The sequence below is a fragment of the Ctenopharyngodon idella genome, chromosome 8 (assembly GCF_019924925.1).
Source record: "Ctenopharyngodon idella isolate HZGC_01 chromosome 8, HZGC01, whole genome shotgun sequence".
Lineage (NCBI taxonomy): Eukaryota > Metazoa > Chordata > Actinopteri > Cypriniformes > Xenocyprididae > Ctenopharyngodon > Ctenopharyngodon idella.
In genome coordinates this window covers 13388978-13493281 of record NC_067227.1, presented here as the reverse complement: position 1 = coordinate 13493281, position 104304 = coordinate 13388978, and the positions used below count along the sequence as shown (strand labels likewise).

Below are 104304 nucleotides of genomic sequence, written 5' to 3'. Positions count from 1 at the left end.
AGTTTCCTTGAAATATTTTCTTTTATGTTCCATGCACAGAAGAAAGAAATGCATAGGTTTGGAACCACATGAGGTCGAGTAAACGATGACAATTCCCATTTTGGGGTGGAGTATCGCTTTATACAAGACCTAAAGCCAGAAAACTGGGTGTGTTGAAAAGATCATAGAGTGAAATGTCAAAGAGCTTAGGGAAGAGCAGAGAGAGTTCTAATGAATTTGGTTCATTGTCTATATAACTCAGGTTTTTTTTTTTTTTTTTTGTCTTAATTTTTTCTATAATATATAAATTGAAGATGAAGTTCTTTTGAAAACTACAACTTATCCCTAAAGTTGATGTCAAATAAAAAGAGTGCTGTCACTACCTGGCTGGATTGTAATACTGACAAATAAAATGGACACCAATTTAAATTTTGTAATTTGGTAATGAAATTTATTTCTCAAAAATAATTATTTTAAAATATTTAAGAAAATAACTGGTTAAGAAACTAACTGGTTAAGTTAGTGTGTTACATCTGACCACCTGACTCTCCCTCTACAATTTTACCATGAGACGGATCACTATGCAAAGCATAAACAAAACATATGAAATTGCTATAAATATTTTGTAAGACAGGTGGTGAATAAAAGATACTATTTTATTTATTTTGATGATAAATTCATGCTATATGGTGCTTCTGTTGATTAATGAAGTCTGTTATATGAAGAACTTAAAGGGACAGTTCACCCAAAGATGAATATTTACCCTCATGTCATTCAAAAACATTCTTTTTGTCCATTCAAGTTCTCCTGGGAAGTTCGTATTTACGAGTTGGCAAGTCATAATTACACTGTGAGGTGCGTTCAAGATGGTGGTGTACCTTCTCTTAATGAACTACACAAAAATACAGGAATATTTTTTAACTCTACTTCTAGAAAATGAAGAACAAAGAATGCGGATCAGTTGTGTTTGGCTTTTTATGTTTTTAATAATTTATGAAAAGTTACCCTCAACTAAAGATGCTGAATCCATTGAAAGGATGCAAAAGAACCATTATAAAACAAAGTTAATAGTTCATCTATTCTGAAGCCATATGATAGCTTGGTGTGAAAAGACTGAAATTTAAAAGCATTTTTGCCTTTGTTAGACAGTTCAGTGTATATATAACAGTTGGTGATTAAGTATCACAGTCTGTTATTTACATATTATTTTGATTCTAATCAGCACTAATAAACTATCACTGTTTAACAGTGCTGGCGACTCTAGACTACCGTGCGCTGTGGCAGTTCAGGTCCATGATCCTCTGTACCATCCCTGATAGCTGGCCTGCACTGGATTACGCAGACTACGGATGCTACTGCGGCAAGGGAGGCTCGGGCACACCGGTGGATGAACTGGACAGGTCAGATTACAGAGACACTGGAATCAATCATTTGAATCAGTTTTGTCTGTCACACTTAGGCCTGCTCAGACTGAAAAGATTAGTGCACACTTTGTAACTATAAATACAGAAAACTGCACGTTGTACAAATTAAAGTTGGCATGAAATGGAAGATCTTCCCTAATGTGAGTGAAACAGCTTCTCGAAAAAGAAATATCGTAGGACAGGACTTGATTTTGTCCATCAGGATCTGATTCCATGTAACACATATCTCTTAAAATATAATTATTAATCAAAAAGTGACGGTGACAAACTTTATAAACATGCCCACTGCATTCACTATTCCTCTCTAGGTGCTGTCAGGTGCATGATCAGTGTTATTCAGACTCATGGCAACATGATGACTGCTGGGGTATCTTAGACAACCCCTACAGTGAAGTCTATTCATTCTCATGTGACAAACCGGCAAAGAAAGTCACCTGCAATGGTAAGTCCCCAGATAACAAAAATATGTTCTAAGAACATTTTGCCAACGTTTCCATTAGGTTATGAATATTTTATTTCTGAACATTCTCTGTCCAGTTTTTTAAACGTTTTAAAAACATTTTTTTCTTGGTTATGCAGACGTTAAGGGAACATTCTACTTTACAAATATTATGGGAACATTACTTTTGAATGTTCTCTGAACATTTTGAAACAAGTATTTAAAAATGTTAGACATGATAAATTTTTTTAAAGACCAGATAACTTTGAACAAATGTTCTATTAACGTTACTGCAAGAATGTTTGTTCATAACTCTGAGAAAACCTTGCCAGAACATTAGGGAAGTTCTGAGAATGTTTCCTGTTAGCTGTAGGAGAGACTGTAGGACTCAGTAGGACAAACTGTGCTAAAGAATTCTACCTGAAAGCTGTTTGTAATTGAGACCTGAACTGCATCTGGATTGTGGCACATAGTTGGACTGCTGTTTTTTTTTGTCTCTTGCAGCTGACAAGAATCGCCCCTGTGAGATGTTCATCTGTGAATGTGACAGAAAAGCAGCCGAATGCTTTGCACAAGCGGGTTACAACCCAGAGCACGAGCACTATCCTAGTCAAAACTGCAAATGACCTGACACGTGATAAAGTTTTAAGACTGTCCATAAAGTCTCATTAAACTTAGCAATGGTATATCATGTAACAGTTTTTGTGTGTGTGTGTGTGTGTGTGTGTGTGTGTGTCTTCATACTAATTGTTATTTGATTCATAGCAGAGAGATTATTTAATGGTATGTACATTCATGCAATTAAAAATATTTAATATAATTTTCTTAATATTTTTGTCTGTTTTCCAGTAAAAATGTCTAAGTTAGATTTGAAGTTTTATATATTAAGAACTGTTTTTTTTAGAGGATATATGTTCATAAGAATTAAGTTTAATTTTCTTTCCATTGGCAGTTATTCTGGTTTTATGAGGTTTATGCTTAAAACAACTAAAAACAATTTCCCAATAGGGGAAGAAACAAACCGTATTATAAATTATCTGAAAACAAGTCTTATGCAATTGCTTCTCAAGTAAATTCGGTCAAAAATACTATTTAAGAAAATTACTTTTGCAAGTTAAGTATTTACATGCCATTATTGACAGAATCATAATAAAACATTTAATAAATTAAACACTAAAAAAAATTAGTGTAATCCTGCATGGATACTAGTTGACTGTCACATTAATTTTTGAAATAATATGTTACATTATGTTTCATACACTGAAAAATAATTTTCTTCAGTCTTTCTAATAAAAACATCTAAACATCCTTAAATTTACTTGAGAAGCAAAATTTCCTTAGATAAGGTTTATTAATCTTGTCTCATTGATAAACTGTTTTAAAGGGTTAGTTCACCCAAAAATGAAAATAATGTCATTTATTACTCACCCTCATGTCGTTCTACACCCGTAAGACCTTCGTTCATCTTCGGAACACAAATTAAGATATTTTTGATGAAATCTGATGGCTCAGTGAGGCCTCTATAGAGAGCAAAGCCATTGAAACTCTCAAGGTCAATAAAGGTACTAAAACATATTTAAATCAGTTCATGTGAGTACAGTGGTTCTACCTTAATATTATAAAGAGACGAGAATACATTTTGTGCGAAAAAACAAAATAACGACTTTTTAACAATATCTCGTGATGGCCGATTTCAAAACACTGCTCTGGAGCTTTACGATTCTTTTGTTTCGAATCAGTGATTCGGATCTCCTATCAAACGGCTAAACTGCTGAAATCACGTGACTTTGGCGCACAAAAAGTATTCTTGTCGCTTTATAATATTAAGATAGAACCACTGAACTCACATGAACTGTTTTAAATATGTTTTTAGTACCTTTATGGATCTTGAGATTTTCAGTGGCATTGCTGTCTATAGAGGCCTCACTGAGCCATCGGATTTAATCAAAATATCTTAATTTGTGTTCCGAAGATGAACGAAGGTCTTACGGGTGAGTAAAAAATGACATTATTTTCATTTTTGGGTGAACTAACCCTTTAAACTATTTGCAGAAAACTTTAATTTAACTTCATATTCAAGATGTATCTTCTCATAAGTCTATTATCTACAATCTTGCACCTCAAATAAGAATGTTTAGATATTTTTACTGGAAAAAGAGACAAAAATGCTGCTTAAGAAACAGATTTTTGCAGTGTTTGAGCTTAGTTGTTATTTGTCAGTGGTTCTTGGGTTTGCCCTCACAGATGTAAGGGTAAGAGAGCGTACAGTCTGCATCATTCCACAGCCTCCGTCTTTCCTCAATTATCCGAGCATGGAGCTGCACACAGTCCTCACCATTCACACGGACATCCCAGTCATCTGGTTGACCTATATCCCAGTGGCTGAAACAGACATCAAGAGTTAGATTAAAGTGTCTCTTATGCTATTTTAAAAGTTCCTAATTTTGTTTTGGAGGTCTCCTACAACAGGTTTACGTGGATTCAAGGTCAAAAAACACTTTCATTTTCTCATAATATACATTACAGCCTCATCTCTTTTCTCACAGTGTCTGAAATGGTTTGATAAAGGATTCAGTCTCTCGAAATCCCTCCTTTTTGAGAGCTTCCTCTGCTCTGATTGGTTAGATGGCCCAGTCTGTTGAGATTGGTCTACCGCAGTGTTTCCCAACCTTTTCCAACTCACGGCCCACACAACCAAACATGTACGTTTCCACGGCCCACTGCAAGAATTTTAATGGACCCCACTATTTGGGTCACATAAACCACTTTTCCACCATCGGGCCGAACGGTTCTTAGAATGGAAAGGAATGGTTACAGTTGTGTCTCCACTTGAGCCTGGTATGGCACAGCACGATTACAAAACGCTCTCAGCCTGGAATTCTTGGCACAGTTGTCTAAGTAAATTGTTGCGTTACCAAGGCAATGACTGACGCTTTTATATTACATTCCAAAGAGTGGCCGTTATCAGCCCCACAGTGGAAAATGAAACCGTAACCGTACCAGCTGGCCCAGATCGGCATGGAATGGAATGGTCATGCAATGAGAACCGTGTGGCCCGAAGGTGGAAAAGGGGTGAATTCCACATTTGCAGCATGTATGTGGCCTTTAATAAAAGAAGCAGTCTACTCTGCACAATAAATTTCTTTACATCATGTCTACACCTTGTTCGTTAAATGAGACTATTTGCGGATTTGTATAACTCAGCACTGAACAAATACTCCAGTGTTTTGAACTTAAACACCTCTGACTGGCCATTACTTTCAAGAATTCAACAGATATAGACTAGTGCTAGGTAGTCACTACTGTATTTTCTTCGTTTAGCTTTATTTTTAGTCTTTTTAACGTCAGGTATTGCTGAAGATTTATCCTTACTTGTAGATAAAGAAACATCTGCATTTGCCCTTTTTTCAGCGACCCTGCTGATAACCATTTATCCATGTTTAAAGGGTTAGTTCACCCAAAAATGAAAATTCTGTCATTAATTACTCACCCTCATGTTGTTCCACACCCCTAAGACCTTCGTTCATCTTCATTGCCAGCAATGTCACCAAACCTCTCAAGTTCCAGAAAGGTACACTGTAAACCCGAACGCTCAAAATACTTAATTGGTTTGAGTAGGACAAACTTAAATTGAACAAATTAGTTCAGTTAAATTAACTGCTATGAGTATTTAGAACTTTTTTTTCTTTTGAGTTCACAGCACTGACATATTTTAAGTAAACTGAACTGTTTCATTGTTTTGAGTTGTATGAACTAATTTCTTTTAATTTAGACTAACTTAAGTTTAACTGAAACTGGGCTGAGATTTCTATTTCCCAGCATGCTTTGCCCCTGGCACTCGAAATTGAGAGTAAATGATAAAATTAAGTGTTATATAATGTTTTTTTGTGCACGATTAATGGTAAGGGAGATTTAGTAGTGATTATTGTTTTGCTATGCTAATTTAGAAGACTTTCTGTTAATGTGGGCTTTTAGAGAGTTACCATCATGGTGACAAGTAGCGCATGCGGCTTGGATTGAGAGCAGGTAAGTTACATGTTTTAAGTTGCTGTACTTATTTAGTGCTATACCATGGTATTGTTAACATGTTAGCAGATTAACAAGTTGGCATTTTCTGTATTTTCTTAGGGTTTACAGTGAAGTAAATAACTCGTTTGATTTGCAAGAACTCAAAATAAAAAAGTAAACTAAATATTTTATGTTAATTGCTATCAAAATGTATGAGTTAGCTAACTCAATACTTCAAGTTAGAAGAAATAAACATACATGAGTACTACAAACTCAAAACTTGATAGTTCTGCTTACTTAAAATTGGGAACATCATAACTCAAAAAAATTTATGTAATTGATTACCTCAAATTTTTTGAGTTAGCCCAACTTATTCAGGTTTACAGTGTAGTTGATTTTAAGAGCTATTTTTTGACCCATTTAAGTACAACTTGATACATCTGTACATCAGTCTTTAAAATATGGTTAAAGTGTACTGCCGAATGTACTGAAGCTAAAATTTACTTTAAAGTCATTTCTATTAAAACTTGCATGTCATGTATTTAAATATATTTGTAATTACTGTGAGGGACTCGACATGGAGGCAAGATGGAATCCAAATGCTGGAAGTTTAATAAATATCAGCAAACAAATCCAACACAAAAGGCATAGACGTAGTCGATAAGGCAGGCAGGATAAACAGTAACAAATAATCAGTCCAATAAGGCAACCACAGCAAAAACAATAATAATTATTGTAAAAATCCAATAAAGCAAGCATAATGGTCAGTAACATGAAGGCAAAGAAACAGGCAATGTGAAACACTTGGTAAGGCAGTGATAAACTGGCAATACTTTGCAAAGCAGCAGTGGAAATGCATGTCTATTTATGCAGGAGTGAGGCAGGAAGTAACCAACGAGCAACAGTCCATGTTAGTATTCAGGAGAGGGCTCCCTCCGGTGGCTGGATGAATGAGTACCAACCTCATTCATTACAGAACCCCTCCCTCTACGAACACCTCCTGGTGTTCTCCTTCTTGGTCATCCCCTTAGTTGTGGTGCAGGACGATTTGGGTGATGTTGGTGGAACTCTTAGATCAGCGATGGGTCCAATATGTCATTGGCGGCTACCCATGATCTCTCCTCCGGTCCGTAGCCCACCCAGTCCACCAAGAATTGCATCTGGCACCCTCAACGACGTGAGTCCAAGATCTCTTTGACCAAGTAAGCAGGTAATCCATCAATCTCCAGTGGAGGAGGGGGTTCAGGATCTGTGGTTCCGGGGCCAGATGCCTGGTGGACCGGTTTCAGCAAGGACACATGAAAGGAGGGAGAAACACGGTAGTTAGCAGGAAGTTCCAGACAGTATGTCACAGGATTGATCTGTTTGACAATTCTGAACGGACCAACATACCTGGGGTTTAGCTTCCTGCAGGGTAGTTGCAACTTCAGGTCCTTGGTGGATAGCCAGACTCTCTGTCCAGGCTGATAGTAGGGGTGGGGACGCCTCCGTCGATCAGCTTGGATCCGTTGGGCCCAGATAGCCATTTGCAGACTTACGTGAGCGCTGTCCCACACCCGTTCGCTGCATCTGATCCAATCGTCCACCGGGGCACTGTAGAGGGTTCACCCGACCAAGGGAATAATGGAGGCTGGTAGCCTAAGACACATTGGAAGGGAGTGAGTCCAGTTGAGGAGTGAGTGAGAAAGTTCTGTGCGTATTCCGCCCAAGGAATAAAGTCGTTCCATCTTTGCTGTTCACGGCTACAGTAGGACCTGAGGTATCTTCTTATTTCCTGGTTGAGCCTCTCCACTTGTCCATTAGACTCGGGGTGATAACCTGACGTGAGGCTAATGTTGATGTCCAGCTGTTTGCAGAAGGCCTGCCAGACTCTGGAGGTGAACTGGGGTCCTCGATCGGACACAATGTCTTCTGGTAGGCCATAAATCCTAAAAACTTGGTGGAACAGAGTAACAGCAGTTTCCATAGCAGTGGGTAAATCTTTCATGGGGATTAATCTGCATGACTTTGAGATACTGTCAATGAAAACAAAGATGGTTGTATACCCATTGGAGTTAGGCAGATCCGTGATGAAGTCGATGGACAGGTGGGACCAGGGTCTCTGTGGGATGGGGAGCAATTGAAGTAGGCCGGCCAGAAGTTCTCTGGGGGTTTTGGACTGTGCACATACTGAACAAGCTTTAACAAAAACAGTGACATTGTTAGAAAGAGAGGGCCACCAGAATGAGTTACGTACCAAGCTGATTGTTCTGTGGATGCCAGGATGTCCAGTACTAAGAGAGGTATAGACCCACTGTATCGTTCTTTGACGTAGGGTATGAGGAACGTACTGCTTGGTTGGAGGGCATTCAGGTGGTACTGGGTCTGTTTGTTGTGCTCTTTTAAGCTCTTCCATGATGTCCCAGCTGATGGGTGCAATTATGACAGATGGTGGTAGTATAGGTTCACTTTGTGGTGTAAGATGGGGAAGGTCATGGCGGCGGGAACTCTGCTTTGCTGTTTTTGCTGCCTGGCCGATAAGCTGGTCTTGAGTGTTTCAAAGGCTTCCTGAGCATTGTCACTCCATGTTAATTTAGAGGGTTTGTCCTTTAGCAGGGACGTCAAGGGAGTTGAGATGAGGCTGTAATTGCAGATAAAGCGTCTATAAAAATTTGCAAAGCCCAGAAAACGTTGCAACTCCTTGATTGTGTGGGGTCTTGGCCATTTGGTGACAGCCTGGATCTTTGAGTTGTCCATCTCTACACCTTGGTGACTGATGATATACCCCAAGAATGTGGTTTGATTGTGTGGAATTCACATTTTTCTGCTTTTACGTATAGCTGGTGCTCTTGTAGACGAGAGAGGACCATCTTGATGTTCCTGATATGCTGGGTCCAGTCGTTGGAGTAGGTGAGTATATCATCAATGTAGGCTATGACACACTTGTTTAGGAGGTCTCTGAAGATTTTGTTGATAAAGGATTGGAATACTGCTGGTGAGTTAGCCAGGCCATATGGCATAACCTGATATTCGTAGTGCCCCCTAGTGGTGATGAATGCGGTTTTCCACTCGTCACCCTCTCAAATGCGAATGAGGTTGTATGCACTTCTCAGGTCCAGCTTGGTATAGATGCAGGCTTTGCGAAGCTGTTCAAGAGCAGAGGGGACTAAAGGGAGTGGATATCTGTATTTGACAGTGGCAGTGTTAAGACCCCTGTAATCGATACATGGACAGAGACCTCCATCTTTTTTTCCTCAACGAAGAAGAAACCAGCTGCCGCGGGGGAAGTAGAAGGGCAAATGAACACATATGAGAGTGCTTCTTCAATATATTTCTCCATTGCCAAGGTTTCAGGTCTGGATAAAGGATAAGCTTTGTTCTTAGGTGGTGCCATGTTAGGCAGCAATTCAATCACACAATCCCAAGGACGGTGAGGTGGTAACTGAGTTGCCTTGACTTTGCTGAAGACCTCAGAAAACTCTGAATATTCCTTGGGTATGGTGGTGGATGTATAGTTTTCTGGACTTTCAATACTGGTGGTGAGACAAGGCATGTTAACAGCAACTTGTAGACAGTTAGCCATACAATAATTTGGCCATTGTTTGAGCTCACCCTGGTGCCAGGAAATGAGGGAATCATGGACAGCCAGCCATGGATGGCCCAAGATGAGAGTGTTTGGGGGAGTTGATGACATGCAAGGAGATTGTCTCTGTGAAACAGTCCAATTCGGATAGTTACTGGAACAGTCTGGTGAGTGATGCCTGTGCTGATGGGTGCATTATTTACAGCAGTGACGTTGATTGCAGGGATACAAGGTACTGTAGGTATCTGGAGTTCTTGCACAAGATCTTGATGAATCAGGTTGAGTGCAGCCCCTGAGTCGACTAGCGCTGAAACATATTTGGAGTCATTGTTAGAAGAAAGCTCAATGAGCAGTGAAAAACTGTGATCGGGGAGGTGTAAGGGTTTCGTTACTCACACTAGTCTTGGAGTATGGAAGTCTCCTCCCTTTGTTAGGGCAAGCAGAGTTTTGGTGATCCTTCCCTCCACAGTAGTAACACGGTCCTTCCCTTTTACGACGTTCCCTTTCCTCAGTAGAAATCCGTGTGTATGCAATCTGTATGGGTTCTGGCGTGTCAGGGCATGTCAAGACGTGGTAAACGCTGGTGACTTGGGGCTACTTCTTGAGCTTGGAGAGTTTCGTAGCAAGTTATCGATTCTTATTGCCAAAGAAATGAAATCAGTGAGGTTATAGTCAAAACCATTACATACAAGTTCTGCTTGCAGGTTGTGATTGAGTCCCTCTCTAAACACAGTCTTTAGTGCCACATCCTTCCAACCACTTTGTGCAGCTAGCGTTCTGAATTCTACAGCATAGTCAGCGGCTGAGCAAGAGCCCTGGCATAGATGGAGCAGTTGAACAGAAATATCCTTCCTCCGGTGGCTGGATGAATGAGTACCAGCCTCATTCATTACAATTACATGTTTGTAATGATGAAGTTATAATCAAGTACTTTACATGTGCTTTAGTATCTTAGTCAACACATCAAAGTAAGTGTACTTCTCTGAAGCACAACAAAAGAACATTAAAACATAATGATTTCAAATGTACTTTAAGGTAAAACTTTTCATTTCACATTATTACAAAAAGCACTTTTTTAGTGTACTTGAGCGTAAGAAACATATTCATGGAAGTGTATTCTACAGTGGCATGCAAACGTTTGGGAACCCCTTGCAGAATATGTGAAAATGTGAATAATTTTAACAAAATAAGAGAGATCATACAAAATGTATGTTATTTGTTTATTTAGTACTGTCCTGAGTAAGATATTTTACATAAAAGATGTGCAAATTTATGCAAATTTGATACAATTGAGCACACTTCTTTTTCACAAGGGTTACCTTTCTCTTTCTCTCTTTCAGCCAGTAATGATGACCTGTGATACGTTCGTCTGTCAGTGTGACAAGCCTGCAGCGGAGTGTTTCGCTCAATCCCCCATAACACCTCCAAGAGTCATCTGCCCTCAAGTGTTTGCAGTTCAGCATCCAGAGAGATCAGCAGCTTTATCACCACTCTTGTTGCATTCATGGCCTATAGTCTACCTCCATCTGATTCTACTTCCGGGTCGAGAACGCTGTGCGTGTCTGTGCTGCCGCTTCGCACCTGGACTGTTTGTATGTTTTGTTACATGTTTTTCCACCGTTCTGTTTGGATTATTTTTTCAGTATTCTGTCTGGATTACTCAATTTCTCACTGCTGATCTTTGAACTGGACTATTATCATTTTCAAACTCCTGTTGTCTGTGAGCTTGCCACCTGGCTGCTGCGAGCCCTCTACCTGTTAACGCCTCCACCACGTTCGGCTCTTCTGATGGGTGAGTTACCGCTCTCTCAGTCGGTTGCGCTGTTCGTTTAATAGCTTGCTATCTGGGTGTGTTGTCTCCTATTTAGTATGCCCTTTTTGGTGAAGTGGCGTTCAGGTCCTGGCTAACGTGGTTTTCGCCTGTGATCGGCTCGCATTTGCTCAGTACTAACATGCCTCGGGCAAAAGTTTTTCTTTTTTCTTTTATCTGCCTCATTTTCTATCTCACTTTCATAATGGATATTGGATATTTACCATCACAGCTAAGGGCCTTGAACTGCCACCCACGTCTCGATTCTGTGACGTATGAATGCTGTCGGAGTCTAAGGATTCTCCGGCGCCCACGATACATTCACCGCTCACGGCGTGTCTTCAGGAGTACCTTTTGCTCTAAGCCTGATTCCCTTCTGTGCATCTGGACTAACCATAGATTGTCGTCCATGACCAGACAGTTACCCGCCAGCAATACTATACATCGCTCTTTAATTTATCTCACTGATGCCCAGCAACATACCGCTAACTTGAATTCCCTGCATCGTCACTTTGCGCTTCTGAACTGTCGATCAATATCGGATAAAGCCCCTTATCTCAATGAAATTATCACTGACAATAAGCTTGACATTTTTCTTCTCACTGAAACTTGGCAAGTTCCGGATGATTTTCTGCAGTTGAATCTTCTCGCACCTGAAGGATATAAGTATCTGTCCAGACCTCGTCTGCATGGTAAAGGGGGTGGTCTCGCTGTCATTTATAGAGACAATCTCCGACTCACGCAACTTAATTTTCATGATACCAATTCATTTGAATATATGGTATTGAAGGCTGACTCTCTTATAATTATTTTGCACTATCGTCCTCCTAAAGCCCTGTCCAACTTTTTTTCTGAACTCAGTGAACTGTAAACCCTTGCCTGTTCATTGACATTTCACATTCTCCTGCTTGGTGACTTCAATATTCATGTCGATACTGTTTCCTCTAACACTAATCAATTACTGTCTGTTTTTGAATATTTTAATCTGACTCAGAATTTTCATTTTCCTACCCATACTCGTGGTCATATCCTTGATCTGATCTGTACATCAAGGGTTGATATCTGTTCCATCTCTTCCTCTGACATTGGTATCTCTGATCACAAACTTCTTGATTTTAGCTTAAATCTGCCTATGCGTAAAAAATGCCTTAAAACTGTTATTTCATACCGCAATCTGAAAGCTATTGATACTGCATCATTCTGTACCTCTATTGTTTCTTCGAACCTCTCTGATGTCTTTGATATATCTTCTCCCTCCATGATATTATCTAAATATCACTCCATAATTTCTGAAATCTTACAGCAGCATGCTCCTATTAAGACCAGAAGTGTCCCTTCTTCCCACTCTTCTCCTTGGTATACCCCTGAGCTCCGTATTCTTAAGGCTACTGGTAGACGGCTTGAGCGTCTCTACAGAAAAACCGGTCTTACTGTACATTATTTCGCTTTTCTTGATCATACCAAAATATACAAATCTGCTCTCATCTCGGCTCGCTCTAGTTTTGTCTCTGCCACAATTAATAAATCAAGTAACAGGCCAAAAGCATTATTCAATACAATAAATAAGCTTACTAAACCTCCACCCCAAGACGCCATAGCTTCTAATGAGCTTTGCTGTTCTTTTCTGGATTATTTGCTTGAAAAGACTGATGCCGTCCACCAATGCTTCTCTACTGATACAAAGCTCAACTATCCACCAAATCTATCCAGTCAAACTCTGTCTTGTTTTTCTTTGACGACCCCATCTTCTGTCTCTAAGTTAATCTTGAAATCCAACTCTTCTTCCTGTCAACTTGATCCTGCTCCTACTTCTCTCCTGAAACTTTGCCATTCTTCCATCTCTGCACCTATCTCTCACTTCATCAATACATCTCTTACCTCTGCTTCATTTCCTCTACCTCTCAAAACTGCTGCAGTTACCCCTGTTCTCAAGAAACCCAACCTCGACCCCTCAGTTCTATCTAATTATCGTCCTATTTCAAATTTACCCTTCATAGCTAAATTACTGGAAAGCACTGTTGCCTCCCAACTCCAGTCTTTTCTAAGTGAAAATAATCTCTTTGATCCCTTTCAATCTGGTTTTCGCCCCCTCCATAGTACTGAAACTGCACTTGTAAAGGTAGTGAATGATCTACTGCTTTCTGTTGACTCTGGTTCTCTGTCTATACTTCTGCTACTTGACCTCAGCTCTGCCTTCGATACCGTCTCCCATGAATTACTTGTTTCTCGTCTCTCTGATTTGGGTATTTCTGGTACTGCTCTTTCTTGGTTCTCTTCCTATCTCTCTGACAGACAGTTCTACATCTCAGTTAAGGATTTTCAATCACCTACTGTCCCCCTGAAGCGAGGTGTTCCCCAGGGATCCGTTCTCGGGCCTTTATTATTCATAATTTACATCATACCACTAGGTCAAATTTTACAACATCATGGTCTTAACTATCACTTTTACGCTGATGACATTCAATTATACTCACTCTGCACACCTACTCTACCTCCCCAAACTGACAAAATCTCCGCTTGTGTGAGAGACATAAAAGATTGGCTTAATTCAAATTTTCTGAAACTGGACAAAACTGAGATTATTTTCATTGGAACTCCCTCACTTACCAGCCATATTTCTACCGACTTCACCTGTGAAATTGCTGGTTCTCACATCAAAACATCCAATACTGTTAAAAATTTAGGTGTAATCATTGACTCCACCCTTTCCTTTCAGTCTCATATTACCTCTATTACCAAATCTGCATTCTTTCATCTACGTCACATTGCCCAACTCCGTCCCTTCATCAGTAACAAAGACGCTGAAACTGTCATCCATGCATTTGTCTCATCACGCCTTGATTACTGTAATGCCCTTTTCATTGGTCTACCTGCCAGCTCCATTTCCAAATTACAATACATTCAAAACTCTGCTGCTAGAATACTCACCCATACCAAGCGTTCTGCTCACATCACCCCAATTTTATATGATCTCCACTGGCTTCCAGTTGCCTACCGTATTAAATTCAAAATTCTCCTGCTCACTTTTAAATCTTTGCATGGCTTGGCTCCCTCTTATATTTGTAATATGCTCATCCCCTACACACCGACTCGCTCACTACGTTCCTCTGACTCTGGCCTTCTCGTTGTCCCTCGGCATCGCCTCTCTTCAATGGGGGGCAGATCATTCAGTACTATCGCACCCAAACTCTGGAATTCTCTCCCCCGCTCACTCTGTTGTGTTAATAATATCTCTGAATTTAAATCATTACTCAAAACTCACCTGTTTTCTGAATGTTATACCTCTGATTTGATGAATTGATTGCTCTGCATTATTATTAATATTTCTCTGAATGTTATGTTATGTCTCTTAAGTCCTGTTTTGTATTTCTGTATTTGACTCTATTCTTCTGTATGCTTCCCTGTCCATTATTGTTTTCATCATTGTCTACTTGTATTATCTCTTCCTTGATAATTGTAAAGCGTCCTTGAGCCCTGGAAAGGCGCTATATAAATAAAACTTATTATTATTATTATTATTATGGTCACTCTTGAGTACTTTATAGCAACAAAATACCCTGCAATCAGTGAAATGTGCATGCACTGAACAATTATTTTTATTTGGCCAAAAATAAACCTTTTCCAGGCCATCTCATGAAATTCTCATCCTTTTTCGAGATAACTGAATTCTTGTACCAGCTGTGCAAATTGACAACACTTGCTTGTGTTCCCAAAGAACAACACACACACATCCTTGTTTATACTACTTTGTGGGGTCCAAATGACCCCACTAAGATAGTAAGATGAAGATTTTACGACATTGTGGGGTCCTTTATTCGGACCCCACAAAGACAACATCTTAAAAATATATAAGAATGTTTGACAAAATCTTAAAAGTCACTATAGTATGGCCCTTCCCTACACTTTACCTAAACCTACCCATCACAGGAACCTAACCCTAAACCTACCCGTCACAGGAACATAATGTAATTTTAACATTCTTACATACACACACACACACACACACACACACATATATATATATATATATATATATATATATATATATATATATAATGTTATAAGGTTCTTTTATTTTAAGTGTATACATAAACACACTCAACTTATAGAAAGCTGTAAATATTTCAACAACAAACTGTATGTTTGTGCCTCTTTGTGCGTGTGTGTGTGCACTGTATATTAACATATCTCACATGATCACAATATTCACAAAGTTGGCTTATTAATGAGCCCCACCCATCAAGGTTATATAAATAAGTTCTATAAATAATCGTCAACGAACACCTGTTCATCTGGTCTTCACCATGAACACCTTTCTGTCTCTCGTGGTCCTGAGTGTGAGTCTGCCCACCTGTGAGTATACTTAAAATTATTTACTATTCATCCACTGTACAGGAGCTTATTGTTTTAATAATTTCTCTTAAGTATGCAAGGCAATTATTTAATATAGATATATGAGATGATTAAATATAGATATTTAAAATAATTTGAAAAATAGCATTTACTAATTAGTCAGTCTAAAATAATAGCAACAAAGATGTCTTACCCTCATTTATTAGATAAAATATATTTTATGAGAATGCTGTAATAAAACTTAAAGGGCTAGTCCACCCCAAAATGAAAATTCTGTCATTATTTTGGTCAGAAAAAAAAACTGTATGCTTTTCTTTCAACTGTGAAACATGAAAGAAAATGATAAATGTATTTTTTGTTTGTTTTGTTGGTGTTGTTTTGTCCATACAATGGAAGTCAATGGGCGTAAACACAGTCTTTCCAACATGACTTGAACACTGTAAAAAGTAATACACTCTATCTACTCAATAAAATTGTGGCAACAGATTACAAGCAATATTATTAATTAAATTCAACATATAAGAATTGAGTTAGAATTAATCAAATGATTAATTATTTACCATTTAAAATGTGTAAAATTAGCAAACACCATTACAAAAACCACAAAAAGCAAAGAATCAAACTACCAAACTAAATGAAACACTAATCACCATAATGGTGACCAGACATTTTTAATAAAATCAACATCAACATCTAAACCTCTGTTAATTCTTGTGTTTATCTTTCCTTCAGTGATTCTTAATTCATATTTGACGTCTGTTATTCAGATATTTTTGTTTACATTTTACTTAAATTTTACTCGTTTTAAATGGTTGACATTTAAGGAATCAATTTGATTAATTCTAACTCAATTCTATTTGTTGAATTTAATTAATAATATTGCTTGTAATCTGTTGCCAAAATTTTATGGAGTAGATATAGCATATTACTTTTTATAGTGAATGCACAATTTCTTCTGTGGAACATAAAAAGTAGTTGAATTTCTTTAAGGAATGTCCTGGCCTTTATTTTTCATTTAATGACACTAAATGAGTAAGGATGCAAAAGAACCATTAACATAAACCATAAAACATGGTGCATGGTTCATATGACTTATGTGCTATTCCACATCTTCTGAAGCCATATGATAGCTTGGTGTGAAAAGACTGAAATTTAAAAGCATTTTTGCCTTTTGTTAGACAGTTTACTTTAGTATATATATAACAGTTAATGATTAAGCAATACAGTCTGTTATTTACATACTATTTTGATGCTAATCAGTTTGAAGCACTAATAAACTATCACTGTTTAACAGTGCTGGCTCTAGACTACCGTGCGGTGTGGCAGTTCAGGGACATGATCATCTGTACCGTCCCTGATAGCTGGCCTTTACTGGATTACGCAGACTACGGATGCTACTGCGGCCTGGGAGGCTCAGGCACCCCAGTGGATGCACTGGACAGGTCAGATTACAGAGACACTGGAATCAATCATTTGAATCAGTTTTGTCTGTCACACTTCGGCCTGCTCAGACTGAAAAGTTTTGTGCACACTTTGTAACTATAAATTCAGAAAACTGCACGTTGCACAAATTAAAAACGGCATGAAACTGAAGTTGCAATAGTCTTTCCTATTGTGTTGTATATAAGAGGCAAATGGCTTCACGAACAAGAAATATTGTAGGACAGGACTTGATTTTGTCCATCAGGAAATGATTGGATCATTGTGGTTTGCTATGGCTGTGATGTCATGCGAGTGACAGGTTGTCCCGCCCTCGCGCCAGTAAACACGTCATCAGAGAAGTCGCTGCAAGAGGGAGGGGAAGGTTTTTTGATTAAAGATTAAAGGCACGTTAATTTGGAAAAAAAAAAAATGAATGATGTGCACAGACGAATATAATAAATACCGCAATATTCCATAAAAAGCAATAATTGATCATTTTGATTTAATGCTGACTTTATTTTTGTAGGCAGTAAAAAATGAGTGCATTGCTATTTTGGTTGAGAACATTTGATGGCATTACCTTCTTAAGGAGCTTTTCAGAAAAAGTTCAGATTGGTATACCTTATCATCTTGACTCATGAATATTAACTGCCACCAAGCCCATTGTGTTCTCTATTCCTCTCTAGGTGCTGTCAAGTGCATGATCAGTGCTTTTCAGACTCTAAGCAGCAAGCTGACTGCCAGGGTATCTCTGACAACCCCTACACTAAAGAATATTCATTCTCATGCAACAAATCGACAAAGAAAGTCACCTGCCATGGTAAGTCCCCAGATAACAAAAATATGCTCTAAGAACATTTTGCCAACATTCCCATTAGGTTATGAACATTTTATTTCTAAATGTTCTCTGTCTGTTTTTTTTTAAATGTTTTAAAAACATTTTTGTCTTGGTTATGCTGATGTTAAGTGATCTATTAACGTTACTAGAAGAATGTTTGTTCATAACTCCTTGCCAGGGAAGTTCTGAGAACGTTTCCTGTTAGCTGTAGGACAGACTTAAGACTCAGTAGGACAAACTGTGCTAAAGAATTCTACCTGAAAGCTGTTTGTAATTGAGACCTGAACTGCATCTGGATTGTGGCACATAGTTGGACTGCTGTTTTTTTTTGTCTCTTGCAGCTGACAAGAATCGCCCCTGTGAGATGTTCATCTGTGAATGTGACAGAAAAGCAGCCGAATGCTTTGCAAAAGCGGGTTACAACCCAGAGTACAAGTACTATCCTAGTCAAAACTGCAAATGACCTGACACGTGATAAAGTTTTAAGACTGTCCATAAAGTCTCATTAAACTTAGCAATGGTATATCATGTAACCGTTTATTTTGTGTTAATTGTTATTTGATTCATAGCAGAGAGATTATTTAATGGTATGTACATTCATGCAATTAAAAATATTTACTATATTTTTCTTAATATTTTAGTCTATTTTCCAGTAAAAATGTTTAAGTTAGATTTGAAGTTTTATATATTAAGAACTGTTTTTTTTTTTTAGAGGATATACGTTCATAAGAATTAAGTTTAATTTTCTTTCCATTGGCAGTTATTCTGGTTTTATGAGGTTTATCCTTAAAAAAACTAAAAAACAATTTGCCAATAGGGGAAGAAACAAACCGTATTATAAATTCTCTGAAAACAAGTCTTATGCAATTGCTTCTCAAGTAAATTTACTTTCTTTAAAAAGTTATTATTTTAAAATTATTATTTCAAAATTAAGAAAATTACTTTTGCAAGTACATTTACATGCCATTATTGACAGAATCATAATAAAACCTTTTATAATTTAAACACTAAAAAACAATTCGTGCAATCCTGCGTGGATACTAGTTGACTGTTAAATTCATTTTTGAAATAATAATATGTAACATTATGTAGCATACACTGATAATTTTCTTCAGTCTTTCTAATAAAAACATCTAAACATCCTTAAATTCAGCTGAGAAGTAAAATTTTCTTAGATAACGTTTATTAATCTTGCCTCATTGGTAAACTGTTTTAAACTATTTGAAGAAAACTTCAATTCAACTTCAAATTCAAGATGTATCTTCTCATAAGTCTATTATCTACAATCTTGCACCTCAAATAAGAATGTTTAGATATTTTTACTGGAAAAAGAGACAAAAATGCTGCTTAAGAAACAGATTTTTGCAGTGTTTGAGCTTAGTTGTTATTTGTCAGTGGTTCTTGGGTTTGCCCTCACAGATGTAAGGGTAAGAGAGCGTACAGTCTGCATCATTCCACAGCCTCCGTCTTTCCTCAATTATCCGAACATGGAGCTGCCCACAGTCCTCACCATTCACACGGACGTCCCAGTCATCTGGTTGACCTATATCCCAGTGGCTGAAACAGAGTTAGATTAAAGTGCCCCTATTATGCTATTTTAAAAGTTCCTAATTTTGTTTTAGAGGTCTCCTACAAGAGATTTACATGGATTCAAGGTCAAAAAACACTTTACAGCCTCACCTCTTTTCTCACAATGTCTGAAATGGTTTGATAAAGATTCAGTCTCTCTAAACCCCTCCTTTTTGAGAGCTTCCTCTGCTCTGATTGGTCAAATGGCCCAGTCTGTTGTGATTGGTCTACCGCAGTGTTTCCCAACCTTTTCCAACTCACGGCCCACACAACCAAACACGTACGTTTCCGCAGCTGCAAGAATTTTACTGGACCCCACTATTTGTGTCACATAGTGAATTCCACATTTGCAGAATGTACGTGTCCGTTAATCAAAGAAGCAGTCTACACTGCACAATACATTTCTTCACAACATGTCCAGGGCTTGACATTAACACCCGCCAACACAGCCACTCCCACTAGCCACTTTGGAGGGTTGAAAATAATTTCAGCCTACAGCCTAATCAAAGGTAGCCAAGCTGGTCGTAGCACAAAATTACAATCCGATCACAATTCGTTATCGATTAACTGGCAGTTAGTGAAGGGGGGATCGCGTTGAATGACACACAACATAAGTGCTCTCTCGCGTGCGCGGTCTCTCTTTCTCAGATCTCCTTGCGCCTGAATATACGCATGCACAGAAGTCAGAATGTCCATTGTGTGGAGTATCTCGCGTAAATACAGTCGGTTATGGCTTAAGTGTACATAAACAGGTTGGTAAAAACTGGATATGTGTCAGTATATTACATACATGCATTCAGCAGCCCAAATACCTGTCTGTCATTAATGTTAATCAAACAAAAAACCTACTAATAAACCTACTGTATCTGAAAAAAAGAGTTTAGGGTATTTAATTTACTATTATATTTGTAATGTGCTAATTTGCTTCTTTGTTCTTTTTATTTAGCCTAACAAAAAATAACTTATACAATTATAAAATTTATCATATTATGGTCATATTACCCACCCCTTGCCCACCCGTAGCCTACATACCAGCTGATATACCATGTAGCCCTAGTCTTGATTTTGGTGGTCAATCTGCATTTGAAAGGGTTTTAAATCTATCTAATCAAGTAAAATGACTCAAAAAGTAATTTTAGAATTTTCCAATTCAACTTTAATCATATAAAATGTAATTTCCCAACAGCAAAATTGTGGCCAGTGAAAATGCTGAGTGGCTAGTAACTTTGGAAAACCACTAGGCACAGTGGCTGGTAAGCAAAAAAGTTAATGTCAAGCCCTGATCATGTCTACACCGTGTTCGTTAAATGAAACTATTTGCAAAATTGTATAACTCAGCACTGAACAAAAAACTTAAGCGTTTTGAACTTAAACACTTCTGACTGGCCATTACTTTTAAGAAATCAACAGATAAGTCTTTGGCTACATTGCTCAACACTGCAAAAGCACGCTGTAAACAGAAACATTTGCAGGCCGCTCATTTTATTTCACTTCATTTCAGTGGTAGCTGCTTGTTCTCCGTTCCCACACATGTGAAGACTAGCACATCCCAGTGCTCTCTTGTCTTCACACTCCAGCCTCGCCGCTATGTTACAGATGAGTCCCAGGTAGCATTTGTTATCACCCTCCTGAAAGGGCCCATGACTGGGAAACAGGTGTGTGGGACGCTCATGCTCCATTCTGTGCCACATTCAAGGACTTCAGGGCTGAGATTGTTCTTTGTCTATATGTTCTTTGTCTATATGTCTGCCTAATGACAGATATCATGGTCATTACTCTTATTTCTTATGTTATTGACTGGATCTGTATGTATTTATTTACATGTCTGTTTATGCAAATGTCACACGCCACCAAGCATTTATCAATGCAAATATGCTACACATGGAATGCTTTAACCAGATTTCTACACTTGTTAGTATTTTTTTTTTTTTTTCCTCCTTTCCTTTAATATATATAAATGACTCAGCAAATTACGATACTCTCATGGGACACTAGAGGATTTAGCTCCCCAGTCAAAAGAACTAGAATATTGAATTATCTTAATAAGAATAAATGTGATATTAGCATGCTACAGGAAACTCATCTCACAATTGAGAGTCCAAAAAAATAACTGCAGGTTGGATAAGCCATTATTTTCATTCTACGCTTAACTCTAAAAAAAAGAGGGGTGTCAATTCTTATTAGAAAAGGCATTCCCTTTACCCACAAGACAACAATAACAGACCCGGATGGATGCTTTATTATTATAAATGGTTACATTGGAAAAGACATTATTACTATATGCACGGTACCACACTTTTTGATGCACCTTCTGTGTCAGGAGCCAGTTTTTCAAGAATTACAACACTGTCGTCAGGTAAGTGCTGTCCTCACAGATAGCCGGATAGGCAAGGTGCGATTGCAAGGTCGCAGTGCATGTCGTGTTCCGGGCGGCACAATGAAAGTTGTGGCCGCTACTTGCTCTGGGCACTTTGCTGGGGAAACTGTGCTTTTTGAACCACCAGAAACTGGGTTGCCTGCAGGTCTTTTAGCATCACCTGCATTAACGCGAGTGACTCGAGGCACCGTCTATGTACCTGTCATTAATGTAGGTAAGACTGACGTAATGCTTTTTTGGAATACTGTTTTGGGCACTTTGTATAGTGTATTTATCGTGAGTTTGCCCCGTGGCGTCTCAGAATTCAAATCTGTTCTTCCTCCAGTGCAGGAACAAATCAAGAGTCTTGATTTGTCCATGTTGACAAAGACTGAACAGAAGCAGGTAAGATCTCTGTTGTTAAAGTTTCATACAGTGTTTTCAGCACATGAAGGTGATTTGGGATGTACTCAACTCCTTTCTCACGACATCCCTTTGACAGACTCGGTCCCAATCCGCCGTCTGAGTACGATGTGGTGAAAACACACATAAATCAGTTGCTGGAAGCAGACATTATCAGAAAGAGCTGTAGTCCTTACGCCTCCCCCATTGTGTTGGCCAAAAAGAAGGATGGCACGTTGCCACCAGCTGAACGCAAAAACTCGAAAGGACGCTTTCCCTCTGCCGCATATAGAGGAAACCTTGGACTCACTGACGGGGGCCCGGTGGTTTTCCACTATGGACCTCGCCAGTGGGTACAACCAGGTTCCTGTCGCAGAGGGGGATAAACACAAGACCGCCTTTTGCACACACTTCGGTCTTTTTAAATGGAATCAAATGCCCTTCGGGCTCTGCAGTGCCCCAATCACCTTCCAGAGGTTTATGGAGAGGATGTTTGGGGACCAGCAGTGTCAGTCCCTTCTTTGTATTTGGACAACATAGTAGTGTTTTCCTCCTCTGTGACATAACACCTAGAGCGGTTAGAGGTGTTTTTGAGTCAGCTGGAGTGAGAGGGATTGGGAGCAGTTCTATCCCAGGAACAGGGAGGGAAGGTGTGGCCTATAGCTTATGCTAGCCGCAGTCTTAGGCCCACTGAGTGCAACATGTCAAACTACAGCTCTATGAAGTTGGAATTCCTCGCGCTCAAGTGGGCCATGACTGAGAAGTTCAGAGAATATCTGTTGGGGCAGAGGTGTGTCGTCTTCACTGATAACAACCCCCTCAGCCACCTGAATACTGCTAAGCTCGGGGCCACGAAGCAGCGGTGGGCTGCGCAATTGGCTGCCTTTGATTTTGAGCTGAGGTATTGCTCCGGAAGGAGCAACCGGAATGTGAATGCTCTCTCCTGCCAGGGTTCCTCTAGTCAGGGTGAGTTGGAACAATTACTGCCCGGTACAGCTCTCCCAGCCATGGTAAGGCAGGCTGGTGTAACAGGGGTGGGTTCTCAAGCAGCAGTCACTGTGCTGCCAGGTTTGGCTGTGGACATACAGAGGGAGGACCCTGTTATAGGTGAGACTTTGAGGTTTTGGAGGCGTGGGGAACCTCCTAGTGCAGAGGAGCGTCTGCAGTTGCCCAGGGCTGTGTTGAGTTTAGTACAGCAATGGAGCCATTTGTGTGAGCAGGATGGGGTGTTACATCGCCGTGTATTCCGCTCTGACGGGGGAGACGAGATACTTCAGGTGGTGTTACCATCATTATTGCATCACGAAGTGCTGACGCTGCTACACCAGGAACATGGGCACCAAGGGGTGGAACGTACCACTGGGTTGGTATAGCAGCACTGCTATTGACCGGGCCTGACAGTGGATGTGGTGCAATGGTGCAGAGAGTGTGAGTGCCTACACGAGATCAATGGGTGGAAACAGTGGCCCAAGTTTTGGTGGTAGAATGGTTTTATAAGTTCGGTGTCCCCAGTCGGATCCATTCTGACCAGGGCCGTAATTTTGAGTCCTCCCTAGTACAGCAACTTTGTGCGCTGTATAAGGTGGAAAAATCTCGCACTACCCCTTATCAACCGGCGGGGAATGGGCAGTGTGAACGCTTTAATAGGACGTTGCACAATCTTTTGCGTGCCCTGCCTGTGTCCAGGAAAATGGAAAATGGGCCTCATGCCTCCCACAAGCGCTGTTCTGCTACAACACCACCCCTCATCAGGCGACTGGTGAATCCCCATATTTTTTAATGTTTGGGCAAGAGCCAAGACTCCCGGTAGATTTCCTTTTGGGTAGAGTCCAGGATGTTAGGCTTGGTGCATGAGTGGGTGAGGGAACATCAGGCTAGGTGGTGTATCAGGTCGTGAGGGCACCCAAGGAGGGTGGGGCTGTATACACCATTGCACCAGTGGATGATTTGGGAAAGACTAGATGCGTTCATCGCTCTGCTTTGAAGGCCCGGATCCGGAAGGATGGTCCGGTTCCAGCCTCAATATATCCCCCTGTTTTGGAGGATGAGGTGCCTTCAGCAGAAGTGTCATCAGAAGATGTTGATCTGCTTATGTTGGTGCCAGCAACCTTTCTGGTAGGTCAGAGGTCAGTCCCTCAGGTGCTGGTTTCTCTGGACGCTTCTACCTCACAGAGTAGGCTGGTGGGGTCTGATGGGGAGACCCCAGTTGGCAGGGGCCATGAGGTACCTGATTTTGTATCTGGTGTATCACCAGGGCCTGCTAGTTTGCCAGAGGACCAGTCAGGTAGGGCTGGTGTCCCCTTGACAAGAACTGGGCGGACCACTGCGGGCTATCACTCGAATCTACACCGTCTTCCACGGGCCGTTGAGGGAGGCAAGAGAGCTGCCACAGTACAAGGCCCTATATCTAATGGGATCTCTATTTGGTTTAGGATGGGATGCAGGACAGGATTAGTCCACGGGTATGTGTCGTTGGGTCATTGTCGGGACGTCGACTTAAAAAAAAACGGGGTAGAATGTGGCAGGATAAGTCACCTCATCTTATTGGTTGGTTGAAGTATAGTTTGCAGACCAATGAGGTGATAGTAGCCTTACTATTTTAGGACCCTTATTTTGACGGGTAGGTATGTTTCTGTGACTTGGGGTGTTTCTCTCTCTCCCTGGCACTTCCATTTCCGTTCCCATTCTTATCCAGGTATGTTGAGTTTCTGCTGATGGTGTAATGATGCGCATGTTGTGAGGCTAATATGCGCTATTTATAGTTTAATTTAGAGCAGGGCTGGTGGCGTTGGTGTTGCGGCAATTCATGGCGGAGTTCTCATGCAGGTATGGTTGGTGTTTAATTTTATTTACTGGCTCAGTCGTGGTATTTACTGTTTGTTGCTCTCAGTGCTAGCAACGAGAGCAGGTGTTTGAATGCTGGCTGGTAGACTAAGCTGCGGCACCGGTAGTGGGTAACCATACAGCTGTGTGTCTAGTGTTTGTTCTACATAACTCGTAAGTATGCTTCTCTTGTTTTTCACATTTGGGGTTTTGTGAATTTGGATTAATTCTCGTACTCCTCGTTTAAAGGTAAAGGGGAAACATCAAGACCTTTAAGCCCTGTTCCTAGCCAATGACTTCATGTGATGCTGCTGCTGTTTTGCTTATGGATTTTTTTTTTTTTTTTGATCATGTCGTTTACAGTCACCTGTGCTGTTTATGGCTTTGCTGCTCTGCGAGTAGCCGGGGCTGTTAATGTTAGCTTCTGAGCATTGCGTCCTCAGGGCTGCCTACCAGTTAATTTCTTGGATTTAATTTCTTTTGTTAACGGAGTAATTTGTTGCTAGATTTGTTTTTGATTATTTTTGTGGTTATTTTTGTCTTGGTTTTGATTTATTTTGTAGCTATATTATAGTATTTATTTACTTTATTTTTTTCTGGTTATGTATTGTTTGTTGTAAAGTGTTTTTTTTTTTTTTTTAATCATTATTCATTGACTCATTGTTCTAGTGCCACTCAGGTGCTGGTTATTTGTCTGTTTTGTATGTGGTGTCATCTGGAGGCCTGAGTGTCAAGGCTGCTACAACAGTGTCTGTAAACTTATTATTTTGGTGTTTCTCTTTATTTATTAATAATCAGTATAATTTTCTTTTGAATTTCTTTATAAATGTTTTTTTCTCTGTTTCTCCAGGGGCCAGTGAGGATTCGTGTGGAACTGGGGAGGCTAGCTGCTTTCATTCTGTGGTGTCATAGTGTGCTGTGTGTGCTGATACAACTTCCCTATGGTGGGTGTGCATGGTGTCTGCTTTGGTGTGAATTGAGGTGGGTTTTGGATAACCTCCTGAGTTGCAGCTGGCCTGCCTTGTTCCCACTAATCCTGGCCCTGGAAACTATTTCTACCATTGTGGGTGTGTTTTGTGAGAGAGAATTTTAATCAATGCTGGTGATTTTACAATAAAGTCTATTTTTGTATTGATACTCACGTCTCCCTTATCTCTTTGCCTTCAATTGGTGAAACTTATCTGTGTGTCCTTTATTGGGAGTTGTTTCCCTGGCCTCCAACCAAGGTGGCGTAGTCAGATAAATTTAATTGTGATTAACATTCCCCTCCATTTGGTACTGCCACATATAGCAAATATTTATGGACCAAATACAGATACACCATCTTTTTTTTCACTCGGTGTTTGCAGAACTAAGTAATTTCCCTAATGCCCCTATTATTTTAGGAGGTGATTTTACAGTTTTTCTCAGTCGCTTTAGCACATTTCTCAGATCAGAACTGAAATTCTCAAAACTACTTGTTCAACCACCACATCATCTAGTCACTTGTGCACATCATAAAAGCAGTTTCTCATTCTTTTGAACAAATTGCAAATGCTTTAGTACATTCAGGCAATTGATTATGTACAACTGTCTGCTATTTCCTACATTATCAATTGCTAATATCATGTTGCTCAAAATGTATTATATGGTTCTCTGTTGAATAGTCTTACCCCTCAAAACATCTAGTCATTAGTTCATCGCACAAGTCATTAAATGCAAAATGGTTGACCTAGTTATTACAATGTGCATATACAAGTATATTATCTATACATTTCTATTACACTTTTGTAAATGTGTCCTGAATTGATGAATTTTGCAGGTGAATTCTGAATTTCACTAATGTATTCAGGGGAATGTAAAGCATTAGATCAACCAATGACCCAACCAGTTCTCTAAAACAGCTCAAAGATTCATGTCATGAATCTTCAACTGGAAAGCATATATAGACAGAGTATGTTGTGGCAAATGCGATGTTTCTTCGGTTCTGGTCTCAAAGAAAAACTCTCAGAGTCGAAGTTCCAGGTCTCAGAAGTATTTAACTTTACTGTCAAGCAACAAAGTGAGATGCCAGCTCCACATCTGAATCTCTCTAGTTGGGGCACAGCTTTTATAAATTTTTCTTATCTGTTACAGTGTGAGATCCACCCCTACAGTTATTTTCCATGATCTCATTTACAGGTGCTCTCCTCCCTTTCTCTTCTTGGAGTCTCCCAAGTACTCCCCAACATTTTTACCACAGTCACTTCACCAATTAAATTGCAGGTGTTGCTTATGTAAGAGATAATTTTCTTAGTAAGGGTGGCCGACTGCCAACTATTGTACATCTTTTGACTTAATCTTTCATGGGCCTTCTGCCAATTTGATGGTCAACCCTTTTCCCATGGGCCAAATGAAACATTGTATCAAAAACAATCAACACAAGAGTTACAATTTCTGATAATGGAAGAACATCATGGAAACAAAAAGGGTCAACAGCTGGAAAGAAGAAGAGGAGTAAGGATGTGTGGTAGAAGGGTAGGGAGGCAAAACAGAGGAAGAGGTAGATAAAGCAAAGAGGGCGTAGGCACGTTTCTGGTGAAATAAGGACCACTATTGTAAACAATGTTCTCAATCATGACCTTACAATGGCTTATGCGGGTCTAAAGGTGCAGCTGAATGTTTGGAGAAGAACCTTTTCCTCAATCATTCAAGTATTTCATAGACATAACAGGTATGTATTTCAGCAATGTGCACTGCACTCTAATATGGTATGCATGCTATAATCTTAATATTACAGTAGCATTTTTACACTTACAGTAGCATATTACACTTGCTTTACACTTTATATATATTATTTTACAGTAATTTGTTGACAAACCAACAGTAAATACAAAACTGTGAATCCTGTCCAGTCTTTTGCAATCAATCTCCCATATACAGTAATGTGTCCATTTGTACTGTTAAAATTGATATATGCCATACAGACAAAGTGCAGTCTTGTGCAGTTTCAATCACTGTCATAAAAACTGTAGCCATAGTTTACATCTGAAATATTCATCACTGTTATATTTACAACATGGCTAAGCATTTTGACTATCTTGTTCGAGAACAATGACACAATAACTTGTCATTCTGATGGCACTGATATGTTCATTGACATAAATACTTGTTTTTGAGAGATGAACTAAGAATTTTGAGCAGGTTACAGGCTTTTGCAGGTAATCCAATATGTTGTGCTGTTTATACAAATTGTTTCGAGAAATGAACATACTGTTTTGCAAATTTTAAGGATTATTCGAGAAATGTGCCAAAGCAACTGAGAAAAACTGTAATACTGTGCTCAACCCACAATTAGATCGATCCAATATAGGAATTAAATATAAAACTAATAATTCATCTACTACTATCACTCAGTATATGGAAGACTATGGACTGAAAGATGTTTGGAGACTGCATAACCCTGATAGTAAAGAATTTACATATTACTCTGCACATCATAAGTCATACTCAAGAATAGACATGTTTCTCACAAATAATTCTATTGATTATTGAACAAGATTGAACAAGATATTGAACCCCTCTATTGATAGTATTATAATTTCAGATCATGCCCCAATTAGTATCACTTATATGGCTGAGTCATTTATAACTGGGAGGAGCAGGTGGAGATTTAATACTTCCTTATTAAAAGATGATGTTTTCAATGAATATTTTAGACAAGAATGGATGTTTTTTCTGGAGACCAATGATACCTCTGACATTTCTCCTGCTATATTATGGGAAACTGCTAAGGTGGTAATGAGGGGGAAAATAATAGCATTTTCCACTCAAAAAAAGAAAGAAGTTAAAAAAGAGCAAGAGCTTCAAGAAGAAGTCAAAAGGTTAGAAATATTACTAGCACAAAAGGCCTCTGACAAAATATTGAAAGATCTAATAAAAACTAAGCAAGAACTTAATAATATTATTGATAAGAAAATACAATACTCTCTCTTACAACTGCGACAACACCATTATGAACTCGGAGATAAAACAGGGAAATTGCTTTCTAATCAGTTGAAAACACAAAGAAAGATCCAGCATTACGGCTATCCTAGATAATACAGGCACTATGACACAAGATCCATCTACAATTAATGAAATATTTACATCTTTCTATTTTGCATTATATTCCCCCTCAAACATATCAACAGTGAAGAAGCCAAAACCTTTCTGAAGAATATATCAAATACTCAAAAACACAATTTGGAACAACCACTAACATTACAAGAATTCAAGACAACATTAGACCATATACCTAACAATAAATCCCCAGGACCAGATGGTTATCCTGCTGAATTGATTACTGATATTTTACAAACAGACACAATTCTGAATCATATGAATACAGCATTAATTACTCTAATATTAAAACCTAACAAAAAAACCTTTGCAGTGTTCCAACTATCGACCATTATCTCTCATAAGTACAGATTTAAAAATTATTAGTAAAGCTTTAGCAATGCGATTAGATACTGTTATTCCTACATTAATACACTCTGACCAAACTGGATTTAAAAGGGGAAGACCTGCAAAAGATAATATGTGCAGACTATTTAATATAATACAACTGTCAAATGATACAACCTCGATATATTGCCCAACATCACCATGTATTATTGCTTCATTAGATGCCGAAAAGGCGTTTGATAAAGTGGGCTGGCCTTTTCTTTTTGCTAGTCTTAAACAGTTTGGTTTTGATGAGTATTACAACAACTGGATCAAGTTATTATATAAGGGTGCGTTCACACTTGGCATGTTTGGTTCGATTAAAACGAACCCTGGTGTGATTGCTCTGTTAGTGCGGTTCATTTGAACATGTGTGAACCCTGGTGCGCACCAAACAAGCGGACCTAGACCGCTGAAAAGACGGGTCTCGGTCCGCTTCCAAACGAACTCTGGTGCGGTTCGAATGATATATGAACGCAACATGGACCAAAGACATGTAAACAAACCAAAAACAGGAAGATGAGACCCTAAAAATGACAGAATCCTCACGCATATCGTTTTTTTCTCGTCATAGTCGCAAGTTTACCCATCACAGACATCAGACGCGCGTCTTCACGCAGCAGATCGTTTGTATGTGTGACGGATGGATTCCCGCCGTTGTTTTGGCTCCTTTACACATTTTATTACACATTTTATAAGCTCTTCACGAGTTCCTAGCTAGCCAAAATATCATCATATGCAGGCTACACACATACAATGAGCGCATTTACCTCAGCACACAGCATCGTTTTCGATGTTCGGTAAGTTCCGTCTCAAAATAGGCGATACGTCATAAAATCCGACCAGTCAGGTTGTGAATGTATTCCTATGCCTTTAGGTTCGGTATCTTTTGGTCCGGTGATAAAATTGCCAATCTTAATGCTAATCGGACCAGGACTAAATGTTTTTTTTTTTCTTTTTTGGTCCGGACCAAATGAACCAAACGAACCGAACTACAAGTGTGAACGCACCCTAAGTCTCCAACTGCATCCGTTGTAACTAATGGACTCATCTCTAAACCATTTAACTTATTACAAGGCACGAGACAGGGCTGCCCGCTTTCTCCGCTTTTATTCGCTCTCTACATTAGCAGCCTCAATTCGGCAAAACCAAATAATAACCGGACTACAAACCAAATCATATCACCATAAAATAAGTGTTTATGCAGACGATATATTACGTTTCATTTCAAATCCATCCAGTTCACTCCCGGCTATTCATAATATAATTAATGCATATAGTAAGGTATCAGGTCACTCCATAAATTGGTCAAAATCAGAAATACTTCTCTTATCAGTATATAAATGGGACTCTAGGACTTGTTTTAACATTCGAATTTATATAAATTCGAATGTTAATGATCTGTTTAAACTTAATTTTATTCCTTTACTTAAGACAATTAAAGACGATTTAGAAAAATGGAACAACCTCCCCATCTCTTTGATGGGCAAAATTTCTTCCATTAAAATGAACATCTTACCAAAATTGAATTACCTTTTTTCTATGACTCCTGTTTTCCCCCCTTCTAGTTGGTTTTCCTCTCTTGACAGAATTGTTAATACATTTTACTGGAATTAAACTCGCTACTTTACAGAAGCCCAAACCTTTGGGAGGATTAAATGCACCACATTTCTATTATTATTTTTTAGCAACACAGCTACAGTATATTAAATATTGGTCTAGTGATCTAGTCTTAGCATGGAAAGATATAGAACAGTCATTAATTCAAGAAATACCAATAAAAAATAAAAAAAATCCTTTTATTGACAATAACATTAAGAAACATAATTGTTATAAATATCTCACCATGAGTATGACTTTATCAGCATGGTGGAAAGCTAGTAGTCTTTTCCATCTCACCCCCTCACCATCCAGCTTGACACCATTATGGAATAACATCATGTTTATTATCAACAAAAAGCCTTTTACCTTTCCGAAAATGAAAGAGAAAGGAATATCAAATCTAGGAGACATTTTTGAAAATCATTCATTTATGACTTTTGATCAGTTACAAAAGAAATATAATATCCTGGAAAAAACACGCTACCAATACATACAATTAAAGGAAGCCATAAAAAGTACACTTAATATCAATACCTTTGAGAATTGTAATCATGAACTCTTTGAAAAATTAATATCCTTACCTTTTAAAAAAATCACTACCACAAATATATAATTTTCTTGTCCCAAATGATACTATAAATTCTCTACCAACAATTAAATGGTATAATGATCTTAATTCTGAATATACTGACTTAGACCTTTTAGTGCAAAAGCACATTGTAAACAGAAACATTTGCAAGCCGCTCATTTCATTTCGCTTCATTTCAGTGGTAGCTGCTTGTTCTCCGCTCCCACACATGTGAAGACTAGCACTAGGTAGTCACTACTGTAAAGAGTTCTGTAGACAGATTGGGGCCTCAACGAGTCTGTCTTTAGGTTTTCACCCTCAGACCAACAGGGAGGCCGTGCGAGCCAACCAGGATCTCGAGCGAGCTCTCTGTTGCCTGGCGTCACATAGTCCAAGCTCCTAGAGTCAGCAGCTATCATGGGTTGAATATTCGCACAACTCCCTCCCAGTAGCATCTACGGGTAAGTCTCCTTTTCAAAGTTCTCTGGGTTATCAACCACTTCTTTTCCCTACACAGGAACCAGAAGCTGCTGTCCTGTCTGCCTTGGCCTTTGTCCGTCTGTGTCGTCGCACCTGGAGGAGGGCTGAGGAGGCCTTGGCCCGGCTTCCTGATGGACCAAAATGGCAGCTGACCGTCACTGGACTCTGGGTCCCCAGTATGTTTGCGGTCAGAAGGTATGGCTATCCACCAAGGACCTGCCTGTCTGGGCGCCTTCTCATAAGCTGGCACCCAGGTTCATTGGGCCTTATCACATCACCAAGGTCCTGAGTCCAGTGGCAGTGTGGCTCAAGCTTCCCCCAACTCTTGGTCAAGTTCACCATGTCTTTCATGTGTCCAGGGTCAAGCCTGTGTTTTGGTCCCCCCTTAATCCGGTTGTTTCTTCCCCTATACCACCCTCAACTGTCTAGTGAATGGTACTCCAACTTACACTGTGAGAAAGCTTTTGGACGTTAGACGCCTTGGTTGGGGTTTACAGTATTTGGTGGACTGGGAGGTCTATGGTCTGAAGGAAAGGAGCTGGATTCCGGCAGGGATATTCTGACGTGTTTTGTTGTCTTTGTCTCCGTGTCTGCGTGCCTTGTTGTCTTTGAGCACATGGGTTTTGTTGTGACAGTTCGCCATGTGCTCCGCTGTTACATCGTGTCCTAACCAGACACGACGCGATAAGATTCCAGCGACGAGCAATTTGACTGTCCACACTAGATGCGACGCGACAATGAGTAGCGATAAAATCAATCAAAAACCACAGCCAATCAGAAGAGAGTGTGGGAGGGCTCTCTCGGCAAGAGCACAGCAAACACAATGAAATGGGTTAGTACATAGTAAAAGTCATAAATATTACACAATTTAAACATTATTTAAAGTACATATGGAGTGACTGAACCAATCTTTGTCATGGAATACACTTGTTTTTTCGCATTAAGTTGACAGTTTGAACGTTCTCGTGCCCATTTTTTTTTTTTTTTTTTTTTTTTTTTTTTTTTCAAGATCTGAGGTGAATTAGCCAGTGTTGTTTTCATTAAAGCTAAAAAGCTGGGAACACAGAATATTCAAACTCACGTTAGACGCTTTTAACATTAAATAAAGCACATAAACAGTACCTGCCCATGGAGCATTTCTTAACGAGCTGGGACCAGGAATTTTTATTAGAGACGGTCTGGGATTCCTGATTGCGCTATTTCAACTATTAAAGTCAGCGCGCCGCATAGGCGCGCACCATTATTTCAGAGTGACAGTATGATATTAATGCAATATTTCGGCTCAAAACACATTCTGTTGTGACCTAATGCAGATATTAAAATAAACTGACGCATAAATGTATATTATGAGACTGAACGAAGAAGTTTACCGTCACCGTAAGGTGGAATTATTATGACGCAATATTGACTGATGGATCGGCAGATAATCTTTCTGCGACTCATTAATAATTTTCTATTCTATCTAAAGAAATGTGAGGTAAACATGTGAATAGCCTACACATTTCTCAAAATATGCGTAATTTGGACTAAATGTTGGACTGTTGTGTGCAGAAGCACTGTGATCAAAAATAAATGTGATCATAAATAAACTACCGATTGATTTTGTATTCTTATCAAAAAAATAAGAATTAGGTCTACAAAGCTGAAATTGCGGCATCTCCTGCAGCCACGGACTTTCTCCGGCAGCTGTCGCTGTTTGTAACACCTGCCGCTGGCCAATAACATTAATTCGATGTCATATTTTCACTTTAAAAACTGCATTTGAATAAAATAACATTAGGCTATATACACAGGACTGTCATTACATTATATAGCCTACCACAAGACTGCCATACACACGCAGTAATTTCAGCGTTCTCTGATGTAGGCTACTGCAGCGTCAGAAACGTATTAACAAAATTAATAAATGCTTACAAATGACAGTCCTGTGATATATAATGCTATTTTGTTGCAATGTAGCTTTTTAAAATAAGAAGAAAGTCCGTGGCTGCAGGAGATGCCGCCAAGTTATTAAAAAAATTTGTGATAAATGCTTACAAATGATAGTCGTCTGGTATATAATGTTATTTTGATAACATTTACTTTTTAAAATAAAAAAATAAAAATTACATAGAATTATGTTGGCCAGCGGCAGGTGATGCCGAATAAAGTCCCTAGCTGCCGATGCCGCGGCTGTTGGAGATGCCGCTGTAGGGAGAGCTGCCGAAGAAGTCCCTGGCTGCTGGAGATGCCACCGGAAGTGCCACTGCGAGATGCAGATGCCGCATTTTGCGCCAGCCCCTGCTGTTCAACGTTGCGTCACGGATGACGGATCTGTCTCTTCTGAGAAGTTCTCTCCTGGCCCTGTGGACATTGATTTGGACTTCCTCTCCTTTTTGTGTTCCTGTTGTTTTTTCCTGTGCTCAGTGAGAGCTAAATAAACTTTTCTGTTACCTGCAACTGAATCAGTATTTTTTCCCTGACAGTAACTGTATACAGCAAAAGTAAATTGGTGGTTTATTCTAAACACAACGGAACAGCGAGCTTAAATAGTGAATACACAGCAACAGTTTAATTTTTTATTTCATTATATATTGAATTATTATATTTAATTAGAAATTTTTGCATATATTACCAAAATTATTATTTTATTATTAGTAGGCCTAAATGGCGGCCCCCCTGTAATATCGTGGCGACCCATTGTGGGGCTGAAAAAACCACTGGTCTACCACTTACAGTGCATGATGGAAATGAAACACCCATTATCTGAATTTCAGCACTTGTATACACAGTGATACAAACAGTAACAATGGCATTGATTTTACCATATCAATTCGAGTCAGAGTCCTCATCCTTATGCCTGCAAAGTGGCAGGTTGTCTGCTGCTGGCAGACATAGAGCTGCTGCAAATTTACAGTGTGAATAATTATTGTTATGCAAGTTCATTTTCTGATCATATTTTTTTTCCAAGCACATTTTACCAATTCTAAGCCACAAATCTTAAATAACTACTATTAATTTTGTATTTAATCATTTATAAGTGATATATAATTGTTCATGAAGGCTGGAAGTGAAAAACGCCTTATATTCAGGTGTGCATAATTATTAAACAGGTTTTTTTTTTACAAGCAAAATGAGCCAAAAAAGAGAGATTTAACTCAGACTGAAAAGTAAAAAATTATTGAATGCCCATGAGAAGGATGCAATACTAATGCAATACTAGAAATTGCAAAGTTTAGGCATGACCACTGGACAGCGAAATGCTCTTTGGGTCATTTATAGGCCTAATTTTTTATAGGCCTTATAGACAGATAGGTTAAGTGTGACTCTTGAAGGACTAGCACCACATCCTCTTATACCACTGTTTGAAGAATTTATCTTCCAGAATCTGGCAGTAAGTTTTGGAAGTTCACTTTTAGTCCATCTCTGCAGGATGTGGTGCTGGTCCTTCAAGAGTCACTCTTAACCTATCTGTCTATAACACTTCTTACAACACTCCAGCTTGTGATTCTTATTAAGTGGGGGTCATTTTTTAGGATTCTTTACCTAACCTAAGTTTTTGAGATCCTGACACCTTTCACTTCTGGAGACTCCAGGTAGGATGCAGTTCTGGTAAATGGTGGCGCTGGAGACTAAAGGGTTCCTGATGGTTTCACACTTAATTCTTCACCTTAATTCTTAATTCTTTTGCAGTTAACATGTCTTTTCTTCTCCATCTGTTTTTGTCTGACCCTGCTGACCCAATGAGAATTTCGTTAACTTTGCAATTTCTAGTATTGCATTAGTATTGTATCCTTCTCATGGGCATTTAATAATTTTTGACTTTTCAGTCTCAGTTAAATCTCTTTTTTGAAAAATGTATTTAAAAAAAGGGAGTTAATTTTGTCCATCAGGAACTGATTGAATCATTATGGTTTGCAATTGCTGTGATCTCATGTGAGTGACATCCTCTTGTCCCACCCTCGAGCTGATGAACAAGTCATCAGAGAAGAGAAGAGATGTCGCTGCAAGAGGGAGAAGTGAAATTTAAAAAATAATGATGTGCACTGATAAATCATTTATAATCAATACTGCAATATTCCATACAAAAACAAGAATTGTCCATTTTAATTTTAGTTCATGAATGAATCAATGTTGTTGAACAAATCGGTTAAGTGAATGATAGTAAGTGTATGTAGTAATGTGTAACTACATCACCTTAAAATAAAGTGTTACCAAATTTTGTATAAGATGTTATGTTTATATTTTCCGTTTTCATTTTAATTTCAGTTAAAGTTTTGGTTGTTTTTGTCAATTTTATATGGTTTTTGTTTTTTAAAAAATGTCTATATATAGTTTTTATTTTTATCCAAAAAATGGTTTAATAGTAAACTCAATAACTCAGGCAAGGGAAAAACACAGCTTTACATAACAGAGATCAGACAACAACTGAAAGCCTTAAATAAACACAAATGAGACTAATTGAACAAACACAGCTGGTAATGAATGAATCATAATTAAGGTGACCATGACAACTAAGGAGTGGCGGGAAAGTCCAAAACAAACAAACATGTAACATAGCATACTTTTAAAAAGAGTACAGACATAATATACTTTTAAAGAATACACTTAAGGATATAAAATAAAATATATTAACTTTAAATAATATTGAATAACACACTACAGTTATAATTATAATTATAATCAAGTACTTTAGATGTGCTTAGTCAACACATCAAAATAAGTGTACTTCTCTGAAGCACAACAAAAGATCATTAAAACATAATGATTTAAAATGTACTTTAAGGTAAAACTTTCCATTTCACATTATTACAAAGAGTTTACTTAAAGCTGCAGTCCGGAAGTTTTGCCTCTTTGTGGCCATCTCTGTTTGAAACCTGCAATTGCAGTTATATGCAGAATTATTATCGTTAAGTATGACCAAAATAAGAATTTTAACCGGAAAATGTCATCTGAACAAGAAAGTAACATGTCTGCCACTTTTGTTCTGACCAACTGAGGAAAAACGCATTTGGCCTACAATAAATCGTTCTGCCAATGGTGATTAAATGTAACGATCGCTTAGCTCAGATCATGCCAAATCGTGCAAATTATTATTACGGTTATACTTTGTTCTCAAACTGTTAATGTTAACAACATCAGCATTGCGTGACTATGTGTATTTAGCGTGTATTAGCGTTATCTGTAGATTTCAATTTCTGTAGCCACTCCACAGTCTGATGTCTTTTGCTTTTGACTACGGGTGAATCTCTAGTTGTCACTGACTGAAGACTGTCATTTGGATCTTTCTGGATTACAATCCGCCATCAAAATGATAAGTTTAATTATTTCAGCTGCTGTGAGAAAAGGATATAAATAATCCGCTACAAGCAGCAGAAGGACTCCTTCCTTTCTGTTTACAGATGTGGTGTATTGACGCAAAGACGAACAGTTGCATGCTAGAATTTCCCCCGGAAACCCACCAGTACCGCTCTTATTATAAAACATTATTACAAACTTACCGTTGTGAATCGAGCTAAGGTAAGGAGATAGTTTTGAACACTGGCTGGTAATGTACATGGTCAAAAATTGATTTTGGATCATTTTTAACCAAAAAAGTTACGGACTGCAGCTTTAAGCGTAAGAAACACATTCATGGAAACAGGGGCGCAGGAGACATTTTCAAAGTGGGGGGGACCAAACTGTAAGCAAAAGCACAGATAGTAAGATCAGATTTCCAGATATCGGACCACACTGCTGAAAGTGATATATATTATAGTACATGTTGTCTGTGCTATAATAAACAAACAAAATAAGAGGCGTTTTGTGATTTTGATCAGTTTTATTTTTTTCAGGACAAGACTATTACAATCTAGAACAGAATTATTTGTATAATTCCTTATATGTGCCTCATTTTTGTCACCTGTGTTGAACATCACCCAGCTGCCTCCTGGAAATGTGATGCCAGCTGTGCCAGCTGCTGCTGCTGCTCACTAATCTTCATCAGCAACTGAAACAAAAAAAACTAGTGTTTATACACACAGTTTTTGCACTGCAATAATACTGTAATAATATCCATTTCACATATATCAAAATGTAGATTTATTGAAATGACAATTTTATTCAAGTCTGAATACTCGCAGACTGGTGTACAAGCAGCCTTGCCATATCCTAAATGTAGTTTTGACTTTTTTGTCAAATAATAGTTTATCAGTTGCTGTGCTTTCACATTTCAAAATAAAAATTTTATCAAAATTGAGTATAAGCATTGTAAATGTAGTAATACAGTATATATACATACCAAACGCAGAGTCCTCTCCTCTCGCGTCCTCTCCACTGCGCCGCTGGCCGAGGCAATCATCGCTTTAGTTTCGATTTCAAAGATATCTTTTATCAATGCCATCAATGATTTTCCCTTTCTAGATATAATTATCGAAATCAAAACAGTCCATAAACTATAAATCCACACGAAATCTTCAGTCAAAGCAGCTCATGCACGTCAACCGGAACTAATCTAAGAGATCAGCCTCCTGACCTTGAAGTGTCAAATTTCCCGGTTTCTGAATGGACGGATGGCTTGATTGTCATATGTTCCCGCAAACGCTGAGTTCCGGGCATGATTAATATACCATCGACATGTCCTCGGAAAACGTTAGCACGCTTTGATCGATGGTTTGGAGATCGAGTATTTCTAGGTTCGAGAGAGCATTTCCTGTTCTGCACATCCGCGACAAAACAGTTGATTATTTACGAACGAAAGCTCACAAAAATGTGAAATGGTCTCATTTAAAAGAAAATATCCTAAGCTAAAAGATGATATAGAGTTTGTAGCTGTTTGTGGCTGACTGAAGCAGCCCTTATCAAAAGTGCGGGGGTCGATTTCTGTCTTTTCAAAACTGCGGGGGTCCTGACCCTCCTGTCCCCCGTGCCATCGGCGCGCCTGCATGGAAGTGTACCCTAAGTGACCTTTTATTTCATTATTGTATACTTTTAAGATTTGATGTACACTACAAGTGCAAATTTGATACAATTGAGCACACTTCTTTTTCATAAGGGTTACCTCTCTCTTTCAGAAGTAATGATGATTGTGATACGTTCGTCTGTCAGTGTGACAAGGCTGCAGCGGAGTGTTTCGCTCAATCCCCCATAACACCTCCAATAATCATCTGCCCTCAAGTGTTTGCAGTTCAGCATCCAGAGAGATCAGCAGCTTTATCACCACTCTTGTTGCATTTATGGTCACTCTCAAAATCCTTTATAGCAACAAAATACCCTGCAATCAGTGAAACGTGCATGCACTGAACAATTATTTTTATTTGGCGAAAAATAAACCTTTTCCAGGCCATCTCATGAAATTCTCATCCTTTTTCGAGATAACTGAATTTGTGTACCAGCTGTGCAAATTGCAAACACATGCTCGTGTTCCCAAAGAACAACACACACACACACGTCTGGTTCACTATCCTTGTAGGGACTCTCCATAGACGTAATGGTTTTTTTACTGTACAAACTGTATATTCTATCCCCCTACACTAACCCTACCCCTAAACCTACCCATCATAGAAAACTGTCTGCATTTTTACATTTTCAAAAAAACATTACTTGGTATGTTTATTAATCCATTTCCCCCATGGGGACTGCTGGCTGGTCCCCACAATGTAATATAAACCTGTACACACACACACACATGTACACAAGTGCATACATAAACACACTCAACTTGTAGAAAGCTGTAAATATTTCAACAAACTGTATGTTTGTGCCTCTTTGTGCGTGTGTGTGTGCACTGTATATTAACATATCTCACATGATCACAATATTCACAAAGTTGGCTTATTAATGAGCCCCACCCATCAAGGTTATATAAATAAGTTCTATAAATAATCGTCAACGAACACCTGTTCATCTGGTCTTCACCATGAACACCTTTCTGTCTCTCGTGGTCCTGAGTGTGAGTCTGCCCACCTGTGAGTATACTTAAAATTGGATTTACTATTCATCTACTGTACAGGAGCTTATTGTTTTAATAATTTCTCTTATAGGCAAATATTTAATATAGATATACGAGATGATTAAATATAGGTATTTAAAATAATTTGAAAAATAGCATTTATTAATTAGTCAGTCTAAAATAATAGCACTAAAGACCTCTTACCTTCATTTATTAGATAAAATATATTTTATGAGAATGCTGTAATAAAACTTAAAGGGCTAGTCCACCCCAAAATGAAAATTCTGTCATTATTTCGGTCCAAAAACTGTATGCTTTTCTTTCAAAGTATATGATAAATGTCTTTTTTGTTCGTTTTGTTGCTGTTGTTTTGTCCATACAATGAAAGTCAATGGGCGTAAACACAATCTTTCCAACATGACTTGAATGCACCATTTCTTCTGTGGAACATAAAAAGTAGTTGAATTTTTTTAAGGAAAATCCTGGCCTTTATTTTCCATTTAATGACACTGAACACTGAAGGATGCAAAAGAACCATTAACATAAACCATAAAACATGGTGCATGGTTCATATGACTTATGTGCTATTCCACATCTTCTGAAGCCATATGATAGCTTGGTGTGAAAAGACTGAAATTTAAAAGCATTTTTGCCTTTTGTTAGACAGTTTACTTTAGTATATATATATATAAAACAGTTAATGATTAAGCAATACAGTCTGTTATTTACATACTATTTTGATGCTAATCAGTTTGAAGCACTAATAAACTATCACTGTTTAACAGTGCTGGCTCTAGACTACCGTGCGGTGTGGCAGTTCAGGTCCATGATCATCTGTACCGTCCCTGGTAGCTGGCCTGCACTGGATTACGCAGACTACGGATGCTACTGCGGCCTAGGAGGCTCAGGCACCCCGGTGGATGCACTGGACAGGTCAGATTACAGAGACACTGGAATCAATCATTTGAATCAGTTTTGTCTGTCACACTTCGGCCTGCTCAGACTAAAAAGTTTTGTGCACACTTTATAACTATAAATTCAGAAAACTGCACGTTGCACAAATTAAAAACTGCATGAAACGGAAGTTGCAATAGTATTCTCTGCCCTATTGTGACGTATATAAGAGGGAAATGGCTTTTCGAACAAGAAATATTGTAGGACAGGACTTGATTTTGTCCATCAGGAAATGATTGGATCATTGTGGTTTGCTATGGCTGTGATGTCATGCGAGTGACAGGTTGTCCCGCCCTCGCGCCAGTAAACACGTCATCAGAGAAGAGATGTCGCTGCAAAAGGAAGGGGAAGTTATTTTGATTAAAGATTAAAGGCACATGAATTTGAAAATAAATAATAATGATGTGCACAGACGAATATAATAAATACTGCAATATTCCATAAAAAGCAAGAATTGTTCATTTTGAATAAATTATGACTTTATTTTTGTAGGCAGTAAAAATCAGTGCTTTGCTATTTTGGTTGAGAACATTTGATGGCAGGAATGTATTACAGCAGTGTTTCCCAACCTTTTCCAACTGGCCTGAAAACAGATGTGGAGGCTGCTTTGATTCCAGTTCACACGTGAGTAACACTAGGTTTGAGTGTCATGATTGTCTGGAGCTGCTGTGCTGTTGGCGACAGACATGTTCACAAGTCCCTGCGGTCAAGTCCAAGTCCAAGTCTCAAGTCTTTGAGGACCAAGTCAAGTCTCAAGTCTTTGAGGTCCAATTCAAGTCTCAAGTCTTTGAGGTCCAATTCAAGTCATGTCTCAAGTCTTTAGGGGTCCAAGTGAAGTCTCAAGTCAAGTCTTTGTTCTATTTTTATCAATATATTTTTTTCAGCTAGTTATTGTAATTAACAGTGTATTTAAATATCAAAACAGATTACTTTTACTTTAAAATTGTCTAATAAAGCACACAAAATACTACTTAAATCATTTCTATTACTTTTTAACTTTATACAAAATTATACCATTTAGAACCACCGCAAGGAAAAAAGTGCTGTGTATTTTGAGCTATATGAGTTGCCGTAGTTTGCTGTAGATCTCAAGCAATGCTGGAAAATGTAGTCTTCCATTGAGCGCCGGCGGTAACAAAACCTATGTATAGACAAGCGTTACAGTAAACAAAACAACGAACAACATTTCCATCTGTGTGTCTCGTTTGTGATAAGGCGATATAATAACGCACTGCGAATTAACAAACCGATTTGTGGAAACGAGTCGGACGACAGGGTCATAAAATGCGCATAGAAGTGCTTGTTCAATCCAAATACAATTTAACATGGTAAATCTGGATATTATATGCATTATCAAATACTTGGGCAAAAAAAAAAAAAAATGAAAAGGACATGTACTTCTTGAAAATGGACCACAAGCAAGCCTCTGCAGCTGTGCAACACCGCAGCTTCCCTTCAGATTAATTGATTGCTTTTCAAATGAAATGACAAAGTTTATCGCAAGCTTGGCTATTTTGTTATTATTTGTTGCTAATTTAACAAGTTTTCTAATGGGTGATGAATTCGCGTGCCTTCAAGATGCGTCATGCGCTCGATGGCTTGGTGTGTTTAGAGCTGATTTGTGATATTCGCTGCTGCAGCACATATTTGGGAATGAATGGATAGTAAAATGTGGTGTTTCGTGCCATCATGTGGGGTAGTAAACAGAGAACGTAATTGGGAATGTCACGCCAAAAGACTTTTCACTTTTCACAAGTCTCTGTCTTCAAGTCCAAGTCAAGTCTCGGGTTAGTAGTTCATGAGTCCAAGTCAAGTCTCGAGTTAGTAGTTCACAAGTCCAAGTCAAGTCGCAAGTCGTTTATTTTTGCGACTTAAGTGCGACTCGAGTCCAAGTCGCAGACTCGAGTTTCCATCTCCGATTGGCGACTAACAACAAACACTTGTTTGTATTTACTCTTGTGTACTGTACATTCATTTTTTGTGCTTCGTTGTCGTTCGTTCATCATCTGTGCTTTATTTTTCATGAAGCATTATTTTGTTGCGCGTCAGCTGTGATAAACAGACATCCACTCTCGTATTGCGTGTGTAACAGTGGCCAGCTAATGAAAGTTGAGCAGGTAAACCACTGCGCACTGACGACCGCTAGAGAATGCGGTGTTTAACGTCATTGTTAGTGCACTCGCCTCGCCTGCCAGCAGCGAATGGGCCGGGGTTCGAGACCAATTTGGAGCAGGGTGGTTAGGATTGGAGGGTACGTTTTGGAGGCGGAGCAATGAAGAGAGGGGTGGGTTTGTTTGGGTTTATTTCAAATATCACAGCGTTTTTGAAAAACTACTTACCCCACCTTTAAACACCTCTGATTGGCCATTACTTTCAAGAAATCAACAGATATGTCTTTGATTGGCTACATTTCTCAACACTGCAAAAGCATGTTGTAAATAGAAACATTCGCAGGCCACTCCCCCCTCCCCCCTCCCTGCTGAATGCGAGCATGCATTGCGTGAAATCATTACAAATGCATGACATGCACACGGCTTGACGTGAAGCTTAATCTGGTAAAATAATGTGTACAGCTAAAAAAAAAAAAAGAAGAAAAAAGTAAAGCTAAAATAAGCTAAATAACGTAAAGCTTCATTTAAGCAACACAAAGTGGTAGCTGCTTGTTCTCCATTCCCACACGTGAAGACTAACGCTAGTAGTCACAACTGTATTTTCGTCGTTTAGTTTTATTTTTAGTCTTTTTGATGTCAGGTACTGCTGAAGATTTATCCTTACTTGTTGACATCTGCATTTGTCCTTTTCAGCAACCCTAACCATTTATCCATGTTTAAATCTGTTGTAGCCTACAGTAACTGTGCAGCAAAGGTATGGTAGATAAATTGGTGGTTTATTCTTAACACAACAGAACAACGAACTTAAATAGCGAATACACAGCAACAGTTTTTTTTATTTTTTTATTTCATAACATATTATTATATTTAATTAGACATTAAGGAGCTTTCCAAAAAAAATTCTGATTGGTATACCTTATCAGCTTGGCTCATGAATATTAACTAGGTGATGTATTGTTTGCCTATAAAGTGGCTGGCTACATTTTTTTTTTTCTATTTCCAAGCAGCCAAGGAACACAAAACTCTTAAAATATAACTATTAATCAAAAAAATGAGGGTGACAAACTTTATAAACATGCCCACTGCGTTCTCTATTCCTCTCTAGGTGCTGTCAGGTGCATGATCAGTGTTATTCAGACTCACGGCAGCATGATGACTGCCGGGGTATCTTTGACAACCCCTACACTGAAATCTATTCATTCTCATGTGACAAACCGGCAAAGAAAGTCACCTGCAATGGTAAGTCCCCAGATAACAAAAATATGCTCTAAGAACATTTTGCCAATGTTCCCATTAGGTTATGAACATTTTATTTCTGAATGTTCTCAGTCCAATTTTTTAAATGTTGTAAAGTTTTAAGTGTGTCTATTAACGTTACTGGAAGAATGTTTGTTCATAACTCTGAGCCAGAATGTTAAGGAAGTTCTGAGAACGTTTCCTGTTTGCTGTAGGAAAGACTGTACTAAATTATTCTATCTGAAAGCTCTGTTTGTAATTGAGACCTGAACTGCATCTGGATTGTGGCACATAGTTGGACTGCTGTTTTTTTTGTCTCTTGCAGCTGACAAGAATCGCCCCTGTGAGATGTTCATCTGTGAATGTGACAGAAAAGCAGCTGAATGCTTTGCAAAAGCGGGTTACAACCCAGAGTACAAGTACTATCCTAGTCAAAACTGCAAATGACCTGACACTTGATAAAGTTAAGACTGTCCATAACGTCTCATTAAACTTAGCAATGGTATATCATGTAACAGTTTATTTTGTGTTCATGCTAATTGATATTTGATTCATAGCAGAGAGATTATTTAATGCTATTTACATTCGTGCAATTAAAAATATTTACTTTATTTCTCTTAATATTTTAGTCTGTTTTCCAGTAAAAATACGTTAGATATGAAGTGTAATATAATAAAAATTGTTTTTTAGAGGATATATGTTCATAAGAATTAAGTTTAATTTTCTTTCCATTGGCAGTTATTCTGGTTTTATGAGGTTTATGCTTAAAACAACTAAAAACAATTTGCCAATAGGGGAAGAAACAAACCGTATTATAAATTATCTGAAAACAAGTCTTATGCAATTGCTTCTCAAGTAAATTTACTTTCTTTAAAAACTCAAAAATATTATTTAAGAACATTACTTTTGCAAGTTAAGTACATTTGCATGCCATTATTATTTTCATAATAAAACCTTATAAATTAAACACTCAAAAATAAAAAATAAAATAGCATGGATACTAGTTGACTGTCACATTCATTTTTGAAATAATAATGTTACATTATGTAGCATACACTGAAAATTTCATTAGTCTTTCTAATAAAAACATCTAAACATCCCTAAATTCACTTGAGAAGCAAAATTTTAGACAATGTTTATTAATCTTACCCCATTGGTAAATAGTTTTAAGCACAAATCTAACACAATGTTTTGCTTAAATTAAGAAAATAAAAACTATTTGAAGAAAACTTCAATTCAACTTCAAATTCAAGATGTATCTTCTCATAAGTCTATTATCTACAATCTTGCACCTCAAATAAGAATGTTTAGATATTTTTACTGGAAAAAGAGACAAAAATGCTGCTTAAGAAACAGATTTTTGCAGTGTTTGAGCTTAGTTGTTATTTGTCAGTGGTTCTTGGGTTTGCCCTCACAGATGTAAGGGTAAGAGAGCGTACAGTCTGCATCATTCCACAGCCTCCGTCTTTCCTCAGTTAGCCGAGCATGGAGCTGCCCACAGTCCTCGCCATTCAGACGGACGGCCCAGTCATCTGGTTGACCTATATCCCAGTAGCTGAAACAGACATCAAGAGTTAGATTAAAGTGCCCCTATAATGCTATTTTAAAAGTTCCTAATTTTGGTCGAGCACAAACATTAGTAAATTGCATTGCATGATTCATTTAAATACTTTCCTCCCATTAATTTCAAGTCTGAAAGGGAAACTCCTATATATGCATATGCAAAACAATTCCTTTTCAGCACTAAAGTAAATCCCCACAGTAGTTTTTTAATGCCAAAAGAGGGTTTGCGCTGGCACAAGCTGTTAGCAAATCTGGCCCAAAAACCTTTTCCCCCCCATTGACTTCCTCTTATTCTTTTATATTCATTCTTACTGTTCAGTAGCACTAAAGTCTGTTCCATCAACCCAGGACCATTGTCCCTCTTCTTTCTCAACAAGCCCCATCCAGTAGCTGTTAGATGTCTTCACAATTGCAGATAGGAAGTCCTGTTTTAAAAAGAGAGCAAACTTACATATAACCTCACAATAAGACTCCCACAAATAATTATGATGCTGTGTGTGTTCTTGTCTTACAAGCTCATCCAAGTCATTGACAACCACTAAGTGTGATCCTTTCTGGATACAGTTGTTCTCAGCACTTTGCCAGCTCTTCTTTGCTGAAGACTGAAAGTAGCATGAATCTTTATAAAACACCCAGTCTTCCTGGCAGGGACCTGTACAGTTAAAAATGCATATAATCAAAATAAATCAAAATTTAAATCAGACAGGTTTCACAGCCAAGCCCAATATAAATATTTTGCTAATGAGTAAAGAGCAGGAATAAAGAGCATTTTGCAAATGAGTAAAAGTCCAAAAGTCTGAGTCCACGTTGAAAATCTGGGATTTATAATCTAATTTAACCCTGGAAATAACAGAGTTTTAGTTTGATAAATTAAAAAAAAAATCATCTGAATTATGTTTCCGCTCTGTTTGTAGGTCAATAAAAGTAGTACATTTGTAACATGTGATTCTTTCTATAGACAGTCAGATATTCTTCCATTGAAGCTTAAGCTCAAGATGAGAAACCTAATACTGAGGCATTTTGAAATGTATGTACATTTTTCAATTCAACTTTTTACTCAAACTGTTATGCTGATGATATATTTTGTATTATTATTATTATTATTATTATTATTATTATTCAATAACATAAACGCAAAGCTTAGATGCAAAGAATTCTCACAAGTGGTCTCTGACTTTTGGACCCCACTGTATGTCATGAGCAGCCTCACCTCGCTCCGGCATCACAAGCTCCGAGAAATGAGCATTTTCTGGGTGAAAAAGATGAATAAATGAATGATAAAAAAAAAAAAAAAAAAATATCGCAACAAATTAATATTACAGGCATTTTAAGCATAAACCCATATAAAAATTTAATTTTACAAAGACATAAAAATTGTTCTTTATTTACCAAATTGCAGAGTTTTGGGGGCCTCTTTAATTGAGGCAACAATAGACTCCACAGAAAGTCTAACATCAGCGACGTCTTGGCTGACCTGAGAGACTTTTAAAAATCATAATGAAAATCAAACTCTTTGGAATGGAACTCTTTGCAGTGGAATGCAACAGGTTTTGCTAAATTTGACATCAACAAATTAGTGGATGGAAGAAAAATGCTCACAACATACTTTTAATTCCTACAGCCAGTGTCAGTATAAACACATAGAGGATGAGGACGCCATATATTATGTACATCTTTCTGTTCTGTCTACCTGTAGGAAAGAATTAATGTTATAACATCAGAATATGGAACAAACACAGACTGAAACTACATTCTGAATTCCCAGCCAGCTAACAAAAATATGTTCTAAGAATGTTTTGCTGACGTTGCTGAAAATATGAAAACGTTATTTCTGAATGTTCTCAGAACGTTCAAAACATCCACTTTTTAAAATGTTTTTAAAAAAAAATTTCTTGGTTATGTGATGTGAACGTTAGAGAAAACTAAGGGAATGTTCAATTTTATCATTTTGCAAACATTATGGGAATGTTACGTTTGAATGTTCTCTGAACCATACGAAGCAAATAGTAAATTGTAATATTTAAAAAACATTAGACTTACGTCCAATTAATATGATTCAGAAGAACGTTCTATGAACGATGTATAAATAATGTTTTTGTGCTAACATTATAGACCACGTAGCTTTAAATGTACATTTTATTAATGTTACTGTATGAAATAACTTTGAGAGAACCTTGCCAGATCCAGTGTTGGGGAAAGTTACTTTTAAAAGTAATGCATTACAATATTGCGTTACTCCCTAAAAAAGTAGCTAATTGCGTTACTTAGTTACTTTTTATGAAAAGTAATGTATTATATTACTTTTGCATTACTTTTTCTCACCTGGGCTGGGCTTGCTTGTTTGTTTTTTTAATAACAACAAAAAAGTTATATTTTTGGCAAATGTTCAGGCCGTTTCACACCAAAAGTGAAATGAATAAGCCTCAGGCTGAAGGAAATGCATATTTACGCCAGTACAGTAGAGGGCGCAGCTCAAACAAACCTTTCAGCTGTGCTGCCATTCTGGATTAAAGAAGAATAGGATACGAAGAAAGGAAGTTCAACACTCTTCTAAATCTAATCGAAAGTCATTTTTGCTTATTAGTATGGTTGCATTAGATCATTGAAGGTCAGCAGCAAAGACATTGGTTAATAAAGTGAGATTAAATACATAAAGTATATTTGTTTAATTTAATATAGTTAATTATTACAGGTTTGTGTACAATTCTGAGATTGCATTTCACTTTTTATTCATTTTGAGGAATACTGAATGTTTTCGTGCAAGTGAGAGGAGTAAATGCTCACATTTAGTCTAGAACTACAATAACCATCATGTTTACACAGCGCACACAACACCTCTGCACTTTATTTCTCTCAACATGGGGACAGGAGAGCTGTCAATCAATAAATGTGAAAAAGTAACTTAGATATTTTGTTGTAAACTGAAAAAGTACTTCATTACTAGTTACTTAAAAAAGTAATCTGATTACATAACTCAAGTTACTTGTAATGCGTTACCCCCAACACTGGCCAGAACCTTAGCCAAAGCTCTGAGAACTTTCCTTGTTATCTGGGTTGTCATGGAGTGTCAATATTCATTTAGTAAATAAGGATTTACCATGGTATTTCACCCTCTTTTCTGGTTACTAGAAATGTAAGTCTTTCTTAGTAAGATGGCAAGATAGATTTATTCTTAATATTTTCTACAAAGCACAATTTGCAAACATTCCTTTCATAAACTGAAAGAAAAAAAAACACCTTTCTCACCTGATTCATGTATAAATTTCTGGCCAGTGTGATTAATTTCTGCCTCAGATGTGGTAAACCGGTCATACGATATAGATTCCATGTCTGAAGAATAAAGCAGGATTCACATCAAATAATTAAAACTGAACTGAAATGTATTTCCCTTAATTAATGACTTTTGTCCCAACATATAAATATTGGTCTAAATAAAGCCTGTCTGAATGTACTAAGTGAAAGGTCATGCAACGAAATAGTTGAATATTAACCTCTAGACTGACAAATTCTATTTGAACTTCATCCATCACAAACATGGAGAAGAGCAAATGTCTGTCCACATACTAGTTCAAAAACACAGCAGAATGGAGGGACTTCTGTCTATCAGAGATTTATTATCTGACATACGTTACAGTTAAAATACACAAAACCAAACCGAAGACATCAAACATATTCTTAAAAGACCATGAAAACTGTAAAACATACTAATTGCCAACAAATAAAGATTTTACCATGAAGTTTCATACACTGAAGACAATATGATTTTATGTGAAAAATACAAATTAAAAAAAAAATAACTGTCAAATGCAGTGAATCTTACTGTTTAAAGTGAAGTCTTTCTGTCGAATCTCCCTCCTCTGCTGCAGTCAGTGTCCTGATGGCTGTTTTTCTGTCATTCTGTCCTTACGCAACGACTCCTAAACCATTTCCGATAGCGGAATTGACAGTCCTAACATCCTGTTGGACTTTTCATAACATTTGCATCCTCACATGTGTGAAATATGACAAAATATTGAGTTAAGAAATTACTGATTAACTCAATTTTAAATAAATCCTGTTCTTTTGAACTTTCTATTCATCAAAGATTCCTGAAAAAATTGTAGCATGGTTTCCACAAAAAGGTTTAAGCAACACAACTGTTTTTAACATTGATAAAAGATCATGTGACACTGAAGACTGAAGTAAAGACTGCTTCATATCTAGAAAATTTTAGGGGTTCCCATATAACCATTTTATGGATTTAATTTTAATTAATTATGTTTTTTTATTTTATTTTGAATAACATCTTACAAATTAGATGTATAAACATACTTTATCCTACAAAAAAATTTAATTAAACTTGAAAGTATTATGCAAATTATCCTTACATAGAAACTTTTTTGAATAAAGGGTTCTTTAAAATTGATCGCCTTGCACGTGCTTCCGCTTTCCGTATTCTTCAAAAAGCTTATGCTGTATGTCCTACGCCTGTCCTACGTCTACGTGCAAGGCGATCATTTGTGTTTATAAAGCATATACAGTTATATTTTTTTAGAAAATGATGATCGTTTCGCTTGATAAGACCCTTATTCTTCGTCTGGTATCGTTTAAAGCCCTTTGAAGCTGCACTGAAACTGTAAAACCGTTTGGAGAGACCATTGAAGTCCACTATAAGGAGAATAATCCTGGATGTTTTCATCAAAAACCTTAATTTCTTTTTGACCAAAGAAAGAAAGACATGAACATCTTGGATAACATGGGGGTGAGTAAATTATCAGGAAAATTTTATTTGAAAGTGAACTAATCCTTTAAATTACACCAGAGCGCGTACACACCTCACGCACTGGATGCCGTGCGTGTGTCAAGGCAGTTGGACATAGTGGTGTATTTGAGGTAAAAAATTATATAAATACTATTCGGTTTCTCGCACAAACCGATCGTTTCGTGTCTTAGAACATCAATGTGTCGTCACGAGCCGCAGGGTTTAATTTGGATTTGTCTGTGCATGTTTTTTTGACTCTTATATGGTGTTCCCATTGCCATGCATTATACGACTGACAGACCGCAACGGTTGGAGTTAAAAATCATAATTTGTGTTCTTCTGAAGAAACAAAGTCACCTACATCTTGGATGCCCTGGGGGTAAGCAGATAAACATCACATTTTCATTTTTGGGTGAACTATCCCTTTAATCCTGTCTTTGTCAGATACTTTATAGTATACACTTTAAAAATATATTTAAATATAACAATTTTAAATAGCAAAAATGAGTTGAACAAAGTCTAATTATACTGAAAATATTACCTAATTGGATGTGTTCATATAACAGCACTTTACACGTGCCTTGTGAATAGCAAAAGTACATTGAATTTGCACCAGTCAGACAAGTACAGTTTACAAAAAAAGAAGGTGTGTGTCCATAGCAGGATTTTAGGAGAACAGGCTAATGCAGCTGGCATAAGGGCAAAGTTTCCTACCACATGCCTTTCTCTAGTTTGTGTTCACAAATGTGATAGTGTTCACTGTGACAGTCAGCATCATGCAACAGCTTGCGATGCACTGAGTCAGTTCCTTTTAAATGGGCGCAGGACTCCATACCACCATTAGAAGGTTGATTTTCATCCCAGAAACTGAAAAGAACACAAACCAGAATGAATTCAAAAGATGATGTATTGATCTTGTTGTACATACTGCGTGGCTGCTGTTTCCTAATGATTTTTAAAAGCAATCACAGATGACATAAAACACACGTTTCAAATGCATGGAAGTCAATGCTCGCTTACCATGGAGCTGAATGATAATCGTCTCCATTAACCCAGGACCATTTGCCCATTTTGTCTCTCTTGAGGCCTATCCAGTAGTCAGTCTGCTTCTGGACAAATCTTGAAATGAACTCCTAAAATAAAGAGTCACCAATGTGCCTTAATTATACACCTATGATTTATTACTATATACTGTATAATGCTTTCAGAAATACACTACCATTCAAAAGTTGGTCGATTTGATTAAAAAAATACAGTAAACACAGTAATATTGTAAAATACACTGCTCAAAAAAATTAAAGGAACACTTTTTAATCAGAGAATAGCATCAAGTCAGTTAAACTCCTGGGATATTGATCTGGTCAGTTAAGTAGCAGAGGGGGTTGTTAATCAGTTTCAGCTGCTTTGGTGTTAATGAAATTAACAACAGGTGCACTAGATGGACAACGAGACGACCCCCAAAACAGGAATGATTTTACATGTGGAGGCCACTGATATTTTTTTTCCCTACTCATCTTTTCTGACTGTTTTTTACTAGTTTTGCATTTGGCTAGTGTCAGTGTCACTACTGGTAGCATGAGGCGATACCTGGACCCTACAGTGGTTGCACAGGCAGTCCAACTCCTCCAGGATGGCACACCAATACGTGCCATTTCCAGAAGGTTTGCTGTGTCTCCCAGCACAGTCTCAAGAGCACGGAGGAGATTCCAGGAGACAGGCAGTTACTCTAGGAGAGCTGGACAGGGCCGTAGGAGGTCCTTAACCCATCAGCAGGACTGGTATCTGCTCCTTTGTGCAAGGAGGAACAGGATGAGCACTGCCAGAGCCCTACAAAATGACCTCCAGCAGGCCACTGGTGTGACTGTCTCTGACCAAACAATCAGAAACAGACTTCATGAGGGTGGCCCGAGGGCCCGACGTCCTCTAGTGGGCCCTGTGCTCACTGCCCGGCACCGTGGAGATTGATTGGCATTTTCCATTGCACACCAAAATTGGCAGGTCCGCCACTGGAGCCCTGTGCTTTTAACAGATGAGAGCAGGTTCACCCTGAGCACATGGGACAGACGTGAAAGGGTCTGGAGAAGTCGTGGAGAATGTTATGCTGCCTGTAACATCGTTTGACCGGTTTGGTGGTGGGTCAGTGATGGTCTGGGGAGGCATACCCATGGAGGGATGCACAGATCTCTACAGGCTAGACAATGGTACCCTGACTGCCATTAGGTATTGGGATGTAATCCTTAGATCCATTGTCAGACCCTGTGCTGGTGCAGTGGGTCCTGGGTTCCTCCTGGTGCATGACAATGCCCGGCCTCATGTGGCGAGAGTATGCAGGCAGTTCCTGGAGGATGAAGGAATTGATACTATTGAATGGCCCCCACGCTCGCCTGACCTAAATCCAATAGAACACCTCTGGGACATTATGTTTCGTTCCATCCGACGCCGCCAGGTTGCACCTCAGACTGTCCAGGAGCTCAGTGATGCCCTGGTCCAGATCTGGGAGGAAATACCCCAGTAAACCATCCGTCGTCTCATTAGGAGCATGCCCTGACATTGTCAGGCATGCATACAAGCACATGGGGGCCATACAAACTACTGAGTACCATTTTGAGTTGCTGCAATGAAATTTGCAGCCTGCTGCATCATTTTTTCACTTTGATTTTCGGGGTGTCTTTGAATTGCAGTCCTCTGTAGGTTGAAAATTTTCCTTTCCATCAAACGATGTGGCATCCTTTCATTCCTAACACATTACCCAGTCCATATCAGTATAGATATCCAGCATGATATTATTCCCCATTGAGATCTGATGTGTTTTCAAAGTGTTCCTTTAATTTTTTTGAGCAGTGTATTATTACAATTTAAATTAACTGTTTTCTATTTTAATATATTTTAAAGTAATTTATTCCTGTGATGGTGAAGCAGTGTCACATGATCCTTCAGAAATCATTCTAATATGCTGATTTCTGCTCACAAAACATTTCTTATTATTATCAGTGTTGAAAACAGTTGTGCAGAAATTCTTTGTAACATTATAAACATATTTACTGTCATGTTTGATCAATAAAAGTCTTTAAACAAATCATACTGACCCCAAACTTTAAAAAAAAAAACAAAAAAAAAAACATATATATATATATATATATTATATATATATATATATATATATATACACACACACACACACACATAGACTGAAGAAACACCAATATATGTCCTTACCAGCTCCTCCTCGCTGTTCACAACCATCAAGTGCGCCCCATGGTTGTGGCAAAAAGACTGTGATAATTCCCACGTCCCATAAACATTCACTAACATATAACAGGTGTTCTTATATGAAACCCAACCATCCGAGCAGCGCCCTGTATTTAAGAGAACAAAACACATGACTACAGACAACACTTGAATACCAATGTGTTTATAATTATAAAATTCATTAGAGCTGTGAATTTATTGACCTCCATTCATGTTATATTTGTATTGCTATTGTATTCATTGTCTTTAAATGCAACATTTCTTACCTCTATCACCTTTGATCTGAAATGGGATAGGCGTAATATCATCAGAAAGAAGACCTCTGGTCTGATCCTCTTGTGAATTCTTCTTGACTTAAATTAAAAACAGTTACAGTTACTGTTATTTATTGTTAACACATAAAAACTTGCTCCGAGACAATTGACATTATTATAAGTCTGACTTACAGTTGACACCCGTTACGATTCCTATTACCAAGAATGAAAGGAGGAGGAGAACGGTGAACATGACACAAGCCACTTTGCCTGAATGGGGACATAACAGTAAACAGACTTTAAATGCCAAAAGTAAACAGTTTAGAACGGACTTTAAATTTGGCATATCTTAAGCAAGCACTATATATCAAATGAGCTGACATAAAGCCTGCAAAACAGTTCCAGATACCACCATATTTTACTTTAACTTGTAATTTAGTCACCTCCCTTTTTGAGCATAGATCTGAACTTAAATGGCTGTAATTCATGAGTGCTTCAGAATGCAGACCTAAGGTTGGTCTCTTTTTAAAGGAATAGTTCACCCAAAAATGAAAATGATCCCATAATTTAGTCACCCTCAAGCCATCTTAGGTGTTTAAGACTTTCTTCTTTCAGCCGAACACAATCAGAGTTATATTGAATAATATCCTGGCTCTTCCCATCTTTGTAATGGCACTGAGTAGTATCAAGAGTTTTTGAAGCTCCAAAAAGCACATCCATCAATCATAAAAGTAATCCATATGACTCCAGTGGGTTCCACTAAAGCGAAGTGGAAAAATATCCATATTTAAAACTTTATAAACTATAATCACTGGCTTTGAGTTCCGGCGGAAGGGTGACCTCTAACCCGACGCATGACGTATTAGCTTCTCTTCTCTTATATCAAAATACTCAAACATTTTTCTTTAAAACTTCTCGTTTTAGAATTCTTATTCGTGACCGGCATTTTGTTTTGCTCTATCCTTTGTCCTAATCTTACGCTATGCCTAAATCATATGTCAGTGTCAGGGATTATAGCTTATAAAGTTTTAAATATTGATATTTTTCTTAAAAAAACCGATTGCTTAACTTCAGAAGGCATTTATTAACCCACTGGAGTCGTGTGGATATCTTTATGATGGATGGATGCACTTTTTGGAGCTTCAAATTCAAATGCACTATGCAATGCCATTATAAAGCTGGGAAGAGCAAGGATATTTTTTAATATAACTCCGATTGTGTTCGTCTGAAAGAAGAAAGTCATATACATCTAGAATGGCTTGAGGGTGAGTAAATTATGGGATAATTTTCATTTTTGGGTGAACTATTCCTTTAAAGAAGGACACTCAGTAGATTATTGCAGAAGTAAAAGCAATTCACTTAAAAAGTTGTGAGAAAGTTATAAAAGTTTACTATAAAGCAAATGTACTGAGCTAAACATTTTTATTTTGTAAAAAATATATATTTTACAAAATAATTGGACTCTAAAATTGCCATGTCTAACTAATTTGTGTTCCAAATTTGAACTTGATATCGAGCCTGCGAAAAAAGAACTATTTCAACAGTAACGCAATGCACAATTTTAAAACCCTTTCCACAGGATGAATTTTGAGTGTTTAAGCTTTCAAATGTTTTCAAATGGTTACTAAAATATGTGTTGGGGAAAAAAGGCAATAGAAAAATTGTGCCTAGTGTCCCTCTACTGGGACAGTTAATATGTTATGCAATTTATAAATGCCTGACACATGGGCACAGATGACCTGTTTTTTTTTTTTGTTTTTTTTCAGTTCATAGATAACCCCTACCTGGTGGCCTTAAAACCCTTACCCAGTGTATGAGCAGCCAACGCCCATAGCCACTGTCTCTGCTATAATAAGCTACAATGATACTACTTGCCTTGATGGTAGAAGGGATCCACCCTGTCAGGATTTCCCTCCACATCATCTGAGAGTTTGTTGGCCTGCATTTCTTGAGGTCAGCCTATAGCCTGAATGTAAGGACAAAAGTATAAATCAAGTGATTATCTAATAATGAAAGATTCCACTTCACAACGTTCTCTGAAATACTAGAAGTTCAATTACATCGCGATAAATCGGTGCAACATTAAATTCAGTACAAAAGATGCAATTGTTATAAGCAAGAACAAACACATAAACAATGAGAAAACACTCTGAAGAGCAGTTGTTGAATATTCAATGCGTAAATAATCTTTAAGAAAAGTCAACTTACTGATCAACTTGTTTCCTTGCAACACATACAGTTTTCCATGGCACAACATGGAAAGTGAAGATTCTGTGGAATGGCAGGATGACGCCAGAGGGGCTGGTCCTCTCCACCCAGCCAAACCAAAGCTCTGGGATTTCTGCCAAGAACATCGCAGTTGCCAGAAATGCGTGACAAATAGCTATAAAATATAAATATCGTAGTGGCAAGTCAGAAAAACAACTGTGCACGAGCTAGTCACATGCCCGTTGGCTTTTTAAAGGTAAACTTGTCTACAACTAAAATAAAAGCGGTAGAATGACATAAAGTGTTTCCAGTGGTAATCTTTTATGTTATTATTGCATGTAATTAACCATAATACTTAAATTACCACTGAATAGTTACAGTTGATTCGTGTGTAACAGGACGCGTGCTAATTGTCTGACTCGTGACAATAGTGATTCAAATGCATAATTTCATTCACAGATCCAAAGCCTAAAAACCCAAAAACTTCAGCACTGTTCTTTTGCTGCCTTTTTAAGTCATTATAATTTACGTAAGGGAATGCAGAATCTTCTTTATGAGTAAATCATAATTTGAACAGAGCGGTATCTATCTATCTATCTATCTATCTATCTATCCTCTTCACTTTTGTTTCACATGCCTAATAAGCTTTCGACTGCGGGCTTCCCATTTTACTTAAGTCTAAGTTTTCAGTCAGAAAGAGACTCGAAGCAAGCGATACTTGTTCGTGAATGAACCAATTTAGCATCTTGTTGGTGTGTACATTTCCTAAGTTCGTCTTGTGAGTCGACTTGTGTTCCCAACAAGTTAGTAGGCCTACACAAAATGGCTAAAAAATTATAAATGTGTGAGAGTGACTGATTAACACAATTCACATAACATGACAGTAACACAATTACTATGACATAAAATCGTTATTAAAATGTATAATTCACTCTATTATTGCTGTTTTGTGTAACGATTAGGTAGAGTCAATGATTTACACACTCAACACCCAAAAATTGAGATGGTCCTCACTGCAGAACACGAGATCCAGGGGATCTAGATCCAACTCCTCCCACTGTACATATCCCTAAACCTACCCGTCTCCGCCCCTGGATCTAAACTTACCCATCTCCACCCCCTGGATCTAGATCCAACTCCTCCCACTTTACATATCCCTAAACCTACCCATCTCCACCCCCTGGATCTAGACCCAACTCCTCCCACTTTACGTATCCCTAAACCTACCCGACTCCGCCCCCTGGATCTCGAGTGTTCTGCAGTGAGGGGCTACTGGAAAAATTCACATTTTCGACACCTACTGGTGTAACGATGTAACATTCAGATCCTGATGAATCGTTTTAGCGAATGGATTAAAAAAGATTCGAGTCACACTGGCCATGAATCCCCCCACTAATCTGATTTAAAGCCGTTGTTTGACCTCCCTGTCACTAGATGGCGGGCGCGTCGTTCTCCAGCACCAGCAGCGGCATAAAGCTTCTTCCGCCCCTGTTGTTCCAGTCTCCGCGAAAATGGCCGCGATCGGACGTTTATCCCAGAAGCTCCTTAAGTCCGCCGCGCTGACCCAAAGCCGTCAGCTTTCGGCTGCAGCAGCTCACGGTGAACAAGCAGGTCAGTAACAACTCTAAATAGCTTAAAACAGACGCTCTAATAAAAAAGATCAACCGTTATGAATAGCCGTAACTCTACCTTTTGACCTTGCGGATGTGACGCGAATGGCTGTTTAATGTTGTGCTGTCGTTGACATAGATGGTAGAGTAGCGTTTAGTTTAGACTTCTGTATAGTGAGTTAACGAAAACTGAATTAATTACGTCTTAATAACTACATTGTTGAGTGAACTAAACGACTAGCTTGTCATAACCTGTGTTGATGTGACTTCGTTATTATAGAAATGTCTAACACGTGTCAAACAGATTTGTTTAGAATGTCTCATTTCTCATATGTTCATGTAGCCAAGACCTGGAAAATCCTGACGTTTGTGGTGGCGCTGCCCGGAGTCGCTGTGTGCATGTTGAACATGTACCTCAGGTCTCAACACCACCATGAGCAGCCGGAGTTTGTTCCCTACAGCCACCTTCGCATCCGCAGCAAGGTGAAAACACTCACTTTTCACAATAAAAAGCACCTTTATAGTGGTTTGGTGGGAGTTTATGCTTTCCATGCCGATTTAAATGAAAGAGAGTGCAAATATTCACTGGAGTCTGGTCATGCACTTTTGAGTCAGTTTTGTTTTTAAATATAATACCCCATCTTAAATTTGGTCAGTTATAATATGATGATATTAACTTCAACACACTGTCGTTGATCTTGTCATTCAATGTCATTCAAGATCAATAGGTCGTGCACATGAGCATATCTCCACGAATATGCATAGGTATTTGTCAGCTAAGCTATGTGTAATATTATTTTAAGCCAATAAGCATGATTTTATTTAAGTACAGTAAATGTGAGTTGCTGGTTTATCCTGACATTGGAGCTCTGTGTATTGTAATTGAGACCTTAGAGGGCCTCCAGGAATGAGGCTGTGACATCACACACCGTGAACACATGCAATGCATATACCAGTACTAAAAATATATCTTGATACTTTTCAGCCTTTGATCTGTATTACTCATAGTGGAGTTTCAATGATTACCATGGTTAGGGATGTGGTAATAAGAAGGTTATAGCAACTTCTGCATGTATAGGCTTATATATTGGCTAAAAGACATTTGTTAAGGATAAAAATGTTATCATGACACGTTACAATGTAATTTTGCTTGCTAGGTAAATAATGATCAGGGGTGTGAATTAACAAATTACAAATACTCACCTTACTGTAAGTAGTTTTTATCATAAATTGTACTTCGAGTAGTATAAAAATTGTGTACTTTTACTTGAGTACAATTACTAACTTTTTAAAGGGTTAGTTCACCCAAAAATGAAAACTCTGTCATTTATTACTCACCCTCTTGTCGTTCCACGCCCGTAAGACCTTCGTTCATCTTCAGAAAGCAAATTAAGATATTTTTGATGAAATCCAAAACAGCTAAATTAATCAACGCTTCCAAGGTCCAGAACGGTACTAAACACATCGTTAAAACAGTCAACGTGACTGCAGTGGTTCCACCTTAATTTTATGAAGCGATGAATACTTTAGTGCAAAAACAAAAATGGAGGATTTTATTCAACAATATCTTCTCTTCTGTGTCATTGTCATACGCTGTTTATGTCCAGCGCTTCCAGGTTCTATGTCAGAACGCCGACTCATTATTGGCCGGCTCCTGCGTCAGGATCACACGCATACGTCATGCTCACGTGTGCAGCTTTGGCCAATAATGAGCCGGCATTCGGACGTAAACACGGAAGCCTTCTCTGTGCTTACTGCGTCACCTGCGTAAGGATATTGACAGGGAAGAGAAGAGATTGTTGAATAGGAAACATGTTAAGGTAGATTTAGAATTTCTGCTTGCTAGATGATCTGTATATCTACAGGGCCTGAAATTTGCTTGTGGGTATTGCATACAGTGTTAATAAATACTGCAAGAGCCCGTTAGTAATGCGGGGAATTCCAACTCCCATTTATTTACTTCAACATAAAGAGACACTCACGTCCCGCAGCAGTCGGCAGCTCGTTGACTCTTGATGAATTTAGTATGAGCATGCGATGCACGATGTGAAAAAGTATGTTGAGTACATTCTAAAATGCTTAATGTAGAAAAAAAAAGCTTAATACCATGGTTTAATGTACTGAAATTGGAGGACTAAATTTAGTATGCACCCATGGCATTTTACTGCATCTGTCAGCACGTGAAACTACGGCTCGTTTATAACCAAATTTTTTTTTTTTTAATCCATTTTATACAATCTGCCTTCATGTAGCGATAGCACTTCTGCAAAAACATTTGTATTTGTATTCTTTGTACTGTTCTGAACGTTTGTTATGTGCAGCAATAGCTCGCTCAGTGTTCATTAAGGCCTTACAACTGATTTTAAATTTTTTTTTTTTTTTTTTTTTTTCATACATGATTTAAAATGGTGATACTGAAAATAACTTTAATTTTTTTTCATCTCTGTAATAGTAGTTCCCTGTTTTAGAAGTAGATGCATTTTATCACTGATAAGTGATGCATTTTAAAAAGTCGACTGTTGGAGGATATAGATATTCTTCATTCTTTCTGACAAACGGCAAAAGAGAATGTGAATCACAGTATGTACAGTGTTTTCTACATTTTTAAAATTGCAGGATACAGTTTATTATTATAGCTGTGATCGTACTTGTCAAAGGTTTAATAGACCTAGCCGAATCGTTGTCATTTAGGAGTAAGATTGCGTGGCAGTTTGAATCGAGATTGTGATCTTTTAACAATTAATCGTACAGCTATATTATATTGGTATTAGTTTTTTTTTTTTTTTTTTCTCATTTTTATAATTTAAATGATAAAATAATCTTGTATAGTCATTGAATGGGAAAAGCTGATCACATACTATTTATACTGAATGAAAAGTTTATCTACATAATATTTTTAATAAAACATTTCTATATATGATGGAGACTTTTGTGAACAAATTTGTGTAATAATTAAGTATAAATTTGATAATTGTGTTATCCAAGCAATGCATTTCACAACTATGCCACTTTTTCTTTTTCTTTTTTTCTTTCTCTTCCACACATTTACATTAGCGTTTCCCATGGGGTGACGGCACCAAGAGTCTCTTCCACAACCCCCATGTCAACCCCCTCCCCGACGGCTACGAGCATCATGAGTGAAGAGTGTTAAGAGCTCTCCTAAAACTCCCCTACATGGACCAGAGGACCCTCTCTATCCCCTCTCTCACATCCCTGGACGTCTGCCCAGGCCTGGACCACTCCTCAGTTTCTTTCAGTTTACATGACGTCTGTCGAGTCTTGTTGATCTTACCTCTGTGCTTTCCACACCTAGTGGAAGTACCTTATGGAAACAGTTACATTTACTCAAGGACCATTGTATCACATTGTCAGCTTAAACTGAAAAAATAAAAATCTATTCATTAAATTATAAACTGTCTGAAGTTTCATTTTTGAAGGAAGCGTTTTCAGATCCTAAAATGTTTTGCATGTATTTAAATGCTGCATGTAGAGTTTAGTAAAAGGTTAAAGAAACATTTTCAAAAACTACTTTAGGGTGTATTTATAGAACATTTGACTTTTAAGATATATAAATAAAATATATAAATGTGTGTATGATGCCTCCCCCCAAAAAACGCAGAAGTGGAGAACAGAAAGTTTGTCCTTCCAGGCTCGCCGTACTGTCAAGACACTCTCACATGACTACTCTTGTGACACACATTCCTTTTTAAAAAACGAAATATAATAGCTTTATGAAACGTGAGGTGATTTACTGATATTTAGTTAATCGTGAGATTAACAGTATTTTCTAAGCGAAAATGAGTAAATAAAGGAGTAATTCAGTAACGCAGCTGAAGTTTTATGACATGAGTGAAGTTTATCTGCTCTTCATTCAACCCACCGACGGTGAGTCAAAGTAGTATTTTTTGCTTGGACAATTGTGGACCTATTTGTCGTCTTATCTGCGTGTTCAATCAGTACATGCAAACGTACATTGTCTGTCTTATGATATAAACGACTACTAAATGCTGCACTTCAACTTCTTAGCAACTTTTAAAATACTTTTTCCCCATTAAAACGGATCAGCTGCATGAACACCACTAGTGCAAAACCTGATGGTCATTATCCAGCATGATTTGAGAATGATCCAAATAATTTAATTAAAAATACAAAGTTTCTACATTTATATTTGTTACTCTTGACACGAGCGCAGCAATAAATGCTTTATTTCACTGTATTTACAGCTAGTATTAAAGACGTGCATGTCTGACTGTATTGTTTACGTTGTCATACTCGTTGAAGTTAAAAATCAGAAGTTTAAAGTGAAAACTATACCTAATTAAACAGCTTGTTTTAATGTTAGGAGTATCAAGCATAATGTTTGTAATTAAGTTACAGAACAAGCATTTAGTAGTAGTTCTCGAGTAGTATAAATCCTCCAACTGAATACATAGTAGTATAGTTTACACTCTTGTGCGCCTTTCAAAGAAATCAAGTACACGTGACCTTTTGTGCAAAGCAGTTACAGTAACATGGATAGTATCAAAAATATTTTAATATTGACCTAGACATGCATTTTAACATGAGATGCACCGATAAGATATTTCTCCACTGATACCGATAGCCGATTCAGAGTGATATCTGCCGATAATGATACCAGTTTGGGGGTTCTGCCTTTTATACCTTCTTTTAAATGAATGATAATTTAAATTATAAGTAATCATTATATGTTTAATTATATTTTGAAAGAAATGCAAATAAAAACTTTATTCTCTTCATTTCATCAACTTGTTTGAGTAACCGGTATCAGTTATAAACATAAACACATTACTCAAATTAATATAAACACACATTAACTAAATTCTGAAGATTAAATTAATATTTCTTAACTTTCTGAATGTTATTAATTCATATAATTACTATTAATATTAAACATCAAACTGGTTTCTTTGCATTTTCTTTACAAAAAGGATGTGTTAACACATTTTTTGTAGTATTTTTTGTGACACGTTTTGTCATTTTGTGTACATAATTGACACAAATTGTGTAAATATAAAACATTAGTGTGTAGAAAATGAGCAGGAATAACACATGGTTGAGTTAAAAGTAACACAAAATGTGTTGTTCTTAACTAGACACACAAGTGTGTAAATATATAACACAGGTTGTGTTGTTTTTAACACATCTGTTTTAAGAGTGGCACAAAGCACAAATTTAGTGCATTTTTCTGCCCTCTTTTGATTGACAGGATATATCAGCCCTGACTATCGGCTGTTTTTAAACTATCGGCTGATAGCCAATAGTGTGAAAATGTGCTTTTGTCTGCCAATACCGAATATTGGCAGATATATCGGTGCATCAATGTGTTTAATGTATTATAATGATTATATCCTACATTTTTATTACCAAATTTAAATGAAAAATATCCCAGAAATTTAATGTGGTCTTCGACAAATCGAAGTACATGCAGTGCTTACGTTTTTCCATGCATATTACTTTCCCTACAGATTCTCCCTTACAAACATAGTTAATCATAGTTTAATGCACCAAAGTTAACCAGATTGCTGCTCTCTCAACAGATCACCAATGGCTGAGACAGCTGCTTTGACTGATTCCAGACGGTAAGAATAATATTCAGTTTATTAGCAGTGTTGGGGGTAGTGCATTAAGTCAAAAAAGTAATCTGATTAATTAATGCATATTGCATTATGTAATCAGATTACGTTTTGATGAAACACATTTCTTTATAAATTTACAAATTAATATTTGAGTTACTTTATTTTAAAAAGTAACGCACATTTCGTTTCAGTTTAATCTTTTTTCTTAAGCATTTTTTAAAACTACTTAATTAAAATTCTCTCTCTTCTCCATAATGTAGTCACTTTTAGACATGCATGCTCATTTGTGTGCGGGAACAGAAAAAGTAAAAAAATAACAAAACATTACTTTCAGCTTTCAAAAAGAAAGTTATACAGTTGGCAGTATAACCTTTAATGTTAATATAACCTTTTATAACCTGTGATCTTTTGTACGGCATACATATAGCTCTAGGGGTCAGGAAATATTCTAAGTGATCAGAATATAATAACATTGTATAAGTGTTTTTAAAAGAAAATGAAGGTGTTATATTGGCTATATTGTTGAATGCATTATTGTGTTAAACACACAAAATACCTGCAAAAGAGTTAGTCTTAGCCAGGTGAGAAAAAGTAACACCAAAATAATGTGTAACATTACTTTCCATAAAAAGTAACTAAGTAATGTAATTAGTTACTTTTTTTTTTTTAGTGAGTAACACAATATTGTAACACATTACTTTTAAAAGTAACCTTTCCCAACATTGTTTATAAGTGTGTACATTTTTTTTCTTTTAACAAAGTGATATTTTGTGTTCCGTATATACAGTAGTCAACATTTGATGTGGATCAAAAAAGTTCATCAAAGTTGTCCTAAGAAGAAGGTTTTAGGACAACTTTGATGAAAGGTTTTGATCCATTTCAAATGTTGACTACTGTGAGCACAGCTTCTTAAACTTTCTTTAGAAATGCATTTCTTACAATGTGAAGTCATGGAGAACAGAAAGTATATTGTCCAGTTTATTATGCATGCTTGGAGATATTATCATCCTTTACATTAATGGAAACAGTTCAGCACAATTTCTTCAAGTTTTATCAGTAATACTGGAATGTAAGAAGTTTGATTTAAAGGCTAACTTTACCATGCATGTTTGGTTATATTTCCAGATGTTTCTTCCTATATGATAGTTCAAAGGTGCAAGAGGAGGGTGACCCAACTAGAGATGGGATATACTACTTCTATCCTGAGGATGTAAGACATAACATACAGGCAGTGCTGGGTAGATTACTTATAAATTGTAATCGATTATTGATTCCAAAATACATGACAAAAGTTGTAGTTAGTAACGTAATCCATTACATTACACATTTAAGGTATTGACTATTTTTTACTTTTAGATTAGTTTTGACCTAACTCGTTTATCACATTGATTTCAATAGGATAATCTTGTACCATATTGATATAAAAATACAAAGAGAAAGAAAATATATTCTATTTTTTTATCAACAACATGAAGTGCATTAAATATTACATTATGTCAGGGTTTCTTAGACTGAGTTCATGATAGAACTGTATGGGGTTTTTGAGTTTAATGAGAAATAAAACACTTAAAAATATATTTTATTTGTTTACCTGCATATTATGTGACCATTCACCGACATCAGAAAACCATGAACTTCATTTTATTATTATTATTTATTATTATTAATATTGTTATTGGCTTAATTTTATTATTGACCTAACTTATTAACTTAAAAGCGCATGGGGTTACTGCCATTGTGAGAATAACATGTAATCATGTAATCAATAAAAAAGTAACTAATAGAAAAGTTACGAGTATTTTAATATGTAATATAATCTAATTACAAATACTTAATTTTTGGCTGTTTTAGAAGACAACCTCCATAATACTTTCTGCAAAAGCGAGGCATTGATTGCATGACAGTATGTGTGCTGTTCCAGACACCTATAGATGAACAAGAGCTGCTTTGTGGACAGCTGGCCGGTGTGTGTCGTTGTGTGTCTGAACTGTCCTCATCTCCCGTACGTCTGCTCCGCCTGCGCAAAAGCAAGTATGCAGTCCGCATGAAGGATAACTTTATTTGGGTAAGAGAATATTTTATATTTGCGTAATGACATGGGCTCTTTTACAAAACCTAATGCTTTGGTGCTTACTTTATCCTAACTGAACTTGGTTTCATTGACTTTTGTGTGCTTTTTTTTTTTTGTTAATTTTACAACTCTTTTGAATGGGATCTTTTTTTGGTTTCCAGGCATTAAGCTGTGTGGTAGACATTCCTGATGTGAGTGTATGTGACTTACTAGATCAGCTGATTGCCCTCTTCTGTTTCTACAATGGACCAGTGCGTCAGAGCTACCAGGTGCAACATCGCAGTCTACAGTATTCAGTTCACTGATTATGATTTAAAGAGGACATGTGATGCTATTTTAAAAGGTCATTATTTTGTTATTTGGTGTACTTGAAAAAGTTAAAATGCTTTAATATTCAAAAAACACATTATTTTTCACATACTGTACATTATTGCAGCACCTCTATTCCCAGTCTGTCTGAAACGCTCGGTTCCAGTTTCTACAAAGCCGCTTCTCCTGAAAAGCCCAGAGTGCTCTGATTAGCCAGCTGACTCAGTGCTTTGTGATTGGCCAAACACCTCAAGTGTGTATTGGAACATAACGCCAAAATAAATACAAACTGTATCAATTTGGGCCCAAGTCAGATTCTGAATGTTATCAATTAGATAGATTGGAACCAACTTTGCCTTTGCAAGCATGACTTGAGCGGAACGTTTTGCAGCGTTAAACACACAGTGTCTCCAAAACATGGCCACAACACTACAACTGAAGCCTCGCCTTCTGTTTTCGCGTATGCCTTTGGGCGGGCATTATGCTAATATGTCAAATTGTGATGTAGATATTTGCTGAAATAATTTCTGGACTTTAATAATGGCGTTTTAGGCAGATCTGAAAGATAAAATAAATCCCTTCGTGGGAGACTATGAGCTTTGTAACAGATCTTATACATGCACACACAGATATAATACACACTAAAGGAAAATCATTAAAAAGCATCATATGGCCTCTTTAACATTAATATATTTATTTAACATATACCTTGGGGTCATTAATGCTTTAAATCAGCAAGGATGCATTAAATTGATCAAATGTGACAGTAAAGATTTTTATTCCAAATAAATGCTGTTCTTTTGAACTTTCTATTCATCAAACAATCTTGGAAAAAAAGAAATTATGGCTTCCATATTAAGCAGCACAACTGTTTTCAACATTGTAATAATGTTTCTTGAGCAACAAATCATTTTTTTTTGTCATAAATTAATACATATTGAAACATATTTCCATATATGTTGTGTTTTGTCTGACTTCACCACAGTTGTACAGTCAGGAGGAGTTGGCTCTACGATGGGCAAGATATCTCAGTCACCTGCAGGGCGGCTCCACTGAGCTGCACAGCATCTTCAGCTGCCTGAGGACGATTGACTCCACACACGTAAGAATGAGTGGAAGATGTTACCTGATCTTCTCATTATGTTAACAGTGTGCCACAAAACATTTAAAGTTCAAAATGATTCATTCAGTCAGTATTGCAGCAGAAAGTGAAGCATAAAGCACTCTGAGCTCAGTGATGTACTTCTGTTTTCAAATAAAACAGCTCACTAGTTTGCAGTTATGTATGTTTTTAATTTGCTGTAGTCACCTAGTTTACTGAATCCCACTTTAAATGAATGTTCGCAAAAAGATTTAAAAATCTAAACATTTTAAGAGATAGGAGAAGAGTTATTTTGATCATTGCTATGTACTGAATTTCCTCAATGAAACATGAAGTTTTAATCCAACTCAAGCAGATCTGAGAAAGCAGTGGCTGGTAAACATACAAGATTTTTTCACCACAGGGTATCAGTGCTCTAAACTAGTAACTGTGTTGCTGTAGTGTGTGAGAGAACTGATGAATAAGATCATAGCGAACCTTTATTCATTTGTATTGTTTTAATCACTATTCTGTCATTTTTCATTGTCAATTATTTGACTTTAGATCAATACATTTTATTAATAAACAGGTCTACAGCTTGCAGATATGCAGGTTTTTTTTAAATTAGACATTTCTTTATTTTTCTATATGCCTATAGCCAAAGTCTCTTTCAAGGAAAGTCTGTTCAGTCGGCAGCCATATTTGCAACGTCTCTGGGCAGCTATTTCGGGCATCCAAGACCAAGTCCTATCTATTTGAATGGGGGAATCCTGAAATCTCAAAAACTGCTTGGCGAACTCACAATTAAATAACACATTTCAAATCTGACATGAACTGTCCCATAAATGTTGTTTCTTATGCTCAGATAGCGTTTAAAAAGCTTATTTTCAGGCTAGATGAGCCAATGCGCATGTGCAGTCCTAAGTGCGAGTCTCAGGTTTCTATGGGAACCGGAGCTTCTAACGGCAGCTGCAGTGATGCAACGACTTTATCAGTCAGCAATTGGCTCTTTTACTTAGAAGGCGGGACGTACTTCGCCATATTGCTCGTTGCAGTTTCTCCTGTCCGTAGTGAATAAAAATGTAGAAATGTTTACAGTAACAATTCATGTTCAAAATTTGAAATAATTCATGTTAGTGCAGTGAACATGATTCAGTGTTTTAATCAAGTGACAGCAATAAAAAGTAGTAATAATCTGCGTTCATCTGAGAAACTGTTACCAGAAATGCATGAGCCGTAAGACGTAGAATGTGGAAATAGTTGTGAAGTAGTCTATTGCTTTTTCTGGAAACCAATCCTGTCATTTGTGAAGCACCTAGCTTTCATTTCTGTACATTGTGAACATTTTTTATCGGTCACTAACTGGTTTTAACTGGTCACTTCTCCTAACTTCTGCATCAGATTGATCCTCTGCTGTTGCTGAAGGCTGCCCTCATTCTACAGGCATGTCAGCGATGTCCTCTGGTGCTGGCAGGTTGTATCCTCTATAGGGGCAGGTGAGATTTCACTGCAGAAGATTTTTTTTTTTACTATAATCCATGTTTATAAAAAACATCGATCTTTGCATCTGTAAGTGGCTAAAGCAATTTAGGGTGCGTTCACACTAGTTTGGTTCTTTTGGTCTGAAACAAAAAAGAAAATGATACATTTGGTCCTGGTTCACTTAGCATTCGCACTGTCATTTTTAACACCAAACCTAAATATACAAAACAAAATCCAGCTTTTATGATGTATAATATATATATATATATATTAGAGACAGAACTAACCGAACATAAAAAACAGTGCTGTGAGCTGGAATAAACAAATAAAAAAACTACAATAGAACAAACATAAATACATAAATTGTATAAAGAAATCAAAATGTAGCCTATAAAAACAATCCATAGTCTTAAAGGGTTAGTTCACCCAAAAATGAAAATTCTGTCATTTATTACTCGCCCTCATGCCGTTCCACACCCGTAAGACCTTCGTTAATCTTCGGAACGCAAATTGAGATATTTTTGTTGAAATCCAATGGCTCAGTGAGGCCTACATAGGGATCAATGACATTTCCTCTCTCAAGATCCATAAAGTTACTAAAAACATATTTAAATCAGTTCATGTGAGTACAGTGGTTCAATATTAATATTATTAAGCGACGAGAATATTTTTGGTGCGCCAAAAAAAACAAAATAACGACTTATATAGTGATGGCCGATTTCAAAACACTTCGGAGCGTTATAAATCAGCGTGTCGAATCAGCGGTTCGGAGCGCCAAAGTCACGTGATTTCAGCAGTTTGGCGGTTTGACACGCGATCCGAATAATGATTCGATATGCTGATTCATAACGCTCCGAAGCTTCCTGAAGCAGTGTTTTGAAATCAGCCATCACTAAATAAGTCGTTATTTTGTTTTTTTGGCGCACCAAAAATATTCTCGTCGCTTTATAATATTAATATTGAACCACTGTACTCACATGAACTGATTTAAATATGTTTTAGTACATTAATGGATCTTGAGAGAGGAAATGTCATTGCTGGCTATGGAGGCCTCACTGAGCCATCGGATTTCAACAAAAATATCTTAATTTGTGCTCCGAAGATTAACAAAGGTCTTAAGGGTGTGGAATGGCATGAGGGTGAGTAATAAATGACATTATTTTCATTTTTGGGTGAACTAACCCTTTAACTGTGTAAATTAAATATACATTTATTCTTATTAAAGTAAAAAAAAAAAAAAAAAAAAAAAAGTGATTCAGTCAAGAGCAGTGAGAGATTTTCTCTCTTTTGTTGTTTAACATAAATGACACAGATGGCAGCAGGAAGGCCTGATGTCACTTTAAGACCAAATGCACGGATCTAATATACTGTTACACATGCGTTTTCTTTCTCAACTGTTTATGTTCACTTAAGACAAAAATGACTGTTTACAAGGATACTTGGCATTTTGACACAAGTATGTGTATTTAACTATTCAAGCCCAATTAGGTGGCAAAAAGAACTCAGTTCAGTACTCACACGCTCTATGAGCTCAAATACAGTCTCTCAGACAGCGCATGCATATAGCGAAACGAGTTCTCCTTAGCTGCTTATTGCGCTTCAATGGTTTAAAATCATTTTTTAAAAATGAGCATGCAGTTTCTGTGTTGTACAGGGTGGTGAGTACTCAGATGCCTCCCGCGCTGACAGTGAAGGTGATGGTGTACGAGACACAAACTTTCAGCCAGGTAGAATCAAGTTCATAGTGATTCCTGATATTGAACATAATATGCACAATCTTATACCGTTGTGTTTCTCCTTATATCTCAATAAAGGATTACCGGGTGACGGACAATGGCCTGAGTTCTTTTGTGGGCTCACCGCCCTCCTTCACAGTCACCACACAGGTGTTCCTGACACCCACTGAACTGCACATGCTCCGATGCCCCCCAGTGGATAGAGCATGCAGGTACAACTCCAAAAAGTATTCATAACTATATTTTTACATTTTCTGGAAAATTATTGTGAAATTATTGTGGGCTTGTGGCAAAATGCCACCAAAATGAACAAAAATGTTCTCCAAATTCAAGATAAAATGCTTACACAATGAAGCTAAATCTATTACAGCTGCCGCAATTAAAGTGAAAATTAATAAAAAGTCTTGATTTCGGCACTACATTTAGATTTCCTCACGTTGCTTTAGATTTTGTTTTCCATGTCATTTTGCAGCGTTGAGCATTACAACCAATCATACACATTTCTGTTGAGGTTATGAATGCAACTGCCAATCAGAGGCGTTCAGATTAGTGACCATTGAAAACGGCAGAATTTTGTTTAGTACACACTCTCACTGGCGCTGATTTCTGAATCTGCACTCTTGCAGATTCTCATCATAAAAAATAAAGTGCAGATACAATGTAAATGTAGACACAGCCTCAGTGATTATTATGGGAGTTTTTGCGAGAGTTTAAAATGTTTTTGAAAGAAAGGCTGCATTTATTTGACCAAAATACAGTAAAAACAGTAATATTGTGAAAATATTATTACAATTTAAACTATTTTACTATCTGAATATATTTTAAAATGTAATTTATTCCTGTGATAACGAAGCTGAATTTTCAGCATCATTACTCCAGTCTTCAGTGTCACATGATCTTTCAGAAATCATTCTAATATGCTGATTTGGTGTTTAAATAACATTTCGTATTATCAGTATTAAAAACAGTTGTGCTGCTTAATTTTTTTTTGTGGAAACCATGATACATTTTTTCCAGGATTCTTGGTGAATAGAATTTTTTAAATAGAAATCTTTTATAACATTATAAATGTATTTACTGTCACTTTTGATCAATTTAATGCATCCTTGCTGAATAAAAGTAATAATTTCTTTAAAAAAAACTGACACCAAACTTTTAAACAGTTGTGTAATTACATATTGATTGGTATTTATATGTACTCTCATTCTTAGGTCTCACTGCAGTCAACCTCCCTGCCAACCCCACAAGTCCCGCCTCTTGTCTCGCACTTTATCCGACACCCCAACCACAGATACTGACTCCTTAAGCTTAGACTTAACACAATGTCCCCCAACATCCTATCAGACGATGCCGTCTTCTCCGCGTTCTTCCCTCTCCGATGAACCATGTTTCAGCTCCTCTCCCTCGCGGGTTAACACTCCCCTTCACTCCAATCTCTTGAACCAATCAGAGTATTTCACTCCTGAGACACATGAACACAGCGTATCTAATGGATCTAACTTGTGCTTAGTAAAAGAACAAATTTTGACTGGAAGTCTGACAGGCCTAAACACAAAGCAGGACATAGATGCAAACTCTGGGTCAGAAACCAGAAGTGAAGGTTTAAATTCAGATCAAGACATTCAGAGTGAAGAAATAAAAGCCCTCACTAATGGGCATCAGCAGTCAAACTGTCTTGAGAAACACTTGGACGCCTCTGACCATGACAACCACATTCAAAGTGAAGAAGATAAACTGGACACTAACAATTATGTGACCAATAAAAACAGCAAATTCCAAGGAGAAACAGAGGCAAAGACAAGAACAAAGAGCAGGCAAGTTGAAGGAAGATTCAAGGAGAAATTTGAACCCAGAAACGCACCACCACCACGTGAGACCTTAGTAGACACCCCTCTAGTGCCCTCAGTATTATACCAGCATAGAGTCAAAGGGCTGGTCCTGGCCCTGCTGGTGGAGCCTGAGTTCAACACAGACCCTATGGCCAGAGAAGAAGTGGTGAGAAGCATGTGTGTGTGTCTGCTTGAAATACTTCATACATATTAAATTAACAAATTATGCTGAATGTAAACCTCCAACATTATATCCAGACAGAAATAAATACTTATATATAGCTGTGTTTTCTGTAATAAAAGTGTTCTCTACTGTTATTGCAGCATCACAGCAGCTTGGCATCACTGAATGGGCTTGAGGCTCATCTGAGGAACACCTCACCAGGAACCCCCGGCCCACCGGGGCCCTACACTTTTGCCCACTATGACTGTATTCAAAGCACACTCACTAGTAAGTCCTATCTCATATTTACATATAAACATCCACACAAAACAGTTTCCTAAAGGAAATGATTATGCCAAATTTATTAAGGATCTTCGTCAAATCAGTCTAAATGGTGACAGACACAAATTTCCTGAAATAGTTAGTGACTTTTTTTTTTGTTCTGTAGCTAATGTATGTGGGCGCTCCGCTGGACCCCAGGATCGTGCCTTTGTGAGGGCCTCTGCACTGCTCCATTCACATTTCTCACAGTTAGACACACTACAGGAGGCCATTGTCAGGTTAGAGAGTGTGTTTGAATGCCAATCTGTTCATTTCCATCAATGTGTTTTGACAATGTTTCACACACATTTTCTCATTGATTAATTATCTGTGTGTAATTCAGAAGTTCAAACATGGGTGTTCAAAATAGTTTGAAGCACATTTCATCTATGTAAACACAGTGTTTGTGTGCTGAATTACAGGAACGCTGGCGCAGCAGTGTATGGAACCCGTAGCCCAGCCCAGGAGACGTATTTTCTCCAGCAGGGAACACCTGTCAGAAACTCTGGAAGTCCTGATCCTCAGGATAGTGCCTTCTTACTACCCAGAAAAGCCCGTCAGCGGCTCCTTAAACATGGAGTTAACTTGCTTTAACTTTTTTTTGAATAAACTTTTTTTTTTTTACTCCTCTTAGATATCTTTTATTTCATAGATATCCACCATATTTATACTATATATGTCTCTCTTATACTGCTCAGAATGTAATTAATGCTTTTTATATAATAGGCTCTATGTTCATTTTGTAATAAATAGTAGAGGCTGAAAGTGTACAAATACACTGTCATCCCAGTAGTACTCCACATTTGCGACTAAAATATAGAGGAAGTATCTCCCTCCTGAGAGACTGGTTCTGCCCTTTGCTATTTAGAGAACTGTTTAAAATGTGGCTGAGACCATTCAGTGTTACAGTTAAAGGCAGATGTGTATAGTTGTTGAAACTTTCACCTTTTTAAATGGAAATGAATTATGCTTGAGTGTTAATAAATGTCCTTTAGTACACTTGTTTGAGATTGTCGGGATGGTTAAGATATACTACTACAGAAATATATTTATACTACTGTTCAAACGTTAGAGGTCAGTAAGACTTTTTTTATTCATATTAACCAAGGACACATTAAATGAATCAATAGTGACAGACAGTAAAGACAATGTTACAAAAGCTTTCTATTTCAAATAAATGCTGTTCATTTTTTCTATTCATAAAATAATCTTGGGGGAATTATATATATATATATATATATATGGGTCATTGACAAATAAGGTTTTTAAAAGTGTAAAAAACATAATGGAGATATAATTAATTTTGAAGTTTTATTAAATGTTAACAATGAGATTGTGTTTTTTATAATCAATTAGCACTGCTTTTGTAATTTTTTTTTACAAGATGGGCAAGATTTTTCACCAAAAAGTAATTTGGTTTAACCAAAATTCCAGTTTTACTGAATGACACTTTTGGTTATACCTAATGATGACATTTTCAAACAATGCTAACAGGCTGATATCTAGCTAGCTAGCAAAAGGACAATCAAATGTTATATTTAGTACAAGTTTTTTAAATATTACAACATTTTCCATGTTTTATAGCGGTTGTACCGAATGGCCTGATGTTTCAGCAAGTGAAAACATGAATTTTTCAAATAGTTAAGAGAGAGTTGGTTACTTTGCATCACGACTATGTGGTCCTTTGCAGATGTCTGAATGATGTCACATCCTGTCACATGATATTGATTGCATGACTTGATCCAAAATGGTCCCTTTATATTGGTTACTCCGCATGACATCAATGAAGTTCATTTCTTTCTCATAACAAAGCAACGACTTCTACACATAATTTAATACCATTTTACACTGTGTTGATATATGATGTTAAAAAAATCATGCCGGAATAAAAAAATATATACATTTATTACATTTTAAGATATTTTAATTACAAATGAAGTGGCTGAATTGGCCTTTGGATGGTTAAACCGAATGACCTTTTGACACTTCAAAATCTTTATGTTGCAAAATATAATTAAAACTTTTTGGATTCAATACAAAAAGATCTAGTTTTACTACCTTACATACTTTGGATGTCATATTTGTTTTTTATTATTATTAATTTTTATATATATTAAAGTGGCCCTTCAAGTATTTGCACACACATTTCAGGCAAAATATTTCACAAATATTAGTTCATTTCAAGTTATAAAACAATACATATGTTGTTCAAAATAAAGACATTTAGACACTTTTTTGGGGGGTGCCAAATGTTAATGGGTTGTTGTGATGAACTACACCTGTGGAAAACACCTTCTGATAAGACCTGTGTGAACTTGAGAACTGAGTTCATATATATTCAGTAAACGTAACAACATTGAAACTGTACCTGGTTGAAAATAACTTCAAATGTGAAGTTAATTCTGAGAAAAGCAATTTGGTTTGATTGTTTGTTATCTATGCAATTAAATTCATACGTTAGTAGGCTATTAGTATGAATTACAAAGTGTAGCTTAAGTGTCCAAATACTACTTAGGGTCAGAGGAGTATGTGCATCCAGATGAATGGTTTCTATATCGCATGCAGGAGAGCTGCTGATTACCTCTCTGTCGGTTGTGGAGCTATTGTCAGGGTATAGGGCACTTTGGGGAAAGTTTTATGCTTCCCTTGGTCCAAGTTGTTTCTCTTGCAAATGAGCAGCTCGTTGGTGATGGTGCAGATGTTCTGTAATGAGGGTCATTAGGAGTGAGAATAAGAATGGACTGAACTGGCAGGGCTCTAGGCGCCTCATTATGCAGACGATGGGGGTGCGAATGGCTGCTTAAGGGTCCCAAACAAAACCAGGGGGAGGAGAGTAAGAAGAAGCCAGAATTCAAATTCCACAGAAGAAACCGGGCTTATTGTCAGAGCCGCGGGATTTACCCTCTTAGTCGTATCGTGGAGAGCACGAGACAAGCATCTCCGGAGCGCGCAATACTATATGTGGATACTTGCGATGGCCACAGTTACGCGCACACGGGTTTCACTGCTGGTCCTCGCTTTCATGGCTATTACTATAGGAGTACAGTGCCGATCGCTTCGTTCACAGCTTCGCAAGGTGACGTCGTTTCAAGGAGAGCGTAAAATCCGTATTGGACACGTCCAGAGACGGAGCCGTCGCGAACCGGGCTCCGAGCACGACCAGTGCGCCCTCCTGAGCGCACCGTGGACGGAGAGCACCACTCCGCTTGGTGACTGGGGCCAGATGTACCGTCTGAAGATATTATCCACGATGAGTGATGGTCCACGTCGTGCTGTTTTCCCAGAACAAGCCCTCTTCAGATTCGTTAGACGGGTGTATCGCTGTTGTCAAGTGGGGTACCACTGTGGAAGTGTCAAGGGAATACAAGGCGGAAAAGTTGGGGGTAAGTAGTTCTCTGTGTCGATTTCCTGTTGAAAAACATGGGATGCTGGTGTCCCCAACAGGCTTAAGGCCCCGCTAATACTCACGACGAAGTTGTTATTGTTCTTCGGTTAGATAAATTACTTTATTAGATCGTTCTTCGATTAGATAAAGCTTCACCAGCTACAGTTTTAATTGTGAACAGTAAATTAAAGATAATTAAGTATTAAAGCCTCCAAATGAAAATAAAACAGAAGGTTGTGGGTTTAAATTAAAACAGCGTTATTTTGTCAAAAAAGAGCGCTAAATCTTTCGATGCTGAGACAGAAGTAGCGTTGAGGTAACGAAAACAACAGTAACGTTAACCTTATTTTATTTTGTAGGTCGGTTTTGACAAAAAAGCTTGTAATTATAACTCTTTTTTATATAATATCAAAATATATTTTAAAATATGTTTTTTTTAAATATATATGTATGTATAGTCAAGGGTGCCTTTTGACAATGTTGCAGGCACCTCGAAATAACTGTCAGAAATTCCCTTATAAGGTCACTGATAGACCACCAAACTATACCAGCACCAAACCAGCCTGTTTTTTCAGCAGGGTAATGCATCATTTGTAGATATAATACTCAAAATAATATTTTACAGTAGCTATATTTACTGCGTGACAGCACTGTCCCTAACATCATGTGTGTCTTTCTGACTTGTCAAGACTCCACCATTGAGTTTCTGCTTGGCGAGGATGTGCTGTCAGCACCGTTGGAGAAAGCGGAAGTTCATTTTCACTTTTCAAACCCCCAGCACCTCAACATCCAACCTGTGCTCCCCTCACTGGAGAAACGAGGGTTCCCTACTAGGTGAGGCAGAGGAACTTGATAGATGAAGTGAGAATGTTGTTATTAACACTGTTCTCCAAAGAATTACTCGATTAAATGACTGAGTTTCTGAAAAAAAAAAAAAAAAAAAAAAATTAAACAAAAGTCATCCCTATTTTCTTCTCTCTGCAGGTACAGCGTCTGGTTGAGAGATGGTGTCGTGGAGCTGAGAGTAGACCTGCTTGCCCTCTTCCAGGCTCTTCAGCTGGTGATCGGAGGATCCAGTAGAGGCCCAAGCCTGATGGAGATGCATCGGGTGAGGGGCTTGACCAGACCAGGGGCCGTTGTCCAAAAGCAAAGACCCCCATCCCTTCAAGACACAGTGCCTGTAGTGTGGGGGGAGGTAAATGAGGGCAGGGAGGGTGCGGCCCCCCTGCAGCCCACTTTAGAGCTGGGACTGGCTTTACACTGCAGCTTAGTGGACAATATCGCACAGCCCTGTCAAAATTATGGCGTACATCTAGAACATGCACCCTTCATTGCTCTGACGTACAGATAGCAAGATATATGCAACCATATTGAACAGTGATTTTAGCAAATACATTTCGAAACTGCTGCAACCAAACACTGTCAATCCCTAGCGCTCCCCCTTCACAAGTTCTTTGTGGCCATAAAGTCTCCGTCCATTCAGTCCACTAACACCTGGTGTGAATGTTCCCTGGATGGTTCGCTATTTTTTAAGAATTGCTAATGATTCCCATTGTTCTGTGACAATGGTGCTTCAGCTCTAGAGAGCTTACTGTAATTCAGAGTGGCCTATGTTATATGGAACACTATGCACTTCAGCATGTAAATTGAATTTATTAAATTATGGGTGTTATTTGTGAGATAAATGTAAATAGTGTATAATTACAGTTCTATATATAAAAACTTTTTTTGCGTTGTATCTAAGTGTCCAATAGTTTGTTTCTCTCTGTTCCTGTTGCCAGTGTGTTGTTTTGTCTCAATTATTTGAGTCATTTTGTCTCAACAAGGTGTTAAAAAGGATTGGATTTAAAAAAATTTAAATACGAAAGGTCTCTCACTCACATACTGAACATAAGAATTTGGTCATTTGCAGGTTTGAATGAGAAAAACATGTTTCAGATTGTAATTTTGATTAGTATGTTGAGCATTCAATGCTATTTAACAACACACAAATACACTACTATTCAAAAGTTTGAGGTCAGTAAGATTCTTTAATCGAAAGTTTTATTCAGCAGGGACATTATTTTAATCAAAAGTGACAGTAAAGACATTTATAATGTTACAAAAGATTTTAAATAATGGTATTCTTTGGAACTTTATTAATTAAAGCATCCTGAAAATAAATGTTTCACAGTTTCCACAGAAATATCAAGCAGCACAACTGTATTCAACATTAATAATAAGAAATGTTTCTTTAGCAGCAAATCAGCATATTAGAATGATTTCTGAAGGATCATGTGACACTGAAGACTGTGGAGTAATGATGCTGAAAATTCAGCTCTGCCATCACAGGAATAAACTACATTAAAATATATAGAAAATGGTAATAATATTTCACAATATTACTGTTTTTATTGTATTTTTAATCAAATAGATGAAGCCTTGGTGAGCAAAAGAGACTTTTATTAACATTAAAACATCCCCAAACAGTAATATATGTTATAGTTTATTGCAGGGAATATCTTAGCTTTAATTATGCAAGTTAATGACTTAAGTTGATTTTTTGCAGGTGTACTGTACTTTTACAGATTACACTACTATACTAAAGGGCTTTTTTAAGCACATTTTTATTGGAGTCTGTCATATTTGCACTACCATAGTCCCGGAAACATTGACAGTATCTCTGTGAGTTTACTGCAGTTATTGTAAAATGATCATATGGTAATATTTTAAAGGGTTAGTTCACCCAAAAATGAAAATAATGTCATTAATTACTCACCCTCATGCCGTTCCACACCCGTAAGACCTTTGTTCATCTTTGGAACGCAAATTAAGATATTTTTGTTGAAATCCGATGGCTCAGTGAGGCCTGCATAGGCAGCAATGACATTTCCTCTTTCAAGATCCATTAATGTACTAAAAACATATTTAAATCAGTTCATGTGAGTACAGTGGTTCAATATTAATATTATAAAGTGACAAGAATATTTTTGGTGCGCCAAAAAAACAAAATAATGACTTATGTAGTGATGGCCGATTTCAAAACACTGCTTTATGAAGCTTCGGAGCGTTATGAATCTTTTGTGTAGAATCATGATTCGGATCGCGTCAAACCACCAAACTGCTGAAATCCTGTGACTTTGGCGCTCTGAACCGCTGATTCGACACAAAGGATTCATTACGCTTCGAAGCTTCATGAAGCAGTGTTTTGAAATCGGCCATCACTACATAAGTCGTTATTTAGTTTTTTTGGCGCACCAAAAATAATCTTGTCGCTTTATAATATTAATATTGAACCACTGTACTCACATGAACTGATTTAAATATGTTTTTAGTGAAAATGCAAACACGACCCAAATGTTTTCTGCTACATTTGTGTAGCAGTATGTTTTACTACATCCCAACAGCGACAGAAAATTACAGATTTTTACAGATGTTTGGAACCCCCAGATACAGCTCTTTGACATTAATTGGAGTATTTGAACATATTTTTCCACACATTTGCACATTGTAAGTGAAATGATACATTTTGAAGGATACTTTTGACATTTGACTGCTTTTGTTATCTTGATAAGTGCATTAAGAAGATTTTTGGTACAAAATGTCTGATCCCTTTGCTGCTAAGTCTAATTTCATTTTCTGTATACAAATTCACACTTTTTCCATATTTTGACAAAATTACAACTTGTTGCTCAAAGCCTGTGGCATTTTGTGATTTTATTCATTTAGAGGCCATTTACATGACAGTTTTCAAATAAAAACAGAAAAATTTGAACTTTTGAAAATGGGTTTCAAAGTGCAAGTTTTTGAAAATGATTCTGTTATCGTCTCCATGTAAACTACAAAAACACGAATTTGTGAAAAACGGTGATGTCATGCACATGCGTATTACGTGTTCAGTCTGTAGTGTTTCTTTACAAAGTGACATCGCCAACTACTGGCCTGGCATTCATAATAGCGTTTTTAGTCGTTTTCGTGTATCCATGTGAACAGGGAACATTTTGACAACGTTGTCGTCTATATACGAAAAATGCTTTTTCATTTTTAGTACATTGTTGTTGTGTAAACATACCTGCACGTAGCTTTTTCAGGTCTTGAAATCAAACTGTACAACATTTTCACAAAATTAATTACAATTAGAATTTAAATTTACAATTAAAATTGTGCTTTAAGCTCCCTATGAGAACCACTGGTATATTTCATTTCAAACTCTTCACTCTAAAACTCTTCTTGCTAAACAAATAGGCCTACACTAACTTCTGATAAACAATTAGTAGTGTTTTTTGCTAGTCATGCAGTCAAATTGCTAGACATGCTGAAAATGACATCACAGCTGAGGGGAAATCATAATTTGTGTAAATAATAAATATTAAAATTGCTTGTTTATTTCACTCTTTGTTAAGATTATCATAATTTAGAAAATGCAAAAATATTTTTATGATAAATGTTTATAGTTTAAAATTGAATGTCTGAGTCTGGAACAAGGGTGAAACAATAAAATCTATTAAATAAAATGTATACTTAAAGGGTTAGTTTCAGCCAAAAATGAAATTCCTGTCATTTATCACTCACCCTCATGTCGTTCCACACCCGTAAGACCTTCGTTCATCTTCGGAACACAAATTAAGATATTTTTGATAAAATCCAAGGGTATCTGAACCAAACATAGGCAGCAATGTCATTGCACCTTTTGAGGCCCAGAAAGGTAGTAAAAACATTGTTAAAATAGTCAGAACGCCAGCTCATATTGGCCTAAGCAGTACACGTGAGCAGCACAACGCATGCATGTGATGCTGATGCAGGAGCCGGCCAATACTGAGCTGGCGTTCAGACGTAAACACGGAAGCACTGAACTGCGTTCACTACATCAACTACGTATGACAACAGTTCAAATTGTTAAATAAAGTCATTATTTTTGTTTTGTTTTTGCACACAAAAACTATTCTCGTCACTTTATAACATTAAGGTTGAACCACTGCAGTCACGTCGACTATTTTAACAATGTTTTTACTACCTTTCTGGACCTCAAAAGGTACAATGTCGTTGCTGCCTATGTGTGGTTCAGATACCCTCAGATTTCATCAAAAATATCTTAACTTTTGTTCCGAAGATGAACGAAGGTATTACGGGTTTGGAACGACATGAGGGTGAGTAATTAATGACAGAAATTTCATTTTTGGGTGAACTAACTCTTTAAAGGGCTCAGATAAAAGTAATAAATACTAGCATTTCCAAGTTTAATGTGATTTTCATACAAAACAAAAAAAGTTACATTTTTTAGTTTTAATAATAAAAAAATGTAGCCCTGGAACATAAAAGTGCGAGAAGCTTTAAAAAATGCCATATGCACAGGATGTGATGTGGACATGTAAACAGGAATCTCAAATTTCACTTTAAAGACTCTCAAGCAATATGACAGTGTGAGTGTAGAATGTGTTTGTAATGTTCATTTTCACTGAATGGTTAGACTCTACACTTTGCCCTCAACACAGGCCGAGGCCAAAGTTCACAGAGAGAGGGGGAGAGAAAGAGAGAGAGAGCGACAGAGTAAGGAGGAGGGAATGAAGAGAAAAGCAAGTAGCAAAAAATCGGATTTCAAAGCAAAACGACAACAGGTGTCTAGACTTAATACAGGAGCAGAAACAGAGGAACACTTTAAAACAAGGAAGAGAAAAGGATAAAGAAAATGAAAACAAGCTCAGTCTACTGAACTCTGAGAAACAGGTGAATATTGAACGCGTCCGATAACCGTTTTGCCTTGCGTGTGTACGTCTGTTTGCACACGAAGTGTGTGAGCAAATTAAAAAGAACAACGGCTGCTAAAACACCTCCGAACACGAGAGATGGAGGGAGGAGAAGGGAGGAGAGCAGGAGGAGAACGAAGCAGCCGGCTGTCTGCCTTGCAGGAGCAGCTGGTGTGGTCTCTGCTGGGCTCGGGACTGTCAAAAGAGCTGCTGATTCAGGCCATGGGAGATCTGGAGCGAGAACGGGCCTCAACCGGTGCCGAGAGGACGGACCGGGCCGACGGCGAGAGCTCGGAGGAGGGAGAGATGGAAAATCCTCCTCCCATCTTCCATGATCTGGAGAGGCTTCCGCCGGAGGAGGCCGCGAGGCAAAGGGCTGAAGTCGACCAGCTGTTGCAGTAAGTCTCCAGGTGTCTTCTAATACACTTTCAATCAATCCAAACTTCATCCAAAACACACCTGCTGAACTATCTAATAAGACTTCAGTGCCTCAAATGTTGCTCTTCTAAAGAAACATCATAGAAAATGACCAAAATCTACCTTCTCAACTTAGCATTTTACTCCACAGTTTCCTGATTAAACCCTCTTTTCTCTGGCTCATCTTAGGTCTTCTCTCTTCTATTCCTTTTCATTGGCTTCCTCTCTCCTATAATGCTCTGCTTCCCAACTGATGGGGTGAATATAAAGGAGGTTCCACCTTTTTTAGTTACTAATTACCCACCCTATTCATTATTCTCTGGCCATTTCTATCTTTTTAATAAATGAGCTACATCGACTGGTTAAAATTAACAGAGTGACACAGTGTCCATCGCTCTGTGTGTGTGTGTGTGTGTATGTGTTTGTGTACACATGACTGTGGTGATATAGTAAAGATAGTGCTGTTGTGAAGAAAGGTTTGTTTCCAAATTTGTGGCTCTTTGATAAGCGATAAAATATATTTATAATGCACTTTATTTAAATATCAAAGGGCTACTTTATGTGTGAGTGATTTGTATAGGTAAAGTGCATTGCTGTTGGATATGTTTGTGTGTTTGTAAGGCTTTGTGTGTTTTTATTGCTTTCACAAGAGTTATTTGCGATCTCTTTTCCTGGACTTTGGCCCTGTGTCTCTTGCCTTATCTTACAGTGTAAACATTGCACCCTCTCTACCTCTATATTATCCTTCCTCTTCCCCCTCACCCTTCTCTCAAAATATTTTTAAAAGATAGTCTTGATCAAAAGTTTGTCTTTATCATGATTTTATTCTTTCTTGAATTTAAATAAATAAATAAATAAAAATAAATAAAATGTTCTGAATATATTGTAGGGATTATTTACAGGCAACATTAGTGTACCGTGTGCATCTCTGTCTACTAATATAATTAAACTGCCACATGATTTCATTATATATATATATATATATATATATATATATAAATGTATGTTCACCATTACATTTTAATGGGTTTATGCATTAAAAACTGAATTTTAACTACTAAAATTCAAATTTTATGCTTTCACTATGTAATGTTTTCTAATGTTCTGAGAAAAATTAAAAAAATGTTCTGCTTATGAAATCTTTAATGGAGTAATATCATTAGATTTATTTGACTGCATGGTTCATAAAGAGATACTTTTCTCTTTACAGTCTTTATCAGTATTATTTGTTTATTGAGCATGTCACGTGACATAATGCATTTAAATTTGCAAGTTAATTACATTTTTTATACTTTTTTAAAATTGTAATGAGATACCAGAATTTGAGTTATACACTACCATTCAAAAGACTGGGGTAGATAATTTTTGATTTTTGAAAGAAGTCTCATGTTCAACAAGGCTGCATTTATTTGATCAAAAATACAGTAATATTGTAAAATATTATTATTATTTAAAATAATTAAAATAATTTATTCCTGTGATGCAAAGCTGAATTTTCAGCATCATAACTCCAGTCTTCAGTGTCACATGATCCTTTAGAAATTTTTTCTGGATTCTTTGATGAATATAAAGTTCAAAAGAACAGTATTTATGTGAAACAGAAATATTTTGTAACATTATAAATCTTTACTATCACTTTTAATCAATTTAATGAAATTAAATTACCTTTGAATAAAAGTATTAAAAAAAAAACTTTAATGACCCCAAAATTTTAAAACTTACTGTGACGTAGTTAAAATACATATGGAATATAGAATATTTTGGAAGGCTGTAATCACATATTTAAGATAGAAAATTATGATTGTTGAAAGAAAATTAATTAAAGAAATCCTGAACTCTGCAGGCACAAATGGTAGAAATAAGCATCATGCTGTTCATGCACTTTTATGAGAATGCATATTATAATACTATATTAATGTGTTGGTGTGTGTTAGAGAGGATCCCTGGCATGTGGCTAAAATAGTGAAGAGTTATATGCAGCAGCACAACCTACCACAGAGAGAGGTGGTGGAGTCCACCGGCCTCAACCAATCCCATCTCTCCCAGCACCTCAACAAGGGCACACCCATGAAGAATCAAAAGCGTGCCGCCCTGTACAGCTGGTACATCAAGAAACAGACAGAGATCAGTCAACGTGAGTATGGCCATTTCTTATTTCACTTTTACAAGACTTTAGTACTCCTTTAAGAGTAGAATGAATGGAATGAATTAATCTCTCACACTGATAAATGCAGAATTCACCAATGCCAGTCGAGGTGTCATGTCAGGAGAGGAATCCGGGGAGGATGTGAGAAAGGGACGGAGGAATCGATTCAAATGGGGCCCCGCCTCCCAGCAAATCTTGTTCCAGGCTTATGAACGACAGAAGAACCCCAGTAAGGAGGAGAGGGAGGGACTGGTGGAAGAGTGCAACAGGTAAATGAACCCAGAAGTGAACTGGGCGCCATAACCCAAATTGATTTTAAAGAATTAGTTCACCCAAAAATGAAAATTCTCTCAACATATATTTAACCCAATGTCATTCCAAACCCATCAGACTGTTATCTTCGAAACACAAATGAAGATATTTTTAATGAATTTTGAGAGATTCTTGTTCCTCCATTGAAAGTTTATTCACCCAAAACTCTGAAGCTTCAAAACATTCATAAAGAGAAAGAAATCCATATGAATCGAGCGGTTTAATCCAAGTCATATGAAGAGACATGATCACTTTATACAGGTGCTGGTCATATAATTAGAATATCATCAAAAAGTTGATTTATTTCACTAATTCCATTCAAAAAGTGAAACTTGTATATTATATTCATTCATTACACACAGACTGATATATTTCAAATGTTTATTTCTTTTAATTTTGATGATTATAACTGACAACTAAGGAAAATCCCAAATTCAGTATCTCAGAAAATTAGAATATTGTGAAAAGGTTCAATATTGAAGACACCTGGTGCCACACTCTAATCAGCTAATTAACTCAAAACACCTGCAAAGGCCTTTAAATGGTCTCTCAGTCTAGTTCTGTAGGATACACAATCATGGGGAAGACTGCTGACTTGACAGTTGTCCAAAAGACGACCACTGACACCTTGCACAAGGAGGGCAAGACACAAAAGGTTATTGCAAAAGAGGCTGGCTGTTCACAGAGCTCTGTGTCCAAGCACATTAATAGAGAGGCGAAGGGAAGGAAAGATGTGGTAGAAAAAAGTGTACAAGCAATAGGGATAACCGCACCCTGGAGAGGATTGTGAAACAAAACCCATTCAAAAATGTGGGGGAGATTCACAAAGAGTGGACTGCAGCTGGAGTCAGTGCTTCAAGAACCACTACGCACAGACGTATGCAAGACATGGGTTTCAGCTGTCGCATTCCTTGTGTCAAGCCGCTCTTGAACAACAGACAGCGTCAGAAGTGTCTCGCCTGGGCTAAAAACAAAAAGGACTGGACTGCTGCTGAGTGGTCCAAAGTTATGTTCTCTGATGAAAGTAAATTTTGCATTTCCTTTGGAAATCAGGGTCCCAGAGTCTGGAGGAAGAGAGGAGAGGCACACAATCCACGTTGCTTGAGGTCCAGTGTAAAGTTTCCACAGTCAGTGATGGTTTGGGGTCCCATGTCATCTGCTGGTGTTGGTCCACTGTGTTTTCTGAGGTCCAAGGTCAACGCAGCCGTATACCAGGAAGTTTTAGATCACTTCATGCTTCCTGCTGCTGACCAACTTTACAGAGATGCAGATTTCATTTTCCAACAGGACTTGGCACCTACACACAGTGCCAAAGCTACCAGTACCTGGTTTAAGGACCATGGTATCCCTGTTCTTAATTGGCCAGCAAACTCGCCTGACCTTAACCCCATAGAAAATCTATGGGGTATTGTGAAGAGGAAGATGCGATATGCCAGACCCAACAATGCAGAAGAGCTGAAGGCCACTATCAGAGCAACCTGGGCTCTTAAAACACCTGAGCAGTGCCACAGACTGATTGACTCCATGCCACGCCGCATTGCTGCAGTAATTCAGGCAAAAGGAGCCCCAACTAAGTATTGAGTGCTGTACATGCTCATACTTTTCATGTTCATACTTTTCAGTTGGCCAAGATTTCTAAAAATCCTTTCTTTGTATTGGTCTTAAGTAATATTCTAATTTTCTGAGATACTGAATTTGGGATTTTCCTTAGTTGTCAGTTATAATCATCAAAATTAAAAGAAATAAACATTTGAAATATATCAGTCTGTGTGTAATGAATGAATATAATATACAAGTTTCACTTTTTGAATGGAATTAGTGAAATAAACCAACTTTTTGATGATATTCTAATTATATGACCAGCACCTGTATGATGAACAGATTTAATTTAGGCTTTTATTCACATATAATCATTGATCAGCGAATGTACATAGAGCACTCAAATTTGGTAAGCTGAAGCTGGGTAATATTGGTTGAATGAATGCATGTGTGTTTTAGAGCGGAGTGTCTTCAGAGGGGAGTTTCTCCTTCTCAGCTGGCTGGCCTGGGCTCCAATTTGGTCACAGAGGTTCGTGTATATAATTGGTTTGCGAATCGGCGTAAAGAGGAGGCCTTTCGCCACAAACTGGCACTGGATGTGCCCTACAGCAGCCAAACTGCTTCCTCCACAGGACAGACACTACCATCTAGTCCTTCACCAGGTACAAAGTCATTCAAGCTCATTTCTATGCATATACCATCTGTTGACTGATGCTTTGTCATTTGCACATAAAATTACACTTATTTTGAAGCCTTTTTAATGTCCAATGGGTTTATTTTTAATGACCTAGAAGAATTCTTTAAAGATTTTTCCCTAAATCTAAACTGTTTTACCCACCTTTCTCTTTTGTTCATTTACTAAAGGTCTGAAGTACAGCCAGTCAGTGCTGTGTGAGAGTTTGGGCACAATGAGAAGCTCCAGTGGTGAAGGCAGGGCTGGCAGCGGTCGTCTATCCAGTCCAGTTCAGCTAGAACCTAGTCATACACTCCTGGACACACACCATCACAAATCAGTGAGAATAAAATACACTTCTTGACACATATCACAATAAATTGGTGAGATTAAAGGAACAGTATGTGATCACAATAACGGCAAGCAGGTCAGCAATTAAAGGTAGGGTAGGCAATTTTTTTTTTTAACATTTCGTTATAGCAATCAATAACAGAAGTGGTCTAAATATTAAAAAAAATACTTATCTTCTGTGCCAAAAAATGTTTGCCTAATCATACAATGATTGTAATATATTTCCATACCTCTGCACACCCTGCTCGCGCAGACATCACACGTCATCAGCACGTTTCATGAGGCTTTGCAGAGTTGTAGACAAGTTAGTCACCAAGCGCCACATACAAACAGCAGCCGCCTTTACAACTCCTCCAAAACAAGGAGCTTATGCTGCATTTACGCCATGTCATCACCATAATTATGAGATGACAACCCATGACGTTTTAAGAATTTCACGCCCTCAAACTCAAATTTTTGCATTTCTCTCAACGCTATCAACGCCAAAATGAATCTGCAGCAGTCAGGTGGTACAAGTAAGAGCTCTGTAAGTTATTTACATTCATTATTATTGTAATGTTATGTGCTTCGATACATGAGGCAATTTAACACCATCTCTCATGACACTTAGCAGACTCTGCTGTACGCATTCATATCTTTTGGAGGAGGCGTGACTTTAGAGAGCGCTCTGAAGGGAGGGTGGGATCTTGTGCTTTCAAAGCTAGCTTGCTATTGCTAGCCTCTCCAAAATTGCCTACCCTACCTTTAACAGGGCTTTGGAGCAAAAATACCACCAAATTGCTCACAAAAATTAAAAAATGCCCCTTTTCTACATGTATAACATATGTTGTGTTGTTTTCCCCGAATATCAGCATGATTGCAAATGTGATATTGATTTTATTCAACAGTTTGACAAAGTTATTATTAAGTGACTTACATTTTAGACACAGTATTGTTTGTTTTTGCTCTTTTTTCGCCAACTAAAATAGTTCCAAACAACTTGATAACAGACTCCTAGCACGTCTTTGAGCAACACACATCGGTTTTGTTCCTGAATGTTTCGCGTTTTGAACAAAACGGATGACTGAACGATTCAATGACCCATTCATAAAGTCATGACTCACTTGCTTCATTCCAGAATGAATCAGTCATTTTGAATGAATAGAATGATTCAATAACTCGCTCATTATGATGCTGACTTGCCGCCACCTACTGGTGGTTTTAGTTTCACATTTAAAAAAGACATTTTCCCTTTTCTGACATAATTTTAAATGTACTGGCATTTTATAACCACATGGCTCAAAAAGAGATTTCATTTTACATTTTTCTTTACAGTCTTTATCAGTATTTATGTTTTTTCAGCTTTTCATGTGGTGTAATGCTAATTGGCTATAGTTAATGCCGTTATTTAACGTTTTTAAGCTTTTAACAGGATACTGAAACTGGGTCATACCAGAATTTACATATTATAAACTTTTTCTGATCATTCCTTGTTTGTATTCAAAATACAACATTTTGACAATTACAACACTGCAAACAGTTTGCCCCAAAATGTAAATTCTGTCATCATTTACTCACCCTCATGTCACCCAAACCTGTACAGATTTCTTTGTTGTGCAGGACACAAAAGATATTTTAAAGAATGTTTCAACAGTTTTTGTCCATTATACAGTAGTCAAAACAACACTGGACCACTTTGACTTTCATTGTATAGACAAAAACACTGACATTTAAAAAAAATCTTCCCTATACAATGAAAGAATTTTCACTTTTGGGGTCAACTATCCCTTTAAGGCAAATGGCAGCTGAAACCTGACAGTCAGAGTTTTTATTTCCTCTCTTAGGTACCTGGTGGTGGCTCCTTACCTCCTGTCAGTACTCTCACTTCCCTGCACGGAGTGTCTGGATCCTCCGCTGGCCCTCCAGGACTGATCATGGCCTCCCTACCAAGTGTAATGAGTCTGGGAGACTCCTCACTTCTCATAGGTATAAATGCGCATAGTTAACTACATTGACAGTTTAACACCAAAACACTGCTAATTAATGTTAATACATGTCTTTTACTGTAGGTTTGACGTCCTCTCAACCACAGACGGTCCCTGTCATCAACAACATGGGGGGAGGGTTTACTACCCTTCAGCCAATCTCGTTTCAGCAGCAGCTTCAAGCCTCACCTCAGCAGCCAATAGCACAGCAGCTCCAGTCTCACATTAGCCCAAGCTCCTTCATGGCAACAATGGCACAGTTCCCATGCCACAGTAAGTACTTAATTAGTAACATAAGTAATTAGTGGTACTTTCTAAGGCAAGCATTACTATTATTATGGGGGGACATTTTTGACTTCCATCTAGCGATTCCCTATAACCACCCAGAACATCCTAACAACCACATACACTAGAGGTCAAAAGTTTAGAATAATAATAAGATTTTGTAATGTTTTTAAATACATGTTTTAATTTGATGATTTGTTGCTTAAGAAACATTTCTTTATTATTAATTTTGAAAATGGTTGTTCTGCTTAAAATTTTTGTGGAAAACCATGATACACTAGGATAAGTAAGATTTGGGGAAAAAAATAAAATAAATTAACACTTTTTCAGCAAGGATGCAATAAATTGATCAAAAGTGAAAGTAAAGACATTTATAATGTGACAAAAGATTCTTATTTCAAGTAAATGCTATTAATTTATTTTAATTTATATTCATCAAAGAATCCTACATTTTTTTTATCATTTTCCACAAAAATATTACTAACAATATGAACAATTATTAGTAATTAAACAACAATAATAAATGATAACTGAGCATCAAATCAGCATATTAGAATGATTTCTGAAGGATCATGTGACACTGAAGACTGGAGTAATGATGCTGAAAATTCAGCTTCACCATTACAGGAATAAATTACATTTTATAATATATTAAAAAAAAAAAAAAAAAGTAATATTTCATAATATTACTGTTTTTGATAAAATAAATGCAGACTTGGTGAACATAAGAGACTTTTTTCAAACACATTAAAAAAAAAAAAAATAATTATTTCAAACTTTTGACTCATAGTGTAGCAACATACTAGTAGTCAGAACAGTTTTAACTACTACATAACAATACTAGCATGGTGACAGTGAGTTTTAAACGGTCAAGAACCATGCAAAGACCTTGTCTAATTTCAGAGAAATAGTGTGGACTTAACCAATCTGTTTTAATATTGTGTGTGTTTCAGTGTATAGCAAAGCAGACCTGAGCTCTTACCCCTCCTCCAGTCTCCTGTCCCAGGCTATGGTCATCGCAGACAGCAACAGCATTGGGACACTGACTAACCTCACAGCTGTTCGACAGGCAAGAACCAAACATAATCTCATCACACTGATCATGTTTACATGCACATCATTTTTAGATTAAAGGGTTAGTTCACACAAAAATGACATTTCTGTCATTAATTACTCACCCTCATGTCGTTCCAAACCTGTAAATCCTTAGTTCATCTTCAGAACACAAATTAAGATATTTTTGATGAAATCCGAGAGGTTTCTGAACCACACTTAGGCAGCAACGTCATTGCACCTTTCAAGGCCCAGAAAGGTATTAAAGACATCATTAAATAGTCCATGTGACTACAGTGGTTCAACCTTAATGTTATGAAGTGACAAGAATACTTTCATTCATTACCATTTATGGTGATTGAAATCAAAATGGTGTTACAGGAATTCAAAACAGCTTTCACCTTTAACTGTCATGTAAAACTATGTGAATCTACAGCGATTCTTTCAAATGATCTATCATTTTTCTCCTGATCAGATTCTCACCTCAGATCCTGAGGGTCACACAGACACTCCCATTGAAGAGGAGTCTTTACATCTGCAATCCACTTCACCAGAACCAGGTAGGCTACAAACCCTGTGCTTACGGGAGCCAAATTCAGATGTTACTACTATGAAACCATTACCCATCTATGATTCTCCTTTTACTTAAAGGGTTAGTTCACCCAAAAATGAAAATAATGTAATTTATTACTCACCCTCATGCCGTTCCACACCCGTAAGACCTTTGTTCATCTTCGGAACACAAATTAAGATATTTTTGTTGAAATCCGATGGCTCAGTGAGGCCTGCATAGCCAGCATGTCAAATCATGATTCGGATTGCGTGTCAAACCGCCAAACTGCTGAAATCACGTGACTTTGGCGCTCCGAACCGCTGATTCGACAAAAGATTCTTAACGCTCCGAAGCTTCCTGAAGCAGTGTTTTGAAATCAGCCATCACTATACAAGTCATTATTTTGTTTTTTTGGCACACCAAAAATATTCTTGTCACTTTATAATAATAATATTGAACCACTGTACGCACATGAACTGATTTAAATATGTTTTTAGTACATTAATGGATCTTGAGAGAGGAAATGTCATTGCTGGCTATGCAGGCCTCACTGAGCCATCGGATTTCAACAAAAATATCTTAATTTGCGTTCTGAAGATTAACGAAGGTCTTACGGGTGTGGAACGGCATGAGGGCGACTAATAAATTACATTATTTTCATTTTTGGGTGAACTAACCCTTTTAAATGAAATCATTTCTGCGACACTAGTGGCACCTAGCGGAATTGTTTTAACAACTTAAACATCACAAACATAGCTCTTACTGGTGCTTGTGAAGGCATGTCTCAACAGGTAAAATTAGGCAACTAGTACTTACAATAAATGGTTCAATAAATTAGGAATACCTTTAGCTGTGTTGCTATGTGTCATAAGTAAGCAGTTGAGTAAACCAGAGCGAACACGAGTGACTTGCTTATAATAAACGTATCTGCACTTCTGACATGACGAGCTACAACAGTTTGAAGCAGAGTACGCATTAAAAACTTGTACATCTCAATGACCTGACCTGTTTAGTCTTTAGGTGTATTCGACCTGAAGCGGCACTGCATAGACCGATCGGTGTATGACATCAAAGTACTGCGAGAGCGATTAGAGAGCTGACGGCCCTATATGAACAGCAGAACTTTGCAGATGTCATACACCAATTGGTCTGCGCAGCACCGCTTCAAGTCGAACACACCTATTTTCTTTTCCCCATGTAGCAGTCATGGTCCAGCACCGGTGTTATGAGAAATCGAGCCTCCATTATAAGGCATTTTAAACTATGTAAATAACATAATAACATAATTTTGCAGGAATTATAATCAGCCGCTAAAAATACTACCCATTAAAACTCCATTGAACTAATGGGATCACTGGGGGACACGATTCCTGGGGAGACTCGATTATTCACCACATCGGCAAAACACTATTTGGCTCCGCCTGCTACAGTAGCCACGCCCCAAACTCTCGCTATAGGTTGAGCTGAAAAGCGACTGACGCCAGGTTCACACATATTTTCTGTGACCATGTTAACAGGTTAGAGCATTCACACTGCACACGGATATGGCACGACCAGTCTATTTTCGCTGTGCTGCACATGCTGAATTAAAGTGATAGCGCATGGTTCGTGGTCAAAATGAACACGGTTCGACATAAAAATTTAGTAATTTTACCATAAGTGCATATAATTAAAGTATACTACTTTTTTCTTTACACAGTAGCCTAATCTTATTACTTTAAGCCCAGAGTAAAGCTAAGAAAAGCAAAACACTTACCAGGAGTTGCACAAATAAGTAATGCGGTAAAAATTATATCAAAGTACTTTTTTTTAACGTGAGATACATTACACAGCATGCTATGTGACATGCTGGTGGTCGGAGAACTACACTCGGAACAAGAAAGCTACAATGGATGACGATCGTCTAATCAGTGAGGTGGAAAAACATGAACTGTTGTATGACCCGCAGGACTTTTCATATAAAGATTTAAACACGAAAGAAAAAGCATGGGAGAGTTTCTTCGGCTGTTGGTGTGGATGGTAAGTTAAAGTATTTGTGATTACTAAAGATTTATGTAAGAGAATTATTTTGCCACTTGCTTGAGCATCTTAATATATAACTCTATATAGAAGTAACGAATCGAATACTGCGTTGTTTATATTTACTGTGTTTAAAGCTGCGGATCAGCAGCGCAATGCAAACGCGTCTAAGCACGTGCTGCGTACTACAATACGTACTGCAAACAGAGTATGTGTGAACCTGGCGTGACACATCTGAGTGGACCGCTCTCATTGTTTAGGTGTAGACAGATAAACCCATGAATGGCATACTAATAGTAGCCAATGTACAATAAAATGAATTAAAAGAATGTATTTTAACATAAAACAATCTTACACACTTCACCTTTAAATTTCCAGCATCTTCGGGTAGTTTGGAGCTCTACCCTCAGACCCAGACAAGTGAAAGCCATCCTTCACACCTGCTCTCCTCTTCACCAGGGGACATCGACCCTTACATCCCTACACAGATGGTCTCTACTGCACAATAGCTGCAGCTACTGATGACAATACCACTTCCAAAAGCTGCAGAGAGCTGGTGCATATGAGAAAACAATGAAAAACAAAAAAACAATGTTCTGTCCTTGTAAAAATTCAAACTGCTATATTGCTATCTGCTGCCTACGCATGATAATGATGATATCTGTCACAAAACCTTAAATTATGTTCAATAAAAGGACAGTTAAGCTTTCATTTAAAATAGAGTTTTGTGTGAACATGTATTTAATTAGTTTTGGGTTTCAAAATGTGACTAATAAATGCTTGTAAAAAATATAATGTAATTGTTCTGGATTTCAGTCTGATTAAAACAAACAAACAAAAAAAAAAAAGTCTCGAAAAATATTTTGTAGTAAAATAGCAAAATAAACTACTTTATTGATATTTTGGTGGATTTATAGCATGAAAATGCTAAATTCTCAAACAGGAAACTGGTCAAGAAACTTAACTTTGCAGTCAACTATTAAAGTTCATAAAACAGCATTAACAGAACAATTACTATTTCAAACAATAAAGTCTTTCATTCATCATCGCCTTTTTTGACCTCCTCCAACTTTTTTCTTTTCTTTTTCTTCTTTTTCTTTGTCAAATTCTCTACAACAGCTGTTTGTGCTCCTGTGGCTTCTCCATTAGACTGTTTCTCTGACACATGAATACGTTTCTCCTCACTTCCCTCTGTGGATGTTTTTCTTTTCTTCTTTTTCTTGGTCTTCTTTGTGACGGCGTCCTCTTTTCCAGGCTCTACGTTTGCCATACTTTTCCTGTCTGTCGTCTCTGTGACGGTTTGGGTTAAAGGGCCGAGGATGTCTGACACAGACACAGCAGCTTCTCTGAGCCTCATCTCCATCTCACTGTCACTGTCACTATAGAAATACAAGAAACAAGATGCTTTAAACATTATATAGATTGTCATTAATGCAAAATTTATTATAAACGTACTAGCTTGTTGATAACTAGTATCATCAATTATAGATAGACAGAACCCTTTCATTCATCTTGGAAACACAAATGCAGATATTTTTAATGAAATCTGAGAGATGTCTGTCCCTCCACTGAAGTCTATTAACCCAAAACTCTGACGCTTCAAAACGTTCATAATGAAATCATAAAATAAATCCATATAAAATGTGCGGTTTAATCCAAGTCTTCTGAAGAGACCCAATTTTATTCACATATAAACACTGATCAGCGAATGTACATAAAACACTCAAATATGGTAAATGGAAGCTCGAGTGTACTTGCTTGACGCACAAGAACCAACAATGTGGTTCATTCTCACGTCATGCCAGCATGTTTGAGCTTCAGCAAGAACCAGCAAGGTTTAACTCGTACATCAAACAAGTACAGTTGAGCTTTTGTGTCTCTTCAGAAGACTTGGATTAAATTGCTTGATTCATATGAATTTCTTTTTTTATTTTGAAGAATTTTGTGAATATACTTTCAATGGAGGGACAGAAATCTCTCAGATTTCATTAAAAATATCTTCATTTGTGTTTCCAACAGGGATACACCAATAACCAATAATTCTTTATCTTTGGAAGCAAAGAACCAATATATTGGCTGATAAATCTAAATCCAAATGCTGATAATTTTTTTGAGAGCCTGATTACAAAAACAAAAGGCTCACCATTAAAAGCCATGCCCCAAGCACTTCAAAATAAATCAGACAAAGTACAGTAACCTAGTTTGAACCAGTGTAAGATCCCTTAAATTTTAAAATTAATTTTACACTTATATGGCCAAATTTCTTTATTAAAAAAAATCTATTGCCTTACAAAGAAATCAAATTCCTAAATGCAAATAAGTCATCGGACAACAGGTATAAAGAACCAAAATGCATATGCCCATGGATAAATAAAATTGAATAGCCGCTGCACAGACAATAATGAAATTAATTTAATTAAACCATGATGTTGCTGAAAATATTACAAGAAAAATAAAGGTGCTAGTTACTATAAATAATACATCAATGTTTTTTTTTAAAAAACTGTTTTAAAAAACATTGCTATTTGAGCTGTGTGCGCTGTAGACGAACAGCTGAATGAACACTGGTAAACTAAAGCACTTTGTTAGTGGGTTAATGAACTTAAAGGGATAGTTCCCCCAAAAATGAAAATTGTCATCCTTTACTCACCCTCATGTTGTTCTAAACCTGTATGAGTTTCTTTCTTCTGTTGAGCACAAAAGAAAATGTTTTGAAGAATGTTAGTAACCAAACAGTTGATGGTAACATTAACTTCTATTGTATTTTTTCTACTATGGAAGTCAATGGCTACAGTCAACTGTCTGGTTACTAACATTCTTCAAAATATTTTATTTTGTGCTCAACAGAAGAAAGAAACTCATACAGGTTTAGAACAACATGAGGGTGAGTAAAGGACGACAATTTTCATTTTTGGGGGAACTATCCCTTTAATGTTTTTTTTTTTTTCTTTCCTTAAAAAAAACAATTAGAAAAGAAATCTTTCTAATTACGGGGTGAAATATGACCCGTGCATGTTTTTGTGAGATAAGATTAACCCTAAAACAGTGTGTCCATGTCCTATCATAAGCAGGACTCGGACTCACCTAGAGCTGGAAATTGGTCTTCTTTTAGGAGGTGGAGGAGGTGATTGTTCCTCCCATTTTCCAGAGGCAGATGTGGAGAACAGACGGAAACCTTTAGAAAATTACATGAAATATTCAACTATATGAAATCCAGATATTTAGCTTAGACATTTGTGGATATGATGTATATTATTGTACAAATGTCACTTTGTAACTTTGTATTAACGTACATATACTGCAGTAACTATTTGTGTATCTTAAGATTTTAAATCCTTTTTCTTGAGGTACCTCAAGGAAAATCTGAACTATGAGATCTTTATTGGCAACTGATGAGTTTGCTTACCTTCCTCATTGTCTTCTTCATCTCTGTTTTTGGACTGACCAGGTTCTGAGTCAAAAGTCTCAGAAAACACTTCTGAAATGCACCTACAGTTGAGTGAGTTTGTAAACGAGAGTGAGACAGAAATTGTACTTACAAGCTTAGAAATAAAAGATAAATGACAAATATACTCAGAAGTTGAACATGAGAAATAAAATTTTTTGTAGTGTCTCACCCGTCCAATATGGCTCCTAACTTTTTTGCCACATGGGATTGAAACTCTGGTGTTGTCCCGAGCTCATTCCCATCATGTTCATGCTTTGAAACATCGACTCTGTGTAACAAAGTTAACCAAAACTCATGACAAAATAACTACTGAAATCCAATCTCAAGCGTTTTGTATTCATACTGACTCACCTACGACTTTGTCTGTCGTTGTTTTCTCCTATGTGGGATAAAAGCAGCACTGAGTTAGTCCTGAGATATCCATGTAATATCTGTCAAAGCTTTATTGATTAGTAAAGTAATTTCATCTCATACTATTCACCGCAAACATATTGAAAGATAAATATCTCATAAAACACCGAGGTACCTTTTCCATTGATCTTGGCATCATGTGGTCCAAAGTGCCAGACAGCTTCTTTCAGTCTTGCCGAGTTTTCATCTTCACTGCTGCTTTCAGACATCCTCAAGGTTTATCAGTGTTTTAATTAACTATCAGTTTGTAGCAATGAAACTACGCAATTAAGACGTAAAGCATGTTTTTGATTTAGACTGGTTGACATGACGTGCATAAACGCACGAGCAACGACAGACATTAACGTATACAGTTTCTGGAGAAATGCTTAAAATGTGACTGATATACAACGTGTAATTATCCACTTTAACCTCGCACATAAAAAAAGTCCACACGAGCTTTCGTTTCACATGTAGTCAACACGAACAAAAAACACTCAGGTTGCAGCATCAAGCATAAGGTGCTTCACTGCCACCTGCTGTAATGGAGATAAAACCGTATGTAATAAAATGAGGGAAGGGCAATCTATTGACCTACCAAGACAGACAGACAAACACAACACCTTAAAGTATTTTTTAAACATTATAAACTTATTTAAGTTCTTGTTTTTCTGTTCTGTGATTTTTTTTTTGTTGTGATTTTAAAACTTTGTCTGTTGTTCAGTTGCTCTCTTAAATCTTAAATCAGTCCATTTTGAAAATAATTGAAAGAGGATTATTTGCCAAATATAGCCTACTAGTTTTGTACAAAAATAGAACATATTAACCATGTAAAGCCTGACATATGAAATAATAGTCTGAAAAATCTTTTTTTTTTTTCTTTTTTTTTTTATGTAACAGTTTATTAAACATTTAGACAATCTAAAAAAAAAAATCTTAAAAATCTTAAAAAAAAAAAAAAAAAAAGTTTGCATATGTTTGTAAGTATCATATTTGATGCTACAGGCTTTTATGGCTCAAGTAGGCTATAGCTCATATACTATAGTATATAGTATTTTGGTTCAGTTGCTGATATTTTTATGGCCAAAAGCTTGTAATGTAAATCAACAAGATCTTATAACAGTATAGCAGACTACTTAGCCTACATAAAATGCATATAAATATCAGTTGTCACTCTGTCTTCCAATAATCTGACTTATATGATATTTAAAATGCTAAGTTTTATGATCAAACTTCTGTATAGTTTTTTTATTGTGAAGAGAAAAACATGCAATGCAATACAATGATGATTGAGAGATTCACAAAAGTTCCTCAAAAACCTGATATATCATATTTGATACTCACATTTTAACATGACTTTTCTAAAAAATGATGTATGGATAATCAAGGACACTTCAATTCAGTATATGTTCATCTTGAAATATTACTAACAATCAGTGTTGGGGGTTACGCATTAACATGAGTTGCGTAATCAGATTACTTTTTTCAAGTAATGTAAAGTAACGCATTGCTTTTAAATTTAGTTGTTTTCCCATTTATTGACAGTTTGAGCTGCGCCCTTAAATGTACAGGCATGAATTTGCATTTCCTTCAGCCTGAGGCTTATTATTTTCACTTTTGGAGTGAAAGGACCGTTAAATAAAATAGACTAAAATAGAACTTTTGTTTATTTTGTTATTAAAAAAACAAACAAGCAAGCAAAGCCTAGCACAGTGATTACGCAAAAGTAATGTAACGCATTACTTTCCATAAAAAGTAACTAACGCAATTAGTTACTTTCTTAAGGAGTAACGCAATATTGTAATGCATTACTTTTAAAAGCAACTTTCCCCAACACTGCTAGAATGTATACACTGAAATCAAGTATTGGCTGTTTTAACTATAATTATTACCCGCTCAAATGCTTTGAAATGTCTTTGCAAAAAGAAAATTGAGAAAATGTATGTACTGCTACTGCTACATGACCCTGTTGTAAATATCCATATTAAGAAAAGCAACAGTCACTGTAAGCAGAGGTTAATAGTCATTATCATTATAATAATCCTCATCGCTGTCTTCCTCAGAATTGTTCTCATCATCATAGTCTTCCTCATCTTCATTCTCATCCCAATCTTCTTCCTCCCCATCATAATCATCTTTGTATCTATTCTCATCATCAAAACTATCTTCATCACCCTCCTCTTCCTCATAAGTCTCCTCAGTGTCATCACCATCATCTTTTTCTTCTTCCTCTCCCTCATATTCTTCTTCATCTTCCTCTCCATAATCCCCCTCCTCATCATCTTCCTCTCCATAATCCTCCTCCTCATCATCTTCCTCTCCATAATCCTCCTCCTCATCATCTTCCTCTCCATAATCCTCATCATCATCTTCTTCTTCTTCATCTTCCTCTCCATAATCATCCTCCTCCTCATCATCTTCTTTATATTCCTCTCCATAATCCTCTTCATCCTCATATTTTACTTTCTTTGTATTCTTCATCTCTAACTTTGAGAGTTTTTTTTTAAGCCCTGAAACCTCTTGCTGTAGTGTGGAGCACATTAGCGCAAGATGTCTAACATTACCTTTTTTTTTCTTTTGTTTTAGGTCTGAAGCTTTTTGCAGATCTTTTTAGACGTGTCTGAAGCTTGGCGGTATTCAACACAGACTCAAAGAAGTTCCTGGCTGCCGTCTCCTACAAAAAGAAAAATACATCAAGCAAATTAAATTGACAATGAAGTCAAAATGGACAATTCTTATTTTTTATGGAATATTGCAGTATTTATTATAAATGATTTATGCATGCACATCATTATTATTATTTTTTTAATTCATGTGCCCTCATAATCTTTAATCAAATTAACTTCCCCTCCCTCTCGCACCGAAATCAAAGTCCCTTTAAGACAAGTCATTTCACTCGGCGGCCATCTTTGAAACGCCTCTCGGGCATTCAAGTGCAGCTCCTATCTCTTTGAATGGGGAAACATAAAATTCTCCAAAGTGTTTGTCAAGCTTTCGATTGAATTTCATATTTGTAATCACCAATGAAATCTGACAACAACTGTCTCATAAATTTTTTTCAAACACTCAAATCATGACAAAAAAACAGTATTTTTTAGGCTGGATCAAGCTAATGCGCATGCGCATACCTAAATGCGCGTCTCTTGTGCCTCATTTCGGATTCGCGCGTCTGACTGTTTCTATAGAAACTGGAGCTTCTAACGGCCGCTGCAGTGACGCGATGACTTTACCAGTCGGCGATTGGCTCTTATTGGGACTTATTCCGCCATATTGTGCGTTGCACTTTTTTGCACAGGTTATGCTAAACAAACAAAGGAAAAAAAAAATTAATTATTTTTAACCATGTCAAAGAATTATTTCACCTGTCACCGAATATGTTCCCCTCCAATGCATTTCTTATAGTAATATGACCCGTTGTGCTCTGTCTCACTGCCTGTATCCACTTTTGTGTCCTTAAACATTCGTTTTGTTGTGGTCGACAGCTTATAAAAACTTAGTTCTGGGTTTTTTGGCTTGTTTGCTGTACACATTGTCACATAGCAGCTTTTAGACATTGTTCTATTTTTTGTTTTAAGCCAGAAATGACAAAGAGGCAGCCTCACGCTATATAAGTCAATGGGGACTGTTGGATTGTTTTCCCCCCCGGTGGGCGTGGTTTTCAGATTATGACGCGTGTCACTCTGTCTCTATCCTTGAACATAACTAAACTCCACCCATTACGTCCATATGAGTGGAGCTGGATGAGGTCAAGCTCATCCAGCTCAATTCAAATCAAGCTCAATTTAGCTCTGCAGTGAGCACCAATTGGTTTCACTACAATAGGGAAGAAAGGACTATCGCAACTTCCGTTTCATGCAACTTTAATTTTTTCCGTTTCATGCAACTTTAAGTATGCATTATTCATTTAGTAATAGTCAAATTTGCTGTGTTGTTTTATATACTGTATCACATAATTTCATTAGGACACCAAACCTTTATAATGTCTTGAGTTTTATCTGTATGATGCTGTTGTCCGCTGGCAGTGCTGTTGTCTGTGTTCTGACACTGCTGCGAGGGTCTCGTCTTAATGTCTCCAGTCACGTCACACAGTGTATGTTTCTGTAGTGCTGGTATTGTGTAATGTTGCCTAACGTGAGTTTCGCAGAGAAACACATCACAGGTCGAACAAGACTTCATAGCTTTCAATCTGCGCTCAGAGCAGAAATCACAGGCCACGTCTTCTGGTCCGGCATAGGATTGTGGTGGAAGGGCCGGACTGAAGCCTGCCTGCTGCATGTTTTTAACCACCTCAGCCAGAGCTGCGTTTGTGTTTAGCACTGGACGTGTTTCTGATGCTTTACCACAGTGTGGACAAACATATTCTCCTGCACAGTTGTCCCAGAATGCATTAATACAACCGCTGCAGTAATTGTGTCCACAGGGGATGGACACTGGATCCTTTAACAAAGATTTGCACACTGGACACCTTAAGTGTTGCTCTGTCAGCAGTCTAGAAGTCACAAAATTAAAGGCATTCTCTAAATGAAACTTTTCTGTACACTGTCTTCACATTGCTAGTTCACAGAAAATTCTCTCATCAATTACTCACCCTCATATAACCCATTTTATCCCCCATAGAAAGCAACGTAATTACCATCATACAAGGTCCAGAAAAGTAGTAAAGAATTCGTTAAAATAGTCAACATGACTACAGTAGTTCAACCTTAATGTTAGGAAGTGATGAGAATACTTTTTGTGGGCAAAAAACAAAACAAAAATAACGAGTTCATTCAACAATGTCTTCTCTTCCCTGTCAGTCTACTGCACTGTTTACATTCAGAGCTTCCAGGTTCTACGTCAGAACACTGGCTTATTATTGGCCGACACTGTTCACATGATGCTGACGTGGGAGCCATGTTGAATGACGGTAATTACGTTGCTTTCTATGGCGGATAAAAAAAACATCTTGGATTTCATCGAAAATATCTTAATTTGTGTTCCGAAGATGAACGATGGTCTTACGGGTTTGGAACGACACAGTACTTAATGACAGAAATTTCATTTTTGGGTGAACTAACCCTTTAATGCAGAGTTTTAAAATGTTATTTATATTAATAAATAATTATAAGTAAGAATAACTTCACCTTGGATCCAATGGGAAAGTTTCTGGAGCTTTGAAGTTGGTTGGTGGATCCATTGACCAGTCTGTCTTCAAAGACAAACAGGTGGGTGTAGGAGAAGCTGCTCTTACTCTGGAAGAAAACAGTGTTGTGTACGGTACTTATTTACTTTTTTATTACAGTAATAGTAAAGAGAAATGTTATTTTCTTTAGGACTTTAGTTCAAATATGACACATGTCCTCACCTTAAGTTGGATGCGTTGCCTTTTGAAACATTCATTGGGTTGTCACTTTTCAGTGAAATATAACTGGCGACTGGTGAGGTCTCCCTTTTTCTCTTAAGTCTGTCGTTTTAAATATAGTGTTGGCACATACCAATGTATGTGTTTGATTAGAAATTGGTGTTTTATCTTATAAAAGAGATTTTCTTACGACTTTCGTTTTCATTATTTTAAAATTATTGTTTTAAATTTTTGTTACTTTAATATTTTATATATCGTTGGAAACATAATGGAGTATAATTTGCTTTCATTTTTGTATTCAAGTAAAATTCACCTTGAATGCAAAGAGAATGTTTCTCCACCTTTAAAGTTGGTTGGTGGATCCATTGACCAGTCTGTCCTCATTGACAGATAACTAGGTGTAGGAGAAGGTGCTCTCTTTAACTTTTGTCTAAAGGGAGAGAAGGTAGTGTCAAACAGAACTGTGTGATAAAAACATTCATATTTCTACATTTTAATAAACTATTTTCCTTATACATAAATGGAACGATATACCTTACACTCTTAAAAATAAAGGTTCTTTACTGGAATTGATGGTTTCATGAAGGTTCAAAAGGTTCTTAGTGGAAAAGGCCTCTTTAGATTTTTAAAACGTTCTTCTCACTAAGAAAAAATAGTTATTTTAAGAACTGATCAAAGGTTCTCTGGGGAACCAATATTGGTTCTTCTATGACATTGCTGTGAAAACCCTCTTTTGGAACCTTTATTTTTAGTCTAAGGTTGTTTACCTTTTATTTTTGGCATGTTTTTTGGCAGTGCGTTCAGACTCTGATCTTCTTCTTTTTGATTGGCTTGAAATCAACACAACATGATTTGTAATCAATTCTTTACCAATGATAAATATGAGCTAAACACATCAAGATTCTTTGTTTCGAAACACAGTAATAAAAACTTAAAAATATAGAACTTTGTGCACCTTTTAAAATCAAGTGGTTTGTTAAGACTCATTGTAATGTCCTTTAAGTCCAGACAAACTTGAGACCTGTGAGTAGCTATAGAAGAGAGGCATGCAAACATGAGCTCATCCATTTTTGACAATATGCAGAAATCTAAACTTAGTGGTTTTCACATTAAAAACCTGTAAAGATGAAGCAAAAACGTGGATTGTGAAAGAATGGTAATACTTACAGTGTGTTTATATAGCCTAAATAGGACACTTACAATAGCATATGAAATTTCCAGTCTTGCAAATCAGTTTCACTTTCAGTCAAAATTCCTTTTCACCTAATGCTGAACTATCCGCCCTCCTCTGTAAAACAACAAACATTGTTTATTATAAATAACTATAAACTAGCCTAAGATGGTTTGCTTCTGTGAGATGGTTTCCCAGACAGGCTATCCAGGCCAGCCAGCCGAAAAGCGCCCACCACCCCTCTAAAACTAGCAAACAGACATCAACAAATCAAAAAAGATCATACCAAACAAGTTTATTCTTGTTTTCAGCATGGTGTGATCAGCATGAAAAGAACGTCTCAAATGTGTATCTTGGCATAACTGACAATATTTGAAATGTTTCTTTAAAAAAAAAACGTTTTCCTATTAGAGCTGTACACACTTGTTAGGGGTATATGGGGGGAAATGCCTCCCATAAGAACAACGTGGATTTACATTCAAATTGAAGCATATCTAGACAAGTTTTGCATGTGCAGGATGACGATGCATCAGCCAACGTGTTATAGGAAATAAATAGAAACATTTGCTAATTTAGTTGTCATAGCACAAAATGTCAAATATTAAAAGAGGAGTAGATGGCCCCCTAATGGGGTAAGAAGCCCCCTGGATAAACTTTTACAGAATGTATGACTTTTGATTTAACTGATATAGCCTAATGCAAAATACTAAATAAACTATTGTATTTAATTTTTTATTTTGAAAATGTACTTGATAATAATTGAATAACCGATGACAGGCAAAACAGAATACCAGTAAAAGAGATTCATCTGAAAGGTAAAAATTATTATATAGGCTAACCTATACAAATTTTAGGCCTAACTTGTGTAATGGCCTATTTTAATTGGAGATAATTACACTAAGTGCAAATAGCGATAGATTCTATTTACACTATGTAACAGCAGTATTTTCTTTGCAATAAGTGTAAATAATAGTTAGATACAGTTTCCATTTCAGTATTTTAGTAGGCCTACCCCTAACCCTACCCGAT

The 104304-nt window shown here is 37.2% G+C and overlaps 9 protein-coding genes, 1 long non-coding RNA gene and 1 pseudogene across 18 annotated transcripts in view; 6 read left to right on the top strand and 5 right to left on the bottom strand.

The window, feature by feature from the left end:
• The window catches only part of LOC127517530 (phospholipase A2-like), a 19002-nt gene extending 639 nt beyond the window's left edge, over nt 1–18363 (top strand). Inside the window, exons 1-4 of one of the 3 annotated variants that reach the window (XM_051903302.1) lie at nt 15441–15575; nt 16870–17017; nt 17684–17817; nt 18177–18363. In XM_051903302.1, the coding sequence (XP_051759262.1) occupies nt 15527–15575; nt 16870–17017; nt 17684–17817; nt 18177–18298 (453 nt within the window). In that variant the 5' untranslated portion in view covers nt 15441–15526 and the 3' untranslated portion in view covers nt 18299–18363. Of the gene's footprint in view, nt 1–1228; nt 1380–1711; nt 1846–2346; nt 2539–15440; nt 15576–16869; nt 17018–17683; nt 17818–18176 lie in introns of those variants that run through there. The other 2 variants (XM_051903304.1, XM_051903301.1) reach the window with 2 other exon arrangements.
• Nucleotides 18364–35867: 17504 nt separating this feature from the next.
• Nucleotides 35868–38538, bottom strand: LOC127517532 (uncharacterized). The gene is made up of 3 exons (XR_007931261.1): nt 38341–38538; nt 37963–38049; nt 35868–36064 (listed from the first exon to the last, which is right to left on the bottom strand). It is a non-coding gene; the product is annotated as an uncharacterized LOC127517532 (long non-coding RNA).
• Nucleotides 38539–39913: 1375 nt separating this feature from the next.
• LOC127517531 (phospholipase A2, minor isoenzyme-like) lies at nt 39914–44796 on the top strand. The gene is made up of 4 exons (XM_051903305.1): nt 39914–40006; nt 40776–40923; nt 44161–44294; nt 44617–44796. Exons 1-4 carry the CDS (start codon nt 39958–39960, stop codon nt 44736–44738), a joined length of 453 nt encoding a protein of 150 aa, XP_051759265.1. The 5' UTR covers nt 39914–39957; the 3' UTR covers nt 44739–44796.
• On the bottom strand, nt 44797–50438 carry asgrl1 (asialoglycoprotein receptor-like 1). The gene is made up of 8 exons (XM_051903299.1): nt 49675–50438; nt 49101–49184; nt 47461–47544; nt 47244–47336; nt 47065–47103; nt 46367–46506; nt 46167–46279; nt 44797–45846 (listed from the first exon to the last, which is right to left on the bottom strand). Exons 2-8 carry the CDS (start codon nt 49180–49182, stop codon nt 45681–45683), a joined length of 717 nt encoding a protein of 238 aa, XP_051759259.1. The 5' UTR covers nt 49183–49184; nt 49675–50438; the 3' UTR covers nt 44797–45680.
• Nucleotides 50439–50587: 149 nt separating this feature from the next.
• si:ch211-170d8.8 (early activation antigen CD69) lies at nt 50588–56461 on the bottom strand. The gene is made up of 7 exons (XM_051903300.1): nt 56307–56461; nt 55974–56064; nt 54291–54368; nt 54111–54197; nt 53812–53951; nt 51616–51728; nt 50588–51462 (listed from the first exon to the last, which is right to left on the bottom strand). The coding sequence occupies exons 2-7, from the start codon at nt 56041–56043 to the stop codon at nt 51306–51308; spliced, it is 645 nt and encodes a 214-aa protein (XP_051759260.1). The 5' UTR covers nt 56044–56064; nt 56307–56461; the 3' UTR covers nt 50588–51305.
• A 1271-nt stretch (nt 56462–57732) lies between these two features.
• Nucleotides 57733–61329, top strand: LOC127517656 (cytochrome c oxidase subunit 6A2, mitochondrial). The gene is made up of 3 exons (XM_051903612.1): nt 57733–57917; nt 58260–58399; nt 60971–61329. Exons 1-3 carry the CDS (start codon nt 57818–57820, stop codon nt 61055–61057), a joined length of 327 nt encoding a protein of 108 aa, XP_051759572.1. The 5' UTR covers nt 57733–57817; the 3' UTR covers nt 61058–61329.
• A 228-nt stretch (nt 61330–61557) lies between these two features.
• hps4 (HPS4 biogenesis of lysosomal organelles complex 3 subunit 2) lies at nt 61558–73504 on the top strand. Of its 3 annotated transcripts, none has more exons than XR_007931341.1 (13): nt 61558–61801; nt 63475–63516; nt 64639–64723; nt 65435–65578; nt 65746–65853; nt 66879–66995; nt 68376–68470; nt 70111–70183; nt 70271–70419; nt 71404–72198; nt 72346–72472; nt 72633–72744; nt 72928–73129. XR_007931341.1 is itself a non-coding variant. In XM_051903609.1 (13 exons), the coding sequence occupies exons 2-13, from the start codon at nt 63482–63484 to the stop codon at nt 73097–73099; spliced, it is 2001 nt and encodes a 666-aa protein (XP_051759569.1). In that variant the 5' UTR covers nt 61560–61801; nt 63475–63481; the 3' UTR covers nt 73100–73504. The 3 variants fall into 3 exon arrangements, 2 of the variants coding, with proteins under 2 accessions (XP_051759569.1, XP_051759570.1); XM_051903609.1 differs by having other exon boundaries at nt 61560–61801; nt 71404–72187; nt 72928–73504; XM_051903610.1 differs by having other exon boundaries at nt 61561–61801; nt 70271–70404; nt 71404–72187; nt 72928–73504.
• A 210-nt stretch (nt 73505–73714) lies between these two features.
• On the top strand, nt 73715–77628 carry si:ch211-170d8.2 (uncharacterized protein LOC571755 homolog). The gene is made up of 3 exons (XM_051903611.1): nt 73715–75888; nt 76580–76724; nt 76875–77628. Exons 1-3 carry the CDS (start codon nt 75465–75467, stop codon nt 77239–77241), a joined length of 936 nt encoding a protein of 311 aa, XP_051759571.1. The 5' UTR covers nt 73715–75464; the 3' UTR covers nt 77242–77628.
• A 3385-nt stretch (nt 77629–81013) lies between these two features.
• hnf1a (HNF1 homeobox a) lies at nt 81014–99549 on the top strand. 4 transcript variants are annotated; one of them, XM_051903838.1, is made up of 11 exons: nt 81014–82011; nt 83965–84164; nt 84265–84445; nt 86487–86689; nt 86892–87040; nt 88875–89016; nt 89100–89288; nt 90254–90369; nt 90829–90913; nt 92739–92925; nt 93304–93647. In XM_051903838.1, the coding sequence occupies exons 1-11, from the start codon at nt 81713–81715 to the stop codon at nt 93314–93316; spliced, it is 1764 nt and encodes a 587-aa protein (XP_051759798.1). In that variant the 5' UTR covers nt 81014–81712; the 3' UTR covers nt 93317–93647. The 4 variants fall into 4 exon arrangements, 3 of the variants coding, with proteins under 3 accessions (XP_051759798.1, XP_051759800.1, XP_051759799.1); XR_007931370.1 differs by having other exon boundaries at nt 81015–82011; nt 92855–92925; nt 93304–93453; XM_051903840.1 differs by lacking the exons at nt 92739–92925; nt 93304–93647 and adding an exon at nt 99350–99549 and having other exon boundaries at nt 81015–82011.
• c8h12orf43 (chromosome 8 C12orf43 homolog) lies at nt 93787–97280 on the bottom strand. Of its 2 annotated transcripts, none has more exons than XM_051903842.1 (6): nt 96900–97280; nt 96725–96804; nt 96543–96641; nt 96332–96414; nt 96010–96100; nt 93787–94304 (listed from the first exon to the last, which is right to left on the bottom strand). In XM_051903842.1, exons 1-6 carry the CDS (start codon nt 96921–96923, stop codon nt 93962–93964), a joined length of 720 nt encoding a protein of 239 aa, XP_051759802.1. In that variant the 5' UTR covers nt 96924–97280; the 3' UTR covers nt 93787–93961. The 2 variants fall into 2 exon arrangements, with proteins under 2 accessions (XP_051759802.1, XP_051759801.1); XM_051903841.1 differs by having other exon boundaries at nt 96725–96752; nt 96900–97276.
• Nucleotides 97997–103032, bottom strand: LOC127517757 (E3 ubiquitin/ISG15 ligase TRIM25-like; annotated as a pseudogene).
• Between the last annotated feature and the right edge of the window lie 1272 nt (nt 103033–104304).

Coding starts and splice junctions, on each gene's coding strand:
- LOC127517531 (XM_051903305.1), top strand. CDS start 39,958: ATGAACACCTTTCTGTCTCTCGTGGTCCTGAGTGTGAGTCTGCCCACC. Junction 40,924..44,160: donor CCGGTGGATGCACTGGACAG/GTCAGATTACAG, acceptor ATTCCTCTCTAG/GTGCTGTCAGGTGCATGATC. Junction 44,295..44,616: donor AAAGAAAGTCACCTGCAATG/GTAAGTCCCCAG, acceptor TGTCTCTTGCAG/CTGACAAGAATCGCCCCTGT.
- asgrl1 (XM_051903299.1), bottom strand. CDS start 49,182: ATGGAATCTATATCGTATGACCGGTTTACCACATCTGAGGCAGAAATT. Junction 47,545..49,100: donor GAAATTTATACATGAATCAG/GTGAGAAAGGTG, acceptor TCTTTCCTACAG/GTAGACAGAACAGAAAGATG. Junction 47,337..47,460: donor ACTGGCTGTAGGAATTAAAA/GTATGTTGTGAG, acceptor GATTTTTAAAAG/TCTCTCAGGTCAGCCAAGAC.
- si:ch211-170d8.8 (XM_051903300.1), bottom strand. CDS start 56,043: ATGCAGGCCAACAAACTCTCAGATGATGTGGAGGGAAATCCTGACAGG. Junction 53,952..54,110: donor TCAGATCAAAGGTGATAGAG/GTAAGAAATGTT, acceptor TCTTAAATACAG/GGCGCTGCTCGGATGGTTGG. Junction 51,729..53,811: donor TGAACAGCGAGGAGGAGCTG/GTAAGGACATAT, acceptor TCTTTATTTTAG/GAGTTCATTTCAAGATTTGT.
- LOC127517656 (XM_051903612.1), top strand. CDS start 57,818: ATGGCCGCGATCGGACGTTTATCCCAGAAGCTCCTTAAGTCCGCCGCG. Junction 57,918..58,259: donor AGCTCACGGTGAACAAGCAG/GTCAGTAACAAC, acceptor ATGTTCATGTAG/CCAAGACCTGGAAAATCCTG. Junction 58,400..60,970: donor ACCTTCGCATCCGCAGCAAG/GTGAAAACACTC, acceptor CATTTACATTAG/CGTTTCCCATGGGGTGACGG.
- hps4 (XM_051903609.1), top strand. CDS start 63,482: ATGGCTGAGACAGCTGCTTTGACTGATTCCAGACG. Junction 64,724..65,434: donor ACTACTTCTATCCTGAGGAT/GTAAGACATAAC, acceptor GTGCTGTTCCAG/ACACCTATAGATGAACAAGA. Junction 65,579..65,745: donor TGAAGGATAACTTTATTTGG/GTAAGAGAATAT, acceptor TTTGGTTTCCAG/GCATTAAGCTGTGTGGTAGA.
- si:ch211-170d8.2 (XM_051903611.1), top strand. CDS start 75,465: ATGTGGATACTTGCGATGGCCACAGTTACGCGCACACGGGTTTCACTG. Junction 75,889..76,579: donor ACAAGGCGGAAAAGTTGGGG/GTAAGTAGTTCT, acceptor TGACTTGTCAAG/ACTCCACCATTGAGTTTCTG. Junction 76,725..76,874: donor AAACGAGGGTTCCCTACTAG/GTGAGGCAGAGG, acceptor TTCTCTCTGCAG/GTACAGCGTCTGGTTGAGAG.
- hnf1a (XM_051903838.1), top strand. CDS start 81,713: ATGGAGGGAGGAGAAGGGAGGAGAGCAGGAGGAGAACGAAGCAGCCGG. Junction 89,289..90,253: donor GGCACAGTTCCCATGCCACA/GTAAGTACTTAA, acceptor TGTGTGTTTCAG/TGTATAGCAAAGCAGACCTG. Junction 90,914..92,738: donor ATCCACTTCACCAGAACCAG/GTAGGCTACAAA, acceptor TACATTACACAG/CATGCTATGTGACATGCTGG.
- c8h12orf43 (XM_051903841.1), bottom strand. CDS start 96,993: ATGTCTGAAAGCAGCAGTGAAGATGAAAACTCGGCAAGACTGAAAGAA. Junction 96,753..96,899: donor TGCCAAGATCAATGGAAAAG/GTACCTCGGTGT, acceptor TATCCCACATAG/GAGAAAACAACGACAGACAA. Junction 94,305..96,009: donor AGACCAATTTCCAGCTCTAG/GTGAGTCCGAGT, acceptor GTATTTCTATAG/TGACAGTGACAGTGAGATGG.